Raw genomic sequence first — 118,657 nt, forward strand, 5'->3', positions numbered from 1 at the left:
TTTTATCTTTTATTTATATTCCCTTGGAGTGCTTAGCCTCGCAGCCTAAGCAAGAATTCAGATCACCTGACAGAGGGGGTTCTGGGTGGCCCCTTTCTGCTTGGTCTAGGGGCAGAAGTCCCCCCTTTTAGGTTGGGTGGAGATGGGTTTTGGAAACACCCTGTATAAAGTAACAACCTCATCTTGAGTCTCGTGGTCCTCCATAGCTAACTAATGATAATGTATCTGAGTAGGTTTTGCTACCAAATTATTTATCTGTTGTATCACAGAGTTAGTCTGCCTATTTGAGAGCCAAGGACCAGCAGAAAAAAGCAAAAAGAACCCAAATAATGGTCCCAAGATGGGAGGAAATAGTGTTAACAACCTTGGAGAGGCTGAAAACCAATTCTTGTACCAGCCTTCATCTGTTTCTTTCTCTGATTTTTCTTAGGGCCTTCACTACCTGTTGCATGCTCTCTTTAACCCTCCTTGTCTTGTCTATGTAAAGGCAACCTTCTTCTTTAAGAGCTGTACACAGTCCAGAGCTGTACACAGCCTTTTCTATTGTAATAGAGTAAATCAAGTCCAATAAGAATCTTTGTAATTTTAGGAGGTCTCTTCAGACAGCGAAACGAGGGATTTCTTCAGATTAGTGATGTCAATCTCTAGCTGTTTGATGTTCTTGTCAGTGGCCCTTCAAAGGTCTGAGTAGTGTAAGTTCAGAGGCCAGCATCTGGATTAGAACTTCCAACAGCAGACATCACGGGTGATTCATTTTTACCTGGGATGCTGCCTGAGTTAAAGCTCCTGGGAGTCCCTCTTTCTCTCTGTTTTCTCGGGTTGGGTGCTGAGCTGCTGCCTGTGACCTGCTCTACACTCGGGCCCAGACGGGAAGTCCTAGAATCCTTCTGAGTGTGCCCCATTGTATGATAATTTCCCCTGACCTCGTAGAGGTCTTCCATTTTCCCCTTGTGAGTAGTGTAGACAATGGTATTCTTATGAATAGTACGTAACGTAAGACATAGCTTGTGCAAGACCTCCCCACCCCAGTGTTTATACTCTTTGTGCTACCATCAGCCTGACTCCTTTAGGGATGTCCATTTGACCTACTCAGAAAACAATTGAATGTAACTCATTCCCACCACTGAAGTCCTGTTTGACTATATAGGATTACCAGATCATTCTCTGTATTCTCCATTAGAATGAGTCCTCACAAAGGACACACTCAAGATTCTAGGAATTTACTAGTGCACTAAGTTTCTACACTAATCCAAAATGTCACCTAAATCCAACCTGTTCTCTCTGTACCCCACTGTCTCCCTCCATCTCCCCAGCTGATCCTCCACTCCTGTCCTCAGTCACTCTTATTCACCCACAGAATCTATTCTATTTTCCCTTTCTAGGGAGATAGATCCATGCTTCCCCCTTATAGGCCTCCTCTTTTCCTGTATCTTCTCTGGGTATGTAGAGTTTAGCTGGAATATCATTTACCTACTAGTTAATATCATTTATAGGTGAATGCCTACTGTATTTTTTCTAGGTCCTGGTTCCCTCTCCTGGGGTGATTTTTTTTCTAGTTTTACCTGTTTTCCTGTAAGTTTCATGTCATACCCCCATCCCAGTGCCAGAAGGTTTTATGTATTCACTTAACATCCTGAAATGCTGCCCAGTTGCTACCCTCTTCTCAGCCCCCACCATACACAGTTTCTCCTCTCCTCTTCTCTGGGAGTGTAGAGGACTCCTCTGGGTATATCTCCATCCTAGCACATCAAGTCTTTGCAGGATTAGATACATCATCTCCCACTGTGACTTGAGAATATAGCTTAGTTAGGGGAACAGGATTCACATACAGGTAACAGCTTCAGGGGAGCCCACTTAAAGACTGTACTGGCTGGTTTTGTGTGTCAACTTGACACAAGCTGGAGTTATCATAGAAAAAGGAGCTTCAGTTGAGGAAATGCCTCCATGAGATCCAGCTGTAAGTCATTTTCTCAATTAGTGATCAAGGTGGGGAAGGCCCTTGTGGGAAGTGCCATCCCTGTGCTGGCAGTCTTGGGTTCTCTAAGAAAGCAAGCTGAGCAATGCAGAGGAAGCAAGCCAATAAGAAACATTCCTCCATGGCCCCTGCATCAGCCCCTGCTTTCTGATCTGCTTGAGTTCCAATCCTGACTTTCTTTGATGATGAACAGCAGTATGGAAGTGGAAGCTGAATAGACCCTTTCCTTCCCAGCTTGTTTCTTGGTCATGCTGTTATGTGCAGGGATAGAAACCCTGATTAAGACAAAGACCCAACTGCACCTCCTGCTACATGTGTGCAGCTGGCCTAAGTTCAACCCCTGTATGTTCTTTGGTTGGTGGTCCAGCCTCTGAGAGCCCACGAGGGTCCAGGTTATTTGACTCTGTTGTTCTTCCTGTGGAGTTCCTATCCCCTTTGGGTCTCTCAATCTTTCCCTCAAGTCTTCAGTAAGACTTGCTGAGCTCCATCCAATAATTGGGTATGAGTTTCTGCATCTATTTCAGTCTGCTGCTTGGTGAAGCCTCTCAGGGAACTATTATGCTAGCCACATTTCTGTAAACATAAGAATGTCTAGATTATATAGGGAAGAGCCTCTGGGGGTGAAGGACAGCCCAGCCCCTGGTCTAGAATGTTCTGGGTAGAGGGCAGGCTATCCCTGAAGGATGCTGGCTAGGTCTGCTTTGGTATGCAAATTATGCACCTCACTTCCTTGTCTCAAAGAATGAAATCAAACAACAAAGCATTCAAAGCTATTTTACCTGTTTATCTTCTATTAGATTTTGTATATGTGGATTTATAGTAACATCTATGATACACTTGGAGTTGAGTTTTGTTCCTGATGGATGTGTGTCTGTTTGCATTCTTCTCTATTCAAATCTCCAGTTAGAACAGAAACATTTGTCAAAGATGATTTCTTTTTTTGCATTGTATGATTTTGCCATCTTTGTAAAAAATTAATGATCCATAGTTGTGTGGGTTTATGTCAGGATCTTTGTTTCAATTCAATTGATCAACCTATCTGTTTGTATACCAATAGCACAAAATCCAATAGTAGAAATTCGAGATAGTGATAGTTCTTTTATTATGCATGTTAGGTATCCTGTTTTGTTTTTGTTGTTGTTGTTGTTGTTTTTGTTTGTTTTTTTCCATATGATGTGGAGAATTGTTTCTTTAAGGTCTATAAAGAATTGTGTTGGAATTCTGATGGGAATTGCATTGAATGTGTAGATGGATTTGGTAAGATACCAAGGACCAGTCTCAGTTGTCTCAGGATGAGATTAGTGGAAATGCCCAACAAAGGGGAGGGAGAACCTGTAGAGACCATATCCAGAGGTTAGGCAAGGCCCCTGGTTGGAGGATGTGGCCACCCACTCATCTCCAAATTCTTAACCCAGAAGGGCTCCTGTTTAAAGGAAATACAGGGACAAAGTGTGGAGCAGAGACTGAAGGAAAGGACATCCGGAGACTGCCCCACCTGGGGATCAATCTGATATGCAGAGAACAGACCTAGACACTATTGTGGATGCCAAGAAGTGCTTGTTGACAGGAGCCTGTTCTAACTGTTTCCTGAGAGGCTCTGCCAGAGCCTGACAGATACAGATATGGATGCTTGCAGCCAACCATTGGACTGAGCACAGGATCCCCAATGGAGGAGTTAGAGAAAGGACTGAAGGAGCTGAAGGGGTTTGCAACAGTATCAACCAACCAGATCCCCCAAAGCTCTCAGGAATTAAACCACCAACAAAAGAGTACACATGGAGGGACCCATGGCTACAGCCACATATATAACAGACGATGTCATTGTCTGTCATCAGTACGAGGAGAAGCCCTTGTTCCTGTGAAGGCTGGATTCCCCAGTGTAGGGGAATGCCAGGGCAGGAGGCAGTTGTGGGTGGGTGGGAGGGGGAGCATCTTCATAGAAGCAGGGGGAGGAGTGATGAGAGAGGGGGGGTTCCAGGAAGGGAGATAAGGTTCCAGGAGGGGAAACCAGGAAAGGAGATAACATTTGAAAAGTAAATATATAAAATATCCAATAAAAAGGTGGAATAAAGAGATCATCCAAGCAATCCATTTCTACAATGCTTTTCAAACTTCTTTCCAAACTTTTTTTCCAAATTCTATATTAATTCCTTTTGTAGCTTCCACCAGGGTGCCTTTACAAGCCCAAGTTATATCTCCTAGATTTTGTACCCTAATTTCCTTAGGTATGCAATGCCAGGTGGTCAAATCAATATGTTCCATTAATCCAAGGATCCCCTCACAGTCTCCAAAGTCTTTATATATCTTTCAGTTTTCTGTTGTTTGTTGTCCTGATGCTATTTGTATTCTGATGTTTATCTGCTCCCTCAGAGGAGATTGCCCCTGACTAGGACTCAATCCTGTACTCAGGTGATCTCATATTAACCAGTCAATGAAGCCTAGAGGCTGGGACTGAGCAGGAGAGAGTGGAGGAGAAAGCTGGGACTGGAGATTTGAGAATGTGGGCAGGTAAAGAGGCAGAAGGGTATGAGAAGGGAAGGAAAGATGACTGAATAAGAGAAGGAGGAAGCCATGATAAGTCAGAACCACATGGCCAGGAGAAACTGCAGGTAGCAAGGCATCTTATAGCTGGGGACTAAGTTTGTATGGTGTTAAATCTTCCCAGTTTATGCCTATAGATTATAATGATAATAATTGGATTGTGTGTTCTTATATGGGCTTATAGGGGTTGGAAATTCTAGCAACAGTTTTCCCCACAAGTATTTGTTGATCATATTTTCCACTAATAGAGATCTCTCTTCCTGAGGGCTCTCACCATTGATCACTAGTCCAGTAGAGCCAGCTATTTTTTTCTTCCATCTGCTTCCTCAAGAAGAACTAACAAGAAAAAAGATTTCCCCCCATGCTGAAGGTTGTCCTCGGCAAGAAATGTTTTTGGGAAACCTAAAATTTTAGTAGATAAGACAGTTGAAGACCTTAAGGAAAAAGAACACTGGGCCTAGGACACTAAGGACATGAATGTCCATAGAAAATACAAAAGATGAGATGGAGAGCCCTCAGGAGGGGAGCTCTCTATTCATGGAAAATCTGATCAACAAATTCCAATAAGAGAAAAAATTCTCCTAGGGAGGGAAAAGGAAAGAAAGGAACGAACAAACTTCTCTTTGTCTTTGTCTTCAGTACTTATACATCTTTCAGAGTACATGATCATGTGTTAGAAAGTTCATCAGAAGTTCACACCAAAAATCAAATCATAAATTGAAATAAAATTTTTCCACAGAGAACGTTCACATGCATTTCCATTAGGAGTAATTATCTGACTAAACATCCATTACTTGTCTCAGCTCCACTGGTTCACTGAAGTTTTAAAACTATAACTAAGAAATTAGTGAAATTTTGTATAGATAAACCCAGGTAATATTTTATCTTCTGTCCTAGCACCTATAATAAATCATTAGTTCCCTTTTAATGACCATTGGCTAATTGTTTTACAACCTCTTGAAATGTGCTCTGAGTAGGAGAAAGTATGGTTACTATCTAAGAGCAATTCACTGGTGACACTGGTGGAGACTGGCAGAATCATAGCAACGATCTCCTGGCCCAGGGATCCCCAATCCAAGAGCTCTGCCCCCGGCCCCCCCCCCCCCCGCGGAACTTCAGACTGGGGCCCCATAGCGCTTCAATCTCTTTGGAGCCCTGGGAATCACAACAGCACAACAAGATTCAAGAACCCAAGCCCGCACTCATGTGTGAGCTAATCATTCCCCGCATGAGAATACTGAAGAATGCATATTTACAAATTGGATAAAAACAGTAAGTGATATTCAGAGGTAGTGGTGGCATTCGGTATTTATACTATACATTGTTTAAATTATGCTAAAATTTTTCTTCACTATTTAATTATGCTGTACAATGTGCCAAATGAGCATATATATATGAATATATACCACTGCCATTCTAAGAATACAATGAAAGATATAAACAGCAAAATTTATACAAAATTGCACAAAGAATGGAAGAATGTGAAAACATGCACTATTTTGGCTTCTATACTTTCAGCATTCATTTTGAGTCTTAAGTCCATGAGGAGAATTATTTTTCATATAAGAAAATATAAATGTACAGGAAAAAAAGAGAAGGATCCAAATTATAGTATTAACACCTACTTTAACTGATATCCACTTACCAGTCACGTCACCACTGCTAAAGATAATGAATCCTTCAGCCAAAAGCTATTTGTTTGCTGTCATTATCCTACCAGTTTGCAAAAGGCTGACCATTGACTTTGCTTCTGAAGGCAACCATGTTCCTAAAAGCACAATGCAATGTACAGTGTTGGTACCCTTAAACTCAACTGATTAAAACAAAAGGTTAAACAATTTTTTTATTAGACAAAATATGCATGGGAAATTCCCACCTTATTTGATGCCACCGATGTTCACAGACCCAGTCACTGCCACAAATGGTGTCTGGTTTAATGATCACTTCTTTCTTTGCTCCATTGTTATGAAGTGCTCCCATCCAGTCATTGACATCCTTAATTATTGAAAAAATCAGGTCATCTGAACGTTTGTAGCTGTGTGATTCTTGGCACCATAGAAAACAAAAGCTGCCTATTCGGTCTACAGTGTTTAATTTTCATCTAAGTCCTTGAGCGTTTTCCAGACAGTCACTGTCTATAACTTCTGTGAAAACTTAGATTCTCTATTACCATATTTAAAGATGCAAAAACAAATTTTAAACCTCTCATTTCATGTTCAGAATCACTAAAAACAATTTACTGTGACTGAAACAAGAAAATAAGAGTCAGGAACACATGAATTAAAAAATAGGCTCAGTTCTGAAACTATCCATCATTATACATTCTTTTTTTTTTTTTTTTTTTGGTTTTTCAAGACAGGGTTTCTTGGTGTTGCCCTGGCTGTCCTGAAACTCACTCTGTAGAACAGGCTGGCCTCAAACTCAGAAATCCACCTGCCTCTGGCTCCCAAGTGCTGGGATTAAAGGCGTGCACCACCACTGCCCAGCATCATTATACATTCTATTATATGAGCCTCAGTCCATCCATAAAACAGAGGTCGTTCTTGGCTATCCTAGAATTTAAAGAACATTTATGAAAATACTTTTAATATAACCATTTCAAATTAATAATAGTTATTCTTACTATTGGCTGTTGAAAATATTAATAATATATCCTGACTTTCCTTACTAAGCTAAAGAAATTACAGATGCGCATTTTATGACAAATATTTTAAACATTGTTTCTAAAATATGAACAGTTTATTTTTCACATGAAACCTCTTCAAGAATAAAATTGATTTCACTAGGTAACTAATGGGATTCTCACTTTAAGAGAAAATAGAAAACTATTTGTATGATTTACAGAGAAGAAATATTTCTATTTTATATTTGATATTTATCTCCAAGTCTAGTATCATCCACTGAAGTAGAAAATTTCACAGCCGGGTGGTGGTGGCACACACCTTTAATCCCAGCACTTGGGAGGCAGAGGCAGGCGGATTTCTGAGTTCGAGGCCAGCCTGGTCTACAGAGTGAGTTCCAGGACAGCCAGGGATACACAGAGAAACCCTGTCTTGAAAAACCAAATAATAATAATAATAATAATAATAATAATAATAATAAAAAAGAAAAGAAAATTTCACATAACCTTTCCAATATCCAATATCCTTAACTGTAGCTTAATTTTGAAATTGTTTACACTTACTCACCCAACATAGTCACACTTACTGTTTCTGTTTCTTACCATTCATAGACTTGTCAGCTAATCACCATTTTGTAATTCTGAGAAGTTTATATCTACTCTATCTGCTTTTATGAATTTCAAATTAGCTGCCTCTCATTTGACAAAAAAATGTATTTTACATATGATGGTATTTGTTGAACCCTGACCAGAAAGGGTTTAAAATCTCTTTGATATTAACAGGCATGATCCCATGTGAACTCTATGAGTCAGAGATTTATCAATATACCTGTTTGCTTTCTGTACTTTGCTCTTACTTTTTTCTTTTAAATTATCAGTTCTTTCTTTGATGTCCATAGGTTACAACAATGTAGTGAATAAATACTTAATAATAAGTACCATATGCTATAACTTCATGTGAAATTTAAATAGAACTACTTTCTTCTGCAGATTAAAATAAGTTTTGCACAACTCCAAGACTTACTTTTGCATTATGGAAATTTCTTGCCCAGCGGTTACTTGACCTTACTCATTTAAATCCATGTGGATGAGCCAACATAAATAATTAAAGAACCACCTTATGCATTCTGAAAAAAAATGATATTAAAGTAGAAGTAAATAATACATTACTGCCATTAAAGACAGATTACAAAGCAGCAAAATATGTTCTCCTACTAGGCAACCCAGAATGTCAGAATGGACGCTCCCCTAGCACCATGTCCCCAATGATTGACATGGTTGTCCACAAACACAAGGGCTCTGTCAGTAGACACCAAAGCCCAACCTTCTCCTGAGTTCCTACATTTTAAAAAAGCATATTATTCTTTTAGAATACTTAGAGTAACTTTACCTATGACATTCTCAGTTATCTAAATAAATGACAATTCCATAAGAAGTGCACACACACACACACACAGAGAGAGAGAGAGAGAGAGAGAGAGAGAGAGAGACAGACAGACAGACAGACAGAGAGAGACAGAGAGAGACAGAGAGAGACAGAGACAGAGAGAGACAGAGACAGAGAGAGATTCATTAACTATGAAAATGTACATGGGAACTTTATCCACATTTAAATCTCACAATATAAACATTTTGGCCTTAATTATTTGCTTTAGATTTTTAAAATTGTATTGCATTTAAAATGGACATGAGAACAAAACCATACACGTTAAATGATATAGAGTGGAAATCTGGATTTATAACTGTGTTGTTATAACACTAATATTCAAATGTTCCAATTAATATTTGATGTAAGATATGTGATTTCCATATTTTGACACATTTTAAAGATAATTTGCAATCATCATCACCATCATAATAATAATAATATTTCAGTAGACACAAGACAAACAAACCTGGACTCTAACAAACTGATCACAAATGGACAAAATTTCCCAAGTGATGCTTTATATTTCCAGGGCTACATGGTGATAATATCCCACATGAAAAAGAGGAATAACTGAGGTTAAAGAAACAGTAAGTCTAACTGATTATCAACTGTTCATAGTTTGGTAAATTAGTTGAGTTACAGATATAACTTATTGATGCAAAACAACAAAAGATCTAAAAGATATGAAATGAACAAATGGTGTATATTTACTCCAAATAGAACATCTTCTTGCCATTCCACTTGCAGATAACTATGCTGGGTTTTGCTCCAAACTTGAATTTTGTCACACTGGTATTTCTAAACTACTTACACTTTTAATCGCCTTATCACTCAGATCAATAGCCTAGGAGAGAAATTGAAGCAGCAGTCATTTTATATATAACTTTAAAGCATATTTTTGAAATATAATATTTAGAAATATTTAAAACACATCTGTTACTTGAATTGCTCCTAATTATTTCCTATATAACAGGATTCTGATAGTTTCATAAACTATATGTTACAATATTAAAGAATTCCAAATTATAGGTCACTTGTTATCCTCCAGGATGATTGGCCAAAGGGAAAATTCACTAATTCACATTGATATAACACAAACTGTCAGATCAACACCAGCTATGCCATTCTTGGGCATATAGTGAAAAATGTTCCAATGTATAACAAGGGCACAGGCTCTACTATGTTCATTGCAACCTAATTTATAATAGCCAGAGCTGGAAACAACCCAGATCTCCCTCAACAGAGGAATGGATACAGAAAATTTGATACATTTATACAATGGAGTATTAATCAGCTTTTAAAAACAATGACTTCATTGAAATTCTCAGGCAAATAGATGGAACTTGAAAATATCATCTTGAATGAAGTAATCTAGTCACAGAAGAACATATATGATATGTACTCACTGATAAGTGGATATTAGGAAAACATCTCAGAATACTGGCAATACAATTCACAGACCATATGAGGTTCAAGAAGAAGGAAGACCAAAGTGTGGATGCTTCAGACCTACTTAGAAAGGGGAACAAAATAATTACAACAGGGAGAGAGAGGGAGGAACATGAGAGGAAGAGAAAAGGGAGGAAGAGGGGACAAGATCAGGTATGGGAGGAGATTTGGGAAAAGTTCAGAGGGTAAAGAAATCGAATAGAGGTGTGTAGCAGTGGGGGGATGGGGAACTGGGATTAGCAACCAAAAAGTCCCAGATACCAGGATAGCAAGAGACTCTCAAGACCCAATGAGGATGACACTGGCTGAAATACCCAACCAAGGAGAAACAGAACCTGTAGAAACAAAATCCAGTGCTTAGGCATGGCCCAAGGTTGAGGGAGAGGGCCGCCCACCCATCTCAAAAATGTTAACTTAGAATTGTTCCTGGCAAAAGGAGATTCAGGAAGTAGAGGCTGCAGGATAGGCCATCCGAGACTGCCCCACCTAGGGATCCATCCCATCTGCAGATACCAAACCCAGCCATTATTGCTGATGCCAAAAAGTGCTTGCTGACAGGAGTCTGGTATAGCTGTCCACGGAGTCTCTGCCAGAGTCTGACAAATATAGATGAGGATGCTTGCAGCCAACCATCAGAATGAGCATGGGATCCTAATGGAGGAGCTAGTGGAAGGACTGAAGGAGCTGAAGGAGTTTGCAACCCCATAGGAAAAAAAAACAATAATATCAACCAATCAGAACCCCCATAGCTCCCAGGGACTAAACCACCAACCAAAGAGTACACATGGAGGGACTCATGGCTCCAGCCTCATGCATATGTAACAGAAGATGGCCTTGTCTGGAATCAATGGGAGGCTCGATGCCCCAGGGCAGGGGAATACTAGCATGGTGAGGCTGGAGTGGGTAGGTGGATGGGGGAGCTCCCTGAGAAGCAGAGGGTTGCAGGATGGGATGGGGGTTTTGGAGCGGAAAGGAGGAAGGGGACTAACATTTGAAATATAAAAATTAAAATAACCAATAAAAAGAAAGAATGAAAAATTCCCAAACAGTATGTATAGAACTGGTGAGCATTCCTTGTTATTAGCATTATAGCATCTTCCACAGGTGCTGCTTGTTCCTGCACTACCATCTGACCCGAACATGTGATTAATGACAGCATCCACATAAATACTGTCCTAACAAAGAAAAAGAAAAACATACTTCATTTGGACTTAGAAATGTATAGACTCATTAGAGTCTCTGAGCATACTTTCTAAACATTTTATCTGCTGCTTTGTAGATTCAATTTAGAAAAGTAAGTCAAACAAGAAGGGAAACTGCTGTGAAATAAGACCAACTATAGTCATACTATGTGGAAATGGTTACAGAGCACTTAAGGAGAGATACACAGAAACTACTATAACTACAAACAAAAGGTCAATTTTAATGATGTAGGATATGAAAAAAGCATGAGAAACTATACTGTTTGGCATTTTACAAGGTCACGAGGAGAAAGACATAGCTTACACTATATACTACATGACTAAGACCAGAGGGAAGGTATGTGTCTCTTCATTACAGAACAAAGTAAACATTAACACTAAAAATAATGGCGGGGAAGCAAACCCACAAACTGGAATTAGAAATCACATAAAAATGACCAAAAAATGCACATATGGATTAATGCCCAATGGAAATCCATTTGGAAGTTTTAATAATTATTAACTTTAAAAGTCAATATTTTGCTTTATGAGTACTATTCTTCTAAACTCAAAAGGTGTGTATTCAAGGATTTCAAAAGTTGACAATAAGAACTGTATTTTCAATAACACATAAAGTTCAAAGTAAAATTTTAGAACTTTAAAGCCTTCTGCTGAAACGAAAAGAACTACAAGCAAAAGAAAACACATTTTTATATATAATAAATATAAAGAAAATGTGTCTTCACTTACACCAACATTGTTGTACCTCATCCCCATGTCTCTGAATTCATCTCCATTTCCAGATCTTGTGCAAATTTTGTAGCTAATTGGTTGGTATCTTTCCTACCAAGGTTTTGACAGATAATGAACTACAATATTTTTATTGAGTGGATAGACCTAAAAATAAAATAGTTATAGTCACTATGGCCTAATTCACATAACTGAATCTCATAGAAATCTCATAGACAGTACTTCTCAACCTGTAAATATGCCATTCTGTTGATTAGTAATTACCAGAAATTTTGGTAGGACATTGAAGAACTCCAGCTGATATTTTAGAATAAGTATAATATACCACCCCAACAAACGTTTTCTTCCTCAGGAAAGGTATGTCTGAAATGAAGTTATATTCTAGACTCACAGTCCTGATTAGAATACTCCATTATGTGAGTGCACAGTACACTCTAATATATATATATATATATATATATATATATATATACACATATACATATATACATACATACATATATATAATTTACATAACATATTATATAAACAGAGCCTTTTTCCTTACATATCTACTAAACATTTAAAAAAACATGAGTTGAAGAAGCAAGGGGAGCAAGGAGGAAAGAGAAAAACAAATGGGGAAAATTCTGTATTTATGTTTTCGTTACAAAAACATTTATTAGTGTAAAAGTAATATAACAGCAACAAATGTAGCCAATAACTTTGTGAATCAATTTTTGACATGATTTATAGAAGGACTTGTAGTCAAGCCTATATATACATGGTTTTTAAAATTATAACAACTGGGAGACAACATACTATTGTTATATCAAATGCTCACTGATAGAAACCTGATTTTGAGGTAACACTAATGAAACAAGTTAGTGACTTGAATAACAAAATCTTCAAGTCTTTGAAGAATGAAATTGAAAAAGATATCAGAAGATGGGAAGATCTCTGAAGCTCATAGGTCAGTAAAATAAACATCATAATAATGGTAACCTAAGAGTCAGTGTAGTCTCCATAAAAATTACAACAAAATTCTTTGCAGATTTTGAAAAGGCAATGCTAAATACCATGTGAAAAAAGAAACAAAACACATGGAAAGATAAAACAATCCAGAAAAATAAATAATACTCCTAGAGATATCACTATTCCTGACTTCAACCTGTACTACAGAGCTATAGTAATAAAAACTTCTCGGTGTTGTTATAAACCCAGAGGAAGTGAGTAATAGAATTTAATTAAAGACCCTGAAATAAATCTGTACAAACAAAGACATGCAATTTTTTTTTTTATGAAGTAGCCAGAAAAATTCAATGGAGAAAAGAAATGTCTTAACAAATGGTGCTGGTCTAACTGTATGTCAGCATGTAGAGGGATGCACATAGATCCATATCTGTTCTTGAAAACCTCTCAAGTCCAAGTGGATCAAAGACTTCAATACAAAACCAGATACACTGAACCCAATAAAAGAGAAAGTGGGAATAACCTTGAATACAACAACAAGAGAAAACTTCCGGAATAGACCACTGATACTGTAGGCACTAAGATCAACATTTAATAAATGAGACTTCATGAAACTGAGAAGCTTCTGAAGGAAAAGGACAAAACAACAACCTACAGAATGGAAAAAGATTTTCACAAACACCACATCCAATAGAGGGTTAATATCTCAAATATATAAAGAATTCAAGAAACTGGACATCAACAAACAAGATAACCCAATTTAAAAACTGGGGACAGATCTAAACAGTTTTCAATAGAAGAATTTCAAATGGCAAAGCTATTCTCTTAATTAGTGAACAGCCCATTGACACTGAAGCCATCCCTGGCCTGGTGGTCCTATGTTCTATAAGAAAGTAAGTTGAGAAGACCATGAGGAGTAAAACATGCTCCATGGCCTCTAGATCAGCTGCTACCTCCAGATCCTCCTTGTTCTGAGTTCCTTTGCTCACTGCTTTGGGTAATAAACTGTCATGGAATTGTGATTGAAAAAAAGAAGCTTTCTTCCCCAAGTTACTTTTGTCCAAGATATTTTATCAGAGCAATAGTAACTCTAACTAAGGAACAAGGTACGAATCAGGACAATGTAAATCAAAATTACTTTGATATTTCACTTTACTGTGAGCAGAATCACTAAGATAAATAATGATGCCTAATACAGCTTCTAATGTGGATTAGAAGAATGGCAAACATTTATTCACTGCTGGTGGGAAGACAAATTAGTGCATCCACTATGGAAATCAGTATGAAAGTACTTCAGAAGCTAGAAATAGGTGGACCACATGGAATTGCAATGGCATTCTTGGCCATATACAAAACACACACACACACACACACACACACACACACTTGAAAACAAAAAAAATACTATTTTCATGTTGGAATATCCATATAGATCAAGAAATTGTTAAGAAATCATGTGGGTATGTATCAAGAAAAAAAGCTAGGAATGAGGTGGCGAGGCTATAATGTTTACATAGAATAATGGGGGTGTAAAGGCACTAAATAGGAAGAGGATGGGAAAGCAGGGTAAATGGAGGATACTGGGAGGGATTACTAAATCTAATTACATTTTGAGACAGTCATTTGAAGACCTAATACTACAGAAATATCATAAAATATATAATATACATATAAATGGAGGATATAGATGGAACAACAGGACAAGAATAGCAATTTTACACAGCACAGGGTATGGAATCAAATGCTCATTTCCTGTAATGAGTTACTTTTTTGGGAATTATTTACACTGAAATCCCCATAGATCCTCAAACATTACAGGCTACTGCCAATGTTCTTGGTTACTTTCCAGAATTGATAACAAGACCAAATTGCTGAAGATTTTGAAGGATTCTTTTTTTTTTTTTCATAAAGTTCTTCAACACCAATGTGAATGTAAGAGAGGCTATGCAACTGATAGAATGTAGCCAGAATAACTCCTAAAGGGTTTTAATCCTGGGTACAACTTGTATTACTATTTTAGCTCTAAATTCTCAAAGTAGAGCAGACAACCATGCAAAAAATTATAGAGGCATTGGTGGACATCAGCAGGACTTTAAGGGCAATGACCCACTATCTCATCTGTTTTTCCAGGTCATTTCTATTCCAGGTAACAGGTGAACCCATACTTGGAAAATAGACAGTACAAACAATACTTTAAGTAAATCATTAAAGAATTCAATAAATCAGTTTCAAATTTTGGATCATTTCTACCTTATTCTCCTTCACAGTTTCTACCTGTGACGTGATGAAACAGAGAGATTTAGGTAGCAGTGACTCACCTTAGCCTTACTTCCCTCTGACTATATTCCACAGTGCTGGAAGGAGCTGAGCATGCTACAAGAGGAGAATGTACTCACCTATCTTACCAACAATGCACACTGTAGACTACAACAGTGTCCAGCCTGAGAAGTTAAAACTTCTTAAAAATAAGATTCCATGTCACCTTAATCAAAATTACCATTATCAGTAGCACAAATGACAACCGAGATTGGTATAAAGGTTAAAAGAGAAACAAAGGATTAGAAAGAGTTAAATTAGAAACGATGGAAGAGCTGGGCGGTGGTGGCGCACGCCTTTAATCCCAGAACTTGGGAGGCAGAGGCAGGTGGATTTCTGAGTTTGAGGCCAGCCTGGTCTACAGAATGAGTTCCAGGACAGCAGGGGCTACACAGAGAAACCCTGTCTCGAAAAAAAAAAAGAAAGAAAGAAAGAAAGAAAGAAAGAAAGAAAGAAAGAAAGAAAGAAAAAGAAAAAAAGAAAGAAAGAAATGATGGACCAGAGTTCTGGAGAGATTATGAATTGGGTTAATTAACACTAAAGGTATATCAAAATACTAAAAATAATATATGTAGACTATGTTGTCTGCTATTGGGTCTCCTTCCCCTAGATGGACTGCTTTGTAGTTCCTCAGTGGGAGAGGATATGCTTAGTCTTGCTGCAACTTAATGTACCAGGATGGAGTGGTACCCATGGGAATTTCCCCCTTCTCTGAGAAGAAGGGAAGAGGTAATGAGGTTGTGAGAGTGGGATAAGGATGAGAAGGGGAGAGTGGCAAATAGGATGTAAAGTGAATAAATGAATAAATATATAAATAACTGAAGAAAAAAGAAAGACAAATGTTGCATGTGATCTCTCATATGAAAATCATAGTTTCAAATTTTTAGACTTGTGTATTAAACTTAGAATTTAAAAAGAGCCAATGTACTAGACAGGAGTCACTTAAAATGCAGAGAAAATGGGTCATGAAGGTATATGGATAAAATATGTGTGACTTAAAGTAAGAAAAATATCGGTAGAAATGGTTGAATGTTATGACAATCAGGGCTGAGGAAGAAAGTGCTATTGAGGAGGATTTTAGGCATACTGTTTTTGTGAATTGTGTAAAGGTTACCCTTCTGTTATTCAAATACTGATTTCTCTGCCCTCATATCTTGGACATGGCATTTTAATGCTTATGTCAAGAATATTCTGTTTCTCATAGAGGAGTTGCTGGAAGGATTGAAGACCCTGAAGGCAATAGGTTCCTCATAGGAAGACCAACAGTGTCAACTAACCTGGACCCCTGGGAGCTCTCAGAGTCTGTGCCACCAACCAAAAAGCATACATAGGCTGAATGGAGGCCCCTGGCAGATGTGTAGTAGACAGCTGCCTTGTCTGGCCATGGCAGGAGAGGATGTGCCTAATCCAGCAGAGACTTGACACACCAAGTTTTGAGTGTAGGTGAAGCACCTTCTCAGTGGTGAAGGGGAGGAGGGATAGGGGAGAGACTCTGTAAAAGTGGACCAGGAGGGATGGCAGCATTTGGAATGGAGTGAAAAGAAGAAAGAAAGAAAGAAAGAAAGAAAGAGAGAGAGAGAGAGAGAGAGAGAGAGAGAGAGAGAGAGGAAGGCAGGGAGGGAAGGAAGAAGGGAGGGAGGAACTAAAGAAGAAAGCAAGCTTGAGATCAGGGATGGTGTTTCCTCAAGAAGAGAAAATGGGATGGAGGGAGAGACTCTGTAACGGGAGGCCTGGGATGGTGGACATAGTTTGGGATATTAAATAAATAAATAAATAAATAAATAAATAAATAAATAATATGAATAATATAAAAATAGCACTACTATCTCCCATGCTCATGGACAGACAGGAAAAACAGGGAAAATGGTCATTTTTTAGTCAAAAGCAGTCTATAGACTTAATGCAATTCACATCAAATTTCCAACACAATTCTTCAGAGACATAAAAAAAAAACCAATTCTCAATATCATATGGAAAAACAAAAAATCTAGGAATAGTCAAAACAACTCTCAACAATAAAAGAACTTCTAGGGGAATCATCATCTCTGATCTCGAGCTGTACTACAAAGCAATAGTAATAAAAACCACATGGTATTGATAGAGACAATCAGGTCCATCAGTGAAATAAAATTGATGACACGGAAGTAAACCCATACACCTGTGGACACTTGATCTTTGACAAAGAAGCCAAAAACATACAGTGGGAAAAAAAAGAAAGCATCCTCAATAATTAGTGCTGGTCTAACAGGTGGTTTGTATGTAGGAGAATGAAAGTAGATCCATATTTATCACCTTGGACAAAGCTCAAGTCCAAGTTGATCAAGGATGTCAACATAAAGCCAAATATACTGAATTTAATAGAAGAGAAAGTAGGAAAGAGCCCCGAACACATTGACACAGGAGAAAATTTCTGAACAGAGCACCAATGGCTCAGGCTCTAAGATCAATAATTGATAAATAGATCCTCATGAAACTAAGTAGTTTCTGTAAGTCAAAAGACATCATATATAGGACAAATTGGCAACCTACAGATTAGGAAAAAATCTTCACTACCCTACATCCAACAGAGAACTAATATCCAAAATATATAAAAGAATTCAAGAAATCAATCTCTGCTAGAGGCCAGCACTGATGGGGTTTTCTTTCTTCATGGTTCTCTTTGAGGCAGCAGGGAGGGAAGAGCATCTTTGAAGGGTAGGATTTTTGTCTTATGAGATGTGGAGGTAAGATTATTGTCATAGGAGATATTTAGAGTTGCTGCATAATAATTAAAAATTTACTTAACTAAGTCTAATTTGCTTTGCTATTGTAGCTGACCTACCTTCTGTGTGCCTCAGAGGCTAGGACTGCAGCCCCTTACAATTAGTACCTCATCCTAAAACAGCAAGGGATTAACTAAAATAGACTTTGTTCTATCTTAGCAGGAACTTCACAGCTCTAACTTTCATCCTGCTAGTTGAAGTCAAGTTGCAGGAAGAAAAAGGGACACTTTGAAAGTTATTTCTAAGTAGTAAAAAGTTTCCTATGAAGCTCTCTAAGAAAAGGGGGAAACAAAATGAAAAGGGGGAATGGGAAAATTCTCTCTTATATCCTTGTTCTCACCACTTATATATCTTTCAGAATACATAATCACACGGTAAAAACTTCATCACAAGTTCATACATAAATTCAAATCATAAAACGAATAAGAAGTTTACAACAGTGAATGTTTACATGCATATCCATTAAGAGCACTTTTCTAGGTAAACATTCATCACCTATCAAAGCTCCACAGGTTCATAAAGTATTAAAAATCATAACTATGTTAGTAGTGAAGTTTTGTATAGATAAACCCAGTCAATATTTTATCTTCTGTTTTAGCATGTTTAATAAATCATTACTTCTCTTTTTAATGACATCTGGTTAATGAATTTTACAACCTCTTAGAATGTTCTCTGAGTAGTAAAATGTCTGCAGCAATTAACTGGTGATGCTAAAGACCGGCAGAATTTTCATTGCACTTTTGACTACAAGAAAAAAAAAACAAATAGCAGTCCCATTATTAAAGATCTTAATAAATACTGATATAATTTTAGTAATTTATATAAGATTATAATAAAGAATTGTGAAGTTATCTATTTGTATATATGCCATCACTATAAGACAGTACATCTTTATAGTTCTGCAGAGAATTACTCAAAGGGGTGGGCTAATAACTAGTGATATATATGTAACAATAACAGATAAGCATGTTAATCACAGGAATATTTCCTAAAATAATTTTCTTCTGGATCTTGCCTTTATGTAGCTTTGTCATAGACTTTTAATCTTAGGCAAAGTCCTTTCCAAAAGATCACTTGCTAGTTATTAGTTTGTTGGCTCCTGAAAAATCTCCAAAAATGCAAATGATACAATTTAAAAATTGGGTACAGCTATAAACAGAGAATTCACAACAGAAGAATCTCAAGTGGCTGAGAAGCACTTAAAAAAATGTTCAAAGACCTTAGTCATCAGAGAAATGCAAATCAAAATGACCCTGAGATTCCACCTCACACCAATCAGAATGGCTAAGATCAAAAATACAAGTGACAGTACATGTTGGTGAGGATGTAGAAAAAGAAAAACAGTCCTCTACTGATGGTGGGATTCTGAACTGGTACAGCCACTTTGTAAATCACTCTGTTGGTTCCTCAGAAAATTGGAAATGGTTCTACCTGAAAAACACAGTTATACAACTCTTGGGGATATACTCAAAATATGCGCCACCATACCACAAGCTCCATCATGTTCATAGTAGCCTTATTTGTAATAGCCAGAATCTGGAAACAACCGAGATGTTCCTCAAATTCAGAGTATATACAGAAAATATGGTTCATTTACATAATGGAAATCTATTCAGAAATTAAAAACAAGGACATCATCAATTTTGTAGGCAAGTGGAAGGAACTGGAAATTATCATCCTGAGTGGCGTAACTTGAAACGAAAAGGAGATGCGTGCTATGTACTCACTGATAAGTGAATATTTGCCAAAAAGTACAGACTACCTAGGATACCAACTACAGACCTCAAGAAGTATACCAAGCAGAAATGTCCATGTAAGGAGATTTCAACTCCTTAGAAGGAGAAAGAAGATAATCACAGGAGACAGAGGGAGGGAAGGATCTGGGTGGGAGAGGAGATGGGGAAGAGAAAATGGAAACAGGATCAGATATGGGGGAGAGGGAGCATGAGAAAAGCCCAAAGGTCCAAGAGAATCAAGAGAAATGATCAGTCTTTAGAAGTGGGAGGTGGGGGGACCCTCTAGATTGTACCAGAGACCCTGGAGATGAGACATTCTCAGACCTCATTCGGGATGTCCTTAGCCAAAATGTTCAATATTGGAAAACGGAAACTCAAAGAGTTCACTTCCAGTAGGTAGACAGGGCTTCCAGTGGACAGACAGGGTTACCTACCCACTGTCAAAATTTCTGAACCACAATTGTTCCTGCCTAAGAAAATGTGAAGAGATTAAAAAAAAAATAAAAGAAGAGACTGAAGATAAGAGATCCAATAACTGGTCCAACATGAGACCTGTCTCATGAGTGTGGGGAGCACCAAGGTCTGACACCACTATGCTATGATGTGCTTACAGACAGGTGACCAAGCCACCTTGGTTAGTCAACAGAGTCTCAAGAAAGAGAGTAAGGATTAAGAAAGAAAAGAAAATTAGACAACATTATAACATGACTAGAGCCAGTGTTGAAGTGACTATTTCTTTCCAGTCTGCTTTTATACCATTTATACCATTCTAAGTATATGACAAGAAAAGGGTCAGTTATAGATCAAAGACAAAGTACTCAAGGAACAAACACGGCAAAGACAAAGCAGTCAAGGAACAACCAAGGTATAATCAAAGGTCCCATGATTAATGTTAATGTATTCAGGGACTTATTGGAATAATCAAGACACAAAGAATACATTTCTTAGCTGTATTCATCTGGAGCCTTGTCCTAGCCTGATGTCAAATTCTTGTCCTAACTTAATGTACATATTTTTTGCCAAATTCTTGGAAATGTCCCCAAAAGTTCTCCAGAGACAGGAGCCTGGCAAAGCTGTCCTCAAAGAGGCCCGACCAGCAACTGATTGACACTGAAGCAGATACTTACACCCAACCACAGGATTGAAGTTGGGGACCTCGATGTTTGAATTAGGGGAAGGATTGAAGAAGCTGAAAGAGAGAGCAACCCTATAAGAAGACTGGAAGTCTCAATTAACCGAGACCCCAGGGAGCTCCTGGAGGCTGAGCCCAGCCAGGAGCATACATGGGCTGCTCTGATACACCTGGCACAGAAGTTGCACAGGTATACCTGATCTGGCCTCAATGGGAGATGGTGTGCTTAATCCTGGGGATCCTTATGGCCCCAGGGAAGTGGGAGGCCTGGAGAGGGCAGAGCATTCTCTGAAGGACAAGGGGGAGGAGTAATGGAATGAGGAACTGTGGGATGAGGGACTGTAAGAGTCAAAAGCTGGAATGTAAATAAATAAAATAAGTAAAAATAAAAGTAAACAGAAAGAAGGAGGAAAGAGCTAATGAAGCATGGGAGATCCTAAGTGTAAGTACTATAGGGATTTTGGCTAATAGGTGGCCAGGTTAGTTTAGGGAATTAAGGAGGATCAATTGATGGCTCAAGTATTGAGACTTAAAAATAAATATTGGTCTCTCTATGTCATTATTGGGTGAAAAAATACAGCCACTGTATTAATTTACAGCTTACATTTCTGTTAAAAATAACATTAACTGAGGATTAACCAATCTAAACATGTATGAAAAGCCATGTGAAAATCCACTATTTGTTAGCTACTCAATTTTAAAGAATACAATACAATGAATAAACAGAGTTTGAAGGAACTACATAGCTTAATTGGATAATACAGCCACAAAAAGCATCATAATATTAAACAAAGCTGAGTTCCAGGTATAACATAATCCAATTATTCCTTGGCTATCAGATCCCAAAGAATCCCTAAAACTACAGGCTAGTTCAATTTGCCTTGTTTATTGATTAGAGTTAGCTATCAAGAAGTTGTTGAAGATATCATTTAGATGCACTACAGAAAACAATAAAACCAGAACTGAGCTGGAAACAGGTTGGTTGCTTACTAGCATTCATATAGCTGGGCTGTGCTTTGTGCACTGAGGGTGGCAGAGATCAAAATCACCAAGCGTCTTAACATGCTTTGCATACTGTGAGCTGTAGTACTACAATATAAGGCAAGATGTGCCTGGTACAAAACAGCTCTCTAATTGGATTTAACCACTGTTCAAAGGATGGAAACCATGTCTGGTATAGGTATCCAATCTAACTACATGTCACGGGGGTCACATTTCTTAGAGAAGAATATACTACCATCAGTTTATTGAACTAACAAAATTTCTGACTGCATTCTAAATATTTATACTTACTCCCTATAGATAAATTAAACTTTTTCCTTTCATCAAATAAATGCCCCCTTTTGACAAAGAGGAAATTCCTGAAAACTGTACTTGTCAAAAAATGTAGCATTTGTGATTCTGTGGTACCCAGTCGCAACTGATAGATCCACAACACAATGCCATCATTTGCTACATACAACATTACTGAAGAGGGAGAAGAAAGGATGTTAGACAGAGACTTAGAAGTCTGCTGTGAAGTTGTTTCCTAGAAAGGAGAGGAAAGCTGCAACTATGATAGATCAACAAAATAGCTGCCTAAACAAGACACGAACATGTACAATCAACATGGATAGGAAGGGAAACCCGCCGGGCGTTGGTGGTGCACGCCTTTAATCCCAGAACTTGGGAGGCAGAGACAGGCAGATTTCTGAGTTCGAGGCCAGGCTGGTCTACAGAGTCAGCTCCAGGACAGCCAGAACGACACAGAGAAACCCTGTCTCGAAAAACCAAAAAAAAAAAAAAAAAAAAAAAAAAAAAAGGAAGGGAGACCCATCCTTAAAAAAATAACCATGAGAAACTGAAATTTTTTGAGAGCCTGAGAAATAACTTTGCCCACAGGTCAGCACTCCATTTGGTGATTTAAAAACAAAAACAAATAGTTATCCATGAAGTCATAAATGTACTAGTAGCCTTATATAAATAGCTGTTTTACTTATGAATTCATAGATATGTAATTATATGAGGTGGGTATGGGAGTAGGGTGTTTTTAATCATATGAATATATTTGTGTTTATGTCATTGATGTTGTTTAATCATATATCGATTAAAGAAAATAGCTAAGAAAATTATTACCATCTGGTAAAGTCACTGTGGGAACAAGCGGGGCAAATGCTCAAAAGCTAAAAGTATGTCCACAATATGCTACTATATATTCATATGTAGACGTTATATGTCTTATTTCTATTGAACTGTAATAAGATTAGCCATGACTTCATTATACTACAAAGGATTCAGTAAATCAAAGAGTACTCAAGTGAGTGAAGAGGTAATAGGAAAAATGTGAGAAATCTTCACTTATATCTGACAGGAGATTGAAATCCAAAGTATTCATGATATATATATATCAACATACCCTACTTACTTATTTTATTGAGTTCTTGAGGCAAGGTCTTACTGCGTATCCATGGATGGCCTGGAACTTTGAATGTATAATAGGCTGTACACGCTCACAGATATATCTGCCTCCCTAATGATGGAAATTTGGCTTGTATGTAATGATATCTGGTCTAACCACTTGGTATTAGATGAGCAAAAAGGGATCAATCCAGAGAAAAGTTAATTTTCTCTATCTCTCAGCAGTTATTAGTTTCCTCTACTGCTTAGCATAAGGGTAGGATCCTGTGATATTAGCTCCTCTCACCTTACCATTTCTATTCCTGGTATACCTGTTTATGCCTTAATTATCCAGTGATAATTTTGAGGTATGACAGTTGAACTTTCATGTCATTTTAAAGGTCACAATTTCACACCAGACATTCTGGGACTCTGCCTCCTAAAAATCTGTCTGCTTCCTATTGTGTGATCTTCCTTGAGCCTGAGATGCAGGCTCAGTGTGGTAGAGGTATCAATTGGAGTTGGACACAGCACAGTTAGTTGATCTCTGTTCTTTAACCTGTTGAGATTCTCTCCATATATTTTTTCTATATAACAGCATCTTTTAAAAAAAGAAATCTGCTTTGAAAAAAAATAGAAGATATTCTTTAATAGGATGTGAGATTTAGACATTTGTGTACAAGGATAATTAGTGATAAACATTTTTGAATTATGTTGGTTTAGTAAGATGGCAGTGAATCTTCTAAGATTCATAGCCTCAGTTTTTCTGGGTGTTTTACTAATATTCCAGAACTAGATATGTTTTCCCTCTTGAGGAGAAAGCCTTCATATATATATATATATATATATATATATATATATATATATATATATATATATATGTACTTATGTATTTAGAAATATATTGTGTATATACATATATTGGTTAATCATATATATATATATATAAACATATATATGCTTAATCATATATGTGAAACATGTATATATTTTGTTTAATCATATGTGTGTGTGGTGTATATGTGTGTGTTTGTGTGTGTAAGAAAAGACTTAAGAAAAGTACTTGTATATGGGCACATATTTGTGGAAATAGATAGATATCAACATTTAAGAAAAAGAAACTGTGAATTCGAGAGGAATCAAGGGGAGAAAAGTGGAAGGAGAAAAGAGAGTGAGGAAAATTCTATGTTTATGATTTAATTACAAAAGCATTTATTTGCCTGATCAAATAATGGTTTAATGGTTACAGAGGTAGCTAATATGTTTGTGATTTGAATTTTGACACAATTCATAAAAGACTTTTAGTTGTGCCCATAAACCCATGATATTTAAAATTATAATAACAGGGAGACAATGTACCGTTGTTATATCTAGTGGGCATAGTGCCTGCTGAATGTGTCTAGATATACTACTGAAGAAGGATTGAGAAACGGGATGTTAGGAGGAGAGCCACTTTTCTTCACCAGTGTTGCCTCAGATGAGTCTTTGACAGTCCAATAGAACACCACCCCTCCAAAGATATGTGAGAAGCATAAAAAGGAAAGGATACATGGGAAATAAAAAGTCTAATTGATACGTTTCTCTAAGCTTTGGTCAGTGAAGATTGTGATTGCAGTTGGAGACAGTTAATGTAAAAGTAAAATAGCATATTTTGCTTTGTACACCATTCAGATATCTGAGAATATTCTTCAAAAAGCATGTAGACTTTTTGCTAATGGTTAGCAGATCTTGCATGTAGTTATATGATGATTCTATGTGAGTATTGTGAGTTCTGCCTATTCGTTTATTGTTTATGGTTTTTACTACAAGGAAATGAAATCTAAGAAGTAAGGGACATATGAGCTGGCAACATACAACAGCAGATAAAGTACTTTTCAAGGAAGCCTGATGATTCAGTTTGAGCCCCACAGCTCGTGGGAAAAGGCAGAGAGGTCACACCATGGCACAGGATTGTTTACACATCCTATATACATTCCAGTGCTCAGACAGACACAGCAACATGCACGCATTATAATAAATAAAAAAATAGAAATTTAAGCTACAATGCAGAGCACATAAAAAAAGAAGCAGACTCAATTGATGTGCTCTCTACATGTCTTTAATTTGACTCTTACAATTTTGAGTCAGCATGGATTGCAATAAATGGGTCTTCAGCAGAGTTACTAATGGAAAAGTGAGCTTTGCCATCACTGCCAACGTTTACTCTAAGTCCAGTGCAACCGCCATCGACTTTATCTCCAGAAATGACATCACAGTATGTGCCAGCAGGAAGACCAGTCTGTAAAGTTGTTGACAGAGCCCTGGAAAAAAAAAAGTTAATTAAATATTAACTTGGAATTCAACCCAGTCAAATATAGGAAAATCTGTTACGTGTTCTTCACAGAACCATAAGTGCCCTACCCCAACCTTGTGCTATAGAACAGTATGAACTCAGAGTTCAGTAAGAGAATACAAACACCAAGACTGTGTCAGCTGGAGCAAACAAATTCTCTATCCCAAAGTCATTATTTTAAATGGCTATTTGCTTCATTGCTTGTAGTGACCAGACAGAAAAACTGAGACTGCAGAGAAACTCAGCACTAAAGTTCTTCTGTGATTGTCTTTGTTTCCAGTCTATCTTCTGCTGGATTAAACTGATTAATTTTTTTATTTGCATTCATTCTTCAAAAGTTCTTAGATTACATAATGCCACATGAAATTTTTTTCAAATTAAACATAATCTAGCACATGTATGGATACATAAATGTTTGTGGTAGAAAACGGATTGTATAAAGAAATTTTAGTAATTCTCCAAAAATTAAAACCAAGTGCTCATTCAGAAAACAAATATTATGTACTTCATTTTTTGTAGTTGCCAATAAAGCGTGCTTTAAAGAAAAATTTCTTTCTTTGTTTTTTTTTTGTTTGTTTGTTTTTGGAGACAGGTTTTCTCTGTATAGCCCTGGCTGTCCTGGAACTCACTCTGTAGACCAAGCTGGCCTCCAACTCAGATATCCGTCTGCCTCTGCCTCCCAAGTGCGGGATTAGAGGCATGCACAACCACCGCCAGGCTGAGAAAAATATTTTCAACCAGATAGAAAGCTGAGTTGAATCAGTTCACTGTCTCCTAAAGAGATTCTCTGCAATAGAATGTTTTCTGATTTGTTTACTTTGTGAGACACAGAATTCATTTTCTTTGTTTTTTTTTAAAGACATTTACAGAGTGCATCAATTGAGTCTGCTTCTTTTTTATGTGCTCTGCACTGTAGTTTAAATTTCTATTTTTTGTTTTGTACATTTTCTTTGTTCTCTCTGCCTAGCCAGCCATGGCTGTACTGAAATTACTATGCAGATCAAGATGGCTTCAAACTCAAAACAATAAGGCTGCTTCTTCCCTCACAGTAACAAGCACCACTACTAGTATCTGATCTTGAGTACTACAGGTGAGGGAGTCATAAAAGAAGACTCAGATAAAAGGACTACAGGTAAAATAACAAGATTGAAGGTTTTAAACCCAGAGTAAGTGACCACTTGAAGGCACTCATAACAACAAATGCAAGTACACATATGCTTTTAAAATATGTAAAACATGCAGGCAGATAATTGAAGACCCTGTATAAGTATAATGGACTAACGTATAAATTACAATCAAAGGCAATGGGAAAAGCACTCCAGTACTAGTATGGCATATTTTTAATGATGTTAAGATATATATTAACTATTTATATACTTTGTAAAATGTGTCAAATCAGCCTTAAGTGTGAATATTTGCAACTATCATTGTACACTGTGATTAAAGTTCAGAAAAATCAAAATTGTATCAACATAAAAAAATAGGAAACTAAACAGCATTGTTCTTATGAATACTGAATATTTGCTTGCAGCTTAAATTAATTGTAAAAAAGATTTATTACATATGAAAAATATAAATGAACCGAAAAAGAAAAGAAGCATCTTGGAGTGTAATATTATACAACCATTCCCTAATCAATATCTACTTACCAGTCATCATTGTTAAAGACAATGAATCCTCTGTTTCCTCTGCCAAAAGCTACTTGGTTGCTGCCATTATCCCACCAGTTTGCAAAAGGCTGACCGTTGACTACATTCCTGAAGGCAACCATGTTCCTAAAAACACAACATCAAGTAAAATGCTCATTTCAACATTTTAAAAGTTTAAAATAAAAGGTTAAACAACTTCCTTGTTAAACAAGACCTGAAGGGGACATCCCACCTGATTTGACGCCATCTATGTTCACAGACCCAGTCATTGCCACAAGTGGTGTCAGGATTAATGGTCACTTCTTTTGTTGCTCCATTGTTATTAGGTGGTCCAATCCAGTCATTCTGATCCTTAATTATTAAAAGAAACACATCATTTGAATGCCTGTAGCTCCCTGACTCTTGCCACTACAGAAAACCAAGTCCACTGGCTAATTCTGTCTCTGCAGTGGGTAATTGTTATCTAAGTCCTTAATTGTTTTCACTGACTTTGACTGTGTTTTTAGCTTCTGTACAAACTGAGGTTCTCTACAACCATATTGAAACAGACTCCAGTTACTCCCTGAAATATTTCCATCACTGTTCACTACATGAATGTGCCTCAGTATACACATAAAAGACAGATATAGTTATTGGCTACTATAAAAATTAAAATAGTCTATGAAAATTCTTTTAATATAATAATTTTAAAGTTAATGTTAGTTTATTTCTTACCAGTAGCTTATAAAATGTGCTAAAATGTTCTGACATTATTAAGTATATCAAAATATAAATGAGCATCTTATGATGGCAAAATACTTGAATATACCTCTAAAAAATTATTCTACTCATGAGAGTACTTCAAAAAGAGAATGAATTTCAATACACAACAAAGGGATTGTATTCAAAGAAACTAAAAAGTGTCTGGCAAATTTATAATATATATATTTAATATATATTAAATATATTAATAAATATATTAATATATATTTAATACATATTTAATTTAATTTATATTTATTATAATATATATTATAAGTTTAATATATATATATTCATTCTATGTGTCTCTATAAGGCTAGTATTTTCCACTGAGATATGATATTTCACATAGCTCTAAGATATCTTGTAGTCTCATTGGTTAGTTAAGTTTTGAAATTGTTTACACATATTCAACTAATAAACAAACATATATTGGATATGATTCAAGGCTCCCATGGATTGCTTCTTCAAATCACTGTTCTGTGATTCTCCTAAGCTCTTATCTACTATAGTTTCCTTAATCAACCTCAAACCAGATGCTCTCTAATTCCACAGGAAAAATACAAGTATTTTTACATGATGACATTTATGACATTTATTGTACCAAGAGCAGAAATAATTTAAAATTTCTTTTGGTGTTACCAGGCATAATTCAATGTTAAATCTATGAGTCAGGGCTTTACCAGGAGTAATTGTTTTCACTCTGCATTTTGTTAATATTTCAACTACTTCATTTTCACTATCAGGTACTTCTTCATTGCCCTCATTTTAAAAAACTGTAGTGAATGAACACTTAGTAATAATTCCATATGCTATAAATTTACATGAACTTAAACAGAACCACTTTCCTTTCTAGAAAAAAATATGCTTCAAACAACTCCAAGACTTACGTTTCCATTCTGGAAATTTCTTTGCCAGCGATAACTTGACATTACTCTTGTGAATCCATAAGGATGAGCCAACATAAATCCAACAGCCATTTTATACATTCTGAAAGTTTCAAAATAGTGTTAAAGAAGAAGTATATAATGCTTTACTGTCATTAAAAGCAGACTCCACAGTAGCAAAGAATGTTGTCTTACCTAGCATCCCAGAATGTCAGGATGGATTTTCCTCCAGCACCATGTCCTCGCTGATTGTCATGGTTGTCCACAAACACAAGGGCTCTGTCAGTAGGCACGAAACCCCAGCCTTCTCCCCAGTTCCTGCATTTTTAAAAGCACATTATTCTTTCACAATGCTTAGTGTAACATTACATATGACATTCTCAATTATCTAAATAAATGACAATTTCATGAGAAATCTTTCATATAGACATGCATATATATAAATATACATATATAATTTTCTATAGTAACATAAATAGGAATCTTATACACATTTAGGTCTTACTATGTAAACTGTTTTTCTGAGATTTTGCTCTTTAGATCTTTTTTATTGTATTATAATATTATGGACTTGAGAATAAAGATATCCATATTATATAGTATAGAATGAAAATGAATTTGTAACTGTGCCTTTAAATTACAAACTTTTGAAATTTTCAGTTACTTCTCTAACGTTGCACTAGGAAATTCCATACTGTGGCCACATTATAGGGATCACTTATGAGTACAACTATTTTTACTAACATACTTTTAGTAGACCATGAACAAACAATCTTAGAATCTAAGAGACTTATCAGAAACAGAAAAAAAAATCACTAAGTGATATTTTGGATTTCCACTGCTATGAGGTGATTAATATACCAAATGAAAATATGATTAATTAAGGGTTGTTGAACAATAAGCTTAACTAGTAATCAACAACGTCGTAGTTGTGTAAGTTAGAATATTTAAAGATACATCTTATTGATGCCAAATGACAACAAATGTATGATAGATCAAATGATGAAATGGTATATACTTACTTTAAATATGACATCTTCTCACCATCCCACTTGCGGATAACTGTGCCAAGTTTTGCACCATACTTAAATTCTGTCACACGACCATTTCCAAAGTACTCACTACTTTTAACTGCCTCACCACCCAGATCAATGACCTATGAGAGATATTGGGGCAAGTGTCAATTTATGTACATCTTTAAATCATATTATTGAAAGATGATATTATTTAGAATTTTAAAATAATTCTGTTATTTGAAATGTTACTAATGGTTTTCTATATACCTACATTCTGATTTCATTCATGAACCATATGTCACATTATTGAAGGAAAGCAAATTACAATCCAAATTACAAAAGAGTCATTTTTATCCTCCAGGATGACTGTCAGAAGGGACAGTTCACTAGTTCACAATAAGATAACACTTGTCAACAATAGAAGCACTTATAAACTCATGAACTTTTCTAAATAAATTAGAGGTATAATATTGTCATCCTCAGTACACTTCATGTAATATTATTGCTGAAGAAAAGGCTTCATCCATTTGCCTTAAATACCTCCAATGCTAATAACATGAGACAAAACACAAAATCGGAAAGATTGTCTTGAGACTATAAGCATTATGATTTTTCTGTCTTGTAAAATGAATTTAGCACTGCCTTGAAACAAGATTGCTGATGCCAAGAAGTGCTTGCTGACAGGAGCTTAGCATAGCTATCCTCTGAGAGGCTCTTCCTGCACCTAATATAGATTCAAATACCCACAGCCAACCATTAGACTGAGCCTGGGGACCACAAAAGAATAGTTAAGGGAAGGACTGAAGGAGATGAAGTGGAATTTGCAACCCCATAGGAAGACTAACAATATCAACTAACCAGACCCCCCAGAGCTCTCAGGGACTAAACCATCAAAGAAAGAGTATACATGAATGGTTCCATGGCTCCAGCTACATATGCAGCAGAGGACAGCCTTATCTGGCATCAGTGGGAGGGGAGATCTTTGTTTCTATGAAGGCTTGATGTCCCAGTGTAGGGGGTTGAAGAGGGGTGATGCTGGAGTGGGTGGCCAGGTGGGGAGCACCCTTTCAAAGGCAAAAGAAAAGGAGATGGGATGGGAGGTTTGGGGAGGGGAGACCAGAAAGGGGGACAGCATTTGAAATGTAAATAAATAAAATAACCAATTTTTAAAAAATAATAAAATGTGGTATTTCTGATTAACAACTTTTGTATTTTTAAGAACAGAATGATAAGTCTACATGTGACTGAGTTATTAACCTACATTATTAATTGTATGAGTAAAGAAATCTGATATCTGGTTTACAAAACGATAATATTTAAAGAAAAATCCCATGAGGCTTTAAATCCAATGCAAAGAACTATAGAAAACAGAGTATAGGGAGCCTTCCTGAGGGAAGAGCACAACAATTGATTGTCCAGTACCACGTCAACTTTGTAAATGTACATGTGGGGAAGCAATATCTAAAGTGAATCACTTACCTATGAAGCACTATGAAATACATCATTTATCTTTAGGAAATACATATGTGTGTTTTGTGTGTCTGAGTACATATACACATACATGATTGTATTTATACATACATATATGTATATATTTTACATACATACATGCACATATATACATAAAATAACAGTAAGTAAGAAATAGAGGCCATGAACTTGAAGGAAAGTATGCATGCTAGGTACATGGAAGTATTTGGAGGTAGAAAGGGGAGTGAAGAAACATTGCAATTAAACTATAGTATCAAACATTAAAAAAATAAAAAAACAACTATATATTGTTCTACCTCTTGGAAAATGAAAGGTCTGCTTCCTTGGGAGAACCATTTTGTATTTAGGTTATTTAGTTTATCCAAAACTGCCTTTATGTCTCCAGGCCACATGTGCTTAGCAGCATCAAGTCTGAACCCTGCTACACCGATGTCAATGAGATGGTTCATGTAGTCAGCCACCTTGGTCCGAACATAATCTTTATCAAGTGCAAGATCCAGAAGGCCAGACAGACGACAGTTTCTGATCTGTTGGGGAAAAAAAATGATTGATTTATAAAAAGGTATTTCTATCTAAGAATACATCATTCAGTCATTCACACATTTATCAATAGTGAAGTTTTATATGGGTTTTAATTGGGACATGGAATGTATTGATGTTCTAATGTGAACACAGAGTCTGAAATCTTTTGTTGTAAATATACAGAATATCAGAGGTTAAGATAGGTGAGCATTAATGTTGGTCCATTCTCATTCCTGGTTCATCCTTTCCTCTCTCTCTCTCTCTCTCTCTCTCTCTCTCTCTTTCCCTCTCTCTTTCTCTCTCTCTGTCTTTCTCTCTCTGTCTCTCTGTCTGTCTCTTGTCTCTGTCTCTCTGTCTCTCTCTCTCTCTGTCTCTCTCTCTGTCTCTCACACTTTATTGTTCTCTCCAGGTCTTCTTCTCCATTTCTCTTTTATTCTTCCTTCATTTTTCTTTATTTTACATAGGTCAAAAAAATCAAAGCCAAGAAGTTGCTCATATTAAGTATACTGGTACAAGAATGAGACTGTGACTCAGTCTTTGAAGACTTTTTCTATATTTGATTTGTATTTCTAATATTTTCCATTTCATCATATTTATATAATTGACTAAATCAAGCTTTTAATTTTTTTCAGACAAATTTTTGAAAGAGCACTCCTAACTTTATCATTGAATTTAGCATATCCTTACGGAACAATGTAAAACAAATACAGGACACGTTTCCTTTCTACTTTTTTTACCATTCTGTATTAGAAATATCCTTTTTTTCCTATGTCCAATGGCATTTGTAAATTTCTGTGCATACATAGAAGTTTATACAGTTCGTTATTCCCATAACTCTCTCTCTCTTATTACCTCATTAGCATTTTGGTAGTTATGAACTTCTCCATTACATTTATTATCATTAAAATCCCAACCAGAGTATGGAACTGCTGGGAATTCCCTGTTAGAAGGATTGAAGTAACTTCCACAGGTACTACTTGTTCCTGCAGCATTGCCTGAGCCGCACATGTGATTAATGACAGCATCCACATAAATACGGACCTAGAAAAGAAAAGTGCACAGTTTAGTTGGACTAAAAAATCTATATTTTCATTACAATATCGCAGCAATTCTCCAAAACGTTTAATCTGCTGCTTTGTATATTCACTTTAGAAAAGTGAGTCAAGTGAGAAACAAAACTAATGTGAAATAAGAAAACCAACAATAGTCAGACTATGTGGAAAAGAATATAGAGGTCTTAAGGAGAAAAAAACAGACACTACCATAAAAACTACATACAAAAGTTCAGTGTTTGACAAGGTAGGACATTGTATAAATTTGAGAGACTATTGTGTTTGACATTTTACAGAGTTACAAGGAAAAAGAACATAGCTTAATCTATATACAACTTGGCTAAAAACCAGAGCGAAGGTACTTATCTCTTCATTATAGAACAAAGCAGATATTTACCACCTAAAATAATGATAGGGAAAGAAAACCTACAAATTTCAGTTAGAAAGAGAAATCACATAAATATAATTTAATCTTCACATATGAATCAGTGCCTATGAAAATACTTTAGTAAGTTTCTATAGTTATTAATTTTAAAAGTCAACATTTTACTTTATGAGTACTATTCCTTCAACCTCAAATGGTATGTATTCAAGAATTTCAAAAGTTGACAATAAGATAGAATTCTATTTTTCAATAACACATAAAATATAAAGTAAAGTTTTAGAAATTTAAAACCTGCTTAAAACAAAAAGAGATAGACACAAAAGAGAAATATTTTCATATATAATAATTTTAAGAAAATGTGTCTTCACTTACACCAACATTGTTGCACCTCGTCACCATGTCTCTAAATTCATCTTCATTTCCAGATCTTGTGCAAATTTTGTAGCTGATTGGTTGATATCTTTCCCACCAAGGTCTAAAGGGGTTATGAATTACAATATTTTCATTGGGTGGAGAGACCTACAAATAGAACAGTCATAATTAATATCAGATTTTGGCTTACATTACATACCTAAATTTTGTAGATAGCTATCAATAATCTGACATTACTTCTCAACCTATAAACATTCACTTCTGCTGAATAACCATCACCAGATATAGAAAACCTTTGCAGAGATACTCCTGATAATTCTACAGTAAGTATAAAGATGCTACAACTACTAAACCTTTCCCTTTCTCAGCAAAATTATGTGTGAAATGAAGTTGTGCTCTAAAGTCATTAGTCTTGATTAGAATACTATAGTAGCACAGTAATCTCTGCATTTAATTTGTGAACTAATCTTACCTGCACCCCTCCAAATCCCTTAGGAGCTAAGTATCTCTCACATTCCTTGGCAATATCAACCCAGCGCCACTCGAATAGGTGTACAATAGCAGTCCTCCCATTTGTAGTATGTGGGTCATACTGAGCCCAGCAGAACCCAATGAGGGAAAGCAGCAGGATGAACTTCATTTTGCTTTGAAGTTGTCAGTGTTCTCTCTAGCGCCTATTTATATCCTGAAAAAGGTACAGTTTATCAAGTCAATATTTATGAATAAATATTTAGAGAATGATCTCTTTCTTTGTAATCTAAAAGATTTGCAGTGTGGATGTGAACAGGTGATGGACTTTTAAAAACTCTCATAGAAAATAAACTGAAAGCCCTTGGAGACCATATATTGTTTGAGTACTATAGATCTCTACTTCTGATGTCATCCTCCAATACAAGGAAATTAAAATTAGAGGTAAATGTAGCCATGTTTGTTTTTGCAAATATGTACAGTATTTATGTTCTAAATAGAAAAAAAAATAATCTATTGAGGTCATTTTGTTTCTCCTACTCAAATTTTAATTACTTAAATATTTGTATTTATTTTAAGAAATTTTAAACACTGTAAAATACACCTACAATAGCAAAAACAGCAAGGATGAAAGAACGAAGATTTGGAGTTTAAGACAAAACTGAGCTGCACATCAAGCTATTGTATGAAAATGAAAACGAAAACATAAGGCAGGCATCTTTGTATTTGAGAAATATACATCTTCCCTACTCTGGATTCATAAGCTGCATATTAAGATGTGATCTTTTCCCCCAAGCCAAATATCTTTATACCTGCCACAATATGAAGTAAAAATGTAAAACTATCCTTCTCAGTTTTAATGAAAAAAATCAATGAAGAAAAGTGACATCTGGAAGAAGCTGAAGAGGAGGGCCACAAAGGAAGACCAGCAGTCTCAACTAACAATAACTAACAAAATCACTCAGACACTGAGAGCCACCAATCACGCAGCATATACCAGCTGATATGAGGCCCCCAGCACATATACAGCAGAAGACTACTGGGTCTGGATTCAGTCAGAGAAGATGCACCTAACCCTAAAGAGACTTGAAGCCTCAGGGAGTGGAGAGGTCTTGTAGGGTGAGTTGGCAGGTGGGGACATCCTATTGGAGACAGGTCAGGGGAAGAGGAGCAGTCAGAGGGTGGACCAGGAGGTGAATAAAGACTGGAGTGTAAAAGGATAATAAAATAAATAAATAAATAAATAAATAAATAAATAAATAAATAAAATAGTTAATTAATTTTCAAAAAATCAAATGACAAAACCAATGAGGAAAAATTTTTCATGTCCTTTAGCAAGTGCTGAATAAGTGTCTTCATTTTATCAAACATATAGTACCCTAAGATATAGTGATGAACATTGCCGGACATCCACAAATTCCTCTCAGAGAAAGAAACTTCAGGTAACTATAGTTATAATAACCAATTTTGTAAGTAATTTCAAATGAATATGGTTAGTCATAAAAGTAGGAAAGAAATATAATAGAGAATGAGTTCAATATTGGGATATTTCAGTCTAGATATTCAGGAAGTATTTCACTAAAAATATGACTTAGGCTCTGAATTGAAAGAAGAAAATCAGAAAATGGTTTGATTGGAGAAAACACAATCAGAGCAGATTAAGGATCACAGAAGAAAAGAACAGTACTGGAGAAACATTAATAACATCAACACAAATGTTAACAGATTGAAATTGGTGTCAAAACTGGGAAGCTGTAATCAGATGAGGTCATTGAGTTGGACCAGATCATAGCCTAATGAGAAAGGAAGAGGAGGAAGAGGAGGAGGAGGAGGAGGAGGAGGAGGAAGAGGAGGAGGAGGAGGAGGAAGAGGAGGAGAAAGAGGAGGAAGAGGAATAGGAGAAGGAGTAGGAAGAGGAAGAGGAAAAAGAGACACACCGAGAGAGAGAGAGAGAGAGAGAGAGAGAGAGAGAGAGAGAGAGAGAGAAAGGGAGAGAGAAAAGAAAGAAAGAAAGAAAGAAAGAAAGAAGGAAGGAAGGAAGGAAGGAAGGAAGGAAGGAAGGAAGGAAGGAAGGAAGGAAGGCAAGAAAATCTATGGGTAACAGACTAAACTCTAATTAAAATAATGTATTCTTTGTTCAGTAAAAGTCTGTGGTATAGTAACTCTATCATTCAACTATTAGATAAGCTTTTGATGTGAGTAATGCCCTCATTTTTTAATATAAGTAAGCACCAGGTAAACAATTGTATAACACACTCATTTCTATTCCTTTAACATGCATAAAGAAACTGTAATCCAGAGAAAGTGACTTAGTCACGTAGGTTCAATCATGTATACAAGACAATACCTGGTGATATTTTTCTAATTGAAATCACTTTTATCTTACTGTACCATACTTTCTCTTTAAATACTAAAATTGTGCTTTCCAATATGGTAGCCAAAAGCAGAAAGTATCTAATGAACAACATAAGTATTGATAATTTGATGATCAATGAGATAATTCTGCAAAATAAACTCTAGATCACATTTAGAACAGCTATCTACAGGTAAAAACATTGCAGAGAGCCAGGCTCATAAGGATAAGAGGAGAACAAAGAGTCTAAATGGTGCTAGAATTGAGGTTTTTCCAGGTGTACTCCACCTAAGAATCTGAAACCATTTCCATGAGAACTTGATAGAGGTTAATTTTAAAGTTGTAAATTTAATGTTTATGACTGAGGAAACTCCCATGCAGTGTTGCAGTCAGACTCTGAAATAGCTATTTGTTAGCTTTCTTATCACTGTGGACATTGTTAAAGACTTAAGTAGAAGAGAAAGACAGAAAAAAAATATCCCCATTGTAGGGGAGATGGGCTCAAGCATGTTTACAACTGAAGAGAAGGCAATTGCTGAGAAACTAGCTGTTTCTGTTAAAGAGAGACTGTCTGCTCTACATTGAGAGAATGAGAAGTTTGGGTTGAAGGAAATATCTTACCCACCATAGGCTCCAAACCAGTGAAGCAAAGGTTTCTGTGAAAGGGAAGAGTCTCAAATCAGAAGGGTACCAAAGCAGATCTGTGTTCCTGAAAAACAACTGTGGAAGAGGCATTTTCCAGTATCAGCACCCAGAAGATGCCCTAATTGTCATGCAAGCTCCATTCCTTTGTAACAGCAGAAGTTGAAAGATTGATCTATGTATGCTGACTATGCAGGCAGGTACGAGAAAGGATTGAAGATATCCCTGGCTTACCTTGAATATTTTCCAGAATTTCTAATCCCAGGCAATTTGGGACAAATTTGGGTCCCTGAAAGGATCTTGAATGGGTCTTCGAAGCCACTGCAAAGAATTGTAAATGTAACACAGAGATTCCAAGGATATTGGAGATGTCCAAATCAGGAGATATCACCTGAAAATACTTCATTTACAATAAGTGCATCCAGATCATTAGAGTGCCTGTGTATTCCAGAAAAACATCTGGAGGAGTAGGGCTGCCTATTTCTCTTGCATTCAACATGATTCCGTCAGCATTCTTAAAGATAGCCTTAGATTTAGAGTCCACCCTGCTGGTTTCTAGGCTTTCACAATTTCTTCCTATTCTCTATATAAATAATTACATGAACCATTGTATACTGGAAGCATGTAATTTAATTTTTAATATATTCTTGGCTTGCAAAATGAAAAGCTTATGTTGTCCATCAGAGGAGACCTTAAGTTTTTGTAGTACATTGTGAAGTGTGACTAAATAGTGGGTGACAAAAATCTCATTACAGAAGAGGTAGAAATAATTATCCAGTGTATGGACTGAAGAATAAAAAGTACTACACTTCATTTCAGGCTAAATTTAAAAAATCTTTAAATTTAATTTTTGAATTTAAATTCTAGATTATGATACAAATATAAGATTTTTCCCTTTCCTGACCTCCTCCCTAAACCTCCCACTCACTCCACTTTTCTCTCAAATTCGTGGCCTCCTTTTTCCACTGATTTTTTTTCATGTGCTTACATGCATGTACCTCCTGAATGTCCCACCAAACAGTATCCTGAGGATCACCTTTAGAGTTAACTTACCACACTTGAAAGCCACCTCTCTGAAAGTACCTTATCTATTCATAGAGTGTTAGAGCTAGAAAAATGTAAATTACATTCCCAAAAGTTGTAATCTTGCTTACACAGGTGACTACAAACAAAAGCATTATCTTAGTACATGATTTCACAGAATTTCAGTGTATTTAGTTGCCATAATGTTACTATAATCACTATACTGTTATCGCTACTGTTTGTCCAAGCCATGCTGTTAAAAACTCGTGTTCTTTTTTCATTTTCAGTGTAAACATGTTGAAAGTCTGTCATCAGCATCTGTACTCTCCAAGGTCTAAATGTCTTCTCAATTTCAACAAAGTGCTGAGAATGTCAGAAGGGAACAAAGGAAGGTAAAGATGTCCTGCTTGCCATTACACTACTTATGTCTTCCAAATATTTCTTTCTTCCTTCTTTCCTTCTCTCTTTCCTACCTTCTCTTTGTCTTCCTTTCCCCCTTCTTTCTTCTTTGTCTATCCCTAAAATTTCACTTTCCATCATTCTAGGATCTCTAACACACACTGGTTCTGACATAAACAAATCTTATTTTTGACATGTTCTTCTGAAAAGGAACATCTAGTGTTTTTTATCAGAGATTGTATGGGATGAGACAGGAAAGAGGCTCAGAGGGTCTTAAGAATAAATGGAAATATGTAGCCTCTAGGGGTATGGAGCAGGGTCAACCTCTAGAAAGTTCCAAAAACCTGGAATGGGGGAGGTTCCCAGGACTCAATGTGGATAACCTTAGTCAAAGTGCCTACAAGTGGGGATATGGAACCTGAATAGACCACTACCAGTAGTCAGACAGGACCCCTAGTAGAGGGATGGGGACACCAACCCACCTAAATATTTCCAACACAATATTTCTCCTGTCTAAAAGAAATGCAGGGACAAAAATGGAGTACACACTGAAGTAATGGCCAACCAGTGACCAACCCAACTTAGAGTCCATCCTATGGGCAAATAGTAATCCCTTACACTATTACTGATGCTATGTTGTGCTTGCAGACAGAAGTCTAGCATGTCTGTCCTCCTAGATGCTCTTTCAGAAGCTGACAGACAGATGCAAATACAGCCAAGCATTGGACTGAGGTCAGGGACATTATGGAAAATTAGAGGAAGGATTGAAGAAACTGAAAGGAATGGTAAACAGGAAGACCAACAGTGTCAACTAACCTGGACTATTGGAAATCCCCAGAGACTGAGCTGCCAGTCAAAGAATATTCACATGTTGTAGCACAGGAATGTCTTGTCTGGTCTTAGTGTAAAATGATATGATTAATTGTGTAAAGACTTGATTCTCCAGCGAGGGAGGATACAAGTGTGGGGTGGGGGGGGTCCTCTCAGAAGCAAAGGGGACAAAGTTTTAGGGAAGAACTCTGTGAGGGGAGACCTGTACAGAAGCCAACATTTGGCATATAAAGAAACAAAATGATTAAATTTTTTAAAAGTTCCTGGAATAACTTAAAGAATTATTAGCATCCAAATATAAATGAAAATAAACAAATACAATTATTTCTATGAAATGAAAGATACTGTCATTTTTTCTCATTTTTCCTAATGTTCACCTCAGATAAGCATTCCAAGAAATTGGAAACAGCACATGTAAAACTTTTTAAAAACCAAATAGCTTTTCCTTTCTGAGGAAAATGTATAAAGAACTTCTTGGCTTCTTTAACATGTAGGATGAAATTTAAAAATATGGAGTTGTGGGTTGACTATAGCACAGTGTGGAAGACCTGTTCATCGATTCCTGCAGATGTGAGCTTAATTTGTGGAGTCAGATTATGGAAGGAAGGAATTGATACCTATAGATTATTCCTTAATATCTACTCATTTGTTGTGGAATATGTTATCACAGTTACAAACACACACACACACACACACACACACACACATTTACATATTGACAACATTTTGTTCATTTTACTACAAAGAAAACTTTTTCTTTAACTGTACGATGGTCATTTAATGTAGTTAATAAATAGACTGAAGATTTTATAAAATACACAACAGTATAATTTTATTCAAATATAAAAATTTGTGATAAATTCATATAAGAAACTAACATTTTGCCTTTTATTATAATGATAATATATCCTTTCTCACATAATATATCCTGATTGTGGTCTGTCCTCCCTCAGGTTCTTTCTAGTTACTTCCCACATCCTCTGCCATTAAGATTCTTTTCTTTCTGTCTCTAATTACAAATAAAAAGGATTCTAAGAGATGACACAAAAATAAAACAAAATAAAATCCATTAGCTAATTAAAATGATTTGTTTTTCTTCATCAAATCACAAATGGAAATTCACTGTGTGAGTGGTTAATATTATTCCCATAGTCATAAATTCAAAACCCAACTTACGAATGTGATATAAGTGCTTATAAAGTATTGAACACAGTCTAAAACGGTGCATGATAATATCAATGCTGTGGATTTCCCATAAAAAATAAATGGTATGACCATATTTATGAAGAAAAGACATTTTGACCATCCTGTACCCAGAGAATTCAAGATGAACTCCTTAATAACCAGCATTCATTGCTCTGGATTATTTTATGAAAGCTATAAGTGGGGAAATCTCGACAATGATCTAACCCAATTTTGAATTTCATCTGCTATAACACTGGTCTGCCAGCAATTAGTCACCTCCAAATTTGATAGTCTTAGGAATATTACATCACTTTGTTTCTCACGTTTATCCCATTAGATAACATACTGTAACTATTGTAAGATTTCAAAGATACATATGACTTAGGTGGTCAGCAAAGGTTTCCATACTACCCCAGCAACAGTTTCCAACACCCCTATGCCCCAGTAAAGGTTCTGGAATGTCCCTAGAGATAGAGCCAACAGATTAAGGTAAAGATTACCTACCCTGGAATTCCTGTAATATGTGCTTTAAATCAGGCATTTAAGCTTACTTGGTGGTCTCCATCTTGGTAATGAGAAGTCCGAGAACACTGGATTTCTGCAGAATAAAACACTCTTTGCTTTTGAGTACTGTTTTTGTCTTGGGTATCATTCTTCAGAAATAATGGACCCTTACACTATAATACATAATGAAGTTTGCAGGCAAATGCACGGAACTTGAGAAAATCATCCTGATTGAGGTAACACAGATAAAGAAAGGCATATATGATAATTACTCACTTACAAGTGGAGAGTAAACATTAACTGCAGGATAACCATGCTAAAATCCACAGACCAAAGTAAATTGTGTAAAAAGGAGGGCACACAGGATCATGCATGACTCTCCCTAAGAGAAGGAAAAAAGTAGTCATTGGAAGTGGATGAAGAGATAGCAATGGGTGGAAGAGTAGGTGAGGGTGAGGAGGGGAAAAAGAAAAGAGATCAGGTGTGGGAGAGAGAGAAGGGAGAGGGCTTGGAGTGAGCATGGAAATTCATGGTGGGGGGAGTATCTCTGTAGGTAGCTTGAGGCCTGGGGCAAGGGAGGACAGAAAGGATGTCCAGTAGAGGGACAACAACCCACCAACAAACTGCCAACCCAAATTTTTTCCCGCCTACAAGATACACAGGGATAGTGATGGAGCAGAGACAGAGAGAAGGGCCAACCAATGTCTGGCCCAAATTGATACCCATCCCATATGGGAGAGCTAACCCATGACAATATTAATGATACTCTGCTATGCTTGCAAACAGGAGCCTAGCATAACTGTCTCCAGAGAGGCTTCATCTAGCAGCAGATGGAAACAGAAGGAGAGACCCACAGCCAAACATCAGGCACAGCTCGAGGAGTCTTGTGGAAGAGTAGTAGATAGAAGTGAGTGAGGCAGAGGGGTCAAGGGCACCACAAGAAGACCTACAGAGTCAACTAACCTGGACCCAAGAGTGCTCATGAAGTCTGAAACACCAACCAAAGAAAATGTATGGGCTAGACCTAGGCCCATTACATATTTATAGCAATATACAGCTTGGTCTTCATATGGGATCCCTAACAATTGGAGGAGGGGCTGTCTCTGATGCTGTTGCTTTCCATTGGATATTATTTCCCTACCTGGACTGCCTGGTTGGGAGTCAGGGGAGAGAATGTCCTAGTCCTGTTGGGATTAGATATCCTAGGGTGGGTGCACCCAAGGGGGCTTCTTCTCTAAGAAGAAGGGGTGAAGTGGGGGAAGGGACTAGTAAGAGCAAGGCAGGGAGGAGAGGAAGGAGCGAGACTGTGATCAGGAGGTAATATGAATAAAGAATAAAATACTTAGAAAAATATGAAAGAATATAATTATTTTTTGAATACTGTAAGTTTTGTTTCCTGGGGAGTTTATCAACTCTGTTACTTTCATTACTACTGCTGTCCCTTCTATTAACAATCTATGCTGAAATAAAAGATGACTATTTTAACCTTCCAATAAGGACTGAAGACTAATTTCTTTGAAGAAAAATACTCCAGGTCTTTAGCAAAAGATTGGAACTACTGAGACGATCAGTCTCTTGACTGACCTGATATCACTTCTCAGGTTCTAGAGTACAGACACATACGGATACACTACCAGGTTGAGTCACATAACGAATCTAAAAATCTTCTTAAGTACATACATACTCAAAAATAGATTCTCTTGAACTATATGAACAGGATTGTAGAAAATTGAAATGGAGCAAAGAAAATCGTATTTAGAAGAGTAGGAAGGAAAAAGTAGAAAGTCACTGGAAAAATTAAGAGATGGTACAGAGACTAGAGGATCCTATGAGGTAAATGATCTGACAGTGTACTAGATTCAAAACAGAGGTCTACAGGTTGTGTAAGAGACGCTGAGCATCATTAATTGGAGAGGAACAGAGGTGGACATTGAAATTCTTTTCCCTCTAGACATGACTACATATTAGCATGAGCTTACAGACATATGTACACGCAAATGACATCCTGTCTCTCTCTCTCTCTCTCACACACACACACACTCAGAGAGAGAGAGAGAGAGAGAGAGAGAGAGAGAGAGAGAGAGAGACATGCTCTCACACTCACACCCTAAAAATAAGTAGCATCCATTTCATGTCTAATAGAGATTAGCTCTTAAAATTCTCCATCCTCTATTTAGTAATGTGCCATAAATTGTAGTTGTAGTAATTAATTATACATGTACTAGTTAGGCTAGGCTCCCTAGAATAGCTTCTCTGCACTTTTCTCACTAGTGGAACTTTCTAGTAGCCTTTATTTACTACATTTAACACTCCTCTAGCGAGGTATGTGGATACAGAGTTATCCATAGGTGCAAAAGTAAGTATTTAGAATTAAAAAAGAAAATATATTGATTTAATGTATTTTTTTTTTTAAAAAATGTCAGAAGTTTGTGCTCCTCTGGATTCCAGCCAAATGTTGCTTATATTTATAATACCAAGCACTAAATCCCACTGAGGACACCTTAAATCAATTTAAATGTTAGTACCTCCAATGTATAAGGACAACTATTGCCTCATTGGGATATGTTGTCTGGTGGGAAATTAACTTGATTAATGCATCTGCTTCTATACCCATGGAATTTCAATAATATAGATGAGACAAAAGACCAGCATAATGACCCCACCAGTAGACATGACAACCTAGATGGAGGAATTATTCTAAGTACTTAGTCCTCAAAGAAGAGCTACTGGCAATCAATGGCATCTGAGAAGACAATCATACTTCTTCAGAGACAATCTTCTTGATAATTTTGCCTGTCATATATTTTCAGCCCTAGACATATATATGATGTAGGAGCAACACTAAATCCACTTGTATGTTTAATTTAAAAAAAAAAAGTCATTAGAGCAAAAGGGATTAGGGAGAATAGGGCAGGATTTAACCAGGGATAAGGAAACACAATAATCATCTACAGAATTTTAAATAGAACTTTAAAAAGTATTTTACTAAATTAGATATGAAGAGAGATAGGTTATTGAATGAAAATAATAATTTTAGGGTATATACACACACACACCACTTTTCATCTGTTGAATTTGCAGAAACATTGAATATAATAAATTCTATCCTTTACTATTCACTCTGTTCAGGTCAAAATGTTATTACACCTTCAGACCTGGATCTTGACATATGATGGGCTTTCATTAAAGTGTTGGATCCAAAGGCCTGGGTTGGGCAGTGTCTAGTTATATATGTCAGTGAAGTTAAGTGAATGGAAAGGAGAGGAGAGGATAGAATTTCAATATAGAAGTATCCTTCCTTAAAAGGGCATTATTTTCAAAATAAAGTGGATGGAACATTGACAAGAATAACTAAATGAGGAAGACTATTGGGATCATATAGGAAAGAAATACAAAAGAGATAGTATGAGCTACAATCCAAACATCAAGTGTTGAGAAAACAGAGAATAAAAATATCATTTGAACTTCACACTTAATGGTTACAAGTGCTAGAGTCTAACATTTCAGGAAAGGGGTTTAAAGGGAACACAAGCTATACTTTGAAACTCTGAACTTTCTTAAAAACAGGAATCTGAGTAGTTCTTAGTTTAGCTAATGCTCCAAAGTAACATTGGTACATTAGACTACCAAGTGAAGTCTAGAAGAACCATATGTGCAGTAAATAACAGGTTACACAGTATTTGAAGTTGTCAATCAAACCTCAAACCTCCACCCAGGTCATAGAAAAGAAAAGGCTCAGAGTAGTAGCCTCTACTCTGAGCAGCTTGCTGACTCTTCTTTCTCTGACCCTCTTTTCCATCAGAGTGCACTGTTGTCTCAATCAATTCTAAAGCTCTGCTCTTAGGGAAAAAATGAACTAGAAAAGCAAGTTATGCTTCCATGGTCCTTATCATGATTAAACAAATTACTGCAAATAATGCAACTATCCTGGTAGTTACACTGAGTTATCAGTGAATTTATTTCATACAACATTATTATCATTGCTGTATTGTTTTCTTTGTAACTGACTCTAGTGATACTGCTGAAAACCCTTGTTCTGTTCCCACCCTTAGTGCAACCCTTTGACAAATTGCCATTTAGCACTTTCCAATGTCTAATTGTCCTCTCTGTTTCTCAGAAATGTTCTTTGTGCTCCAGGAGATCAAATTATGATAAGATGGATTTTTAAAAAATTTAATCTTTTTTTTTACAGTCCAGATTATATTCTCCTTCAGATCCACACTCTGACTGTTCCAGATTCCATACCTCCTCTCCCCATCTCCATGAACCTTTCCCTACCCTCACCCCCACTCCCACCCCAACAAACCTCCCCACTACCTGTGGCTCTTGAGGGTTAGGTGCATCTTCTCTGAGTCCATACCTGGCAGTCCTCTGCTGTATATGAGTTGGGGGCCTCATATCAGCCGGTGTATGCTGCCTGGTTGATGGTTCAGTGTCTGAAAGATATCGGGGTCCAGGTTAATTGAGACTGCTGGTATTCTTATAGGGTTGACCTCCTCAGCTTCTTCCAGCTTTTTTCTAATCCAACCACAGGGCCAGCAGCTTTTGTCCATTGCTTGGTGATAATTATTTGCATCTGACTCTTTCAGCTGCTTGTTAGGTCTTTCGGAGGGCAATCATAATAGGACCTTTTTTGTGAGCCTACTGTAGCATCAGTAATAGTGTCAGGTCTTGGGGCCTTCCCATGAGCTGGATCCCAATTTAGGCCTATCACTGGACCTTCTTTTCCTCAGACTCTTCTCCATTTTTGTCTCTGCAGTTCTTTCAGACTGGAACAATTATTGGCCAGAGTTTTAACTGTGAGATGGCAACCCCATCCCTCCACTTAATGCCCTGACATTCAATTGGAGGTGTGATCTACAAGTTCCCTCTCTCCAATGTAGGGTGTTTCTTCTAAGGTCCCTCCTTTTGAGTCCTGAGAGTCTCTTACCTCCCAGGTCTCTGGTACAATCTAGAGGGTCCTCCCACCTCCTATCTCTCAATGTTGCCTGTTTCCATTCTTTCTGCTGGCCCTTGGGGCTTCAGTCATGCTCCCCGCCTCCCACCCAACCAATACTGGATCATGTTTCCCTCTTCCCCTCCCTGTAACCTCTCCCACCTAGGTCCCTGCCTCCACCCCTCCCTTCCCCCTCCTGTGATTGCTGTCTTCTCCCTCACAAGTGAGACTGAGGTGTCCTCACTTGGGCTCTTCTACTTGTTAACCTTTTTGAGTTCTGTTGACTGTATCCTGGATATTCAGTACACTTTTGCCTAATATTCACTTATTAGTTAGTACATGGCACGCATGTCCTTTTGGGACTGAGTTATCTCACTTAATGTGCTGAAACATTTTATATGTTCTTTTATTTTTTTCTTTACTTCCTTTCTTCTGTGCCTTACCACAAACTATCACTTCATTTTTTACTATTTTAAGATTTCACTATCAAAGATCAAGTGACTATAGGTGTGTGGGTTCATTTCTGGGCCTTAAATTCTATTCCATCGATCTTCCTGCCTGTCTCTGTACCAATACCAAGTAGTTTTTATCACTATTGCTCTGTAGTACAGCTTGAGATCAGGGATGGTGTTTCTTCCAGAAGTTCTTTTATTGTTGAGAATAGTTTTCGCTATCCTGGGTCTTTTGGTATTCCATATGAATTTGAGAATTTCCTTTTCTAACTCTGTGAAGAATTGAGTTGGGATTTTAATGGGAATTGCATTGAATCTGTATTGGAAAGATGGCCATTTTTATTATATTAATCCTGCCAATCCATGAGCATGGGAGATCTTTCCATCTTCTGAGATCTTCTTCGATTTCCTTCTTCAGGGACTTGAAGTTCTTGTCATACAGGTCTTTCACTTGCTTGGTTAGATTCACACCAAGGTATTTTATATTATTTGCAACTATTGTGAAGGGTGTCATTTCCCTAATTTCTTTTTCAGTCTGTTTATCTTTCATGTAGAGGAAGGCTACTGATTTGTTTGAGTTGATTTTATAACCAGCCACTTTGCTGAAGTTGTTTATCAGGTTTTGGGGTCACTTAAGTATACTATCATATCATCTGCAAATAGTGATATTTTGACTTCTTCCTTTCCTATTTGTATCCCTTTGACTTCTTTTTGTTGTCTAATTGCTCTGTCTAAGACTTCCAGTACTATATTGAATAGATAGGGAGAGAGTGGGCAGCCTTGTCTAGTCCCTGATCTTAGTGGGATTGCTTCAAGTTTCTCTCCATTTAGCTTGATGTTGGCTACTGGTTTGCTGTACATTGCTTTTACTATGTTTAGGTAGGGGCCTTGAATTCCTGATCTTTCCAAGACTTTTATCATGAAGGGATTTTGAATTTTGCCAAATGCTTTCTCAGCATCTAGTGAGATGATCATGTGGTTTTTTTCTTTGAGTTTGTTTATATAGTGGATTACATTGATGGATTTCCAAATATTGAACAATCCCTGCATTCCTGGGATAAAACCTACTTGATCATGATGGATGATTGTTTTGATGTGTTCTTGGATTCGGTTTGCTAGAATTTTATTGAGTATTTTTGCATCAATGTTCATAAGGGAGATTGGTTTGAAGTTCTCTTTCTTTGTCGGGTCCTTGTGGGGTTTGAGTATGATTGTAATTGTAGCTTCATAGAATGAAGTAGGTAGTGTTCCTTCTGTTTCTATTTTGTGGAATAATTTGAAGAGAATTGGTATTAGGTCTTCCTTGAAGGTCTGATAGAATTATGCACTAAAACCACCTGGTCCTGGGCGTTTTTTAGTGGGGAGACTTTTAATGTTAGCTGCTATTTCCTTAGGGGTTATGGGACTATTTAGATGGTTTATCTGCTCCTGATTTAACTTTGATACCTGGTATCTGTCTAGGAAGTTGTCCATTTCATCCAGGTTTTCCAGTTTTGTTGAGTATAGGCCTTTGTAATAGGATGTGATGATTTTTTGAATTTCTTCAGTTTCTGTTGTTATGTCTCCCTTTTCAGTTCTGATTTTATTAATTGGGATACTATCTCTGTGCTCTCTGGTTAATCTGGCTAATGGTTTATCTATCTTGTTGATTTTCTCAAAGAACCAGCTCCTGGTTTTGTTTGACAAAGGAGCTAAAACTGTCCAGTGGAAAAAGGACAGCATTTTCAACAAATGGTGCTGGTTCAACTGGAGGACAACATGTAGAAGAATGAAAAGTGATCTATTCTTAACTCCTTGTACAAAGCTCAAGTCTAAGTGGATAAAGGACCTCCACATAAAACCAGATACACTGAAACTAATAGAAGAGAAGATGGGGAAGAGCCTTGAATACTTGGGCACAGGGGAAAAGTTCCTGAACAGAACACCAATGGCAAATGCTCTAAGATCAAGAATTGACAAATGGGACTTCATAAAATTGCAAAGTTTCTGTAAGGCAAAGGACATTGTCAATAGGACAAAACGACAACCAACAAACTGGGAAAAGATCTATACCAATCCTACATCTGGATTGGCTAATATCCAATATATACAAAGAAATTAGACTCCAGACAACCAAATAACCATATTAAAAATGCGGTATAGAGTTTGACAAAGAATTTTCATCGGAGGAAACTCAAATGGCTGAGAAGCACCTAAAGAAATGTTCAGTATCCTTAGTCGTCAGGGAAATGCAAATCAAAACAACCCTGAGATTCCATCTCACACCACTCAGAATGGCTAAGATTAAAAACTCAGGTTATAGTAGATGCTGGCGAGGGTGTAGAGAAAGAGGAACACTCCTCCATTGTTGGTGGGACTGCAAGATGGTGCAACCACTTTGGAAATCAGTCTGGAGGTTCCTCAGAAAATTGGACATAGCATTACCTGAGGATCCAGCTATACCACTCTTAGGCATATACCCAGAAGATGCTCGAACATATAACAAGGACATATGCTCAACTATGTTCATAGCAGCCTTATTTATAATAGCCAGGAACTGGAAAGAACCCAGATGTCCTTCAACTGAGGAATGGGTTAAAAAAATGTGGTATATTTACACAATGGAGTATTACTCAGCTATTAAAAACAATGAATTTGAGAGTTTGCTAGGTAAATGGATGGAACTAGAAATTATCATCCTGAGTGAAGTAAGCCAATCACAAAAGAACACAAATGGTATTCACTCACTGATTATTGGGTATTAGTCCAGAACCTTGAAATGCCCAAGATGCAACTCACAGGCCACATGAAGCTCATGAAGAAGGAAGACCAAGTGTGGATTATTCGGTCCTTCTTAGAAGGAGCAACAAAATACTCAAGGGAGCAAACATGGAGACAAAGTGAGGGACAGAAACTGAAGGACGGGCCATCTGAAGACCATTCCACCTGAATATCCATGCCATGTGCAGTCACCAAATGTAGATCCTGTTGTGAAAGTCAGGAAGTGCATGCTGATAAGAGCCAGATATAGATGTCTCCTTAGAGGTGTGCAAGCGTCTGACATATTCAGAGGCAGATACTCACAACTAGCCATTGAACTGATCATGGTGTTCCCAATGGAGAAGTCAGAATGAAGACTGTAGGAGCTGAAAGGGTTTGTGGCTCGATAAGGAGAACAACAATACCAACCAACCACAGCTCCCAGGGTCTAAACCACCATCCTGGGAGCACTTAGGGAAGGATCCATGGCTTCAGCTGTATATGTAAGAGTGGAGGGCCCTGCGCGGCATAGGTGGAAGAAGAGATGCTTGACCTCATGAAGGCTGGATGCCCCAGGGGTTGGGAATTTGAGGGTGGGGAGGTGGGAGTGGGGGGGTAGGTAGGGGTTACATCCGCAGAGAAGAAAGGGAGGGATGAGGGGTTAGGGGGTTCCTGGGTGGGTGTTGGATGGGGTAAGGGGACAACATACAAAATGTAAGTAAAACATCCAATAAAAAAAAATTCTCTAGAAGCCATACTGGTTTTACATATGCTTCTTATCTCTGCCTAAGTGACTAATTTGGGGATTTTTTTTAAATCATGTTTTTATTATTGAATGTAATTTTTTTAAAAATATATTTCCAGGGATTTTCCTTTAAGTTTAAATTATATCCTAATTTCTACTGCAAACAAGTGATCTAAACTGCTGTTAAGTCCAAAGATAAGACCATAAAACTGTTAAAATGATTTTTGTTATATGTATAAAACATTCTATTTATTTAATTTTTAGTGAAGTTTATGCATGTATAAAATATTTTAGGACAAATCTACCACAAATTACCACCTCAATAATTCTCCACCATGCCCCAACATTTCCCTCCTACCTTCATCAATTCTAGTTTTTATATCAATTATAGTTTTTCCCAAGAAAATTGTGTCTTTTAAGGAAAATCTAAAAGATTAAGGCTAAATGTCTTTAACATTAATAATAAAACAGAACTATAGAGGAATAAATGTATGATTTGTTCCTAGAGTAGCTTTTCTGGAAGAATATTACTTGAGGAAGTTGTTCCTAATATAAATATAAATGTTTTAATGTCCATTGTCCTGTATTTTTCCCTTTAATCTATAGAATTATGGTAATTATATATAAGACTACAAATGAACTGGGGAATTTTTAAAAACATAACATAGGAATGGAGAACTAGTTCAGGGTAAAACTTCTACTTAATATTTATATGAACTTGTCTTAAATTATAGCAACACACATATACAAACACAAACACATATTGTGAAAAAGTGGTCTTTGGAGGTACAGAAAACACATGCAAGTGTAAATATGCCATATCACTAGTTACATGAATAGAGGGACACTTAGGTCCTTTTTATCATGACAAGTGAAAAATAAAGAATTCCAGAAGCAAATGTGGGAGAATTCTCCAAGAAGTTATTCATTAACCAAGGTTTTTGCTCTTCCTAATTTACAAATATAATAAGTAAATAAAACATACTAGGAATATACTCAGGGAACAAAAAGAGAGAGCCCCTGCTCTAGTTGATAGGAGAATACATGAAGAGCAAGTTTCATATGTGTTACATTTGAATAGGCTGCTGAGGTCCATTGTATGTATGCTCGATGGTTGATGGTTCAGTCTCTGTGAGCCGCTATGGGCCCAGATTTATTGATTTTGAAGGTTTTATTGTGCTGTCATTGATCCCTATGTCTCCATCAATCCTTCTACCCCATCTCCAACCAGATTCCCTGATGTTTGTCTGTGGGTCTCTGCATCTCTTTCCATCAACTGCTGGATGATATCTCCCAGAGGACATTTATGTTAGATTCTTGTCTGAAAGTATAGGAGAATACCATCCATCTGTCAGGGATAGGCTCTTTTTCATGGTATGGGTCTAAAGAGGGGGGCAATTATTAGTTAGATATTCCCTCAGATTTGCTCTATCCTTATCCCTGTACATCTAATAGGTAGGACAAATTGTGGGTCAAAGCTTTTGTAGGTGATGGTGTCTGCATTCTTACATTGGAAGTCTGCCTGGTTACAGGAGATGGCTGTTTCAGGTTCCATATCCCCTATTATGAAGACTCTTAGCTAGGATCAGTTTCACAGGTTCCTGGGAGGTTCCCCTGTCCTAGGTTTCCAGTTTGTCCCAGGGATGCCTTCTACCAATCCCAGTTCTCTCTCCCAATTCTCTCTCCCATTGTCATTCCCGCACTTGATCCCTCCTGTTTCTCTTGCTGCCTCTCCTACACAGTTTTCTCCTTCCATCTACCACCAATGTATATTTTATTTCCCCTTCTCAGTGGGATTCAAGCATCCCCACATAGCTCCTCTTTGCTACTTAGCTTCTTTGGGCCTGTGGATTACGATAAGCTTATCGTGCACTTTATGGCTAATATCCACTTATAAGTGAATACATACCATGTGTGTCTTTCTTGCTCTAGTTTACCTCACTCTGTATAATATGTTCTAGTTCCATCAATTTGTGTGCAAACTTCATGATGTCCTTGTTTATAATAGCTGAGTCACATTCCTTTGTCTAAATGTACCTAATTTTCTTTATCCATTCTTCAGTTGAGGGGCATCTGGGTTGTTTGTAGCTCTTAGGAATAAAGTTGCTATGAACATAATTGAGCTAGTGTCATGGTATGATCAAGCTTTTCTTGTGTTTATGCCCGAGATAGTATAGCTGGGTCCTGAATTAGAACTATTCCCAATTTTCAAAGAGACTGCCAAATTGATTTTCAAAGTGGTTGTACAAATTTACACTCGCACCAGAGATTGTGGCAACATGCACCAGGCCTGAATGAGTGTGTAAGGCAGATAGTGTCACAGTGCTGAGAGGGGAAGTGAACACAGTTCCCTATCCCTAAGCCAGACACAATCACCAAGTTTCAACTGCTTGCAAAGTAAAAATTAGATTTCTACCATAGCCTCAGTGGGTATTGTAAGTATATATGAACAGGTGTTATGCACAGAAGATTACCAATACAAAACAAACTCAATGATTTCTCAGATCTTTTTCTCTAGTTATGTTCTATCTGGACATATCTATACAAATCTTGTTTTTCTATATTACAGTTTATAACTTTGTTTTTAAGAGTTTTTCTCTGTTTGCAAATACATGTACTTTAGTCATACTATGTTTCCTGTGACATTTGTTTGGCTGGGATTTTTGTTTTGTTTTATTTTTGTTTTTCATATATTTTTGTTTCTGTTTTCTCTATTCTGATTTGATTGCTTTGTTTTATATTATTATTGTTTATTGTCATTATTATTATTACTTAGGTGCTCATTTGTTTTCTAATAAAGGAGAGAAGGAAAGAGTGTGAAACTGAGTTTATATGTATATGGGGAGGATATGGGTAGGGAGGAAAAATGGTAATCAAAATATATTGTATGAAACAAAGTCTATTTTCAATAAAAAATAAAATACAAGGAAGAGATCTGTTACTGCTCTGACATTACTGCCCAAGATCCTCCACAAAACACACTTTGGAAATGTAAAGCAGGTAGAACAGAATTAATAAACTATTATAAGCTAAAATAAGAGAGTATAAGCATTGAGTATGATGTGGTCAAGAGATGCAAGGACAGAGGCAGCTTTCTCAGATGGGAAACAGAAAGAGCGTGTGGGAGTGTAAGCAGACCAGACATTCTGTCTATAAAACACTGCAACCATACTGTGATCATCCCACTAACAACACTGGGGGACAAATCAGGGAAAGGATGTGTTAGAAAACAAACAATACACATGCTTAAACTCAGTTGCAAAAGGAAGGATTTTCTGTATGTGATTGCAATTACTCATGCAATAAGAAGAGACATTTATAAATGTGACATTACAAAACTAAATTCATTCTGCACATCAATGAGCATCATCAACTGAGTGAAGAGAGAGGCTGCAGAATATGGAAATGTGTGTGTGTGTGTGTGTGTGTGTGTGTGTGTTTGTATAAATATATTGCCTAGTTTTCTGTCAACTTGACTCAATCTAGTGTCAACAGAGAGGAGGGAACCTCAATTGAGAAAATGGCTTCATAAGATCCAACAAGACATTTACTTTTTGACTTTTTAATTTTAATTTTTATTCTTTCATACAATGTTTCCTAACAGAAGCTTCCACTCATCCCAAATCAGCAATCATATTCTGCTCTCTTCCAGATCCATTCCTCTATTATTTTCTTTCATGAATCCAGGCCTCCCAGGATTCAACTAACAAGGATTTGAACTAACAAGGTACAATAAGATGAGGGATTTCAACTAACAAGGTACAATAAGATCAGGCTCAAACACTTATATCAAAGTTTCACAAGGCAATCCAGTAGAGGAAAGGGATCCCAAGAGCAGGCAAAAGGAATACACATACACACACACACACACACACACACACACACACACACACACACACACATTCCTGCTGAAAATCCCAGAAGAAAATCAAGTTAAACAACCATAACATACATGCAGAAGACCTAACACAGACCCATGCATACACCATGATTGCCCCTTCAGTCTCTTTGAGCTCTAAAGTGCCCTGCTTAGTGTTATCATGCTGTCCTCAACTCCTGCGGTTCCTAAAATCTTTCCTCACATTCTTCCTTGTAGCTCCACACAAACGCTGCCTAATGCTTGGCTGTAGGTCTCTGCATTTGCTCCCATAAATTGCTGCCTGAAGTTTCTCTAATGACAATTGGGCTAGGTACTGAGTTTAGTAGAATATCATTAGGAATAATTTCATTGCCTTTTTTGTTATATTGAGTCATGTTCGGTTTTATCCTGGCATTCTGTGCTATCCAAACTTTGGTTCTTGGACATCCACAGTCTTTGGCATAATGGGATTGCTCTCTTGGCATGGGGCTCAAGTTGGGTCATTCACTGGTTTGCCTCTCTCTCAAGTACTGCAACATCATTGCCCTCAAATAGATTGTAGATGAAGATTTTGTGGCTGGTTTGGTGTCACAATCTCAGCACTGGAAGCCTTAAATGGTTACTGAATATAGGCAGTTAAGATTCCATATCCTTAAGTACTACAAGGTTTCACTAGAGATGTCCTCATAGATTCCAGGGAGTTTCCACAGCATTAGGTTCCCACATTGTCCCTCAAATTCCCTCCATAAACAATTCAGTCATCACTCCCAATACTCCCTCATTCTATCTCTGCATCACTCACTTGTCAACTGTATCCTCCTCTTCCCATCCCTGCCTAACACTGGTTCACCCTCTATTTTCTCTTTCTTTAGAGACCAGGAGTGCCTACTAGAGCTTTCTTTGTTACATAATCTCTCTGGGTATATGGATTGTAACATGATTATCCTTTATTTAACAGCTAATGTCCACTTATAATTGAGTACACACCATGTTTGTCTTTCTGGGTCTGGGTTACCTCAGTCAAAATGGTTTTTTTCTAGTTCTATTATTTGCCTGAAATTTTCATGATTGTGAATCATGAGTAATATTCATTACTGAGCAATACTCCATTTTGTTAAGGTACAACATTTTTGTTATACCTTCTTTGTTTGAGAGATATCTAGGTGGTGTCTAGGTTCTGACAATTATAAATAAAGATGAGTTTTGAACATGGTTAAATAAATATCCTTGGGATTGGGTGGGGTATTTATTGAGTATATGACCAAGAGTGGCTTAGCTGGTCCTTGAGGTAGTTTGAGTCCCAATTTTTCTAAGGAACAACATAATGATTTTCAAAATGGCTATACAAATCTTTATGCCCAGCAAAAATGCAATAATGTTCCCCTTGTTCCATGTCCTTGCCAGTGTGAGTTGTCACATGTGGATTTGATCTTAGTGATTCTGACAGGTATAAGATGGAATCTCAAAGTCATTTTCATTTTAATGATGACTAAGGATGTTAAATATTTCTGTATTTCTCTACTCCCAGAGAACCTATTTAATACATTACTTGAAGTACTACCTAGAGCAATAAGACACCTAAAAAAGATCAAGGGGATACAAATTGGAAAGAAAGAAGTCAGAGTATTGTTATTTGTAAGTGTTATGATACTATAGATAAAACCCCAAAAATTCTACCAGGGAACTCCTACAGATGATAAACTCATTCAGTGAGAGCCTGGAAACAAGATTAACTCAACACACTCTCTCTCTCTCTCTCACACACACACACACACACACACACACCCCACACACACAATCATGTCACTCCTCTATACAAATGTCAAATGGACTGAGAAAGAAATCTGGGAAACAAATCCATTCACAATAGGCACAAATGACTTAACAAGCGGGAAACAAAAGTGTTCCTTGAGATGTTTTACCAAGCTTTGTAAAATGAAGGCTGTGTTTACATTTGGAGACTGCTAGTGCAGAGAGAAATAATTAATCAATCTGTTAAAACTGGTGACTACTACATACTCATCAAAAAAGGAATACTTCTATAACGTCTTAGCGTGAATGATCAAGGACAATCTATGAAGTAATGACCTAAGATCCTTAGAATGGAAAGGTCTACTGTGAAACCCAGTCATCTTTACAAGATACAAACGTTGCAATATTGCACCAGAAAAATCAATGTTTGCCTGCACAGAACACTGGAAACTTCAACATTCACTTTGGATTAGGCAGTAACTTCTAAGTTTCCATTATTTTATGGGTGGCTAACTGACTATGAGTCACTGCTGGAGTAGTAGAGACATATTCTTCGGAGTATAACCATTGTGAACATCTTTTTATCAACTAAATCACCTCCCACTCACATTCATGCAAGCATTCTAAGGTTCCAACTGTCACCAAAAAGATTTGAATGTGTATATGTGTGTGCATGAGTAAGTGTGCTTTAAAGTCAATGGGAAAGATGGAAGGTAGAAGCCTACAACACACATGATGAGATTTTGATAAATGATTAACTTCCATTATACATTTTTATATATACATGTGTGAGTGTAGAAGTAGGAAAATGTATTTTTTTCCTTAGAATAATCAAATATAAAATACATTTGAAGAAAAGAGTCACTAAATGAAATCGAGCACTGATGGGTTTTCAAATAGTCAAAGGTATGTTTAATAAATTTTTAGACTGTCAATAAAATTTATTGAACATAATTTTTCATATATTAAAAAGAAAACATGAAGAAAATTATACTAACAGTAAAAAGAAATATTTGTCAGGGCACCATTTAGACTCTGGGAATTTTTTTGAAAAGCAGTTAGACTTTCTACTAATGCTACATATATCTAGGATGTTGTTATCTGATGACTCTATGTGAATTTCAATATTTCTATCTATTCAGGTTCATTGCTTAGAGGTTTTTATTACAAGTAAAAGTGTTATCCAGAGAAGTCTGATGAGTTTAGTGTGATCCTCACAATTCAAGGAAAAAGAAAGAGAGGAAAGGCCATGGCATAAGGTTGATTAAATGACCTACATGTATTCCAGTATTCAGACAGACACAGCACACATATTTATAAAGAAACAAAAAAGAAATTAAAAATATATTATGGAGCATAACAAACACACTCAACTGATGTGCTCTCTACATGTCTTTTAGTTGATTCTTACAATTTTGAGTCAGCATGGATTGCAATAAATGGGTCTTCAGCAGAGTTACTAATGGAAAAGTGAGCTTTGCCATCACTGCCAACGTTTACTCTAAGTCCAGTGCAACCACCATCGACTTTATCTCCAGAAATGACGTCACAGTATGTGCCAGCAGGAAGACCAGTCTGTAAAGTTGTTGACAAAGCCCTGAAAAAAAGGTTAGTATTTAATCAAAATTCAATCCAGTCAAGTGCAGGAACATGTATTATATATTATCTACAGAACAATTAATGTCCTAATCTTGTGCTGTAGAACAATAAGAACTCAGAGCTCAGTAAGAGAATCCAAACACCAAGACTTTGTCCACTGGAGAAAGCAAATTCTTTATACCAAAGGCATTGTTTTAAATGTGTGTTAGTTTCATGGCCTGTATTGACCAGACAGAGAAACACAGAGAACAAATACAAGCTCAACAGTAAAGTCCTCCTATGAGGACTTTCATTATTCTCATTCAGTCTTCTGCTGGATTTACACTCTGATGATTCTTTTTAATTTTAATAGCATTAATTCTTCAAAACTTCAATTATATGATGCAACAAATAATTTTTTCTAGAATTAAACAGAATCTAGCATTTCTATGGATCCATACAAGTTTGTAGTAGAAAAGTATCTAGCATTAAGTAATTCTAGTTCTCTTAAACAACAAACAATATGCTCTTCAAAAAAAGAAAAATGACACATATTTCAATTATTTCCTTGTAGCCAATAAAATATGCTTTATGTAAAAGTAATCTCCACCTGATCGAAAGCTGATTTTGATTGATACACTTAACTGACTCCCAAAGAGACTCTCTAATCTAGAATTCTGTTTTGTTTTGTTTTATCTTGTTTTATTTTGTTTGTAAGACAGGGTCTCTCTACATAGCCATGACTGAACTGAAAATCACTATGCAGATCAAGGTGCCCTGAAATGTCCAGCAATATGTGTGCTTCTGCCTTTTCTTTACTCAGATGAAAGGCTGTGAGCACCATTTTTGGTATCTGATCTAGAGTACTACAAATGAAGGAGCCATAAAAGAACACTCAGAAGTACTACAGGTGAATAAATAATATTGAAGATTTTTAAGGCAGAGTAAGCAATTTCTTGAAGAAACTCATAAACCAGATTCAAGTACACATATGACTTAAAAATATTTAAGACACAGAGCAGAGAATTGAAGACTCTGTAAAATGGATAAATGAATAAGTGATAATCATAGGTACTGGGGAAAGTACTCCAGTTCAAATAAGGCACAGTGTTTTATAATGGTAAGATGTATGTTTACTATTTAAGCTTTGTAAAATGTGTCAAATGAGCCTATAATTTGAATATATGCTGCTGCCATTATATGCTATGGTTAAAGATCAAAAAGGAAAATTTTACTAACACAAAGGAAAAACAGGAAAGCAGAAATCATAATATTCTTATGTACATTGACTATTTATTTGTGGCTTAAATTCATTTTCTACAGGATATTTTATGTACAAAAAAATAAATGTACAAGAAAAGAACAAAAGTATCTTGGAGTGTAATACTATACAATCCTTCTTAAACCACTCTCCACTTACCAGTCATCATTGTTAAAGACAATGAATCCTCTGTTTCCTCTGCCAAAAGCTACTTGGTTGCTGCCATTATCCCACCAGTTTGCAAAAGGGTGACCGTTGACTACATTTCTGAAGGCAACCATGTTCCTAAAAACATAATATCAAGTGAAATGCCCCTTTCAATGTTTTAACAGTTTAAAATAAAAGAGTAAACAACTTTCTTTTTAGACAAGATCTGATGAGGACCTTCCCACCTTATTTGATGCCACCGATGTTCACAGACCCAACCATTGCCACAAGTGGTGTCTGGGTTAATGGTTACTTCTTTTGTTGTTCCATTGTTATTAGGTGGTCCCATCCAGTCATTCTGATCCTTAATTATTGAAAGAATTAGGGCACTTGAATGCTTGTAGCTTCCTGATTCTTTGCACTACACAAAACCAAATCCACACTCACTGTGCTAATTCTACCTCTGCATTGTCTAATTTTTATCTAATTCCTTCACTGTTTTTACAGACTTTCACTGAGTTCTTAACTTTTGTGCAAACTCACATTCTCTAAAAACATATTTAAAACATCAGAAACAATCTTTAAAACTCTCATTATCTCCTCAGTACCACTAAAATATCTTCACTGTGACTGAAACAAGACAATTAGAGTCAGAAAACCTAAAATTAAAGAACAGACTCCTATTACTACCTGAAATATTTCCATCATTATAATTACATGCATGTACCTCAGTTTATCCATAAAAGGAAGAGGTAGTCCCTGAATAATATAAAAGTTAAAAACAACAATGAAAATGCTTTTAATATAACAGGTTGTAAGTTAGTATTAATTGATGTCTTGCTAATTGCTTGTAAAATATGATAATATATTCTGATTTTATTGTTCACCAAAATATAAATGAGCATCTTTTGTTGGCAAAATATTTTAATGTATTTGGCGAACAATCTCATTCTGCTTATTAAAGCACTTCAAAAAGAGAATGAATTTCAATATAGAAGAAGGGTTTCTGATCTTGAAAGGAAACAAAAAAATTTCTCAGATTTATATAAAAGTGATATTTCTATTTTTATATTTGATGTGTTCCTATAGGACTATCTACAATCCACTGAGAAGAGAAATTTCCCATAAGTGATCAGATATATTATAGTCTCATTGTCTAGATTAGTTTTGAAATTGTTTAAACTTATGAAACAAATAAACAAGCACATACTGGATATACTTCAAAGTATCCATAGATTTCTCCCACAGATCATTGTTCTCAGATTCCTATAAGCTTTTTCTACTATATTTTCCTTAATTATACTCCAGTCAGCTGCCTTCTAGATTCACAGAAAAAAATAAAAGTATTTTCAAAGGATGATATTTATCATACCAAGGGCAGAAAATATTTAGAATTCCCTTTAGTATTAACAGATATAATTCTTGTCAAACCTATGAATCAGGGCTTCACCAGGCATAACTGTTTTCACTTCGTATTTTGTTATTATTTTAACTATTTAATCTTCACTATCAGGTACTTTTCAATGTCCTTACTTTAGAAAACTGAAGTGAATAAACAATAATAAGTATCACATGCTATAACTGCACCTGAAATTGAAACAGAACCACTTTCTTTTCTACATTAAATTATGCTTAAGGCAACTCTAAGACTTACTTTTCCATTCTGGAAATTTCTTTCCCAACGGTAACTTGACATTACTCTTGTAAATCCATAAGGATGAGCCAACATAAATCCAACAGCCATTTTATACATTCTAAAAGTTTCAAAAATAGTGTTAAAGCAGAAGTATATAATGCTTTACTGTCATTGAAGGCAGGCTTCACAGCATCAAAGGATGTTGTCCTACCTAGCATTCCAGAATGTCAGAATGGATGCTCCTCCAGCACCATGTCCTCGCTGATTTACATGGTTGTCCACAAACACAAGGGCTCTGTCAGAAGGCATCAAACCCCAACCTTCTCCCCAGTTCCTAAATTAAAATAAAATATCATTCTTTCATACTACTTAGCATAAAATAATTTATGGCATCCTCTATTATATTATCTAAATACATGATAATTTCATAAGATGCCTATCTTTCATATATATTGTTTCTATGATACTACTCATTGGAATTTTATCTACATTTAGATTTTACTATAAGACCTTCTTGTTCCTAAATTGTTTTATTTAGATTTTTTATTGTATTATAATATTATGGACTTGAGAATTAAGATATTCAAGTTACATAGTATAGAATGGAAGCTTGAATTCATAGCTGCAGTGTTAAATTACAAAGTTTAAAAAGTTTTTCAATTAATTCTCTAGTGCAGTATAAGGAAAGTCCATTGAGTGATCACTTTATAGGTATCACTTCTGAGTATAACTATTTTTGTAATACTAATGTAAATTTAGTAGACCATGAACAAATATTCTTAGAATCTATTGGACTCATCACAAATGGACAGAAATCACTAAGCAATGCTTTTATTTCCAGTACTACCTAGTGATTGAACTCCAGATTGAAAAGGATGAATAAGTGAAGTTTAAGGAACAATTACCCTGAGCAGTAATCAACAACTTCATAGTTGTACAAATTAGAATATTTAAAGATATATCTTATTGATGCCAAATAGCAACAAATGTATGATAGATCAAATGATGAAATGGTATATATTTACTTTAAATACGACATCTTCTGACCGTCCCACTTGCGGATAACTGTGCCAAGTTTTGCACCATACTTGAATTCTGTCACACAGCCATTTCCAATGTACTCACTACTTTTAACTGCCTCACCACCCAGATCGATGACCTATGAGAGGTATTGGGGCAAGTGTCATTTTCAGTATCTCTTTAAATCATATTATTGAAATGTAATAGTTTGAGAAATATTTAAGAGAGTTCTGTTATTTGAAATGTTACTAATGGTTTTTTGTATACCAATATTCTGATGTTTTTCATAAAATATATTTCACAATATTAAAAGAATTAAGGCAATTATATTATAAGCTTAATTATAAAAGGGCTACATTTTATCCTCCAGGATGACTGCCAGATTAGAAAATTTATTAATTCACAATAATTTAACATTTGCTGCCTTGTCAACATTAGAAGCACTTATAAAACTCATTAAATCTTCCAAGAAAATTAGAAATAGAACGGCATCATTCTTAGTGCACTTCATGTGACATTATTGCTAAAGAAATTGAGAGTAAAAGCATCATGATTTTTTCTGTCTTGTAAAACAGTGTCTGAGAATTTAATAGCTCTGTAAATGAAGTTAGCACTGTCTTGAAACATGCTATGATAAAGAACTAAGCATGCTGTTATTGATCAACAGCATTCCTATTTTTAATAACAGAATGATGACTCTATACATGACTGAGTTATAACCTACTTTATTAATTATAAGCTTAGAGAAATCTGCTATATCTTATCCAGCTTGCAAAATGATGACATTTAAAGAAAAGCCCATGGACTTTCAAAATTAGGTAAAGAACTGTAGTAAACCAAGGAAAGCTGAGAACACGGAGTCTTCCTGAGGGCACCACAATTGTATTCAGGAAACATGCATGAATGTTATGTATGTATGTATATATGCATGTATGTATGTATATGTTTGTGTGTGTATGTATGTATGTATGTATGTATATATACATATACATATTTTATGTAAATATGTTTTATATACTTATATACATATATATATACACATATGCACACACCCATACTCAAATACATTTTCATGTATTTACATGAAATTACATTTCATTTTCATGTAATTACAGTACAGAAAAAATAGAAGTCATGAACTTGAAGGAAAATATGGAAGTATTTGTAGGTAGAAAAGGGTAGGGAGATACATTGTAATTAAAGTATAATCTCAAAAATAAAAAAAATTATATAATATTCTACCTCTTGAAAAATGAGAGGTCTGCTTCCTTGGGAGAACCACTTTGTATTTAGGTTATGTAGTTTGTCCAAAACTGCCTTTATGTCTCCAGGCCACATGTGCTTAGCAGCATCAAGTCTGAACCCTGCTACACCAATGTCAATGAGATGGTTCATGTAGTCAGCCACCTTGGTCCGAACATAATCTTTATCAAGTGCAAGATCCAGAAGGCCAGACAGACGACAATTTCTGACCTATTGGGGAAAACATGATTGATTTATAAAAAGGTACTTCTGCCTGAGAATTTAATTCATCATTCAGTCACTCACCCATTGATGATATCTAATTTCATATGGGTTTTATTCAGTACATAGGATGTATTGCAATGTTAGCGTGGACTCTGACTCTAAACTACATTCTGTTGTAAGTATAGAGGATCCAGAGATTAAAATAGCTGAGCCTTTTAGTTGGTCCATTCTCTTTCCTCTTTCTTCTTTGTTTTCTCTACTGCTTCCTCCTTCTTATTCCCCCTTCTCGCCCTCTTTCTTTTTTTCTCCCTCTCTTACTCTTCCTTTCATTTTCTCCTTTACTTCACTGTTTAAATTTATTTTATAGTTTTCAAAAAGTCCAAGCCAAAAATTTGGTCATATTAGGTACACTGCTCCAAAATTGACAATGCCACATACTGCTTGAATTTATTTTTATATATGATTTATGTTTATAATATTTTCTATTTTTATCATATTTATATAATTGATAAAACCAAGGTTTAACATTTTCACACAATGTTGCTAGAGAGGATCCCCACATTTATCCTTGACTTTGCTGTATCCTTATTAAATAACACAATAAAAATACAGGATATTTTTCCATTTCTATTTTTCAGCATTGTGTCATTGTTCCATCATTTTCTGTGGAATCTAAATGAAATGTCCAATGGCATTTCATACATTTCTGTGCATGTGTAGAAGAATAGATAGTTCCCTATTTCCACCACCATTTTTCTCCTTACCACATGAGCATCTTGGTAGTTATTAACTTCTCCATCACACTTATTATCATTAAAATCCCAAGCAGAGTATGGAACAGCTGGGAATTCCCTGTTAGGAGCATTGTAGTAACTTCCACAGGTACTGCTTGTTCCAGCACCACCAGCTGAACTGCACATGTGATTAATGATGGCATCCACATAAATACGAACCTAGAAAAGAAAAGTGCATACTTTAGTTGGTCTCAGAAATCTATAGTTTCACTACAATCTCACATGTAATCTACAAAACATTTCATTTACTGCTTTGTAGATTCACTATAGAAAAGTGAGTCAAAGGTGAAAGGAAACTACTGCAAAATAAGACCAACAAGAGTCATACTATATATGGAAAAGAATATAGAGGTCTTAAGCAGCGAGAAACAGAAACTACCATAACTGCACACAAAAGATCAATCATTGATGAAGATGGGCATTGTATAAATTTAATAGACTATTGTGTTTGCCATTTACATGATCATGAGGAGAAAGAGCTCAGCGTAAGCTCTATCCTCCATGGCTGAAGACTAGAGAGAAAGTACATGTATCCTCATTATAGAACAAAGTCGATACTTTCCATTTAAAATAATGATGGAGTAGGAAACCTAAAAATTTGGGTTAGAAAGAGAAATCACACAAATATGACTTAATCCTTTCATTTGGACCAATTCCTATGGTAAATTTTAGTAGTTATTAATTTTAAAAGTCAATATTTTGCTTTATGAGAATAGTTGTTCCAACTTTAAATGCTGTGTATTCAAGAATTTCAAAAAGTGACAATAAGAATGAACTGTATTTTCAGTAATAAATAACAAGTAAAGAAAAATTTTAGATGTTTAAAATGTGTTCAACCAGAAAGAACTAGACACAAAAGAGAAATATTTTCATACATAGTAATTATAAAAAGTGTGTCTTCACTTACACCAACATTGTTGCACCTCGTCACCATGTCTTTAAATTCATCTTCATTTCCAGATCTTGTGCAAATTTTGTAGCTGATTGGTTGGTATCTTTCCCACCAAGGCCTTGGCGGATTATGAATTACAATATTTTCACTGGGTGGAGAGACCTTCAAATGAATCAGTTACAATTAGTACCATATGATAGCTTATTTACGTAATCTTGTAGAAACCTGTCAATAACATGACATTATTTCCCATCCTGTAAACATGCAGTTCTGTTGATTAGCAATCAGCAGAAATTATAGAAGAATATTACAGAAATATTCCTGATATTCTAAAGTAAGTACAAATGTGCCACAACTACCAAACGTTTCTTTTCTCAGAAAGGTTTTGTGTGAAGTGAAGTTGTGTTCTAGAGTCACTAGTCTTGATTAGAATACTGTAAAATGTGTGATCAGCAGCTTTGCAGATACCCACCTAAACACTGCAGCCTGTGTGCTTTCCAGGAGTTCCGCACTGACCAAGGGCACAAGTGAGAATTTCACCCAAATACACACACCACCTGGGACAACCACACTGCACAGATGACACAGGTACTATCTCCCTTCTCACATCCCCAAAACTCCAAGTTCCGTCTGGCCATCTTCCCCAACCTAACCAGAGCAGTGGCCTGATACCCACCCAAAAGCTACCTCCTGTGAGCTTGCCAGGATGTCAACAGTAAGAAAGGACACAGGAGGCTTATTATAACCAGAGACACAGGAGGCCCACTCTAACCAAAGACAACACTGCATGTTTCCAAGGAGATCAGCCCTAATTCTGGTCACAGAGCTGTACCTGCCTACAAGAAGACCTGTTTCAATCAGAGACACCCAGACCAGTTAATACCAGAGAGATCCAGATGGCCAGAGGCAGCCACAAGATCATGAGTCACAGAACCCAATGAATTTCGTACCATCAAAACCCAGTTCTCTAACCACAGCAAGACCTGGTTACCCTAACCGGCATGAAAAGCAAGATAATGACCTAAAAGCCCATCTCCTGAAGATGATAGAGGCCTTTAAGAAGGATATAAAGAACTCTCTTGAAGAAGTATCGCAAAATACAGGAAACAAGTAGGAACCCTTAAAGAAAAAGCAAATATACCTAAAAAAAATAAAGGAAAATACAATCAAGGTGGTGAAGGAATTGAACAAAACTGTTCAATAACTAAAAATGAAAATAGAAACAATAAAGAAAATACAAGTGGAGGGAATTCTAGAGAAGGACAACTTATGAAGTAGATCAGCAGCTTCAGATACAAGCATAACAAAAGAATACAAGAGATAGGAGAAAGAATCTCAAGCATAGAAGATATCATAGAAAATATTGACACATTGATCAAAGAAAATACAACGGGTAAAAAGTTTCTAAACCAAACATTCAGGACACAATGAAAAGATCAAATCTAACAATAATAGGAATAGAAGAGGGTGAAGAATCCCAATCAAAGGATCCCAGAAAACATCTTCAACAAAATCTGTTTCTTTCTTTTTTTTTAAAGTTATTTCCCTAACCTAAAAAAAGAGATGGCCATAAATATACATGAAGCCTTCAGAACACTAAATAGATTGGACCAAAAAAGAAAATCCCCTCATCACATAGTAATCAAAACATTAAATGCATAGAACAAAGAAAAGATATTCAAAGCTGTAAGGGAAAAAGGCTAATCCAATAAAATAGACTTTCAATAAAAGTTATCAGCGAGATGTGTAAGGACACTTCATATTCATTAAAGGAAAAACCAACAAGAGAAAGTCTCAATTCTTAACATCAATGTCCCAAATGCAAGGGCACTCACACTTGTAACAGAAACTTTAATAAAGCCCAAAATACACATTGAACCTCACACAGTAATATCCCACTCTCATCAATGGAAAGGTCATTGAAACAGAAAGTAAACAGACACAGTGAAACTAAAACAAGTTACGAATCAAACAGATTTAATAGAATATTTCACCCCAAAACAAGAGAATATACTTTCTCAGCATCAGTACAGGCTCCCATCTGAAAGCACATAAGATAGTATTGAAGTGTCAGGCCTTGGTTCAACCCCTGAGATGGATCCCAAGTTGGGCTGGTTATTGGACCTCTTTTCCCTTACTTTCTACTCCATTTTTGTCCCTGCAGTTTTTTTAGATACGAACTACTCTAGGTCAGAAATTTAGACTGTGGGTTAGTAACCCTGTCCCTCTACTTGAGTTCCTGTCTATCTACTGGAACCTGGCATGGCTGTCCACAGAGGGGCCGTATCAGCAAGTGACTGAACAGAAGCAGATACTTACACCCAAACATTGGACTGAAGTCGGGGACCTCTGTAGTTGAATTAGGGGAAGGATTCAAGAAGTTGAAAGAGTCAGGAAATTAAACAAAAATATGTAGGAGGGGGATGAGGAACGGGGGATAGCCACTGGAGAGTCCCAGACACCTGGGAAATGTGAGGCTCCCAAGACCCAATGGGGAGGACTTTAGCTGTAATGCAGAGAAGGGGGTGATAGAACCTATTGAGACTACCTCCAGTAGATAGGCACAACCCCTGGTTGAGTGATGGGGCCACCCACCCATCTCAAAGTTTTTAACCCTGAAATGTTCCTGTTCAAAGAAACAACAGGGACAAAAAAATGGAACAGAGACTGAAAGAAGGGCCAACTGGGGACTGCCCCACCTGGGGATCCATCATGCCTGCAAACACCAAACCCAACACTGTTGCCATGGTCAAGAGGTGCTTTCTGAGAGGAATCTAGTGTGGCAGTTCCTTGGGAGGTCCAGCCAGCAACTGATCTATGCAGATGCGGGGGCTGCTTGGAGCCAACCATCAGACTGAGCTCAGGGAACCTTATAGTGGAGCTGGCGGAAGGGCTGGAGAAGCGGAGTCAGATTGCAACCCCATTAGAAGAACAACATAGGCTGACCTGACTACCCAGTTCTCCCAGAGTCTAGAATACCAACCAAGGAGGGTACCTGAAGGGGTCCATGGCTCCAGATACATATGTAGCAAAGGATGGCCTTGCATGACAGCAATGGGAAGGGAGGCCCTTGGTCCAAGGCAGGTTTGATCCCCCAGCTGCGGGGAGTGTTGGAGTGGTAGGGCAGGAGAATTCTCATACAGGCAAATGGGAGGGTTGAAGGGCAGATGTGGGATGGTGGGTTGGTGGAGGTGTAACTGGGAATTGGGATATCATGGGATGGGGGTTGGTGGAGAGGGTAACCCGGAAGTGGAATATTATTCAGTACTACATATTACATCATTTACAATGATGGAATGATTAATTTAAAAAAAGAAGTTGATAGGGAGAGTGACCCCATAGGAAGACCAGCAGTCTCAACTAACCCAGACCCTAGGGAGCTCCCAGAGACACAGCCACCAACTAGGAGCATGCGTGGGCTAGTCCGAGGCCCCTGGCACTTATGTAGCAGAGGACTATCTGGTCTGGCCTCAATGTGCTTAATCCTGGAGAGCCTTGAGGCCCCATGGAAGGGGAAGGTCAAAGAGCAGCACTCTTTCAGAGGCAAGGAGGAAGAGGAATGGGATGAGAAACTGTTGGAGGGTGGATTGAGGAGGGGTGAATCACATGAATGTAAATAAATAAAATAATTTAAATTAGAGAGGGGTGGGTGAGAGGAGAGAATACTATATACATGAGCACAGTAAGTACTGCATTTAATTTGTGAACTAATCTTACCTGCACCCCTCCAAATCCTTTAGGAGCTAAGAATCTCTCACATTCCTTGGCAATATCAACCCAGCGCCACTCAAACAGGTGGACAATAGCAGTCCTCCCATTCGTAGTATGTAGGTCACATTTAGCCCAGCAGAATCCAATGAGGGAAAACAGCAGGATGAACTTCATTTTGCTTTGAAGTTGTCAGTGTTCTTTCTAGCGTCTATTTATATTTCTGCAAAAAGTACATTTCCAAACTAAATGCTCGTGAGTAAATATTTAGAGTACAAGCTATAATCTAAAGTGATTAGCAGCAATGATGTACACAACTGGAGGATATTCAGAAACTCACATGGAAAATAAACTCAATGCTTTGTAATGTCAACTATTATTTGATTGATATTAGCTCTTATTTGCTATGTCCTCCATCAGTACAAGTAGAATTACAACTAAAATCAAACATAGCTGGGAGTTTCCATCTTTAAATCTTTGTATTCTACCATTCCAAAGAGCAATGGGATAATCAATTTTTCTCTTTTTGCTCCCTAACTTAGATATTTTTCAATATTTTCACTGAATTTTAAGAAGCTGCTAAGATTTATGACATGGACCTACTCTCTCCAGTACTAGAATAAAGAAAAATTATGATTTTGTGCAAGCCAGTAGTTTATATGTTACCTAAATAAATAAATAATAAATTAAAATAACAAATATATAAATAAGTAGATAATATATATATATTATATATATATATGAAAGCATTAAATTTAAATGCCACTAGATTAGAGAAATATGCATATTTCAGCAGTCTGTAGACTGACTTCTCAGTGCTCATAGCAATCTGAAAAAATATAGAACTTTCAAAAACAGCCTATGCTCAGATCACATTGAAACAGCACAAGTATCATGAAAAAGATGACAATATGTCTCCTCTAAATTCTGTCAATAATAAAGTAAACAATGACTTAACTGAAATTACACACAAATAATTTAAAAGCAAATAATATCTATGCTCAAATAAATGGATAAAGTCTTGAACAAATTCCAAGATAATACAGGGCAAATGCTAAATAAGATATGTGTAGAACTGAAGAATAGCAAAACAGAATGCAATAAGGTAATAGAAATACTGAAGATCACAAACTAAAGTGATACTACAAAGAAAAATTTTTTTTAATTTCTATTTTTTTAAATCAAATCATAATTTTTACTTATTCACACAGGGGTTATAAACACAAAAAGGCAGGATGATGACTACTCAGGCTGGTAAATTTTCAAAAAAGCTGCCTGTTTGTAATAGCTTATAGCCATCTGTTTCAATGTTTTTCCACAGAGACCCAAGACTTGGTGTCAGTATACATGTAGACAGGCCTATTGCTGATTTTAGGCCTATGGCTGATTTTAGGCCTTCAGTGTGTAAGTAGGGATGTCCCTGACATCTCCTCCCTTCTCTAAGTATAGAAGGGCTGTGGCAATTCTAATCTTTTGAAGGCGGGGATAGAGGCCTGACCTCCATTACTTGAAGGGGACACTGTAATGGCTCCAGTCCTCTTGTCGTTGTCCAGTGAGGCATGAGGGCCATACCCATCCCGATGTCTTTTTCCTGGAGAGGGGATACTTTTGACATCAACCCCTATGCAGTCTGACTTGTCCCTCAGAGAACCCAGAGAGACATTATTTTCCTTTATTTATATTCCCTTGCAGTTCTTAGCCTCACAGCCTAAGCAAGAATTCAGATCGACAGTCAGAGAGGGTTCTGGGTGGCCCCTCTCTGCTTGGTCTAGGGGCAGAAGTCCCCCCTTTTAGGTTGGGTGGAGACGGGTTTTGAGAAAACCCTGGATAGAGTAACAACATCATCTTGATTCTTGTGGTCCTCCGTAGCTAACTTATGGTAATGTATCTGAATAGGTTTTGCTACCAAATTATTTATCTGTTGTTTCACAAAGTTAGTCGCCTATTTAAGGCCCAGGGACCAAAAGAAATAAGCAAAAATAATCCAACTAATGGTCCTAAGATGGGAGGAAGTAGGGTTGACAACCATAGAGAGGTTGGAAACCAATTCTTGTACCAGCTCTCATCTTTCTTTCTCTCTCTGTCTTTTTCTTGTGGCCTTCTCTGACCTTTTTCATGCTCTCTTTAACCATCCCTATCTTGTCTATGTAAAGGTAACATTCTTCTTTAAGGGCCATACTCAGTCAAGAGCTGTACACAGTCTTTTCTATTGTAAAAAAGTAAATCAAGTCCAATAAAGTCCTTTGAAATATTTGGAGGTCTTTTCAGACAGTGAAATGAGGGATTTCTTCAGATTAGTGATGTTGATCTCTAACTGTTTGATATTCTTGTCAATGGCCTGTCGAAGGACTGAGTAGTATAAGTTCGGAGGCCAGCATCTGGATTAGAACTTCTAACAGCAGACATCATGTGTGATTCATTTTTTACCTGAGATACTGCCGGAGTTAGAGCTCCTAGGAGGCCCTCTTCCTCTGGGTTTTGTGAGGTTAGGTACAGAGCTGCCACCTGGGATCTGCTCTGTGCTTGAGCCCAGACCGGAAGTCCCAAAGGAAACTTTTAATAAGTCAAATAAATAATGTAGTCATTGAATAAACCACTAGCAATAGAAACAAACCACCAGCATGAGGGAAAGTAGGGTCTTGGCCACAAGGTGTAGGGAATTACTTATTCAGTTAAGGAGAAAAATGGATTTAACAAACTAATGAGGGTATTATGTAAGATCTCTGGAAAAACTTGAAAAAACCGAATTACTGAACTAATGACAAAGAAGAAGAATGATGTGCAAAAAAAAAAAAAAAAAAAAAAAAAAACGAAAACCAACAAATATTTTCAATATGAGCATAGCAAAATCCCTCTAAATCTAGGATACACCTATCCAAGTAAAAGAGACAGACATATGATATACAAAAAAATAGGTCAGATCAGAAAATTTCCCAATATGGTCTTATAGTTAATTTCATCTTCTGAGTTTCATTCAAGCATACTCTCTTGGGCCTTCCATGTTATTTCTCTTTTTGGGCCTGTGTATTTTAACTGGTTTAACCTGTACTTTATGACTAATACTCGCTTACAGGTGTGTAAATAACATGCATGTCCACTGGAGCCTCGGTTACCTAACTCAGGATGCATTTTCTAGTTTCATCCATTTACCTCAAAATTTTATGATCTTCTTGTTTTTAAAAGCTGAATAGTATTTATTTGTGTAAATGAATCACATTTTCTATATCTGTTCATTTGAGGGACATCTGGGTTGTTCCCTGTGTCTGGCTATTACAGATAAGTTTCTATGCACAAAGTTGAGCAAATGTCCTTGTGAGGTGGTGGAACATATTTTGAACATATGCTTAGGAGTAGGACTTAGGGTAAAACTATTCCCAATTTTCTTAGAAACCACCAAATTGATTTCCTGAGGGGTTGTACAACTTTGCACTCCCACCAGCAATGACAAGTGTTCGTTGTCCTCCTCATCCTTGCCAGCATGTGTTCTCTCTTGGGTTTTTGATCTTAGGCATTCTGATGGGTGTAAGGTGGAATCTCCGAGTTACTTTAATTTGCCTTTTCCTGATGACTAATCAATTTGAATATTTCTCTTTTTAAAAATTTTTCTTTATTTCTTTTATTAATCATTTTATTCATTTACATTTCAAATGATATGCCCCTTCCGAGGTCACCCATCCACCAACCACCCCTACCCATACCCTTTATCTCCTCCATTGTATTTCTTTATTGGTGCGTTTCCACCCATTCATCCACTCCTGCCTCATATCAAGCTCCTGTCAGCAAGTGCTTCTTGGCATCAGCAATAGTGTAGGTGTTTGGTGTCTGGTAGTGGGATGGATTCTGGGTTTAAATTTTTGAGATGTGTGGGTAGCCCCATCCCTCAACTAGGGGCTGTGCCTATCTACTCGAGGTACTCTCTATAGGTTGTATCTCCCCTTTGTTGGGTATTTTGGCTAAAGTCCTCGACATTGGCTCCTGGGAGCCTTTTACTTCCCTGAAGTCTGGAATTTTCTAGTGGCTACCCCAGTTCCCCATCTTCCTCTGCTACATGTTTCTATTCTATTTCCTAATATTCTGTACTTCTATCCTGTTCCTTCCAATACCTATTTCTGCCCTCCTTTTTCCCCCTTCTCTCTCCTTCCCTGGTCCCTCCTTCCCTCTAGTTCCTGATTATTTTGTTCAATGTTCTAGATAGGGTTGAGGCTCCTACATTTTGATCTTCCAGTGTTTCTCAGCCATTTGAGATTCCTCCATTGGAAATTCTCTGTTTAGCTCTGTACCCCATTTTTTAATTGGATTACCTGGATTGTTGGTGTCTACCATCTTGAGCTCGTATATATTTTAGACCTTAGCCCTCTGTCAGATGTAGGGTTAGTGAAGATCCTTTCCAAATCTGTAGATTGCTCTTTTGTTTTACTGAAAATGTCCTTTCCTTATGGAAGTTTTCTTTTTTTCTATTGTATGTTTTGCTTCTTTGTCAAAAATAGAGTATCAATAAGTGTGGGGGTTATTTCTGAGTCTTTTGTTTGAATCCATTGATCCATCTGTCTGCTTCTATGTCAATTTTATGCAGTTTTTTTAATTACTATTGTTCTGTAGTACAGCCCAAAGTCAGAGATAGTGAATCCTCCAGTTTTATTCATTGTACAGGATTGTTTTAGCTATAATGATTACTTTTGTTTTCTATATGAAGTTGAAAATACTTCTTTCAAGGTTTGCAAAGAGTTGTGTTAGAATTTGGGTGAGAATTGCACCAAATCTGTATATTGCTTTTTGGAAGATGACCATTTTTATTATGGCAATTCTACTGATCCATGAGCATAGTAGATCGTTCCACCTTCTGATATCTTCTTCAGTTTGTTTCTTCAGAGACTTTACATTCTTTTGTCTTATTTATTTATTTATTTATTTACACTCCAGATTTTATTTCCCCCATTCACCCTCTGACTGCTGCACACCCGTACCTCCAAGAGGCTGTTTCCACTCCCCACCCCCCACCTCACCTGACCTCTAAATTTCCTGGGGTTTCTAGTCTCTTGAGGGCTAGGTGCATCACCTCTGATTGAACACAAACTCACCAGATGTCCCATGACAGAAGAATGGATTCAGAAAATGTGGTTCATTTGCACAAAGAAATACCACTCAGCTATTAGGAATGAGGATATCCTGGGTTTTGCCAGCAAATGGCTGGAACTAGAAAATATACAGAAGAGACTTGATATTCTTATCATACTTGTTTTTCACTTTTTTGGATAGAGTTATATCAAGGTATTTTATATTATTTGTGACTGTTGAATATGGTGTTGTTTTCCTAATATCTTTCTTAGCAGATATATTATTAGTATAAAGGAGGGCAAATGACTTAATTTTTAGATAATTTTGTATCCAGTCACTTTGCTGAACGTATTTATCAGCTATAGGAGTTCTCTGGTAGAATTCCTTGGATGACTTATGTACAATATCATATTATCTGCATACAATGATACTTTAGTTTTTACTTTCCAATTTGTGTCTCTTTGATCTCCTTTAGACTTATTACTCGAGTTAGGACTTCAATACTACATTGAAGAGATAGGAAGACAGTGAACAACCTAGTCTTGTTTCTGATTTTAGTGGAATTGCTTTAAGTTTCTCTCCATTTAATTTGATATTGGCTATTGTAGGAGGAGCTAATGTGGGGGTAGTTAGAGTAAGAGGAAAAATGAATAGGAGGAGCGAGAGAGAGCAGGGATGTAGGAGGATGGAGAACCACACAGGTATGGAGGGCAGTGGTGGGGATCAACTTATAATTAGGTTAGCTAATTGGGATACAACTCTCTTTGTATGGGCATCTTGTAATTAATCATTACAAAACATATTGATAATCTACAAGAATGAGAGTCTCATTCTCTTACTGGGCCTGCATGGATGTCAGAATGGTCTTGGCAATGCCCAGCCTTTCGGAGACAGCGTGGAAGATTGGCAGAGCCACTTCCCACAGTGACGTCTCATGGGTGGCAGGGCTGGTGTTTCTGGCGGGCTGGTTCTGGCTACTGTGCACACATGGCCTCTGGCCACAGAATATGGCGGCTGAGCTAGGCAGAGCCGCTGCAGCTTAGATAGTTGGCTTGGCCAGTGGCAGATTTTAAATACCTACTATAACAGGCTATTATTTTCCTGTATATTGACTTTATTGTTTTTAGTTATGGTCTTTGTATCCATGATCACTCCAAGATTTTTAACACAAAGGGGTATTGGATTTTTGTTAAAATGTTTTCAGCATCCAATGAGATGATCATCTGGCTTTCTTTCTTTCTTTTTTTATTTATATGTTGGATATTTTGACAGACTTTGTATGTTGAACCATTCTTGCATCTGTGAGAGGAAGCCTATTGAGTCATGGTGGATTCTGTTTTTGGTGTGTTCTTGGATTTGGCTTGTAGTATTTTATTGGGTATATTTGCATCAATGTTCAAAAGGGAAATTGGTTTTAAGAGCACTTTGTTGAGTCTTTGTTTGCTTCGGGTATCATTGTGACTATGACCTCAGAATGAGCTTGTCAATGTTCCTTTCATTTCTATTTTGTTAAATCCTTTAAGGAGTATTGGCATTATCTCTTTATTGAAAGTCTGGCAGAAATCTGCACTGAAACCATGTTTCTCTGGTTAGTTGTTGTTGCTGTTTGAGTTGGGAGGTTTTTTTTAAATGACTGCTCCTATTTCCCTGGGGGTTATAGGACTATTTAGGTAGTGTACATAATCTTGAGTTAACTTTGATAAGTGATATCCATCTACAAAATCATCCATTTCATTTAGATTTTCAAATTTTGTCAAATACAGACTTGAAATAAGACCTAATGATGCTTTGAAGATCCCTCAGTGTCTGTTGTTATGCCTTCTCTTTCTTTTTTGATTCTGTTAATTTGGATATTGTCTCTGGATCTTTTATTTAAATTGGCTAAGGGTTTGCCTATCTTGTTGATTTTCTGAAGCAATCAGATCTTGCTTTTGTTCTTTCATTTTACTTTTGTTTACATTTTATTTCAGTCCTGGGTTTGATTCTTTCCTTTTTTCTACCCCTTTAGGTGTGGTTACTTCATTTTTCCCTAAAGCTTTCAGGTGTACTTTTAAATTGCTATTATAAGAATTCTCTAATGTCTTTATAGAGGCACATATTGCTATGAACTTAGCACTGTTTTCATTATGTCCCATAACTTTAGGTATGTTCTGCCTTTATTTTAATTGAATTTTCTAAAGTCTTTAGTTTATTCCTTCCAACAGCTTGAGGTTCCAATGTTGAGGTTGGCTATGTGACCAATTATATGGTCAATCTTGGAGAAAGTTCAATGAGATGCAGAGAATAAGGTATATTCTCTGAATGGGTAAAGTGTTCTGTAGTAGATATCTGTTAGGTTCATTTGTCTCATAATGTCTGTTAGCTTCACTGCTTCCTTGTTTAGTTTCTGTCTCAACTGCCTGTACATCGATGAGAGTTGGATGTTGAAGCCTCACACTATTAACATGTGGTTTTTGATGTGTGATTTAAGTTTTAGTAACATTTCTTTTATGAATATGGTTCTCCTTTTATGTGGGGCATAGATATTCACAATTGATAAACATCTTGTTGAATTTTTCCTTTGTTGAGTATGAAGTTTCCTTCCCTATATCTTTTGATTAATTTTGGTTGAATGTCTATTTTATTAGATAGTTGAATGCTTGCTTCAGCTTATATCTTGAGCCCATTTTCTTGTATGCAGCAGAATGATGGATCCTGTTAATGCATCCACTCTCTTAGCTTGTGTCTTTTTATTGAGGAATTGAGTCCACTGATGTTGAGAGATATTAATGGCCAATGAGTGTTAATTCCTATAATTTTAACGTTGGTAGTGGTAGTGTGTGGGGATATGTTTCTCTATTGGTTTTGTTGGTGTAGAATTATTTATTGCTTGAGTTATCTTGATGTAGTTACCATCTTTTTATTGAAGGTTTTCTTCTAATATCCTCTGTAGGGCTGGATTAATGGAAAGACATTGTTTCAATTTGGTTTTTCATAGAAAATCTTGTTTTCTCTGTTTGTGCTGATTGAAGGTTTTGCTGGGTTAGTAGCTTGGATTGGCATCTGTAATGTCTTAGAAACTGTCAGACATCTACTCAGGCCCTTCTAGCTTTTAAAGTCTCTGTTGAGAAGTCTGGTGTATTTCTAATAGGTCTACCATTGTATGTTACTTGGCCTTTATCCCTTTTGTCTTTTAATATTTTTCTTTGTTTTATACATTTAGTGTTTTGATTATTTTATGGTGGGAGGATGTTTCTTCTTGGTCCAATCAAGTGATCCATAAGCTTCTTGTACATTTATAGACATCTCTTTTTTTAGGTTAGAGAAATTTTCGATGATACTGTTGAAGGCATTTTCTCGGTTTTTGAGTGGTAAGTTTCTCCTCCTCCTGTTCCTATTATTCTTATGCTTGGTCTTGTCATTGTATCTTATATTTCTTGGATATTGGAGTAGGGGTGTCTCTCCAAAAGATCCCTAATGCTTGTAGCTTTTTGGACTGCAGGTAGAGGTGTGGACTGGTAGATGGATCACAGAGGGAATATGACTGACTTTACAGCTCCTGGGCTTGATGGGGGACCCAGTGGGCACGGGCTTGGGGCTTGGGGGTTGGGGATCTCATCTGTTTGTTTATTGTGGTATTAAGTCTGGGAGGAGTACAGGGAGGAAGACTCATATCATAAGCAGAATATATCATGTAAGAAAAGAATGCATCTTCAATAAAAGGGGATAATGATTGAAAAATGAGTTAAGTTTGAAAGTGAAACATATTTTCATCTATGCAAAAAAATCTCTGGTGGAAGAACAGATCCTTGACCTCATGAAGGCTGGACGCCCCAGGGGGTGGGAATTTTGAGGGTGGGGAAGTGGGAGTGGGGGGGTAGGTGGGGGTTACATCCACGGAGAAGAAGGAGGCGGGGTAAGGGGATGGGGGGTTCCCGGGTGGGTGGGGGATGGGGTAAGGGGATAACATATGAAATGTAAATAAAATATCCAATAAAAAAAATCTCTGACTTAAATTGTGAAGAATAATGACTTGTATTTTCTCCCTCCAAATGCTTTGGGAACTATGTGTTCCTTACTTTCTCTGGCAACATCAAACCAGTGTCACTCAAACCTATGAGCAAGAGCAGTCTGTCTTAAGACTCTGTAGAGTTTATCTTTGTGTAATACTGAATCAAGCTGAACCCACTGCCTGAAAACAGAAAAAAAAATGTGCAAAGCAAATGAATAAATATTTAGAGTTCATACTGATCATATATAGTGTATTGCCAATAATGATGTTAACAGGTGAGATAAACTCAGAAAGTCTCACAGAAAATAGGCAATGGGACCTTTGAGAACAACTATGACTTGAATGGTATTAGGTATTATTTCAGATGCTGTCTCCTAAGACAAAGACATTAAGATTAAATCCCAATAGAACTAAAAATATCTAACATAAATAAAATATCTCAATCCCAGGTAGAAAGAAATTACTCTATTCATCTTGGTTTTGCTCCTTTTACTAATTTTTTATAATTTGAATATTTCTATTAATGAATTTGAAATAGCATAAATTCTGGGCCTTTTTCAGTATCTATGACAATAGAATTGTAGTATAGGTTTTCCCTCTTACCCATATATCTTTTAGACCAAAAAAAATTCTCTTTTATTTACTATTAGTGAAATGCTATGAGAGATAATGACAGTACAAGTGAGAAAACGACCTTCCTCATCTTCTCAGCTAGTATTGAGTGAATGTCCTCATGTTGCCAGGCACTGAGGATATTAGGGATATAATCATGAACAAGACAGACAGATTTCCAAACTAGAAGTTTTTTTTTAATAAAAGAGAAGAAAATATAATAGTAAATATAACTACAATTATAAAATATTGATAAAAATAATTCAGTTCAAATGATGATTAGATAAATGAAAGAGATAGAAATATTGAGTTCAAGATTGGGGTCTTTCCTACTTGGTGGTCAGCTCACTCTTCTCTGATGAAGTAGCCTTGGCTCTGACTTAAAGGATGACATGCAGCAGTCCTTTCAAGACCAGCGATAAGCAATCAGAGTAAACTAAGGTATAGGATTGAAGTGAGCTTAGAATAAATGGTAAGAAGTGAAGCAAGTACTTGAGAGACACAGTATGTATAAGGTGCTAAAAATGCCAAGTAGGAACTGTGCATTGGATAAGCTCAAAGTCAGGAAAGAGAAAGCACACATTTTTCTGAGAAACCTAAGAATCTATCTCTTATAGTTGAAATATTATTATTTTGAATTGTATTAAATTCATTAGATGTATTAAATGTATTAAATGTATGCAGGGAGAATTGAGAAAAACTATAAGCCTTGTTCATCAATAAATGAACTTAGTACTCTTATGGTACTCCTGAATGTTTGAATGTGTGGTTCTTTGATTCTTGGGCCTTCACTTGGGTTTTTGTTTAGTTTTTTTTTTTTTTTTTCAATTTAACCTCTGTTGGTTTCTTACTTTTTTATTACTGTTATCATTCTTTAATCTTCCTTTACAGTGCAGTCTGTAACGTCTCTCAGTCTACCCCCTACCACTCCCCATCTTTTTACCTCTCAGTCTGCCACATGGACTCCATGTTAAAGAAACATCTTTAAATATTTGAAACTAAGTTTCTTCTATGAGAGATCATATGCAACATTTGCCTTTCTAGGCATGGGTTGGTTCACTATAAAATTTTCTAGTTCACATCAAGTTTCTTTATTTCTGTTTACTTACTACAAATTTCCTAAATTCCTTTTCCTTTATAGCTGAAGAGAATTCAATGGTGGGTATCTACCTCAGGTTTATCATTCATTCCTCAGTTAGTGGGTGTCCAGGTTGATTTTATTCTGTTCTATTTTAATCTTTACAAAATATATTGAACCTGAGCGTATGAGTATCTATGCAGGAGAATACCATCTTTGACAATGTCATGAGCAGTATATCTGTGCCACATTTGGTTTTGAAAATCTCCATGCTAATATCTATAGTGGCAATGCCACTCCCCCGAAGTCTCCAAAAGTGAGTATGTCCTCCTTTTCCCCACTTTACCAAACTATTGTAATTTGTGTAATTTGATTTCTGCATGATAAGTTTCTTTTTATTTGAGTAAAATGAAATTAGTTTTAATTTACAGTTTCTTGATGGCAAAGGATGGTGACCAATATTTAAAATTAATTAAGTTATTTATTTAATTCACATCCTGACTGGAGTTTCACCTCCCTCCTCTCCTTCCAGCTCTTATCCCTCTATCTCCTCACCCATCAACTTCTTTTCTTTATTCATGAATAGTAACTTATCCAACATAAAAAATCATGGACCAAAAAAGAAAAGTCAATTATATGCTAACATGAATGTCTGTGGGAATTTATCTGCTTATTTTATCCTCATATCTGACTCTCTGCTTTTACTTTTCTGTAGAGTTAGTGATTCTCACAAAAATTCCTGGTGTTCTTCTATTTTGCTTCAGTTCTATAGCATGCCTAATTCCTGTCAACCATGTTTGTCATCTGTCCTGAGAATTAAAGATATTTAAAAGATTTTTTTGTCTCATTTTTTAATAAGAATAAAATATAAGACAAAATGAAACCATTATATCAAAGTTGGATATGAAAACACACAGAAGCTCGTAGTGGGGTGGTGAGGTTCTAGGATCTAACACTGTTACTTATGCTATGTTGTGCTTATAGACTGGATCCTGGTATGGCCGCCCTCAGAGTGGTCCAACAAGCAGCTGCAAGAGTCAGGTGCAAATACTTACACTCAACCAACAGAAGCTATGAACCCTGTGGTTGAATTAGGGAAAAGCTGGAAAGCTGAGGAGGAGGACAACCTCATAAGAAGACCAGCAGTCTCAACTAATCTGGACCTTCAAGATCTCTCAGACACTGAGCCATCAACCAGGCAGCATACACCAGCTGATATGAGGCCCCTGACACATATACAATAGAGGACTGCCTGGTCTGGCCTCAGTGAGAAAAGACAGGTACTTAACCCTCAAGAGACTTGAGGGTCCATGGATTGGAGAGGTTTGATGGGGTGGGAGGGAGTGGGGACATCCTTTTGGAGATGGAGAGGAGACCAAGGAAGAGATATATAAATGGAAACCTTGAAAAAGTGATGGAGGTTGAGAAATGAAGGGGATAAAGAGTTATGAGGCAGATTTACCATAATTAAAAATATAGCCAGGCATGATAGCACAGCCTGTAAATCCCAGTAATCACTATACTAGGGAGGTAGAGAAAGGTAAGTTTCTTACTTCAAAACCAGTATGGTCTACACAATGGGTTTTAGAACAGTCAAGGCTACCTAGAGTAGTGACATTGACCCCCACGCTAATATTAATTAATTAATCCATATAAAAACATTTAGAAGCCTACATTTTGAAAGCTAATTTTAAAATATAATTGCAAATAAAGTTTTGTGAAGTGAATATTCTTCATATGTTAATAAAGCTATACCCCAAAGCCACAGGATTTTAAACAAAATCTTAATGAAATATTATGGGATACATCTTGATGAGTCATTGGGTAGTTATGTCCAAGATGCCTCCAAAACAATATAGGTTATTGGAGTTCAATTGATTTCCCACTAGAACTAAACTTTAAGTCCTTATTACTTAAAATAGTTTAAAGTCAAAACATGAAATCAATCTGTAACTGAGCTGGATGCTTCCTTCCACATTGCTAATTCTTTTAGTGGTGAGAGGTTCTAGGCAGATGTTGGGGGTAATAACATCAGCAAAGTACTTATTTGGCTGTAAATTCTGTGAACAACAATACCAACATGCCAGGAATAATGTATCCATTGGATTTTTAATTCACTTAACAGGAGGAATTATTGCCTGGTACTGTAAACCTGACCAAAAGCTCATAGTTCGGTTTGTCAATGGACTTAGGTAGAGTTGGTGCCATTTGAAATAGGGATTTAGGTAGAATCGGTGCTATCTGTAACATTGTGTTTTTCCACCAGGTCATTTTGTTCCCAGAAATAATGACTCTGAAACTTTTATATATGAATATATACCTAGGCTAATAGTTTTGGCATTTGACTAATTCAAAACTGAAGTACCTCTTTATTCTATTCTATGCCATGTCACATAGCTGGTTACCTGTTCCTCAGGTTTATGCAGCCCTCTTCCTTTCACATTCTCAGGCAATTCTCATCCTCCCCACCCCATCTTTATCCCAGATGTCCTCTCTCTCTCTCTCTCTCTCTCTCTCTCTCTCTCTCTCTCTCTCTCTCTCTCTCTCTCTCTCTCTCTTCAACATGACCCACCTTCTAATCATTGGCCATAGGCTTTGAATCAATAGTTGAAATGTCAACACATTGCACAAAAGATTCCTTGTACACTTAGGGGAGAAATTACTATAGTTCCTTTGCTAAATAGATATCATGGTATCCAAATATTTTCTGTAAGATTATGCTTATTCCCAATGATTTGCATTGCATTCATCCTGGGTTTTATTTTTTGTGTTTGACAGCTAAAGCAGAGACTCATAAGTGGTCAAAGTGCTAAAATTAAGTGACTGTTGAGTCTTCATCCCACAAAGGGACATCTATGAACACTATTCAAATATAAGGAAATGCCATGGAAGAGGTGGTGGACAGAATGCAAAATCGGAAGACAGAGAAGAGTGCTGTTAGGTGCTATCTTTGGTACATGTAATGGATGTCACATCCATGAACTTACATAGCAATGATCAACTACTTAAGTTCTGCTTAATCAAGATTCCACCAGGAATTGGAGAAGATGCCAAAAGATCCTATTCCTTAAAGAGCTATAAGCAATTAGACTGCTAGGGTGGGATAAATTATATTTCTCAGTGACTTGTCTATTATTAACTGGACTTTGTTTAGGTAGATACTTTCCACTTACGGTCATACAGGTAACCCTTCTTGAGAGTAGTGGGATACAAGGAAAAGAAAGATATGGAGAAGTAGGGGATTTGTTGGTAAGAAGACATTGAAACATGGGAGGAAATAACAGAAGACCAAAGTAATGAGAAATTAGGGTACTATGAAATAAATGATTTGTGTGATAAAACAGTTTGTCAGAATGTTTTCATAAATCTGAGCATTTCCTTTAACAAATGACTTAAAGACAATTTTGTAAAACATATTAATACCTTAACTACAATTTTCTTGTAGCAATATATGGTTTATTTTATTTTTTATTGGATGTTTAATTTACATTTCATGTTACCCCTTACCCCATTCCCTGTCCCACCCAGGAACCCCCTATCCCATTAACCCTCCTCCTGCTTCTCTGCGGATGTGCCCCTACCTACCCCCACCCACTCCCACCTCCTCACCCTCAAATTCCCTCCCACTGGGGTGTCCTGTCTTCATGAGACCAAGTATCTCTTCTCCCACCTATGCCCAACAGGGCCATCCTCCCTTACATATAGAGCTGGAGCCATGGATCCCTACCAAAGTGCTCCCAGGTTAGTGGATTAGACCCTGGGAGCTGTGGTTGGTGGGTATTGTTGCTCTCCTCATGGGGCCACAAACCCTTTCCTACAATCTTCACTCTAACTCTTCCATTGAGATCTCCATGATCTTATTAAGAAAAAAAAGAAGGAAAGTAAAAAGAAATGCATATATTTTTAAAAACAAACTTTCCACACCAGTTTGTATAAATCATCAAGCATAAAAACCTACATTTAGTATTTGTCAATTATAAACAACAGAAATCTTCATTGGGTTGGTTTCAATTTCTCTTCTTTTGGAAGATCAAAAAGGCCAGAGTACATTCCACTGGCCATGTGAGTCACATTTCTTCATCTAACTTCAAAGGAGATACAATTCTACCTGATGACTGGAAGAAACCCAAGTAAATTTGATAAAGTACAGTATTAAGGAGGCTGGGTTTCTGACTGGATATGATGAACAGAATTCTAATACTCTCTGATGGGCATGATTGTCAGGAAATAAACTTGTTGTACAAAAAAATAAAATTTTATAAATTTGTATGATGTCATCTTTTCACTATTCTTTCAAATCTTATATAATTCTCAAAACGTGGATTGTATCAGCACTGGGTGATCTGAGCTCCACAGTGACCTATGATGGACTGGGCATCACCACCCTGGTGTCCTTGGAAGCCTCTGCCTTCCCCCGGCTGCTGCTTGATCACCTCCTCTATTACAACAGAATTCATCACTTTGCTTTCTCAATATACAACATCTTCTACATTCGACTTTTCCTCTGAATCATTTATAAAATATAAGGGTAAAAGTCTGGTAAGATAAGTTTACAGATCACAGTAGCTTATTATTGAGCCAAATTGATTCAATAAAATTGATGAGAATATAATGGGAACACATTCACTGCATTAAATGTCTGTTGTTAGGTTCAAGTTTGTCACCCACAATATGATGCTCAAACAAAATGTTTAAGTCATAGAACACAAAATATGAAATTGTGATTACGTTTACATGTAGGATGAGTAAAGAAATTCTTGGGAAAGTAGGTAGCAAGATTGGTTCAAAATGATAAAATAGGATACAATGTAGTCATGGTTCTTTGCCAAGCTGTCCAGCTCCCAGCATCAATCCTCCTATCTTCTCCCTTATTAGTCGCTATGGTAGAATCAAATAATTTCTTGTTGAAAATATCTTGAATTATAGAAAGTATTTTAAAGTAATAAAAGTGAACAGTATACTCAGTTTCTTATTTTGCAAGTGTTCCCTCCACATGAGATTGCTTCTGTTACATTATTCTCTAATCTTATGCAGAAAGAACATATTATTGCTAAGAAACATTTTATGTTCTTACACCTACATGACTATATACACAATGGAGAATGAATATGTGGCATTGGCAATTAAATGTGAAAATAAATAATGTTTTATTAAGAGGACTCCTAAACTACTCATGTCATGTGAACCTTTTTCTTTTTCTTCTTTTATATTCCTGTTAGTAAGACTAAATTATTTTCTTGTGCAATATATTTGATTATAGTTTTTCCTGCCTCCACTCCTCCCAGATCCTTCCAACCCTCCATTTTCTCCAGATCAAGTCCCTTCTGCCTCTCATTAGAAAAGAGCAGACGTTGGAGAGATACCTACCAAAAATAACAAAATAAAATGTAATAAAGTGAAGCAAAAACTATCATATTAAAGTTGAATCTGGCAACACAGTAGGAGGAAGAGTCCCAAGAGCACCACAAGTGTCAGAGATCCATTCATTCTCACAGTCAGGAGTCCCATAAAAATACAAAGATAATAGTTATATATGCAGAGGACCTGGTACACATTTCTGTAAGCCCTGTGTCTGCTGCTTTAGTCTCAGTGAGCACATATACATCATGCCTAATTGATTCATATGGCTTTGGTTCCTGGTATTCTCCTTCCCCTTTGATTCTTATAATGTTTCTTCCTACTCTTCTGCAGGAATCCCTGAGCTCTGAGAAGAGCAATTTGATGGGTAGCTTCCATTTAAGCTCTTTCTCCACATAATATCTGTTCCCATTTGCTTCCAGAGGAAGCTTCTCTGATCATGAATGCAAAAGGTCTATGGGTGAAGCAAAATAACATTAAAAATAACTCTGTTAATTTTTTTCAGATGAGAAGTACATGATTTTACCTTATAACTCTGAGTTAACTAATCTCTGCTTCTGGGTTACCCAAGTGGTATTAGGTATGAGTTCCATCTAATGGAATGGGCCCTAGGTGGAGTCAAATGTTGGTTAGCTGCTTTGTTAATTGGTGCTTTCTGCAATATTATCCATTTATGTTTTATTTTTCAATTTAACGTAGTACAGGATTTGAAATTGTGTCCTTAAGATTCTCTGAATTTGTTCCATGTCTGTTGTTATGTCCTTTTTACTTGAGATTTTTTAAAATTTCTATATTGGATATTCTCTCTCCCTGCATTTTAGTTTAGTGTGGAGGGATGTTTCTTTATCATGTTAATGATTTTCTCAAAGACTTTTTTGACTTTTTTGTATTGTTTTCTTTGTTTCTATTTCATTGATTTCAACCCTCAATTTGATTATTTCTTGCCATCTACTACTCCTTTTATATACAATTACTTCTTTTTTATTATACAGGTGTGCTGTTGATACTCTGAGATCTCTCCAAATTTTTTATGTAGGCACTTAGTGCTATAAACATTTTTTCTTAGCACCTCTTTCATTGTGTTTCATAAGTTTTGGTATGTAATATATTAATTTTCATTGAATTGCACGAAATTTTTCATTTCCTTCTTTATTTTAGTCTTTGATCCAGTTTTTATTCAGTGGGGGAAATGTTCAGTTTCCATTCGTGAAATTGTAAGATTACTGTTGGTTCTGTTGTTTCAATACGTGGTTGTCAGATAGGGAGATATTTCAATACTCTTGTCACTACTAAGGTTTGCTTTGTGACTGAGAATGTGGTCAATTTTGGGGAAATTTCCATATGTACAGAGTAGAAGGCATATTCTTTTGTGTTTTAATAAAATGTTCTATAAATATCTGTAAGGTCCATTTGGTTTATAATACCTGTTAGCTCGGATGGATTTTTGTCTGGATGACTTGTTCATTGATGAAAATGTGCCATTAAAGCCTCCCACTCTGTGTGTGTGAAAGTCAATTATGTGACCTAAGCTCTAGTAGTGTTTCTTTTACAAACTTGGATGTGTTTATGTTAGGAGCATAGAATATAAGAATTAAAATGTAATATTAGTGGATGTTCCTTTGATGAATATGAAGTGACCTTTTTATCTCTTTTGATTAACTTTTGTTTGAAGTCTATTGTTTTTAGGTAATAAAATCAGCTTGGTTCGTAAGTCTATTTGCTTAGAATATCTTCTTTCAACCCTTCACTCTAAGGTAATGTCTATTCTTTAAGTTACAGTGTGTTTCCTGGATGTAGCAGAGGGTGGATCCTATTTTCACATCCATTCTCTTAGTCTGTATCTTTTTATTGGGACATTGAGACCACTGGCACTGAGAGATATTAATGACCAGTGGTAATTGATCCCCATTATTTTAATGCTGGTGCTTATCATGGCTGTTGTGGTGATGGGGTATGTGTAAGTGTGTGTGTATGTTTGTGTGTGTGTGTGTGTGTTTGTTTGTGTGTTTGTCTTCTTTTAATTTTGCTGATGTAAGATTATTTTCTGTTTTTAATGTGTGTAGTTAAACTCCTTAGGTTTGAGTGTTCCTTCTAGCTCCTTCTGTAGAACTGGATTTGTAGATACATGTTTGAATTTGGCTTTATCATGGAATATCTTATTTTCACCATCTGTGGTAATTGAATGTTTTTCTGGGTGTAGTAGACTGGTTTGCATCTGTTGTCTCTTGGAATCTGCAAGACATCTCTCTAGACCCTTCTTGATTTTACAGTCTCCATTGAGAAGTCTGTTGCAATTATCAAAAGTCTGCCTTTATATTTCACTTGGTCTTTTTCCTTTGAAAATTTAATATCCATTCTCTATTCTGTAGTTTAAGGTTTTGATTATTATATTGAAAGGGATTTTCATTTCTGGTCCGGTCCATTGCTTTGAGTTCTGTAAGCTTCTCATACCTTTGTAAGAATCTCCTTCTTTGGATTAGGAAAATGTTCTTTTATGATTTTGTTGAAAGCGTCTGGAGGTTGAGCTGGTTTTCTTCTTCCTCTGTACCTACTGTTCTTAGGTTTGGTCTTTTCACCAAATTTGGTCTTGTACCAAATTTCCTGGATGTTTTGTGTCAGGAGATTTTTAGACATAAAATTTTCTTTGGCCAATGTATCTATTTCTTCTATTTTACCTACAACACCTAAGATGTTTTTTCTTCCACTTCTTATATTCTGTTGGTGTAGCTTGCCTCTGTACATCCTTTTCAAATTTCTAAATTATTTACTTCTTGAAGTCTCTCAGTTTTTTTTGTTTTGTTTTGTTTTGTTTTTTTTTTGGTTGGTTTGGTTTGGTTTGGTTTGGTTTGGTTTGGTTTTTCAAGACATGGTTCCTCTGTGTAGCCCTGGCTGTCCTGGAACTCACTCTGTAGACAAGGCTAGCCTCAAACTCTCAAACACAGAAATCTGCCTGCCTCTGCCTCCCAAGTGCTGGAATTAAAGGCATGTGCCACCACCGCCCAGATTCAGTTTGGTTTTTTAATTGATTCAATTTACAATTTCATGTCTTGAATAGTTTTATTTATTTCCAACCACTGTTTATATGTTTTTTCTTGGATTTTCTTAAGGAATTTATTCATTTCCTCTTTAAAGATCTCTATCATATTCATAAAGGTTATTATAAGGGATTTTATTTCTTTTCATTCTTTTTAAATTTGTTTTACTTATTTACATTCCAATGTTGTCTTCCTTCCTGGCCCACCTCAAGAGTTTTTCATCCAATCTACCCTTCCCTTTGTCTCTGAAAGGGTACTTCTCACTACTCCTTTACCCTTTTACCCTTTCCTGGGGCATCAAGTCTCTACAGGATTAGATGAATCCTTTCCCACAGAAACCAAAGAAGATCCTCTGCTACATACATGCCAGAGGCCATGAACCAGCCTATGTATGCTCTTTGGTTGGTGGCTTAAACTCTGAGAGCTCTAAGAGGTCTGGGTTAGTTAATATTGTTGTTATTCCTATGGGGTTGCCGTCTGCTTTAGCTCCTTCATGCCTTCCTCTAATTCTTCCATAAGGGTCCCTTACCTCAGTCCAATGGATGGCTGTAAGAATCTGCATCTGTCTCAGTGAGTTTCTGGTAGAGCCTTACAAAGGGCAGTCATGCTAGGCTTCTGTCTGCAAGCACAACATGACATCAATAATAGTGTCCAGATTTCAGTGCCCTCTCATGGGATGGATCCCAAGTTGAGCCAGTCACTGGATGGCCTCTATACCACTCTTGAACATATATCCAAACGATGCTTCACCTTACCACAAGGACAAGATCTTTTTCTTTCGAGTCAGTTATTTTAGAATATTCAGGGCCTGCTGTGATAGGACAGCTGGGATTGAGTCATGACTACCTATTTCCTGATTTTCTGGCCTGTTCAGCTGGTGTGTTCATATGAAATGTCTACTGATGTTGTAGGCTGGATAAATGGGATGATCTGGGAGAATACAGATTGAGGGATAAGGTCTTTGAGATTGTTTTGGGATCAGGTAAGAGGAAAGGGAGACTAAAAGTTTCCACCAACAGAGCTGGGGATGAGACTTGGGGGACTGTATCTCAGGAGCAGTAGGAGAGATGTGAATCTGCCCTCAGCCTACTTGTTTCCCTGGGAGGAATGGCTCTTAGGTTAGCATGAAGTGCCTGGTGGACTTGCAGTCAGGAATGAAGAGGCTGTATGTTTTATTTTCCATTTTTATTGGTTATTTTATTTATTTATATTTCAAATGTATTCCGTTTCCCAGTTTCTCCTCTGGAAACTGCCTATCCCACCCCCTCTCCCCCTGCTTATATGGGGGTGTTCCTCCACCCACCCACCCACTCCTGCCTCATTTCCCTAGCTTTCCTCTACACTGGGGCATTGAGCCTTCACAGGACTGAGGACTTCCCCTTCCATTGATACCAGATAAGGGCATCCTTTGCTACATATGAAGCTGGAGTCACTGGTCTCTCCATGTGTACTATTTGGTTGGTGGTGTAGTCCCTAGGAGCTCAGGGCTGTCTGGTTAGTTGATATTGTTGTTCTTCTTATGGGACAGCAAACCCCTTCAACTCTTTCAGTCCTTCTCTTCACTCCTCTATTGGGGTCCCCATGCTCAGACTGGTGGTTTGCTGAGGGTATCCACATCTGTATTGGTCAGGCTCTGGCAGCACCTCTCAGGAGATAGCTATACCAGGCTACTGTCAGCAAGCACCTTGGCATCAGCATCTTGGCATCAGCAATAGTGTCTGGGTGTGATATCTGCACTGGGATTGATCCCCAGGTGGGGCAGTCTCTGGATAGCCTTTCCTTCAGTCTCTGTTCTACGTTTGTCCCTGTATTTCCTTTAGACAGGAGAATTCTACGTTAAAATTTTGGAGATGGATGAGTGGCCACATCCCTCAGCCAGAGGCCATGCCTAACCTCTGGATATGGTTTCTACAAGTTGTCTCTCCCCTTTGTTGGGTATTTCAGCTAATGTCATCCTTGGTGAATACTGGGATTCTCTTGTTTTCCTGGTATCTGGGACTTTCTGGTGGCTACCCCCAGTTCTCCATCAGAGGAGAATGTATCTTAAGGTGGATAAAATTGGGTATCCACAGGACATGGGAGCAGGGAGGAGAGGAAGTTACAGCTGGTATTCTGTTGTGGCACTAGGGACAAATGAACAGGATTTTGTCTGGAGAAACAGACAGACAAAATTATCTTACTATTATTATCACAAAAAGACTTCTAAGAATCCTCCAATTGATCGTATATGATCATGAAGTCAACCTTGATATTTATAAGTCACTGGAAATTTTCAGGGCTTTTTTAGTGACTAAAACATAATATTTTGTCTACTGCTTAAAAAAGACATGTGGTTATCCAGCACAGTTTAATTCATACGTTCTTATAGCACTCATTTCTCAAGGCATTCATGATGCCAAAATGGGAATAAAGCAAAATATTGCAAAATATTAACAGTGAAAGAAAGTTTTAGAATAAATTAATTTGGTTATTACTAGACTGTAATAGAGAACAAATTTGAATTTACATATTTATCAGACTACCCCTTTTTATTGACCTGCAGATTTTTCTGGGACATTTTCAATGTTTGGAAATAACTCTAGCATTGGGATACAGCTCTAGCCTATGTTTTAAAAAATATATACAAAGACTTTCTACATTAATAAAACTATCAGTACATTGGTTTCTTTCTTAAATATTATTTTTAAATTACTTAAAGTCACTTACTTACATCTATTCTTATTTAATTTCTATGGAAGTTAAGACAATATAGTTGAACAGTAAATTTTAAATTTAACAACAATTTTACAAAAAAAATGATGTAGCAATATATTTAACCTAAATTGGGGGGTTCTGCCCTGCCTTTGATTATTCAGGTCCCAGACCATATTAAGACACAAAACCTTTACATTTATAACCCTTTAATAAACACTAGAGCTGGGCAGATATCTGCCCACTAAGGTATTAATGTCTACTTCTCCATTAATGACCCCAAGTTATAACTTGCTATGTTCCTTCTGGACTGCTTTTAACTCCAATTGGCCAGTCCTCATGGCCATGTTTTCGTACTCACCTACCACATAGTGCCTTTTCTATCAAACTTCTCTCCCTCTCCTTACCTCTCATGATCCTGCCTCAGACTCAAGACTGAGAAACAAAACCTCACCTAACTTGCTCTACCCAGATAAAGACTGTCAGCATCTTTATTCAACCAATAGTTTTAAATTAAGAAGCAAGATCATCACTTGTTTACTTGTAGATTCTCTTGTCTCAGATCTTGGGATCCTGTATTTAGAGCTGCAATACACAGAAAAAGACCAAACTTTAGCAGGAAATACTTTAAAGTATAATAATAGGATATTTATGGAACTACCCTAATTACTAATTTTTAACTACTAAAACTATTATTATTATTATTATTATTATCATCATGATTATCATTATTATTATTTAGTTTCCTATTTGTTTCTAACAATGGAGAAAAAGAGTAGAAGTGAGTGTGTAGTGATAAGGGAAGGATCTGGGCAGGGAAGACAAATGATTGTCAAAATATATTTTATAAAACAAAATCTATTTCAAGAAAAAAAAATACAAATAAGTCATCAGTACTGTTCTGGGGTGACTGCCCTAGATTCTCCAAAAAAACCACACACACTTAGGAAATCAAACCTGGTGATTAATCATCTACCAGTAGTACTTCATGAGATTGCAGAAAACAAACTTTGAATCAGAGGTGATGAATATTAAACTGGCTGAAAATAGGATTGGTCAAAATATATCCTGAAAGTTTCATGGAGTATAAGCATTGTGTATGACATAATCAAGAGATGCAAGGACCAGAGGCACTATTCTCAGCTGCAGAACAGAAGGAATGTGATGGAGTGTAAGCAGATCAGATACTCTACCTATAAAGCATTGCATTTGTAGTGTGATAATCTAAAAGATATCACAGAGGGGCAAATTAGGGAAGCAATGTGTCAGAATAAGACAAAACACATGTGTAAACTCATTTGCCAAAGGAAGGCTTTCTGAATAAAATTGCAATTGTTCATACTGTAACATCAGGGATTCATGACACTGAAATGCTTCTGTACACTGAACAAAGAATGCCATCAACTGAGTAATGAGATAGGTCACAAAATGGAATAGGTATATGCTGCAAGTATTATTAGAGTTGTGGAATTAGAAAAAATTTTTTTTTCTTAAAATAACTATGTATAAGACAAAATTTAAGAAAATGACTGCTAGATAAAATTGAGCAATGACTCGTTCTAGAGTAATCAAAACATGTTTAATAAGTGAGTGAGTTTTAATGAAAATAATTTTATGTAATACATAGGAGACATGAAGGAAATGATATTAATAGTAAAAAAATAAAAAATCTCAGGATGCCATCCAAAGTTCTGAGTATTTCCTTGGAAAAGAATTAGGTTTCTGCTAATGCATAGTAAATATTACATGTAGTTATCTAATTATTACGTGTGCATTTTATTATTTCTACCTATTGAAGTTCATTGTTTAAGGCTATTAGTAAAAGAAAATAAAAACTAAGGAACATAAGAGTTGGCAAGTACAAGTATGTGCTTTCCAGGTCTCCATATCCTGACCTACAACTCGAGCAGAAACTCTCTAGACCATGCTGGTATCCAGAGGCACAGGTAAGGCTCTGAGGCAGACCACCAACATGTCCTTAGAGTCTGTCAAACTTTCCCCAACAGTACCTGCTTCAGTCATTTCCATGTTCCAGACCACAACTCCAGCAGAAGGTCCTTGCTCTACCAGAAACCATGAGTTATCCAGAATCCTAGAGGTCATGCCAGTTCCTAAAACTCCAGTATCCCAAAGGCTAAACCAGTATCCTAAACACCAGAAGTCATGCAAATTGCCAAATCCCCAGCAGAGGCACTCAACTAAACAATAGGACTCCAAGGTTACAAGAACCACAGGCCATTCATAGAAGAAGACCAAAACAGAAACGTGAGAGTATTGTGGAATGAGGAAATTTTTTGAGGGATAATTAATTATGAAAGAAATTTGAAGAAAAGAGATGAAATTGAATAATGATGGATTCACAAGTAGCCAAAGACATGTTTAATGAATAATTAAATTGTCAATGAAGTTCTTTGAAACTAATTTTTCATACTTTAAAAAGAATCGAGGAGAGAATTTATACTAATTTTAAAGCAAAATGTTTGCCAGGACAATATTTAGAGATCAGAGAATTTATTAGGAAAATCATTTAGAATTTCTGCTAATGCTTAGTATATCCAGGGTGATGTTATCTGATGACTCTATGTGAGTTTTGTGATTTCTGTCTATTCAAGTTTATTGTTTATGGTTTTTGCAACAAGGAAATATACTCTAATAATTAAGGGACATGTGAGATAGCAACATAGAATAGCAGATAAAAGTACGTGCCAGGGAAACCTGATGAATTCAGTTTGATCCCCACAGCTCATGGGCAGAGACGTTATGTCCTGGCACAGGGTTGTTTACACATCCTACATACATTCCAGTGCACAGACAGACACAGCAACATGCACACATGATAATAAACAAAGAAAATAGAAATTTAAACTACAATGCAGAGCAGATAAAAAAGAAGCAGACTCAATTGATGTGCTCTCTACATGTCTTTAATTTGACTCTTACAATTTTGAGTCAGCATGGATTGCAATAAATGGGTCTTCAGCAGAGTTACTAATGGAAAAGTGAGCTTTGCCATCACTGCCAACGTTTACTCTAAGTCCAGTGCAACCACCATCGACTTTATCTCCAGAAATGACATCACAGTATGTACCAGCAGGAAGACCAGTCTGTAAAGTTGTTGACAAAGCCCTGGAAGAAAAATCCACAAAATAATAAGTGCCCCAACCTTGTGCTTTAAAACAGTAAGGACTCAGAACTCAGTGAGAGACTCTAAACACAAAAAACATGCTAGTGGGAGCAAGTGTGTTCTATATAACAAAGGCATTGTTTTATATATATGTTAGTGTCATGGCCTGTAGTGACCAGAGAACCCAGTGAAGCTCAACACTAAAGCCCTCCTGTGAGGACCATCATTGTTTACAGTCTATCCTCTCCTGGACTTATATTCTGATGATTCTTTTTAATTTTAGTAGCATCAATTCTTCAGAACTTCAATTACATGATAGCATAAATAATGTTTTCAAGAATGATCTAGCATTTCTATTGACACAAACACGTTTGTAGTAGAAAAGTGTCAGCAGGAAATAATTTTAGTTCTTCTAAACAAGCAACCATGTGCACTTTCAGAAAAATAAAGTTACATATTTCTATTATTTTGTCTTAGCCAATCAAGTATGCTGTAGGGAAAAGTATTGTCAACCTGATATAAAGTTGATTTTAAATTTAGAAAGTTCACTGACTCCAAAAGATACTCTCTATGCTAGAATTCTGTTTTCTTTTGTTTTGCTTTGTTTTGTTTTGTTTGTAAGACATGGTCTCTCCATATTTATGGGTAAACTGAACTTCACTATGCAGATCAAGGTAGCCTCAAATATCCAGGAATATGTGTGCTTCTGCTTTTTCAGTACTAGGATGAAAGGTTGTGAGCACCACTTCTGGTATCGAATCTAGAGTACTCCAGATGAAGGATCCATAAATGAAGACTCAGAAGTACTGCAGGTGAATAGACAATATTGATGACTTTAAAAGCAGAGTAAGTACCTCCTAAGTAATTCATGAACCAGATGAAAGTACACATATGCCTTAAAATATTAAAAAATTTTAAATATTAAAATTTAAATATTTAAATTTAAAATGTAATATTTAAAATATTTAAAATAATATTTTAAAAATTTAAATAGAGAACTTAAGACTGTAAAATGGACAAACATAATTGATAATAAAAGGTACTGGGATAAGTATTCCAGTATTAATATGGCACATTGTTTTATGATGTTAAGATATATGTTTACTATTTATGTGTTTTGTGAAATGTTTCAAATGAGCTTGTAAATATGAATGCATGCTACGTCATTGTATGCTGTAGTTAAAGATCACAAAAACAAGGTTTTACTAACACAAAGAATAATAGGAAAACATGTTATTTTAAGTATACTGAACGTTTTTGTGGCTTTAATTCATTGTTTAAAGATGTTTCACATATGAAAATTATACATGAACAGGGAAAGAAAAGAAGCATCTTGGAGTATAATATTATACACACCTTCTTTAATCACTATCCACTTACCAGTCATCATTGTTAAAGACAATGAATCCTCTGTTTCCTCTGCCAAAAGCTACTTGGTTGCTGCCATTATCCCACCAGTTTGCAAAAGGCTGACCATTGACTACATTCCTGAAAGCAACCATGTTCCTAAAAACAAAAAATCGAGTAAAATGTTCATTTTAACATTTTAAAAGTTTAAAATAAAAGGTTAAACAACTTCCTTGTTAGACAAGACCTGAAGGGGACATCCCACCTGATTTGACGCCATCTATGTTCACAGACCCAGTCATTGCCACAAGTGGTGTCAGGATTAATGGTCACTTCTTTTGTTGCTCCATTGTTATTAGGTGGTCCAATCCAGTCATTCTGATCCTTAATTATTAAAAGAAACACATCATTTGAATGCCTGTAGCTCCCTGAATCTTGCCACTACAGAAAACCAAGTCCACTGGCTAATTCTGTCTCTAGAGTGGGTAATTGTTATCTAAGTCCTAAATTGTTTTCATAGACTTTCACTGAGTTTTTAGCTTCTGTACAATCTGAGGTTCTCTACAACCATATTGAAACAGACTCCAGTTACTCCCTGAAATATTTCCATCACTGTTCACTACATGAATGTGCCTCAGTATACACATAAAAGAATGACATAGTTATTGGCTACTATAAAAATTAAAATCATCTATGAAAATTCTTTTAATATAATAATTTTAAAGTTAATGTTAGTTGATTTCTTACCAATAGCTTATAAAATGTGCTAAAATGTTCTGACATTATTAAGTTTATCAAAATATTAATGAGCATCTTATGATGGTGAAAAACTTGAATATACCTCTAAAAAATTATCCTACTCATGAGAGTACTTCAGAAAGACAATAAATTTGTATACACAACAAAGGGATTGTATTCAAAGAAAATTAAAAAGTACCTGGCAAATTTATACTATACACACACACACACACACATATATATATATATATATGTATGTATATGTGTGTGTGTGTGTGTGTGTGTGTTTTTGTGTGTTTGTGTGTGTGTACGATGTGTCTCTTTAAGGCTAGTATTTTCCACTGAGATATGATATTTTACATAGCTCTAAGATATCTGGTAGTCTCATTGCTTAGTTAAGTTTTGAAATTGTTTACACATATGCAACTAATAAACAAACATATATTAGATATAATTCAAGGCACTCATGGATTGCTTCTTCAAATCACTGTTCTGTGATTCTCCTAAGCTCTTATCTACTATAATTTCCTTAATCAACCTCAAACCAGATGCTCTCTAATTCCACCAGAAAAATAAAAGTATTTTTACATGATTACATTTATGACATTTATTGTACCAAGGGCAGAAAGAATTTAAAATTTCTTTTGGTGTTAGCAGGCATAATTCAATGTTAAATCTGTGAGTCAGGGCTTTACCAGGAGTAACTGTTTTCACTCTGCATTTTGTTAATATTTCAACTACTTCATTTTCACTGTCAGGTACTTCTTCATTGCCCTCATTTTAAAAAACTGTAGTATATGAACACTTAGTAATAATTCTATATGCTATAAATTTACATGAACTTAAACAGAACCACTTTCCTTTCTAGAATAAAATATGCTTCAAACAACTCCAAGACTTACATTTCCATTCTGGAAATTTCTTTGCCAACGGTAACTTGACATTACTCTTGTGAATCCATAAGGATGAGCCAACATAAATCCAACAGCCATTTTATACATTCTGAAAGTTTCAAAAGAGTATTAAAGAAGAAGTATATAATGCTTTACTGTCATTAAAAGCAGACTCCACAGCAATAAAGAATGTTGTCTTACCTAGCATCCCAGAATGTCAGGATGGATTTTCCTCCAGCACCATGTCCTCGCTGATTGTCATGGTTGTCCACAAACACAAGTGCTCTGTCAGTAGGCACAAAACCCCAGCCTTCTCCCCAGTTCCTGCATTTTTAAAAGGACATTATTCTTTCACAATGCTTAGTGTAACATTACATATTACATTCTCAATTATCTAAATAAATGACAATTTCATGAGTTTTTCATATAGATATGCATATATATAAATATACACATATAATTTTCTATGGTAACATAAATGGGAATTTTATCCCTGTTTAGGTCTTACTATATAAACTTTTTTTCTGAGATTTTTTTAGATTTTTTTATTGTATAATATTATGGACTTGAGAATTAAGATATCCATATTATATAACATAGAATGAAAATGAATTTGTAACTGTGCCTTTAAATTACAAACTTGTGAAATTTTCAGTTACTTCTCTAAGGTTGCACTAGGAAATTCCATACTGTGGCCACATTATAGGGATCACTTATGAGTACAACTATTTTTACTAACATACTTTTAGTAGACCATGAACAAACAATCTTAGAATCTAAGAGTCTTATCAGAAACAGAAAAAAATCACTAAGTGATATTTTGGATTTCCACTGCTATGAGGTGATTAATATACCAAATGAAAATATGATTAAGGGTTGGTGAACAATAAGCTTAACTAATAATCAACAACGTCATAGTTGTGTAAGTTAGAATATTTAAAGATACATCTTATTGATGCCAAATGACAACAAATGTATGATAGATCAAATGATGAAATAGTATATACTTACTTTAAATATGACATCTTCTCACCATCCCACTTGCGGATAACTGTGCCAAGTTTTGCACCATACTTGAATTCTGTCACACGACCATTTCCAAAGTACTCACTACTTTTAACTGCCTCACCACCCAGATCAATGACCTATGAGAGATATTGGGGCAAGTGTCAATTTATGTATATCTTTAAATCATATTATTGAAAGATAATATTATTTAGAATTTTAAAATATTTCTGTTATTTGAAATGTTACTAATGGTCTTCTATGTACCTAAACTCTGATTTCATTCATGAATCATATGTCACATTTTTGAAGGAAAGTTAATTACAATCCAAATAACGAAAGGGTCATTTTTATCCTCTAGGATGACTGCCAGAAGGGACAGTTCACTAGTTCACAATAAGGTAACACTTGTCAACATTAGAAGCACTTATAAACTCATGAACTTTTCTAAATAAATTAGAAGTACAATATTGTCATCCTCAGTACGCTTCGAGTAACATTATTGCTGAAGAAAAGGCTTCATCCTTTTGCCTTAAATACCTCCAATGCTAATAAGATGAGACAAAACACAAAATCAGAAAGGTTGGCCTGAAACATTGTGATTTTTCTGTCTTGTAAAATGAATTTAGCACTGCCTTGAAACAAGATTGCTGATGCCAAGAAGTACTTGCTGACAGGAGCCTAGCATAGCTATCCTCTGAGAGGCTCTTCCTGCACCTAATACAGATTCAAGTACCCACAGCCAACCATTAGACTGAGCCTGGGGACCACAAAAGAATAGTTAAGGGAAGGACTGAAGGAGATGAAGTGGAATTTGCAACCCCATAGGAAGAATAACAATATCAACTAGCCAGAGCCCCCAGAGCTCTCAGGGACTAAACCATCAAAGAAAGAGTATACATGAATGGTTCCATGGCTCCAGCTACATATGCAGCAGAGGACAGCCTTATCTGGCATCAGTGGGAGGGGAGATCTTTGTTTCTATGAAGGCTTGATGTCCCAGTGTAGGGGGATGAAGAGATGTGATGCTGGAGTGGGTGGCCAGGTGGGGAGCACCCTTTCAAAGGCAAAAGAAAAGGAGATGGGATGGGAGGTTTGGGGAGGGGAGACCAGAAGGGGGACAACATTTTAAATGTAAATAAATAAAATAACCAAGTTTTAAAAAATAATTAAATGTGGTATTTCTGATTAACAACATTTGTATTTTTAAGGACAGAATGATAAGTCTACACGTGATTGAGTTATTAACCTACATTATTAATTATATGCATAGAGAAATCTGATATCTGGTTTACAAAATGATCATATTTAAAGAAAAATCCCATGAAGCTTTTAATCTGATACAAAGAAATATAGAAAACAGAGTACAGGGAGCCTTCCTGAGGGAAGAGCACAACAATTGATTGTCCAGTACCACGTCAACCTTGTAAACGTACATGTGGGGAGCAATATCTGAACTGAATCACTTACATATGAAGCCCTATGAAATACATCAGTTATACTTAGGAAATACATATGTGTGTTTTGTGTGTCTGAGTACATATACGTATACATGATTGTATTTATACATACATATATGTATATATTTTACATACATACATGTACACATATACATAAAATAACAGTAAGTAAGAAATAGAGGTCATGAACTTGAAGGAAAGTATGCAGGCTAGGTACACGGAAGTATTTGGAGGTAGAAAGGGGAGTGAAGAAACATTGCAATTAAACTATAGTATCAAACATTAAAAAAAAACTATATATTGTTCTACCTCTTGGAAAATGAAAGGTCTGCTTCCTTGGGAGAACCATTTTGTATTTAGGTTATTTAGTTTATCCAAAACTGCCTTTATGTCTCCAGGCCACATGTGCTTAGCAGCATCAAGTCTGAACCCTGCTACACCGATGTCAATGAGATGGTTCATGTAGTCAGCCACCTTGGTCCGAACATAATCTTTATCAAGTGCAAGATCCAGAAGGCCAGACAGACGACAATTTCTGATCTGTTGGGGCAAAAAAAAAAAAGATTGATTTATAAAAAGTTATTTCTACCTAAGAATACATCATTCAGTCATTCACACATTTATCAATAGTGAAATTTTATATGGGTTTTAATTGGGACATGTAATGTATTGATGTTTTAATGTGAACACAGAGTCTGAAATCTTTTGTTGTAAATAAACAGAATATCAGAGATTAAGATAGGTGAGCATTAATGTTGGTCCATTCTCATTCCTGATTCATCCTTTCATCTCTATCTCTCTCTCTCTCCCTCTCTCTCTCTCTGTCTCTCTGTCTGTATCCCTCTGTCTCTGTCTCTGTCTCTGTCTCTGTCTCTCTCTCTCTCTCTCTCTCACTCACTTTTTTGTTCTCTCCAGATCTTCTTCTCCATTTCTCTTTTATTCTTCCTTCATTTTTCGTTATTTTACATAGATCAAAAAAATCAAAGCCAAGAAGGTGCTCATATTAAGTATACCAGTACAAAATTGAGACTGTGACTCAGTCTTTGAAGACTTTTTCTATATATGATTTGTATTTCTAATATTTTCCATTTCATCATATTTATATAACTGACTAAATCAAGCTTTTTATTTTTTCAGACAATTTGTTGAAAGAGCACTCCTAACCTTATCATTGACTTTAGCATATCCTTACAAAATAATGTAAAACAAATATAGGACACATTTCCTTTCCACTTTTTTTACCATTCTGTATTAGAAATATCCTTTTTTTCCTGTGTCCAATGGCATTTGTAAATTTCTGTGCATACATAGAAGTTTATACAGTTCGTTATTCCCATAACTCTCTATCTCTTATTACCTCATTAGCATTTTGGTAGTTATGAACTTCTCCATTACATTTATTATCATTAAAATCCCAACCAGAGTATGGAACTGCTGGGAATTCCCTGTTAGAAGGATTGAAGTAACTTCCACAGGTACTACTTGTTCCTGCAGCATTGCCTGAGCCGCACATGTGATTAATGACAGCATCCACATAAATACGGACCTATAAAAGAAAAGTGCACACTTTAGTTGGACTCAAAAATCTATATTGTCATTACAGTCTCGCAACAATTCTCCAAAACATTTAATCCGCTGCTTTGTATATTCACTTTAGAAAAGTGAGCCACGTGAGAAACAAAACTAATGTGAAATAAGAAAACCAACAATAGTCATACTATGTGGAAAAGAATGTAGAGGTCTTAAGGAGAAAAAAACAGACACTACCATAAAAACTACATACAAAAGTTCAGTGTTTGACAAGGTAGGACATAGTATAAATTTGAGAGACTATTGTGTTTGACATTTTACAGAGTTACAAGGAGAAAGAACATAGCTTAATCTTTATACTACATGGCTAAAAACCAGAGCGGAGGTACTTATCTCTTCATTATAGAACAAAGCAGATATTTACCACCTAAAATAATAATAGGGAAAGAAAACCTACAAATTTCAGTTAGAAAGAGAAATCACATAAACATAACTTAATCCTCACATATGAATCAGTGCCCATGAAATTACTTTAGGAGGTTTCTACAGTTATTAATTTTAAAAGTCAACATTTTACTTTATGAGTACTATTCTTTCAACCTCAAATGGTATGTATTCAAGAATTTCAAAAGTTGACAATAAAATAGAATTCTATTTTCAGTAACAAATAAAATGTAAAGTAAAATTTTAGAAATTGAAAACCTGCTTAAACAAAAAGAGATAGACACAAAAGAGAAATATTTTTATATATAATAATTTTAAGAAAATGTGTCTTCACTTACACCGACATTGTTGCACCTCGTCACCATGTCTCTGAATTCATCTTCATTTCCAGACCTTGTGCAAATTTTGTAGCTGATTGGTTGGTATCTTTCCCACCAAGGTCTAAAGGGGCTATTAATTACAATATTTTCATTTGGTGGAGAGACCTACAAAAAAACAGTTATAATTAGTACCAGACTATGGCTTACTATATACACTTAAATCTTGTAGAAAGCTATCCATAATCTGACATTACTTCTCAACCTATTAAACATTCACTTCTGTTGATCAACAGTCACCAGATATTATGGAAGGACAATGCAGAGGTCCTCTTGATATTCTACAATAAATATAAAGGTTCTACAAGTACCAATCTTGTTTTTACTTTCTCAGCAAAGATTTGTGTGAAATGAAGTTGTGCTCCAAAATCATTAGTCTTGATTAGAATATTATAATAGCAGAGTAAGCACTGCATTTAATTTGTGAACTAATCTTACCTGCACCCCTCCAAATCCTTTAGGAGCTAAGTATCTCTCACATTCCTTGGCAATATCAACCCAGCGCCACTCAAATAGGTGAACAATAGCAGTCCTCCCATTCGTAGTGTGTGGGTCATATTGAGCCCAGCAGAACCCAATGAGGGAAAGCAGCAAGATGAACTTCATTTTGCTTTGAAGTTGTCAGTGTTCTCTCTAGCGCCTATTTATATCCTGAAAAAGGTACAGTTTGTCAAATCAATATTTATGAATAAATATTTAAAGAATGAGCTCTTTCTTTGTAATCTAAAAGATTTGGAGTGTGGATGTGAACAGGTGATGGACTTTTAAAAACTCTCATAGAAAATAAACTATAAGCCCTTGGAGACCATGCATTGTTTGACTACTATTGATCTCTACTTCTGATGTCATCCTCCAATACAAGGAAATTAAAATTAGAAGTAAACGTAGCCATGTTTATTTTTGCAAATATGTACAGTATTAATGTTCTAAATAGAAAAAAGAATAATGGATTTAGGTCGCTTTGTTTCTCCCACTCAAATTTTAATTGTTTAAATATTTGTATTTGTTTTAAGAAACTTTTGAACACTGTAGAATACACCTAGAACAGCAAAAACAGCAAGGATGAAAGAATGAAGATTTGGAGTGTAAGACAAAACTGAGCTGCACATCAAGCTATTGTATGAAAATGAAAACAAAAACATAAGGCAGGCATCTTTGTATTAGAGAAATATATATCTTCCCTACACTGGATTCATAGGCTGCATATTAAGATGTGATATTTTCCCCTAGCCAAATATCTTTATACCTGTCACAATGTGAAATAAAAATGTAAAACTATCCTTGTCAGTATTAATGAAAAATCAATGGAGAAAAAAATGACATTGGAAGAAGCTGAGGAGGAAGGCAACAAAGGAAGACCAGCAGTCTCAACTAACATGGACCAACAAGATCACTCAGATACTGAGAGCCACCAATCAGGCAGCATATACCAGCTGATATGAGGCCCCCAGCACATATACAGCAGAGGACTGCTGGGTCTGGATTCAGTCAGAGAAGATGTACCTAACCCTAAAGAGACTTGAAGCCTCAGGGAGTCGGGAGGTCTGGTAGGGTGGGGGTGGGGGGCGGGGACATCCTATTGGAGACAGGGCAGGGGATGTGGAGCAGTCAGAGGGTGGACCAGTAGGTGAATAAAGACTGGCGTGTCAAAGGATAATAGATAAATAAATAAATAAATAAATAAATAAATAAATAATTTTTAAAAAGTCAAATGACAAAACCAATGGGGGAAAAAACTTTCATGTCTTTAGCAAATGCTGAGTAAGTGCCTTCATTTTATCAAACATATAGTACCCTAAGATATAATGATGAATATTGTCGGACATCCACATATTCCTCTCAGAGAAAGAGAAACTGCAGGTATGTATAGTTATAATAATCAATTTTGTAAGTAATTTCAGATGAATATGGTTAGTCATAAAAGTAGGAAAGAATTATAATAAAGAATGAGTTCAACATTGGGATATTTCAGACTACATATTCAGGAAATATTTCACTAAAAATATGACTTAGGCTCTGAATTAAAAAAAGAAAATCAGAAAATGGCATGATTGGAGAAAACACAATCAGAGCAGGTTAAGGATCACAGAAGAAAAGAACAACATCAACACAAATTTTAACAGATTGAAATCGGTGTCAAAACTGGGAAGCTGTAATCAGATGAGGTCATTGAGTTAGTACGTAGATCATAGCCTAATGAGAAAGGAGGAGGAGGAGGAAGAGGAGGAGGAGGAGGAGGAGGAGGAGGAGGAGGAGGAGGAGAAGGAGAAGGAGGAGAAGGCAAAAGAAAAAGTGAGATAGAGATAGAGATACAGAGAGATAGAGATCCAAACCAGTGAAGCAAATGTTTCTGTGAAAGGGAAGAGTCCCAAATCAGAAGGCCACCAAAGCAGATCCCTGTTCCTGAAAAACAACTGTGGAAGAGGCATTTTCCAGTATCAGCACCCAGAAGACACCCTAATTTTCGTGAAAGCTCTTTTCCTTAGTGACAGCAGAAGTTGAGAGATTGCTCTGTGTATTCTGATTATGCAGGCAAGTAAGAGGAAGGATGTGAAAATATCCCTGGGCTTATCTCCAATATTTTCCAGAATTTCTAATCCCAGGCAATTTGGGACAAATTTGGGTCCCTGAAAGGATCTTGAGAGGATCTAAAAAGCCACCGCAAAGAATTGTAAATGTAACACATAGATTCCAAGGATATTGGAGATGTTCAAATCAGGAGATATCATCTGAAAATGCTTCATTTACAATAATTGTATCCAGATCAGTAGAGTGCTTGTGTGTTCAAAAAAAAAAAACAAAACATCTGTAGGACTTGGCCTACCTATTTCTTTTGCATTCAACATGATTCCATCAGCATTCTTAAAGATGGCCTTAGATTTAGAGTACACCTTGCTGGTTTCTAGCCTTACACCATTTCTTCCTATTCTTTATATAAATAATTACTTGTACCATTGTATACTGGAAGCATGTAATTTATTTTTTAATATATCATTGGCTTGCAAAATGAAAACCTTATGTTGTCCATCAGAGGAGACCTTAGGTTTTTGTAGTACGTTGTGATTGTTAAACTTATGGGGACTTGGAAGTTGGAAAGAAGATAATTTGGGCTCATGAAATTGCCAACAAATAATAGGAGTCACAGGCAAAATGCTGTCATCCAAAGGAAAAGTTTTTACTTGATGAATATTTGTTTAAAATCTCAGTTGCTTCCTGGTAGTAATGTTCAAAAGTTGAAACTTTTATGTAGAGCCTTGCTAAAGAAGTAAGACCTTGTGGCAGATTTTGAAGTTTTACTAGCGTCACTGATTTCATATTTCCTCTTGTGATAACTGTGGGTGTAATAGGATCAGCAACTTTCACCCCCTGCTGCCATGAGCTTTCGTAGCTGTAGATACTATCCACCAAAACTGTAATGAAAATGAATCTTAAATCTATTCCATTGCCTCTCTCCAGTTATTTTGGCATAGCAGCAAATAAGTTACTAACATAGGAGGTGAGAATAGGGAAACAACAAAAAAAGGAGTAAAATAAAGGGCATAAGAGGGTTGACAGTAAACTTGTTTATCATCTTGACAACACCTGGAGATAAGGCAATGGATAACCCAAACCATTTTTATTGACTGTTAGTATCTGCATATACATGTAATGGTTTTTGTGATTATGTTAATTAGGAAAGGAATGCAAATTGCAAAAGTGGAAGCATATTCCAGAAGTCACAGCCAGATGCAAGGATGTCTGAGAGACAGCTTGTGTTTTTTGCCTAGTAATATTTGTGTCTTGAACTGAGTCCATGTGTTACAGCACCTATGATATAGCTCCTATTGGTGTTGTCATCTTTTGCGAACATCGAACGTTACCTCTTTGACCATCCTGTGTGAACAGAAGTATGGCACTGTCCTTAGAATTTCAAGAATATCTACTTGGGAAGGCTAAGAAGTAACATATGATGTATTATTACAGTATATCCAGGAATTGAAGTATCATTGTTAATGTATAAAACATGTTTTCAAAGTGTGTATAAAAAGACGTATGTTCTACAATGAAAAAGTACTTGAGGTACATGCATTTAAATCCTCAGCAACCATGTGAAGTTTTCCATGATAAAAAGCACCCTTAGTCCCATCACTGTAATCTAAGACTAGAGTATCCTAAAGCAACTGCATCCATAAGAAACATCAAAAATGCATACTTTTGATTCACTGAAAGAATTTAGATGAACAGAATGGAGAACAATGAAAGAGGCCAAGGACTCCATTTTATGGTCTCTACACATGCACAAATGAGCAGACACACATACAGCTACACATTTACATAAATAGAGAATCATAATCACACACAGGAACACACATACACATAAGCATACAAACACATGCATATAGATACACAAACAACATATGAAGAAAGAGGCTGGAAGGATAAGGTTATTTTAACAAAGTTTTAGGAGTGTTAAGTATGATACACTAAATATACACTATTAACTTATAGGGGACTATGAATACCATTTTTGTCAGCACTTGATATTTAACATACACAGGTCAATGAACATTGACTATATCATCAAGCTTTTATACCTGTATCTTGACAACTGAGAAGGTCCCTGAAAGAAGTTCAATGAAAAATGATACACTAGGGGGAATTCTAACATATTATACAAACAATGACAAAGAATTAATAAGTAAATAATACAGTGAAATTGCTCATTATTTAAGATCAATTTCAAAATAGAGTAAGGAGGTTAATTTGCAAAAATTAAGGAGACTAATTGGCAGTGGCTACATATTTAAATCAGATGAGAAGTGTGACTAGATAGTGGGTGAAAAAGATCTCATTACAGAAGAGCTAGAAATAATTATGGACTGAAGAATAAAAAGTACTACACTTCATTTCAGGCTAAATTTTAAAAATCTTTTAAATTTAATTTTTGAATTTAAATTCTAGATTATGATACAAATATAAGATTTTTCCCTTTCCTGACCTCCTCCCTAACCCTCCCACTCACTCCACTTTTCTCTCAAATTCATGGCCTCCTTTTTCCACTGATTTTTTTTCATGTGCTTACATGCATGTACCTCCTGAATGTCCCACCAAACAGTATCCTGAGGATCACCTTTAGAGTTAACTTACCACACTTGAAAGTCACCTCTCTGAAAGTACCTTATCTATTCATAGAGTGTTAGAGCAAGAAAAATGTAAATTACATTCCCAAAAGTTGTAATCTTGCTTACACAGGTGACTGCAAACAAAAGCATTATCTTAGTACTTGATTTCACAGAATTTCAGTGTATTTAGTTGTCATAATGTTACTATAATCACTATACTGTTATCTCCACTGTTTGTCCAAGCCATGCTGTTAAAAACTCGTGCTCTTTTTTCATTTTCAGTGTAAACATGTTGAAAGTCTGTCATCAGCATCTGTACTCTCCAAGGTCTAAATGTCTTCTCAATTTCAACAAAGTGCTGAGAATGTCAGAAGGGAACAAAGGAAGGTAAAGATGTCCTGCTTGCCATTACACTACTTATGTATTCCAAATATTTCCTTCTTCCTTCTTTCCTTCTCTCTTTCCTACCTTCTCTTTGTCTTCCTTGCCCCCTTCTTTCTTCTTTGTCTATCCCTAAAATTTCAGTTCCCATCATTCTAGGATCTCTAACATACACTGGTTCTGACATAAACAAATCTCAATTATTTTTGACCTGTTCTTCTGAAAAGGAACATCTAGTGTTTTTTATCAGAGCTTGTATGGAAGGAGACAGGAAAGAGTCTCAGAGGGTCATAAGAACAAATGGAAATATATAGCTTCTAGGGGTATGGAGCTGGATCAACTTCTAGAAAGTCCCAGAAACCTGGAATGGGGGAGGTTCCCAGGACTTGATGTGGATTACCTTAGTCAAAGTGCCCAACAGTGGGGATACGGAAATTGAAAAGACCACTACCAGTAATCATACAGGACCCACTTAAAAATTTTCAACTCAATGTTTCTCCTGTCTAAAAGAAATGTAGGGACAAAAATGGAGTACACATTGAAGTAATGGCCAACCAGTGACCAACCCGACTAGAGTCCATCCTATGGGCAAATAGTAATCCCTTACACTATTACTGATGCTATGTTGTGCTTGCCAGGAGCCTAGCATGTCTGTCCTCCTAGATGCTCTTTCAGAAGCTGACAGACAGATGCAAACACAGCCAAGCATTGGACTGAGGTCAGGGACATTATGGAAAAATTAGAGGAAGGACTGAAGAAACTGAAGGGAATGGTAACCTCACAGGAAGACCAACAATGTCAACTAACCTGGACCATTGGAAATCCCCAGAGACTGAGCCACCAAAGAGTATTCACATGCTGTAGCACAGGAATCTTTTGTCTGGCCTTAGTGGAAGAGGATGTGACTAATCCTTTAGAGACTTGATGCCCCAGCTAGGGAAGATACCAGTGTGGGCTGTGGTGGGGGAGACATTCTCATAAGCAAAGGGAACAGAGGTTGAGGGAAGTACTCTGTGAGGGGAGACCTGTACAGAGGCCAATATTTGGCACATAGAGAAACAAAATAATTAAAAATTTTAAAAGTTCCTGGAGCTTCCAGTCTAGGCCTGAGCACTGAGCAGAACCTGGGCGGCAGCTCTGCACCCAATCTTACAAATCGCAGAGTAGGCAGGCCCCCCAGGAGCTCTAACCTGGGTAAATTTGGTAAACCTGGGTATCTTAGGTAAGGAGATAGCAACACCCACCCCAAACAGGGAGTAACTGGGAACCACTGAGACCCAGGAATTAACTTCTGGCCCTGAGCACTTGTTCCTTCAGGTCTGGGCCCAAGCACTGAGCAGATCTTGGGCCCCTGCTCTAACCCCAGTAGTAACACCCACCCGACACAGTTCTGAAACAATCAAGATAATAGGAAAGACAGGTTCCAGTCAGAGACAGGGCAGATAGCTCTAAGGAGATCCAGATGGTGAAAGGCAAGTTCAAGAATATAAGCATCAGCAACCCAGGGTACTTGGCATCATTAGAGCCTTGTTCTCCCACACTAGAAAGTCCTGAATTCCCCATATCACCAGGGAAGCAAGATTCAGGTTTAAAATCACTTCTAATGTTGATGATAGAGGACTTTAAGAAGGACTTAAATAACACTCTCAAAAAATTAGAGGAGAACACAGGTAAACAGATAGAAGCCCTTAAAGAGAAAACACAAAAATCCCTAAAAGAATTACAAGAGAACACAACCAAATAGCTGAAGGAATTGAACAAAACCATCCAGGACACAAAAATGGAAGTACAAACAATAAAAAAAAGTCACAAAGGGATACTACCCTGGAGATAGAAAACCTAGAAAAAAAATCAGGAGTCATAGATGCAAGCATCACCAACCGAATACAGAAGATAGAAGAGAGAATCTCAGGTGCAGGAGGTACCATAGAAAGTATTGACACAACTGTCAAAAAAAAATGCAAAATGCAAAAAGTTCTTAACCCAAAACATCCAGGAAATTCAGGGCACAATGAGAAGACAAAACCTAAGGATAATAGGTATAGATGAGAGTGAAGATTCCCAACTTAAAGGGCCAGTAAATATCTTCAACAAAATTATAAAAGAAAACTTCCCTAACTTTAAGAATGAGATGCCCATAAACATACAAGAAGCCTACAGAACTCCAAATAGACTAGAGCAGAAAAGAGACACCTCCTGTCATATAATAATCAAAACACCAAATGCACAAAACAAAGAAAGAATATTCAATGCAGTAAGGGAAAAATGCCAAGTAACATATAAAGGCAGACCTATCAGAATTACACCAGACTTCTCCCCAGATACTATAAAAGTGAGAAGATCCTGGACAGATGCCATACAGACCCTAAGAGAACACAAATGCCAGCCCAGGCTGGTATACCCAGCAAAACTCTCAATTATCATAGATGGAGAAACCAAGATATTTTATGACAAATCCAAATTTACACAATATCTTTCCACAAACCCAGCATTACAAAGGATATTAGTGGGAAAGAACCAATACAAGGAGGGAAATTATACCCTAGAAAAAGCAAGAAAGTAATCGTTGTCCAACAAATACAAAAGAAGATAGCCACACAAAGATAACTCCACCTCTAATAACAAAAATAACAGGAAGCAATAATCACTGTTCCTTAATATCTCTTAACATCAATGGACTCAATTCCACAATAAAAACATACAGGCTAATGGACTCGATACGTAAACAGAACCCAGCATTTTGCTGTATACAGGAAACCCACCTCAGTTACAAAGACAGACGTAGTACCTTAGAGTAAAAGGCTGTAAAACAATTTTTTGAAGCAAACGGTCCTAAGAAACAAGATGGAGTAGCCATTTTAAAATCTCCAGCCTGAGAACACAAAGGGAGAGACTCATGGCTCCACCTGTATAGGTAGCTGAGGGTGGCCTTGTCAGGCATCAGTGGAAGTAGAGGGCCTTGGTGCCTTGAAGTTTGGATTCCCTAGTGTTGGGGAATTCAAGAGTAGGGAGGCGGGAATGGGAAGATAGTGGGAGCACACCCTCATAGAAACTCCCAGAATTATATGGATTACACATGATAGAGGCAGGCCGCCAGAAGACTAGATTCCAGAATTCAAACAAAAAATTATCTTGATACTAAAATTTGTTTCGAGAGTTGTATATTGCAGAATACACAGCCTTGGTCTATCTACTCATCAAGCAAGCTGAGCAGACCTGCTTAAACCCCTGATGTCCTGGAATTTCAGCTGGATGCAGTGAAGACACAAATGTCAGAGGTTTATCAATTTACTCTTCCCCCTGCCCCTCTTCTACTATCTCAATGCCTGTAACCAGCTTGAAGAAGTTAATGAAGAGTCAGCGCCCCTATTCCCTGGGCTTGGGGACTGAGGTGATTAATATTTGGCTATCTTTCTAAGGAAAAGTAGTAGTTTTGTTGAATCAGGGAGGAATATCTAAAATTTATTGCATAGCCATAAACTATTGGTAGAAATCTGTATAATTGTTATGCTGAAGTTATAATTTCTTAAATGTTACAAAATTTACTTTGATTTCAAATTTAAGGTTTTCATTGGTACAAGTTTCTTATTGATATAAAAGTGAGATTAATATTGTTACTCTCATAGGCATTGTGCCTATATAACACATTTATGAATAGAAGGCTTAGACCCAGTCCTTCTTTAACTCTCTTAACTGATTCAAGATGGTGAACCTGTGAGTTAAGGGCCTATAGCATATTCATGGCTCTGAGTTTATTGTTAGGGTGTTGTTTATTTTATTTAGAAATAGCTGAGAGGAGTTAACAGACAACAATCCAGATTGCCTTGTATGGACAGTTGGTTTTCTTTTCTTTCTTTCTTTTTTGGTTTGTTTGTTTGATTTGTTTTTTCATTTTTTTGTTTTTTGTTTTTTGTTTTTTTCAATAAAACAGCTTGTAAGCTTTATTTGGGGTGAACAAGGACTCACAGATGAACATACATTCATGTGAAAACCCCATCTGTTTACCTATATTCACACACACATGCACACACACACGCTCACATACACATGTATGCACAAATGCATACAAATATGCATGTGCATGATATGTAAATAGAAGTGGACAGTTCCGGAAGAGGAAAGAAATTGGCTGTCACGAGGAGAAGAGACAATAGAGGGTAATGGTCAATGACTATGAGTAAAGCACATAATATACAGGTATGAAATGTCATAATGAGACTCATCATTTACTCAGCCAGTATACAGTAATAAACATAACCCAAACAACATTAAAATACTACAACTGTGCAAAGAAAACACAATGAGAAACACACTCCTCTTTCAGTGTGGAGGACAGAGGCAGCTGTACTGGTAATCTGGAGGTGTTGCTATCATACAATGGAGACACACGACCAACTATGTTTTATGCTTCAGGTGCACTGTCCTTCTGGGCTGTGTGCTTCTATTCTCGTTTTTCTCCCTATTCACCCTTTCACATGGTGAACTCCTGCTGGACTTTCTCAGTCCCTGATGAGGGGTCTCTTCTGGAGGCAACTGTGGTCTCCTCCATTTAAGGCAGCAATCATGTGGGAAACAGGTTCCTGTCAGCTTCCTGACCAAGAGTGACTCTCCCTTTTCAGTATCTACATTCTGGAAAGATCCAGTTTCTGCTCAGAGAATAAGTCCCTACATTGGCTCACAGTCTTCAATAGGAAGAAGTATCTTATCTAGAGGCAAACATGTCCATTCTTATCAGCATGCCCAGGTAGCAGGTAATCTAGCTGAGGCAAAGTTGAAAAGACATTATTTTCTCTTTCCTTTGTCCCTTCCTTTTATTGTTCTTTTGGCAAAATATTTAAATATCTCAAGAATGTAGCCCTTGAAAGGTTGAGTATGTGACTGAGAGGCACAAGAGCAACCCAAGGAGAGTGCAGATGGAAGGAGAAAATGTGGACAGCACAGGCTGCTCCTTCCCTTGAGCCTGCATACTGCTTTTCCATGAATTCATGACTAGCTTTCCACATGATTACACTTTGACATGATTGGTAATAACTGCATAGGATTCTTTTCATGTATCTCCTGTAATTTACATGGTTGAGCTCCTTATATTACAAGGTTTCTTTCAACAACCTCAAGATATGGTTAACAATGACGCCTGTAGAGATAAGAGATAAGAGATAAGTGGGCTCTATCATACATACTGCATGCTTCAAACCAGCCAAAGCTGGGGTGCGTTGGGGTATGATTATAAAAGCAGGTGGGATATGATTCTAAGTAACCATAAATGCTATTTCTATGCTTTTTTATTGGATGTTTTATTTACATTTCATATGTTATCCCCTTACCCCATCTCTCACCCACCCAGGAACCCCCTATCCTCCCACCCCTCATTCTGCTTCTCTGTTGATGTATCCCTACCTACCCACCCACTCCCACCCCCCTCAAATACCCACCCCCTGGGGCATCGAGCCTTCATGAGACCAAGGATCTCTTCTCCCACCTATGCCTAGCAGGGCCCTCCACTCTTATATATACAGCTGAAGCCATAGATCCCTCCCTAAGAGCTTCCAGGCTGGTGGTTTAGACCCTGGGAGCTCTGCTTGGCTGGTATTATTGTTCTCCTCCTGGGGCCACAAACCCTTTCAGCTCCTACGGTCTTCACTTTGACTCCTACATTGGGAGCCACATGATAAGTTCAAAGGTTAGCTGTGAGCATCTGCCTCTGAATATGTCAGACTCTTGAAGACCTCTGAGGAGACATCCATATCAGGATCTTATTAGCATGCACTTCCTGACTTTCACATCAGCATCTACCATTGGTGACTGCACATGGGGTGGATACTCAGGTGGAATGGTCTTCAGATGGACCCTCCTTCAGTTTGTGTTTCTCACTTTGTCTCCATATTTGCTCCCTTGAGTATTTTGTTCCTCCTTCTAAGAAGGACCGAATCACCCCCACTTGGTCTTCCTTCTTTTTTTTTTCTTTTTTTTTTAATTGGATGTTTTATTTACATTTCATATGTTGTCCCCTTACCCCATCCCCCACCCATCCAAGAAACCCCTATCCCCTCACCCCTCCTCCTTCTTCTCTGCAGATGTACCCCTACCTACCCCACCACTCCCACCTCCCCACCCACAAATTTCCACCCCCTGGAGCGTCCAGCCTTCATGAGTTCAAGGATCTCTTCTGCCACCTATGCCTAGCAGGGCCCTCCGCTCTAACCTACAGAGCTGAAGCCATGGATCCCTCCCTAAGTGCTCCCAGGCTGGTGGTTTAGACCCTGGGAGCTGTGGTGGGTTGGTATAGTTGCTCTACTCATGGGGCCACAAACCCTTTCAGCTCCAATGGTCTTCACTCTAACTCCTCCACTGGGAACCCCATGATCAGTTCAATGGCTAGTTGTGAGCATCTGCCTCGGAATATGTCAGACTCTTGCAGACCTCTGAGGAGATATCTATATCAGGCTCTTATCAGCATGCACTTCCTGACTTCCACATCAGTATCTACCTTTGGTGAGTGCACATGGGATGGATACTCAGGTGGAATGGTCTTCAGACGGCCCCTCCTTATTTGTTCCCTTGAGTATTTTTTTGCTCCTTCTAAGAAAGACTGAATCACCCCCACTTGGTCTTCCTTCTTCATGAGCTTCATGTGTCCTGTGAGTTGCATCTTGGGCATTTCAAGGTTCTGGGCTAATATCCAATAATCAATGAGTAAATACCATGTGTGTTCTTTTGTGATTGGCTTACTTCACTCAAGATGATAATTTCTAGTTCCATCCATTTACCTAGGAAACTCTAGAATTCATTGTCTTTAATAGCTGAGTAATACTCCATTGTGTAAATATACCACATTTTTTGCATCCATTCCTCAGTTGAAGGACATCTGGGTTCTTTCCAGCTCCTGGCTATTATAAATAAGGCTGCTATGAACATAGTTGAGCATATGTCCTTGTTATATGTTCGAGCATCTTCTGGGTATATGCCTAGGAGTGGTATAGCTGGATCCTCAGGTAATGCTATGTCCAATTTTCTGAGGAACCGCCACACTTATTTCCAAAGTGGTTGTACCATCTTGCAGTCCCACCAAAAATGGAGGAGTGTTCCTCTTTCTCCACACCCTCGCCACCATCTACTATCACCTGAGATTTTAATCTTAGCCATTCTGAGTGGTGTGAGATGGAATCTCAGTGTTGTTTTATTTGCTTTTCCCTGAAGACTAAGGGTACTGAACATTTCTTTAGGTGCTTCTTGGCCATTCGAGTTTCCTCAGTTGAAAATTCTTTGTCAAACTTTATACCCCATTTTTTATAAGGTTGTTTGGTTGTCTAGAGTCTTTGTATATATTGGATATTAGCCCTCTATCACATATAAGATTGGTAAAGAACTTTTCCTAATTTGTTGGTTGCTGTTTTGTCCTATTGACAGTGTCCTTTGCCTTACATAAACTTTGCAATTTTATGAAGTCCCATTTGTCAATACTTGATCTTAGAGCATATGCATTGGTGTTCTGTTCAGGAACATTTCTCCTGTGCCCAAGTATTCGAGGCTTTTCCCCACCTTCTCTTCTATTATTTTCAGTGTATCTGGTTTTATGTGGAGGTCCTTTATGCACATAGAGTTGAGCTTTGTACAAGGAGATAAGAACGGATCAATTTTCATTCTTCTACATGTCATCCTCCAGTTCAACCAGCACCATTTTTGAAAATGCTGTCCTTTTTCTACTGGACAGTTTTAGCTCCTTTGTCAAAGATCAAGTGACCATATGAGTGTGGGTTCATTTCTGGGTCTTCAATTCTATTACATTGATCTTCTTGCCTGTCTCTGGACCAATACCAGGTAGTTTTTATCACTATTGCTCTGTAGTACAGCTTCAGATCAGGGATGGTGATTCCTCCAGAAGTTCTTTTATTGTTGATAATAGTTTTCGCTATCCTGTGTTTTTTGATATTCCATATGAATTTGAGAATTTCCTTTTCTAACTCTGTGAAGAATTGAGTTAGGATTTTAATGGAAATCACATTGAATCTGTAGGTTGCTTTTGGCAAGATGGCCATTTTTATTATATTAATCCTGCCAATCCATGGGCAGGGGAGATCTTTCCCATCTTCTGAGATCTTCTTCGATTTCTTTCTTCAGGTTCTTGAAGTTCTTGTCATACAGGTCTTTCACTTGCTTGGTTAGATTCACACCAAGGTATTTTATATTATTAGCGACTATTGTGAAGGGTGTCATTTCCCTAATTTCTTTTTCACTCTGTTTATCTTTCATGGAGAGGAAGGCTACTGATTTGTTTGAGTTGACTTTATAACCAGCCGCTTTGCTGAAGTTGTTTTATCAGGTTTAGGAGTTCCTGGTGGAAGTTTTGGGGTCACTTAAGTATGCTATCATATCATCTGCAAATAATGATATTTTGACTTCTTCCTTTCCTATTCGTATCCCTTTGACTTCTCTTCATCGTCTAATTGCTCTGGCTAAGACTTCCAGTACTATATTGAGTAGGTAGGGGGAGAGTGGGCAGCCTTGTCTAGACCCTGATCTTAGTGGGATTGCTTCAAGTTTCTATCCATTTAGCTTGATATTGGCTACTGGTTTGCTGTAAATTGCTTTTACTATGTTTAGGTAGGGGCTTTGAATTCCTGATGTTTCCAAGACTTTTATCATGAAGGGATGTTGAATTTTGTCAAATTCTTTCTCAGCATCTAGTGAGATGATCATGTGGTTTTTTTCTTTGAGTTTGTTTATATAGTGGATTACATTGATGGATTTCCGAATATTGAACCATCCCTGCATTCCTGGGATAAAACCTACTTGATCATGATGGATGATTGTTTTGATGTGTTCTTGGATTCGGTTTGCTAGAATTTTATTGAGTATTTTTGCATTGATATTCAAAAGGGAGATTGGTCTGAAATTCTCTTTCTTTGTCTGGTCTTTGTGAGGTTTGTGTATGAGTGTAATTGTAGCTTCATAGAACGAACTGGGTAGTGTTCCTTCTGTTTCTATTTTGTGGAATAATTTGAAGAGAATTGGTATTAGATCTTCCTTGAAGGTCTGATAAAATTCAGCACTAAAACCATCTGGTCCTGGCCTTTTTTAAGTGGGGAGACTTTTAATGACTGCTGCTATTTCCCTAGGGGTTATGGGACTATTTAGATGGTTTATCTGCTCCTTATTTTACATTGGGACCTGGTATCTGTCTAGGAAGTTGTCAATTTCATCCAGGCTTTTCAGTTTTGTTGAGTATAGGCCTTTTTTAGTAGGATGTGATGATTTTTTGAATTTCTTCAGTTTTTGTTGTTATGTCTCCCTTTTCAGTTCTGATTTTATTAATTTGGATACTGTCTCTGTGCCCTCTGGTTAATCTGACTAATGGTTTATCTATCTTGTTGATTTTCTCAAAGAACCAGCTCCTGGTTTTGTTGATATTTTGTATTATTCTTTCTGTTTCTATTTGGTTGATTTCAGCCCTGAGTTTGATTATTTCCTGTCTTCTACTCCTCTTGAGTGTATTTACTTCTTTTTGTTCTAGAGCTTTTAGTTGTGCAGTCAAGTTGTTAGTGTGTGCTCTTTCCAGTTTCTTTTTGTAGGCACTTAGAGCTATGAGTTTTCCTCTTAGCACTGCCTTCATGGAGTCCCACAAGTTTTGCTATGATGTGTCCTCATTTTCATTGAATTCTAAAAAGTCTTTAATTTCTTTCTTTATTTCTTCCTTGACCAAGTCGTCATTGAGTAGAGAGTTGTTCAGTTTCCATGTGCATGTGGGTTTTCCATTGGTTTTGTCATTATTAAAGACCAGTCTTATTCCGTGGTGATCTGATAAGATGCAAGGGATAATTTCAATTTTTTTGTACCTGTAGATGCATGTTTTGTGACCAATTATATGGTCTATTTTGAAGAAGGTACCATGAGGTGCTGAGAAAAAGGTATATTCTTTTGTTTCAGGATGAAATGTTCTATAGATGTCTGTTAAGTCCATTTGGTTCATAACTTCTGTTAATGTCAAAGTGTCTCGGTTTAGTTTCTGTTTCCATGATCTGTCTATTGCTGAGAGTGGGTGTTCAAATCTCCCACTATTATTGTATGAGGTGTAATGTGTGTTTTGAGCTTTATTAAAGTTTCTTTTATGTATGTAGGTGCCCTTGCATTTGGAGCATAGATGTTCAGAATTGAGAGTTCACCTTGGTAGATTTTTCATTTGATAAGTATGAAGTGTCCTTCCTTATCATTTTTGATTAATTTTGGATAAAAGTCAATTTTATTTGATATTAGAATGGCTACTCCAGCATGTTTCTTGGGACCATTGGCTTGGAAAATTGTTTTCCACCATTTTTTTTTAAATTTTTATTGTATATTTTTTTTACATTTCATATGTTATCTCCTTACCCCATCCCCCACCCACCCGGGAACCCCCCATCCCCTTACCCCTCCTACTTCTTCACCTTGGATGTAACCCCCTCCTACCCTCCCCACTCCCACTTCCCCACCCTCAAAATTCCCACCCCCTGGGACGTCCAGCCTTCATGAGGTCAAAGATCTCATCTTCCACCTGTGCCCAGCAGGGCCCTCAACTTTTACATATTCAGCTGAAGCCCTGGATCCCTCCATAAGTTCTCTCAGGCTGGTGGTTAGGACCCTGGGAGCTGTGGTTGGTTGGTATTGTTGCTCTCCTCATGGTGCCACAAACACTTTTAACTCCTTCAGTCCTCACTCTAACTCCTCCATTGAGACCCTCATGATCAGTTCAATGGCTAGTTGTGAGCATCTGCCTCTGAATATGTCTGACTCTTGAAGGGCTCTGAGGAGACATTCATATCAGCCCCTTATCAGCATGGACTTCCTGACTTCCACATCAGCATCTACTTTTGGTGACTGCACATGGGATGGATACTCAGGTGGAAAGGTCTTCAAATGGCCCCTCCTTCAGTTTCTGTCCCTCACTTTGTCTCCATATTTGCTCCCTTGAGTATTTTGTTGCTCCTTCTAAGAAGGACCGAATCACCCCCACTTGGTCTTCCTTCTTTATGAGCTTCATGTGGCCTGTGAGTTGCATCTTGGGCATTTCAAGCTTCTGGGCTAATATCCAATAATCAGTGAGTGAATACCATGTGTGTTCTTTTGTGATTGGCTTACTTCACTCAGGATGATAATTTCTAGTTCCATCCATTTACCTAGGAACCTCTCGAATTCATTGTTTTTAATAGCTGAGTAATACTCCATTGTGTAAATATACCACATTTTTGAATCCATTCCTCAGTTGAAGTACATCTGGGTTCTTTCCAGCTCCCGGCTATTATAAATAAGGCTGCTATGAACATAGTTGAGCATATGTCCTTGTTATATGTTCGAGCATCTTCTGGGTATATGCCTAGGAGTGGTATAGCTGGATGCTCAGGTAATGCTATGTCCAATTTTCTGAGGAACCGCCAGATTGATTTCCAAAGTGGTTGCACCATCTTGCAGTCCCACCAACAATGGAGGAGTGTTCCTCTTTCTCCACACCCTCACCAGCATCTACTATCACCTGAGTTCTTAATCTTAGCCATTCTGACTGGTGTGAGATGGAATCTAGAGTTGTTTTGATTTGCATTTCCATGATGACTAAGGACACTGAATGTTTCTTTAGGTGCTTCTCGGCCATTGGAGTTTCTTCCATTGAAAATTCTTTGTTAAGCTCTATACCCCATTTTTTAATAGGGTAATTTGGTTGTCTGGAGTCTAATTTCTTGAGTTCTTTGTATATACTGGATATTAGCCCTCTATCAGATGTAGGATTGGTAAAGATCTTTTCCCAATTTGTCGGTTGTCATTTTGTCCTATTGACAGTGTCCTTTGCCTTACAGAAACTTTGCAATTTTATGAAGTCCCATTTGTCAATTCTTGATCTTAGAGCATATGCCATTGGTGTTCTATTCAGGAACTTTTCCCCTGTGCCCAAGTATTCGAGGGTCTTCCCCACCTTCTCTTCTATTAGTTTCAGTGTATCTGGTTTTATGTGGAGGTCCTTTATCCACTTAGACTTGAGCTTTGTACAAGGAGATAAGAATGGATCAATTTTCATTCTTCTACATGTTGTCCTCCAGTTGAACCAGCACCATTTGTTGAAAATGCTGTCCTTTTTCCACTGGACAGTTTTAGCTCCTTTGTCAAAGATCAAGTGACCATAGGAGTATGGGTTCATTTCTGAGTCTTCAATTCTATTCCATTGATCTTCCTGCCTGTCACTGTACCAATACCAGGTAGTTTTTATCACTATTGCTCTGTAGTACAGCTTGAAGTCAGGGATGGTGATTCCTCCAGAAGTTCTTTTAATGTTGAGAATAGTTTTCGCTATCCTGGGTTTTTTGTTATTCCATATGAATTTGAGAATTTCCTTTTCTAACTCTGTGAAGAATTGAGTT

At 36.8% G+C, this 118,657-nt stretch overlaps 3 protein-coding genes and 1 pseudogene across 5 annotated transcripts; all 4 read right to left on the reverse strand.

Annotated features, from left to right (window-relative positions):
• LOC114612332 overlaps window positions 1-11,972 on the reverse strand; it is a 23,414-nt pseudogene extending 11,442 nt beyond the window's left edge.
• Window positions 11,973-25,294: 13,322 nt separating this feature from the next.
• LOC114612302 (pancreatic alpha-amylase-like) lies at window positions 25,295-34,326 on the reverse strand. The gene is made up of 10 exons (XM_028757253.1): window positions 34,138-34,326; window positions 33,666-33,812; window positions 32,709-32,897; window positions 31,631-31,861; window positions 29,850-29,983; window positions 29,023-29,145; window positions 28,831-28,930; window positions 27,432-27,550; window positions 27,200-27,325; window positions 25,295-25,518 (listed from the first exon to the last, which is right to left on the reverse strand). Exons 1-10 carry the CDS (start codon window positions 34,303-34,305, stop codon window positions 25,329-25,331), a joined length of 1,527 nt encoding a protein of 508 aa, XP_028613086.1. The 5' UTR covers window positions 34,306-34,326; the 3' UTR covers window positions 25,295-25,328.
• A 22,634-nt stretch (window positions 34,327-56,960) lies between these two features.
• On the reverse strand, window positions 56,961-68,254 carry LOC114612301 (pancreatic alpha-amylase-like). Of its 3 annotated transcripts, none has more exons than XM_028757252.1 (10): window positions 68,066-68,254; window positions 64,364-64,510; window positions 63,427-63,615; window positions 62,438-62,668; window positions 61,201-61,334; window positions 60,387-60,509; window positions 60,194-60,293; window positions 58,785-58,903; window positions 58,552-58,677; window positions 56,961-57,150 (listed from the first exon to the last, which is right to left on the reverse strand). In XM_028757252.1, exons 1-10 carry the CDS (start codon window positions 68,231-68,233, stop codon window positions 56,961-56,963), a joined length of 1,527 nt encoding a protein of 508 aa, XP_028613085.1. In that variant the 5' UTR covers window positions 68,234-68,254. The 3 variants fall into 3 exon arrangements, with proteins under 3 accessions (XP_028613085.1, XP_028613083.1, XP_028613084.1); XM_028757250.1 differs by having other exon boundaries at window positions 62,603-62,668; window positions 68,066-68,233; XM_028757251.1 differs by lacking the exon at window positions 62,438-62,668 and having other exon boundaries at window positions 68,066-68,233.
• Window positions 68,255-92,778: 24,524 nt separating this feature from the next.
• On the reverse strand, window positions 92,779-101,421 carry LOC114612358 (pancreatic alpha-amylase-like). Its single transcript, XM_028757313.1, has 10 exons — window positions 101,233-101,421; window positions 100,756-100,902; window positions 99,801-99,989; window positions 98,753-98,983; window positions 96,990-97,123; window positions 96,180-96,302; window positions 95,988-96,087; window positions 94,613-94,731; window positions 94,381-94,506; window positions 92,779-93,002 (listed from the first exon to the last, which is right to left on the reverse strand). The coding sequence occupies exons 1-10, from the start codon at window positions 101,398-101,400 to the stop codon at window positions 92,813-92,815; spliced, it is 1,527 nt and encodes a 508-aa protein (XP_028613146.1). The 5' UTR covers window positions 101,401-101,421; the 3' UTR covers window positions 92,779-92,812.
• Between the last annotated feature and the right edge of the window lie 17,236 nt (window positions 101,422-118,657).

This window comes from Grammomys surdaster, unplaced genomic scaffold, assembly GCF_004785775.1.
Source record: "Grammomys surdaster isolate TR1022 unplaced genomic scaffold, NIH_TR_1.0 126158, whole genome shotgun sequence".
Lineage (NCBI taxonomy): Eukaryota > Metazoa > Chordata > Mammalia > Rodentia > Muridae > Grammomys > Grammomys surdaster.

Coding starts and splice junctions, on each gene's coding strand:
- LOC114612302 (XM_028757253.1), bottom strand. CDS start 34,305: ATGAAGTTCATCCTGCTGCTTTCCCTCATTGGGTTCTGCTGGGCTCAG. Junction 32,898..33,665: donor CGAGGTGCAACAATGTTGGT/GTAAGTGAAGAC, acceptor TTTCTTTTCTAG/GTCCGTATTTATGTGGATGC. Junction 25,519..27,199: donor GTCTTTAACAATGATGACTG/GTAAGTAGATAT, acceptor TTTTTTTTCCAG/GGCTCTGTCAACAACTTTAC.
- LOC114612301 (XM_028757252.1), bottom strand. CDS start 68,233: ATGAAGTTCATCCTGCTGTTTTCCCTCATTGGATTCTGCTGGGCTAAA. Junction 60,294..60,386: donor CTGACATTCTGGAATGCTAG/GTAGGACAACAT, acceptor TGAAACTTTTAG/AATGTATAAAATGGCTGTTG. Junction 58,678..58,784: donor CATCGGTGGCATCAAATAAG/GTGGGAAGGTCC, acceptor TTATGTTTTTAG/GAACATGGTTGCCTTCAGAA.
- LOC114612358 (XM_028757313.1), bottom strand. CDS start 101,400: ATGAAGTTCATCTTGCTGCTTTCCCTCATTGGGTTCTGCTGGGCTCAA. Junction 100,903..101,232: donor AAGGATTTGGAGGGGTGCAG/GTAAGATTAGTT, acceptor GTTTTTTTGTAG/GTCTCTCCACCAAATGAAAA. Junction 97,124..98,752: donor GACCTTTCATTTTCCAAGAG/GTAGAACAATAT, acceptor TATCTCTCATAG/GTCATTGATCTGGGTGGTGA.